The following is a 144,179-nucleotide window of genomic DNA, read 5'->3' on the forward strand; positions in this document are numbered from 1 at the left end:
ATAAGTTGTAACAAGGATGACCACAAAGCTTAAACTAAGTGCATTAGTGGATGCCGAGCAAGCTAGTTGAAGCCAAGAAAATTCTAAGTTAGAGCTAAGAAAAAGGAAAATCTAGTGTGTGCTGAGTGATCTTTAGGTGCTGAGTGAAGTTCAAGTGCTAAGTAGAGTAACAAGTGTTGAGCATCAAAAAATTTGAGTTGGTGCCGAGTAAACTTTAGGTGCCGAGCATCAGTAAAAATGTAGTTGATACTGAGTAACACAATATGTGTCAAGCAACAAGATTTCAATAGTGTTGAGCTGCTGTATTATTTTAAATGATGAAGATTCATCAAATCTGAGCCAACAAATTTGTTGCCTTGAATATTGTGAACTAGTTGGAGGATAAGGATGATGAGCTGGTGGCACAAAATTCTATGTAAATCATTATTTAGCGAATTCAAGTGGATTCTTCATGATGTTTCTAGAAGAATTATAATATGGGTTGGATACAATGAATCCTACCTAATCCATATGAATGGAAACTAAAGGAGGAAAGAATCGAGCAGGAAAAGGAGTTTCAAACTTCCATTTAAGGAGTCACAAACCAATAAGCAAAAGTTGTTGTTGTGCCAAATTGTAAAGTGGTTAGAAGGGTTTCAAGGAGAAGACATCTAGGAGAAGGAAGAGCACAGAGGGTCTACTTTAATAAGTGGTCAGAGAGAGATGATTGCACTAGTACATTGAGCATGAAGACTTAAGGAGACTAAGCTTGAAAGGAGGGCAAGCCATCAAGATTTGCAGAGACTGAAAGCTAGGCAAAGATATGAGCTAAGAAGTGATCTGATATCTACAAGTTGAGTTGTATGGTGTAATAAGGTCAAAACCCCTAATTGTTACTCTCTAGCAATTATATTAGTTAGGATAGAAGAAAAACCTATGGACTTAGGTTGGTTTAATAGCCATTTGTAAATCCTTTAATAGGGTGGCATTCCAAGTGAATGTTCTAAAGTCCTCTAACTAGGCCCACTTCTAATAGGGTGGTTAAATCCTTTAACCAAGTCACATTTAACAATGTGTTGTAAGCCTTTAACAAGGTAAGCCTTTCACAGGGCATCACTTTAGAAGAGTGAGAATTGAGTAGCATGTTACTGGTGGTTTTTCCCAAATTGGGTTTCCATGTAAATCACTGTGTTATTTGTTGATCTTTTCATGTGTTATGCTTGCATGTTGATTTACAGTAACTTGCTGAATGGGAATGTCTAAGCTTGGATAAATGAATGGTTGATTGGGCTCACTACACTTAGTAAAAAAAATGTTTGAATAGGACAAGTTGGGCCTTGAATAACTAATTCACCCCCCCTTTCAGTTATTCTAAAGCATTTATAACAATAGGATCTAAGGTTTGGGGTAATATACTAAGATACAAAGGTCTTTTGAGGGAAGGTATGAGGTGGCTAGTGGGTGATGACAATCAGGTTAATTTTTGGGAGGATACGTGGCTTGCTAACAAACCTCTTATCAGAACTAAGTATGGGTCCCTTCCGGATCACCTACATGAGTAGGTGAAGAATAAGGTTGTCAATTTTATTGGCCCGAGGAGAAAGTGGAAAAAGGTTGAATTACAACATAACACCTTCAATGGTGGGGAGCTGATTGAGGAGCTAAATGGCCTACTTGAAGGATATAGAATCCCAAAAGAAACTCAAAATGATATTTTATATGGTAGGCTACCTCGACAGGGGAGTTCTCTGTCAAGTCTTCTTACAAATTAATGTTTGAAAAAGTTTTAGAGCCTAATCATTAGGGGAATATCTAGTTCAACCATTTGATCCTAAAGATCAATATTTTTTGGTGGACCACCATTCATGGGAAAATCCTCACCATTGATAATCTCATGAAAAGGAGTTTTCAGTTATCCAATAGATGTTATTTGTGCAAGAAAGTGGAGGAGAATATTACCCATATGTTCCTTGGATGTAATTATGCTTCTAATGTTTGGGGGAGGATATTACAGAAACTAGATTTGAATTTTGGGTGTTTAATAGGGGAATAGCGCAATTTTTTGAGAGTTGGAAAGGCCCTTTTACCCACCCCCTCCTTGCCCGAATGTGGAAGGTAACACCCCCCCGCCCATGTCTATTGCAGTCTCTAGAAGGAGAGAAATAATAGGGCATTTAGGAATGAAGAGAGAAGTGAGGAGGTTGTTGTAGACATTATTTGCAAACTTCTGATCGAAAATATGAAGAGCTGCAAGTGGAGGAAACTAATGATCCCCCCTAATTAGTTAGACATTAGGATTGCCAAGAGCTAGAGTTTAGAAGAGGGGCTCATGGAGATTGATAATGCCAATCTGCTGACAAGGAAAAGGACATGATGGAAACCCCTAAGAGAGAATTAGGTTAAGCTCAACTTTGATGGTGATGCTAGAAAGGAGGGATCGACTGGTGGAGGTATAGTCAGAGACATCGAGGGTAGGATGCTTTTGACCTATACTATACATCTGGGGAAAGTTTCCAATAATATTGTGGAAGTTATGGCTTTTTTTTGAGGTCTGTAAATGGTGATCAGTGATGGATGGGAAAACGTGGAGATTGAAGGTGTCTCAAAAATTATTATTGAAACTGTAAAAGGCATCATGAATGAAGGTTGGGCAATTAAAAGAATGGTAGAAGACATCAGACACTTATTGATTATTTTAAAAAGATTTGAATTGCATCAAATTTTTTTCAGGAGGGAAATGGGGTGGCTGATGGAATGGTAGTGTTAGTTCTAAATGTGAAGGACCTAAGGTGCTAGAGGCAATTTAAAGCCTTACCAAACTTGGTAAGAGATTTAGTGATTAAAGAAATCAAGCATGACTAAGTCTAGCTGGAGGATATTTTTAAATTATATGATTCGTTGCTAAGTTAGTGGATGGGGCAGAGTCATTATGGACAAATGGAAAGGAGTGGGGGAAAAGGTACTTGAGATAATAAATTTGTATGGTTTGAAATGGAAAGAAGATTGAAGTTTGAGATGAGTGTATTTTTAATGATTTTTTTTGTGTGTGTCCTCGTACTTTGTGATGAGTAAAAGTTCAAATTTTAAATGGTTTGGGCTTATTGGGAATGATGAAAAATGCTGGAGTGGGGATAAAGGTGGTCGGCACGTGACAAATATGTCTAGATGGGATGAAACTATTATTAACAATAAAGGCCTTTATGAATGCTTAAGGCCCACTATTTGTGTGCCTAAGTGTGACTACATTCTTAGTAATTGCCTCTGGGTTTGGGAGAAGGAGAGACTCTTAGGGAAAATTGCAAAGATGGGGGTGATCTTTTGTGAATTGAGCCTTCTATTATAGAGGATAGTGCTAGGAAATTTTTGGTCTGGTTTATGCTGAAGGAGGGGGGATCTATCCCGTTCATGGAGGCGCTGAACAATTATGATGAAAGATGTTCCCTATAGTTTGTTAATTCTTGGGAGGATAGAAAAGTCATGGTCAATGGTATCTCATTTCATATTCAGAGGAAGTTATCTCTCTAGTGATGGGTCTTGCTATGAAGGGAAGGAAATGGAAAAAAGTGACTAGGGTGACTAATGAAGCGATTTTGAATCATTTCTTCTTGGAGGATGAGGAACCTATTCACCACAAAGGAGGGTTTAGGGGTGAGAAGCTTCCAGAGCCTTGGAACGAAGTTTGCCTAGTGTTTATGAAGTACTTAATGCTGAAAGGGAGGTATGGTGTTTTCTATTATTACCACTTCCCTCTTCCAAATGATTTTTGCCACCATGCTTTCATTTCTTTTCCATTTTTTCTGTTACATGATATGGTTGATACGATTGTCAATGTTAAGGAAAAATGAGGAAGGGGGTTAATTATACCATTCTACATCAAGGGTTGATGTTCCCTCTCTATCAATTCCACCTTGACTTGGTCCCCCCATGATTGTTGAGATCAATATCCCTATTCCCCCCAACCCCAACCCCCAATATATCCCCCTTAGGATCATGGGCCCTAGAGCTCCTACCCCCTAGCCTTTGCCTATTGGGTACTCGGTTGAGACAAAGCTCTCCCCCACAAGTAAACAAGTGAAGTCATAAAAAGGTAAAGAGAAGGAACATGAGGACTCAGAAGATGAGGGGAGAGGTGGTAGGAGGAGGTCAAGGAGGATTTCAAAATCCAATGCAAAAAGGAAGTTGAGATCTGGAACCTTGCAAGAGGAGGATTCAAATTCAGAGGAGTTGGGCCATCCTAAACAAAGGATTAAACATAAGGCTTCAAATTTTGGAGGGGGAATATGGAGGTTTTTGATTCCTCAAGGTCTGGTTTGAGAGGTGTGATTAAAGGGGACAAAGAGATGACACATGTTCTGGCCTCCATTGTGATGGGATGTGCGGACCTAACTCGGAACCAGTTCCCTGAAACTGTGGATAGAGTGTCCTCCCCTATTACGACCTCTCTTGCTAGGGTTTCTACCAAGGATAATATTATACCTAACCTCTTAATTGTGTAGGATATCACTAAGGAGCAAGTGGATGGCTACCAATGCGGAAAGTAGGAGGCTACTAAGGAGGTCCAAAAGATGGTTGGCAATGAGCTGAGGGAGAGGATCTACACCTTGGAGGAAAGAATGTGTCTCTTGACTAAATTCAATGTCAAGGTGACGCATGCTACTGCTACCACATTACATCTATTAAAGGACCAGGAGGGTGATTTGACCAATAAAGACTCCAGAATGTTGTTCGACTTCCTTGCTAAAGATTGGACAAATATCCTCCTAAGGGGGAAGGATGCTAAGAAGCCTTAGGGCCTTTTCCTCTCAATTCTCTATGTTTTCAATTTGTTGGTTGTTGAACTTTGTTGGGTTTAAGGAGGTTGTGCCTTTGTTTTTATGCTTTCTTAGTTTTAGTACAGACAATAGTTGTTTAATGCCTGTTGATACTTTTATCTTTGTGTTTCCAAACAATTTTTTGTGTTAAAAGTGGTAGGGGTAATTTCGGTTGATGGTAATCTACTGGTTAGGGACTAGTTTGTCTGTTTTAAGGGCCAACCCCCTTGTTTTGGTTGATTTTTATTCAAAAACATATAGAATGAATAAAAATTAGTCTCACTCTATGAATCTTAACTTTTATATTATTGATTTTATAATATTAAAGTAATAAAACAAAAAAGATTAATATTCTTGCATTTAAAAAATACTTATTAATAATAAAATCTTAAAATTATTATCTTTTGTCCAATCGCAATTTCTAAGCGAAATTTAATTGCTTTAAAGTGAAAGAAAATCATTTTTAACAGAAAAGTTATTGTATTTTGTTAGTCCCTGCCTATATATAGGCAATGAACTAATGTTTTCAATTGCCTCATTCTAATTAATTCTTTCTTAAAAAGTAATTCAAGTACTAAAGTTTAAAATGGTTTTATTTTAAAAATTGTTTTAGAATGATTATTTCTATTTTTCTATTGGCTACTTGCAATTTAGTCAGAGGTTTCTTTATTTTTTCAATTCAAAAAATACAATTTTTTCCCATTCTCTAGAATTTTCTCATGGTGTGGAAGCTTTTGAGGAAGACTAGAAACTAGACACTAGAATCTTCTTGAGAAGACTAGAAGCTCTTGATTAATTTCGGAGGTTCAGATAACATATAAAGCCTATTACATGATTTGCACAAAGCCTGCCTTTGAGACATACTCATATGCAATAAAACCATCAAAAGTTGATCTCAGGAGAACCGCCACATCATGTACTATAGATAGTGGACAAAACCCTTTCATATGAGGAAAGGACACTTGTGATCTTCGAAGTGCAACAAAGAGGAGCCCTCTAAAAGGTTTTAACAAAGCCCTGTTTTTGTTATGACCTGCACCAATCTAAAGGGTACTTCTACTCATTCTTTTATCATACTCAAGCACTAGACTTTTTGCCAAGAAATTCCTCGTCTGATTTAGATGGCTTGGGTGGAAGTTTAGAGGATTCAACCTGGGACTCACCATTCTTCTTTGAATGACTCTATGGTAGGGCTTTAAAATTCTCCTTCTAATGTTCAAAACTACTTTTGGAGCAACAATAGAAGAGTACATTCTTGGTTGTGAGGAACTTGAAGTGGCATGACAATCAACATCACAATTATTATTGATCTTCTTTGTAGGGGATTTGAGAGCAGTGCTTGACTGTGAACAAGAAGAACCTGTCATTTTCATCCCTTGACCTCTTAATCAGAAAGCTAAGGCTATTTCTAAGATTTGACTTTGTGATTTACTAGCTTCTTGTGAATACAGAGCTTCATCATTTTAATTCTAGATACAAGCAAAAGATATATTTTGAATTTCTTGCCACTTCTATTTCAATTATAATTGTAATCGCAACTCACTGACTATTCAAGATCTTTTTGTGAAGCTCCATTTTGGCCTTACCATTTATAAACTCTAGGATGGGGTAAGGATCCCTTTGTTTAATTCATTTGCAACAAGAATTTGAAGTGTTGGTGGCATCAGTTTCTAGGTGCTTCATAGTCTAAGTGTTATGAAGACTAAGCAGTGCGTGTACCTACAATTCTAATTATATTTGGTTGCTAGCTAACAAAAAACTGAAATGAATAGTGGCTACATGTAGCCTACTGCCTAGTTAGTGTAGCCGAGGCGGCTATATCAAGCCTTAAATAGTATTTTTGTCAATTTCAAAATACATTTTTTACTATACATCTTAGCCCCCAGTTATTTTCTTTGCATCCTTCTAATCATAACTCTACAACAAAAACATTGTAGCTTAGATATCTTTAAGATTTAATTACATCAGGCTTTGGTGCATTCCCTTGAGGTAGAAAATCTCTGTTGAAGTTCGAAAAGGTTCTTTTGGCATGCAAACATTCCACTAATGAATTACTAATAGATAGAGTGGCACCTGCCCAATACTACATTGTTCATGATTGTTCAATTCACAAAGTTAAAATCTTTTTTTTTTAGGCTGAGAGATGAGAAAAAACATTCTTTTTATAAATAATTAATTTGAAAAAAATGTGGATATAAAAATTAAATTTCCACTATTATATTCACTCACACTTATAATTCGATTAATTTCCATCAATCACAAGCTATTACTAGTCCCTGCCTTAAACAAGGTAGGGAACTAATGTTCCCCTTAGCCCCCATTCAATGGACATTAATTTATTTATGCCAAAAAACACATGTTTTATAGCAAAGATTCCAAGGTTCAATTTTTAAAACCAATTATAGGTACAAATTTTGATTGTATGATTGACCCATCCATAATTTCCTAGGGTTTATAGGTATTTTTAAAAGTCAAATATTAGAAAATAAAAAGGCAGTGTTCGCTTTAGAATCTTTGCCTTGCTTCATCATTAAAGCAAGAAACTCTAGAATCTTCCTTATTGGAGACAACAAGTGTTGAAGGCATTGTTTTAGAGAAATTACAGATCCACGTTTAGACTAGGTAGGTTTCAATCAAAGTTCATGCAAATGTTCTCAAATCCTATTACAATGAGCACTTTCACTAAATTTAAAAGAGGGGTAGATTATGGAGAGGTCCGACAGTCTAAATCTGCTCTCTTAACTTGCTCATTATTAATTGTCTTGATGTTGTTATCAGAACCCACTGACTTGCATGTAAATTCCTTTTATACTACAACCATCTACTATTCAATTTATTCATCCTCTATTCCAATGTTTTCTTCTTTTTAGAAGTTTTGTTTAGATTTAGTTTGCATAATTTTAGAAGACATGAGAACGTTTTGGCATGACCAAATTTGGAAATTGGGGTTGGGAGTAATATCTATTTTAAAAATATTTTATTGCTGTTCATTTTCAAATATGCTAATTTGTTTATAATAGAATTGGAAAAAAATGTGAGCATTCATTTTTTTTCAAACATTCTATAAATGTTTGTTTTTAGATATGTGATAGTTTATATTATAATGATGCCTTCTAGAAATTTGGCATAGTAAGTAAATATAGTTACACATTTGTGTAATATTCATATCTTTTATAAATAGTTTTGAACTGTTAATTTGTTAATTTATATTATGCTTAAAAGATGAGGCACTCTATGTAAATATAGCTACATTTATGTAATATTCATATCTTTTATAAAGAGTTTTGAACTGTTAATTTGTTAATTTATATTATGTTTAAAACATGAGGCACTCTTCTTAGTTTCTGCATTCAATTGTCTTTTTCAAATTAACATTAAGTATTTGATATTATATACTATTTTAAATTATTTTAAACTCCTAGTAACAGGAACACTACTAACTAGCCATTTAAATCTAATTCCCAAATTTCTAATTCCCAAATTTCTAATTGGAAGCATAACTAAAGAACTGAGATAATTTGTAATAGCTGACAACTCCAATTTCCACTTTCAAAATTTACTGGTTTTGTTTCATGCTTCAGATTGAAGATATTAGCTATTTTTTTTTAATTCTCCCTTCTCTACAAGGCAGGGACTCCAGCTCTCACAAGAGCTCTTGTTGATAATAATTTTTTATTAGATCTTCGTCCACTATGAGAGAGAAAAAGTTTGTGCAATACAGATATTGCAGGCTAAAAGGTTAAAGATCTAATGTACTAATTATCAGGTAGGCGTGTCGACTGTAGATTAAGTATATCCTGGCAATGTCATAAATACATATTTATCTAGTATCTTTTAATTTATGGCAACTCTTTGTGTTGAAAATAAAAATAGCCCTAGGAAAATTGTCTCCAGCCAATAAGAAATAAGATATTATAGTATAAAAATAGATTTTAAAAATAATTTTTTTTAATCTCTCCTGTAAATTAATTCAATGAACATTAATTCCTTAATATTGTCAGCCAAATACTAAAAGCATGCATTCATTTAATACACCCCAAATTAGTATTCAAATATATTTTGACTGTTCACACATGCTAGGGCGCACATTTTCATACCAAGACACATTCGAATGTCTCTCACATGTGAAATCACTAAAATTAAAAACATTTAATCTTTTTAATAGTTCATCATTATAAATTTAAAAGACAAAGATACCAATATACATAAAGTCCAAAACAACGTTCTGGTTAAACTAAAAGCTCACACCATAGTAGTGTGAAAGGACGAATAATTCATTTGTTTTATGATGCCCCCCCGTCAACGGCGGGGATTTCTCAATATAAACGAGAATCGAATCTCCACCGTTCTAATCCAATCCCGTTGGTCGGGGAATATGCTTAGAGAATAAAGCCTTCTATACTAACTCCATACTTACTTCAGGCGCACGTGGACTTTGACTTAACTGGTTTGGGTAGTTGGGAAGATCAATTTCGGAACTTTTTTTTAATCTTTTAATTTAATTAAGGGTGGAGGAGGCGATGATCCTCTTTTTTTTAGGTTGAAAATATGTAGAAAAGTTGGTGTAAGGTTTTTTTCATGGTCGATGGAATTGATTTGAAGTAGTGTTAGATTCAATTGTAGGCAAGTTTTTCTCAAATTGATGTTTAACAAAGTTAATATGTCATAAGTTCAATTGTGAATAATTTCGATTAAAAAAAATATATATTTAATTGAATGTAAAACTTTCAAAATTAAAATGATTTTTAAAAGAGAAAAATTGTCATAATTTTTAAGATTTAAATACTATTTTTAAAATTTATTTTCAGATTATATATTTTATGTATTAATGATTTGAAATAATAGTTAGAGAGTACAAAAGACGATGGATCATATAGTATGATTAAAAATATTATTGATAAAAAATTAGATAAAGTTTGTATATTTTATATAGTTATATTTAAGATCATACTTTTTTTTATTGTACCAAAGATTAATTTTAGGACAGTGTGTATTTCTTTTAATGTAGTGTTGAGGTTTAAAAATTATTTCTTATCCAAATTTATCCAATTTCTTTTTGTTTAGTGTTTGAGGTTGGAAGTTATTTCTTGGCTGACTTTATTCAAAAGATAAAAACAAAATTAATCCAATAAACTTTTAGATATTGACATTTTGAAAGGCATTTTTGTAACATTCAAACTTGAGATCATATTCAATGATCTATATCATCAAAATGACTCTACCTAAATGTGTCATGAAACATCCATGGTAAAACTATAAATAAATTCTTCAAAAAGTCTATCAAATTTATTGTCAAGCATTGTAGGCATGAAAAAACAAATGTATATGAAGTTTTCAACAAAGTCATTCCAATTTTGAAAACAAAAATAGTATCCAACATGCTAGAAACATCTTCAACAAATTGGACATATAATTCAAAATATCAAAGTAAAAAATGTAATTATGCTTTTTAAAACTTAAAATAAAACTAAAAACTATTAATAAAAGTCTTCATTAACTGATGGATCTTTAGTTTGATCGTAAAGTTTGAATGTTGTTGAATGAGCTCATTAAGGAATATTCCTAGTGAAGTGTTTGCCAACATAATCTTGTTGTCTTATATGTGAAGTGGGTACACAAACTTCCCTCAAAGAGAAGTGGGAAGAAGAAAATATTGTCTTTTGTAGCAAAGACATGGTTGAAAACCAATGTCACCTCATCATACAATGTGCATTTTGATAATATTTTAAAAGTAGACAATAAACTAATTTTTTGAGGAAGCCAAGCTTCATATGTTTACAAACTTCTTTGAGAAGATTCATAAAAGAAGAGTTGAAATGGGAAGAAATATAAATATGTCTGAATATTGTAGATTTTCATTTCTTAAATATTTTGGACTCATAAAGATCATAAAATTTCAATCACAACTACTTTTACTAACTATCACTCCTAAATATTTAATGAAACTAAATTCAACTTAAATAATCATTTTATTTTATTTTAAAAAAAATTTAATGACATAAAATATCTATTAAAAACTAATAAATTGAATGACTTGAAATGAATTCACAAGAATCAAATCTTGTTAAATGCATGACTCTTATATCATAAGAATGAAACGAGATGGAAAACAATACCTAAAATAGATTATGACAAAATATATGCCTTCCCCTAAAAAAAAATTGAACCTTCAACTAACAACAGAACATAAATTTAAACCAACTAACAACAAAACATAAATTTAAACTAAATCAATAATTAATTCTGGTTCTTGCAGTCCCACAGAGTAGTTTTGATATGGTGGAATTAAAATCTCCATCTATCTACCAAACTATTTGACCAATACTGCATGGCAGGCAACAAAGTTTGTACACCTGTCAAATAAAAATCCCCCGATCAGATATACATCAAAGCCAGTCTCGTAAATGTATTTCTACGGTCTATTGACGTGTGTCAAATAACGGCGTCAACTGCCGCGTATATGTCAATTTTTCGACGAACAACACAGAGTCCATACACAGTTATAGGCCACGCGTGGAGCATAGAAGTATACCGAATCCATTTAAATAAACAAATGAGTACCGTAAATGGATTTCTTGACCCAAAACTTCAAAAACAGCGGATATTCCGTACCTCAGTTTACTGCCGTGAAGACGGCTACTTCTTCCGTGAGATTCATTTATGACGTTTCAAAGCCGTCATGGACCTCGTCATCGATCGGCAATGTTTGGAGGCCAAGTTTGGAAGGCAAGAGCTGTTGGAAATAAATCGGCGCTGTTTGTTTGTAGATTCACAATTCAAGTAGAAAACACGGCGGAATCAGGGACTTGGGTGGACGAGAATTTCTGGTCAACAAAGGTAGGCATCGAGTAGGATACCTATAAATTTGTTTATGGACACCTGGGTGGAATTTGTTCGCTAATTCGGCTTCTTGGATTGAGGAGATCGTCGGATCGAGTCTGGACGCAGGGCATTTTGTGGTAAGTTTACTCTGGCAAATCGAATTCTTGGCCTTTTCGTTTCGGAATTTGGATGGATGTTGATTCATTCCACTTTTTGAGGTAATTTATTCTAGTTCAAGGCCATTGGGAAGTTGGATTGTTTTTGAAGCCCGGGCGAACGATTTGCTCTAAATGCATTGTCGCTGTTGAGTAATTTATCAGGCCTTTTCTATCTGATCCGTCTCGGTAGTTACCGCAAAAAAGTTTGTTTTAAATAATTTTCAGTCAGGGTAAATGTATTGGACTTATATATTTATAGCATTGTCGCAATTGAATTATTTACTAGGTTCGTTGCACCTGATTAGTTCCTGTAAAGAGTATTGTTGTTTGATTGTGCTGATTAGATGAGAAAACAAAGATTGGTTTTTTCGAGCAATTGCGTGTGATTTACTGTCCATGCCAGAACATTTGTCGGAAATTCTTCTTGCCAATTGAATCTGGGACCTTCGTGTATCCATAAGCTACAGCTGGATGCGAATATTTTGCATGTTCCTTGCTACAGGGATAGTCGAATTATATAATTACGAGAAAAATTGCAGAGATAGAAATTTTGTAGTCTGTGCATCACAATTATCGCATATTTAGTGCAATGAAGAGTCAATTGTGATTCGTTACAACAATTTCGGTGATGCCACGGTTATCGCTTTGCCGGTTGTTTTATATGGGTCTCGGTTAACAAAATGCCCTGAATTAGCGAGAAGCAAAAACGCTCTTTGCTAAAGCTCATATGTTGAATAAATATGAGAATCCCATAAATTTGACTGCAAAATGCATCTAGAGGTCGTTTCAGAGCAACGTGCTTGGTAGTGTTTTTTTCTTGCGACAATGACTATATACCGTTAACCGTATTAGGGCCATTTTGCGGTGTTAGAGAGATTATGATAATGTAGTTTTTCGTTGGTGTCTTGCACCAAATATTTCATTTATCCAAAAAAAGAAAAAAAAGTTTATTGTCTTTGCCATTCACATTTGTAAGTAAAGCTTCATATCAAGTGAAAATGTAACACATAAAAGTACATACCTGTTGGAAGTAATACTAATTATGACTCCAGTTGTAATCGTCGGGTTTGCTAACAAGTCAACCACACATCCCAATCTTCTACTCTGCAGTTGAAGTATTTAATATGAAGTTTGAAACTTACAAAATTTCTAGATGTTGGCACCCAGTTTTATATTTCAAATTAGTGTTTTTGGTGCTCTAGCTCATTACTCTATTCTATATGTATTGCACGACAATTTTTTTGTTGCTCTCTCCCAGCAGAGTCCAGCTCGGTAGAGCTGTTAGTTATAGGTTTGAATGTCTAGTTTTTATCACAATAGTGTATTGTGTAAGCAGCAGCTCTAACTGATGCAATTTATCATTCTGATTAATATAAACTTATTGTTTAGCTTTTTCTGCTGCTCCACTTTTTCTGAGACATCCAGGGTAGTCAAGACAATGACTCCATGAAGAGCAAAGGGATGGATAATGATAAATTTTCCAATCTATGGTTGAATCACCCATGGCATTGAGTTTGTAAGGGTACAAATGAGACTGGAAAAACTTTCAAGAGAAAAAGAGCCTGATAAACAAATCTGGCTTTGACAATACAGTAAGAAACAATCTGTTCACAACAGATGATATGCTGGAGTGGGACAGTATAAAGAGGTTTTTTAATTTTAGAAAAATAAAAGAGCTTGTATTAATTAATATGTAGAATGAGAAACAATATAAGTTGAAACTAAGTTTTCTGCTAGTGAGGAATTTCGGAGAATGCTGATTACAAAGAACCAACCGTATTGGATCTGTTAATTGTATCAAATCACAGCTGATCTTATCGTTGACTTTTCTAAAATAATATCTGTTATTTTCCAAAGTCATGTCTGATGATATCTTTTCTTTCATGAAATTAAATCTGATCTTTTTCTATTTGTCTTTAAAAAATTAATTCTGATTTTTTCCAAATTAAATTCAATTTCCTAGAGAATCAACTCCAGCCTTGGGCCCCAACTTTCGGACCCATAAAGAACACTATGTTTAATAATTATATTGAAGAGATATAACTTTGTAGGGGTATTCTAGAAATGTGCTTGAAAACATTGGCTCTTCAATACCTCAAGGGATGGCTATTCTTTGCAAATTCATGATTGAAGTATGTTTTGGATTGAGAGATAGACTTGTAAACCAAACCTTATGCAGGCATGATTTGTTGTGAAATTCATAGACTCGCCTTATAAAATAAAACTTGGAAAGAGCATTCTTGGAGGTAGTCAAGATGATGGCATTAAAAGAATTAAGATTAGCTACAAGCAGGGAAAACTAATGTTTGGTTTCAAATTCAAAGGTTTCACTACTGCACACAAAAAATAAAAGGTTTTTAGAAGGTTAGTATTGGACCTCCTCAGTGATCAATTGAAGGGTATACAATTGTTTGACAATCTGGAGGCTACATTGCAAAGCTTTTTGTTTTTCACAAACTTATAATTCATGAAGCAAGAACCATGAGGTTAAGTCAGTTTTCAGCAATTAACTGTGTGCAGAAATGATGCCTCAAAGAAATAGAGCTAAGAGGTCATACATGGTCATGATGTTAGAAGGCAATTAGTACTCATTCCTGAGGTAGGAAATGTGGTTGGTTGAGTTGTTAAAATAAAAAGGCGTTGCACTTTATAGTGGTGTGATGATTATTGGACTGACTTCCTAATGGAGGGAGGAAGGAGACAGGGTTGGGAGATAGTGTGGAGACCAGATTTCAAAACAACATGGTCAATAATTGGCAGCAAATGAAAGACATGAAAACAGAAATTTGGTGTGTTGAAGTCTTTCCATCATGTTTGTGACAAATCACACATGCATGCAACTCTAAAGGAAGCAAATCTATTTGAACCAAGGAAACATGGTGTTCCATTTAGAGTACAAAAAATATGGACCTTCCAAATGGAGGAAGTGCCCACTGTAAGCAATGATGGGTTTTATCTCATCAGCTGAGGCTGTTCGTGAACCAAATCCTTAGTGTTTAATTCATGAAAACAGAGCAAGTTGTTATAAGATGCAGGCATCCAGTGGGTCCTAAATAGACATTTAATGGTCAAAAGAATGACTTCACCCAACAAGGGATGAGAATATACCTTTTGATAAAGATATAGGTCTCTATTCACACGGATCAACAAGAATAACAAGGTAGGGAAATAATGAAATGTAATGAAGATATCCTAAAGAGGTGGCTCTTATTCAACTGAAAGCTACATGTACTATATTACAGATTAGAATCTACCTTTTTTTTGGGGGTTACTCATGATGGGAGAGATTCTTCCTCAGATTCATGAATAACTCGAATCTTCAAATCTCATGCCTAAAAACCAAGACACAGTGGTAACTAGTTACAAGAAAGATAACTCATTTAGGAGCCTTTTTAAGTATTTGTAAGAAAGATAAGACTTCACGGATAGACAACTTTTTGAAATTTCCGAAAGAAGGAACAAGAATGAGAGTAGATAATTGTACTAAATACAAGATTTTGTGGGCAGACAACCTTGTGAAAAAATTCCAAAGAAGATCATCACACATGATTGCAACTGCAGTAAGTGATAGCAAGGCTATCTGAACCTTCAAAGATCCATGAGCATTATCATTGGTATGCCAAGCATGTGACCATGTCAACAAGGAGGCTGGGAATCATGAAGCACTTTCTTTTATCTGCAGATCACAATCATTTTTTATGCAACTACAACTTAAATGTGAGTCTTTTGGATCACCTTTATTTGAATTTGTATACATTCAAGTAAATCCATTCTATGAGATAGACAACTTCTTTTCAGCTATATATACGAGAAAAAAATTATAAGAATCATCATATTTGTTTCTTACTTTTTATTTCACATGTTTTTGAATTTCATATCTATAAATTGGTTATATATTTATTTATATTTGATTTTTATGTACGGAAACATGTATTTACTATTTTCTCATTAAAACAAATAGGTCTCAACCTAATGAGGCTGGCTTGGCATAAATTTACGACCTAAAATTTGGTTTGGGTTATATCTTCTTCAGTTTCAATCATAGTTGATAAATATGCTGAGAACAATTATGAGTTTATAAGTCCAGAACAAGAACATAACTGCATAAATGTCTGCAATAACACATTTAACAACAACATGCAAACATATTTTGGATGTCACAAGACATAATACTATCAATAGAAATTACATAAATCGTATACATTGCTTATGATGGTTGTATATCTCATTAAGATCTGTGGAACCTTTGATTCTATAAGTTTATCCCTTGTCACTTCATTGCAGTTCCCTTTTCTATGAAGGTTATGGGTTGCATAAAACTTGCAATGCAAAATTGTGAAGTTTTGACAATCTATTTGGGTATTCAAGATCTGCCTATTGTGGACAACTCTAGATAACTAACTATAATGTGATGTGTTACATTACCTAACCACATTGATTGGATTTGGAAAAAACTAATTGCATTACAAGGCCTCTTGGTGCATAGAGTCCTATCTTGATCGATGATAGCTACCTTAGCTCTGTTTGTGGCCATGTGAATTACTTTGTCCTCTACACTTAAATAATCACAGTTCAGGACAAATAACATAATTAGCATTCAAATCTTTCATATTGGTTTCATTTTATAGATTGTGCCTTATTTATGGATATATATTTACAATGAGGGAGAACTTAGCCTTGAACAACTTTGTGAGGATGATGAAATTGTGAAGATTACAATTTATTTTGGTATTCATAATCTACTAGTGTAGTTAAATCTTGTTAACCAATATCTGATGTGTTGCATTACCTAAGCATGTTGATTGAGTTTGGACACTTTTAATTGGATCAAAAGGCCTCTTGGTGCGGAGGCCTACCTTGATCAATTATAGTTACCTTGACTCTATTTGTGGCCATATGAATTGTGTCTTCCTTTCTAGTTAATTCAATTTCCGTTTTCATAGTTAATAGCATAACTATCATATAGATTGTCCATATTGGTTTCATTTATGGAATTTTTCTTCTTTTTGAATGGATTTTTTCAATTAGGAAGAAATTAAGCTTGAGCAGTCTTTTGAGAATGATTTCTGTAAGTGATTTAGAAATTGACATCTTTTTCGTGCAAGCTCTCGAATTCAACCCATCAAAGAAACTTTATTGAAATCAGCAACTTCTACATTTTGTGTGTGGCCTATTTTAGGAGATTGATATATGGATTGGGAGGGGGGTTTGTCAATATGTTATATCTCAACTTATAAAAGTGTTAATAGACCTAAAAAACTGCAAAAATCAATATAGTAAAAAATAATATAAAAAAAATAATTTATTTGCAACCTCTAGGAATTTTATAACTCATGCCAAGTTAGCTTATAAAGGTAAAAGGTTAAATTAACATTTAAAGTCATTGCAAAGGAAGGAAAAAGTATGGTTGTATGAGAATTACTTCATGCAAGCATCTTCAAAGGGGATATATTTCCATTTGCCCCAATATTATTCAAGTTAGACACCATTATCTACATCTAGATTTGAACTTGTGATCCTCACCATGTAATACACATCTTTACCATTAGGCCAACCTTGGATGTAATCTAACACATGGTAAGCATAGACGTGGAAGTCACTAGAACACCACCTTAACGCTTAAGTGGTTAGGCACCCACATTAGTAGAGACAGGCAGCATTTATAACTCTTAATTTCATCATTATGAGCTCTATTAGTCATAAACAAGTAAACCAAGGGATAAGTTCTTGGCCCTTTTTGACACATCCCCATTGCCAAGACATCCTAAGGATGGGGGGACAGGTGGTGACATCCTCTAGTTGACCCCGAAATTGGAAAATTGTACAAAATATCCTATATGTGTTAGGATGGAAATGATTCTGAAAGGGGGTAACCCCTCATCCTTGAGATAGGTAGAGATGTCTGTGACATCCCGTAACTGTCCCAAGGACAGCCAACTGTCCTTTCCTAACACAATAAAAGAAGACTCAAATGCTTTTTGGAAAACAAATTTTTATGTCTTTTTGTGGGTTCCCACACCTCAGCAATAGTGCTTAAATGTTTGATAAGCTTCACACTACATTAAACACATATGCTGGTTTTAGCTACAAGTCTGGAAAACATTGGGATAGGTACTGCAACAGATCTGGGCAGCAAGCGCAACACAATTTCACAAACTCCTGGAACTTGGTAATGCATATGAAATCAATTATAGGTCTGCAACACTGCATTTTCACAGATATGAGGGGTAAACGTGTTTGAGTCATCGTCAAAATCACTAGGAAATCTCAAATAATGAACAATAGCCTGGTACTAAATTTCACCAACATTAGGAACTTGATAGTGTGTAAAAAAGCAGTTGCATGTAATGGCCACCTTTTGGGATTTCCCTAACTTCTTCCCAAGTCTCTTCGAATGCGATCACTGCTCTCTTGGATGAGTGTTATTGCGCAATGGTTAGATATTTTTTGAGTAATTCCTTAAGTTAGGGGTGGGTGATGATAGATAAATCCCCTTCAATGCTTGGAAAGAATCGACCTTTCTTGGTGGTTGGGTCACCACCTTTCATAAGGATTGAGTCACCACTTTTGCCTTTGAGAATAATATATTATATTTTCCAATGCAAAGAAGAGTCACACCTCTACATAATGGTCACAACCTTACATAATTACCACCCTTCAAAGGGTCACAACCCTTCATCATTTCTGCCCCTGAATCACTTCCTTAACTTCTTCCCATTTTTTTTTTCTTTAATGCTTCCTTAATTCCTTTTTCTTCCTTCTTTATTTCTCTCTCCATGTATCCCCCCAAAATGAATTTTTCTTCTCACATGAGGGAGTCTAAACTTTTCATTTCATTCCTTTTTGACCATTCATTAAACTTAAATAAATTATAATTATATATAGTTTTATTTTTTACTTGTTTTTATTTTTACTTTATATTTATGCCATTTCAACAAGGGGACATTAAAATCTGCCTTGCCCAAGATTTCTTGTCCTCAAGCAATCACAAGCTAGCAAGGGCAAACTACCCATATATTGAGAATAGGATTAGAAGCATGGCACACATCTATGACCTTAAGAAAAACTTATCATATCTGGAACAAATCAACTATGATCCAAACACAAAGCACACACATAAAATCATGAAGTATACACATGAATATATGCAGATAGAGAGTATACACATGAATAGACATTTGCAAGCTAGAAAGTGGGTGTAACCACAATTTTGTTGCCCAAGCTATTTTTAAGTCAAAAAATGGGCCTTACTCAACCTTGTTGCTCATAATTCATTTTGAGCCAAAAAGTGGGCATAACCCCATCTTTCTTCTCATCCATTTCGACCTAGAAAGTGGGTCTAACTCCAATATTGCTACTCATAATCCAATTCCAGCTAGAAAGTGACCCTAACCTCATCTTTTGGCTCACAATCCATGTTAAGTTACAAAGTGCGCTCAACCCCAATCTTGCCACTCATAACCCATTTCAAACTAGAAGGTGGATCTAACCCCATATTTTTGCTCAATCCATTTTGCGCAAGAAAGTGGGCCTAATCCTAATCATATTTCTCATAATTTAATTGGAGCTAGAAAATGGGCCTAACACCATCTTTTGCTCATGATCCGTTTCAAGTTAGAAAGTGGACCTCAACCCATCTTTATGCCCGTATGCCTGTTAGAGCCGAGCAGTAGGCCTGACCCCATCTTGATGCTCATGAGCCAAAAAGTGGGTTTGACCCCATCTTGTTGCTCATAAGCCATTTAGAACCATAAAGTGAGCCTAACCCCATCTTGATGCTCACCATTTAAAGCTAGAAAGTGGGCCTAACCCCATCTTATTGCTTGTAACCCATTTTGATCCAAAAATTGGGTCTAGTCCATCTCTCTGCATATAATCTATTTTGAGCAAAAAAGTGGGTCTAACCTTGTCTTTTAGCTCATAAACCATTTAGAGCTAGAAAGAGGGCCTAACTCCATCTTGTTACTCTTAAGCCATTTAGTGCCAAAAAATGGACCTAATCCTGTCTTTCTACTCTCATATGCCTATAAATTTGTTTCAATATGCTTCAAAATTTGCTCAATATGCCCCATATGTGTGCTTCAATATGCTTCAAAACAGATTTGAAATTCTCTTCACAGTTCTCTACTCAAGGACTACTCTAGATTTTCTCTAATATGCTTCTAGAGTTTCTCATGAAGGCCCTTTTGATTTCTTCATAATTCTCTATTACATCTTCTCTTAACTCTTGGATTTGTAACTATTACTTCAACATGCATAAAAGGATCCATATGCTTCAACAATGTTATGACAGCTTGCAACAACTTCATTGCTATAGATACAACAACAGCAAGGCCCAGCGTGGCTCACAATGAAGGCAATTAGTTTAGATTTCTACGTTGAATATCTTGATATCCGAAAGATGCAAATGCAACAACAATTTTTCATACTTTGGACTCCACAACATTTGTCACTTCCATACATTTTATGGCCTTACTTTTCATGAATGAGGACATGGCTATATTTTAATTTTTTGGATTAAACAGTATGAAATTTTTCATCATCAATTTTTTTGGATCATCAAGATGAAAGCAAAATTAAGAGAGTAGAACTCTTTTGTCTAAACCTTTCAGAGCCTTTTGTCCTTCTGATTTTTTTAGTTTGCATTTCACATTTGCAAACCTTTTTCCATATGCACTTTGATGTCTTTACATGTCTTCCGAATTTGCTTCAATAAGCCACTTTAAACTTTGGTTTGTAGAGAACTTACAACACATTCATGATTATTTAAAATGTCCTTATGACTATCCTCCAAATCTTGTTATCCATCACCTTATCTTTACCTTGTTGGCTAGCAAAAAGAAATCTTTAATGCCAATTGTAATGTCCCTTTTTGGGATTGCCCTAAATCTTGCCCAAGCACCCTTTAAATATCAAGTTTGTTGACTTTCCCTCTTTGGATGTTGACCGGTACTCTTTTGGGTGAGTGTCATTTCTTAATGCTTCAATCTTCCTTAATTGATGCCTTGAGGTACAAGCTAGTGATGATTGATAAGTCCCCTTTAATGCTTGGAATGAATCCTTCTTTATGCTTTATTGGTGGAAGGGTCACCAGCTTTGAGAATAATATATTATTTCCTAGATTGATCTTTCTTGAATCTCCTCTTCAAATGAAACATTCTCCCCATTATATCCTCCAAGTTAAGGGAGAGTCACACCTCTTCATAATGGTCACGACCTTTTACAATACAACCCTTCGGAGGGGTCATAATCCTTCATCATTTCCACCCCTTTGAAAGGGTCACTTTCTTATCTTCTTCTCATTCATTTCTTCTTCCATTAATTCCTTTTGACTTCTTTCTTCCTTCCTCCATCCCCCCCACTTGACCCCCAAATGAAGTTTTCTTCTCTCCCTTTTATATCTCGTGTTTGAGGGATTCACAACTTCTCATTTCATGCCTTTTGAGCATTCATTAAACTTAACTAAAATTTAATTATATCTGTTGAAGATTGTAGCTGTGATAGAGATCTTTATCTTTGATTTTATGAAATAGAAATATGACCGTTATGGTCATCTTCAGCTGAAGAAGACATTTGTAATAATATTTGAGATAATATTATATAAACATGTGTCATGTGAAGAGGCATGCATATGCAAATATGAAGAGTTTTATATTTGGAAATTAAAGAGATGTTCAGCTGGGTAATGAAGAGTCTCCCTATTCTTTATATGTGTTGTATCAAGCGAAAAGCATTGTATTCAAACATTTTTATGATCAATAAAAGAGATATTTTTCTAGTGTGGCTGGGTTTTTTCCCTTCAAGTGGAAGGGTTTTCCCGGGATAAAGTTGTTGAGTCCTTTATGCAATTTAATTAATTTTCTTATTGCTTTTTATCATCATTTTCTGGGCAAAACATTAGCAATATCAAATTTTATTTTCATTCTTTAATATTTTTTAAAAATTATCCATTAATAAATCCTATTTTAACTAGTGGACATTTCATTGCGGGTCTGCAATATTTTTCACTTATATGAAGGGTAAACATGTCTTAATCATAACTTAGTAATCAATCTCACAAACACCTTGAACTTGGTACTGCCTAAAGAAGTGGTTGTAGGTCATCATAATAATAGAATACTGTCAAAATGTCCTCAAATCAAAAAGAAATGATGAAGTACTCACAAACAAGTGCTAGAATGATCAATCTCAAGTCTAGAAACCACCATGCAAAGCTCAAACTTAATTGCAAGTCCGATATTCAATTTTTTGTTGGTTAAGATAGCTACAAAATTAATCAAACACCTTCGTAAGACATCAAAAAACACTACCCAACATTACCTAGCAGAAACGTACACCACCAACACCACCAAACAACAATGAAGGGGCCAAGAAATGCAGTGAATCATACCTAGCAGATCACATGAGGTCTGCAAGAGGTATGACTTGTAATTGGCCGTACTTTTCAAGCTAGAAATCACTCATGCTCCTTCAAACTTACATTCTTGGACTAGAAATGATCACAATGGGAATGATAAGTTAGACTAATCAATATCATGAATATTGGTGGTCAAACAAGGATGTCAATTGAACACAAATGTTATATGTAAAGGTTCTATAATATATATACATGCTTTATCCATGTTTTCATACCATAGTTCCATGACTTGGACTTGGCTATGACTTGGAAAAATGAAAAAACCCTTGAAATTTAGAGATTTTTAACAATATAAACTTGTTTCATGCACCCATTATAGAATAAAACTTAAAGACGCTACAACATCATCAAATAGAAGCTAATTTGATCACATACATAAACAGACCTCCATGATAAATGCACATTAGCTTATTAATTCTTTCCAATACATTATGCCTTGCACTATATTCATGAAGATTGGTGAATGAAAACTGAAAAATGAATCAGCAAACTTTTTATTATCCATTCCTTGCTATGACTTAAATATCCAAAATAAATTCATAAAAAACTCAAGGTTATACATTACATTCTAGTAGCTGCCACATTTTCTAACGTACAACCTAGCAAGTCATAAGTTGTGAAGGGTGATTCCTTTAGTACTACTACTAGAAGTTATATCTATGGCTAGTCATAGATTTGGGAGTTGCTTGTTAGGTGTCGTCTCTTCTCTGGCGTGAAAGGCTTCCCAGGCTACTCATTATAGTGAAGAGGGTGAAACTAGTTAGTATGAGGTGTAAAGGCTACTAAAGACAATTTAAGTTGCACATATGAAATATATGGAGGTTTCCATATGGGATTAAGATCACATTGCTAAATATTTACAGATGCAAAGTTAGGGAAGAGAAGGCATAATACAAGGACAAATAGATAGAAGGTAGTGGTCTTCAAACTTGTGAATAATAGAATGAAGAAAGAAATGACATCTATAGTATTAACTATTGATAAAATGATGATAAAAATCCATTCAAAACCTTGACAAATTGCAGAGTCATTGGAAATACTTTAATATCCCATAAATACAAAGTTCCATCCCAAGTAGGAAGCAACTTTGTCAAAGAGATTCTAATTAAAGTTATTAATCATGAGGGAACGCAAGGGTTTGTGACAGTGCAGGAAATTAGAAGTCTTGAAAAAATCAAATAGCGTGTGGGTCATGGCCATCAGACTTGACAAGTCATGACATGACCTATTGGCTTGGTGAGTCATGCGGGTCATGACTCAAGACTCGAAAGGTCATGCTAGCGGTCATATAAACTTGCCAGGATTGTACGATCCATGACCTGCCTAAACTTGCATAACTTGTTGCGAGTTATGGAACATTGTTTCATACAAGTATAATGTACTTATGTATGTTTTAACCACGTTTTCATCTACTCCGTTGTGCCTAAAATTGGCCTAAAAAAATTATAACCCAAAAGACGCATCCCCTATTGTCCCCGTCCTAGAAACTTGGGGTATTTAGATCATAATCCATTGTTCCATAGAGTCTTGGAATGGGAGAGGGGTGTGTTGAGGATGTTGAGCTATAACTCATTTGGACCTGATAACATTCAAAGCTAGGACCTTTTGTTTATCGCTAGAGGTCAAGATACTAACTTCTCTTTGGCCAGCCTATCATTGGTCTAGGTGTGGATTATTTCCAACACCTCCCCTTAAACCACATTGCAAGTGCTTGGGGATCCTTGTCTACCTTGATATTACATGTTGAGCTACAATACGAGCCGAGGAGGCTAGGACCTTCCATTTGTTACTGGAGTGCTTTACCAACTGAGCTATTGGCCTCTCTATGGTCAAACCAATTGGTTTGGATGTGGCTTATTTTTAACAAGGTTGAAGGGACCAAGGGCCTAGATTTGAGGATGGAGGAAGATACCATTGCATCAAAGAAATATAGTATTTGGAAAAATTAGTTATAGAAAAATGTATAAGGAATAACAAATGGAGATTTGTACTAAGAGCAATATATTATATCAAGATGATGATCACATCCAAAATTCAAATACAATTAGCTGGTCCCAATGCCTCTAACTATCCACATAGTCTATGTTAAACTCCTTATTTCTCAAACTATTAAAGTTGTTGAGGTCAAGCTCCTCCAAACTAACACCAACAACTTTATTTATGTTGCATCATCATCGTCTTGTGTTGACTTCATTATATATCTACACCCCTTCAGAGTACTAGACTCCCTTGTATGTAAGTGTGTTTTGGTGAATGAGATGCAAGGTGCTATGTGCAACTACATGTTTCTTTGCCCTTCTATAGACTATCATTTTTTCGTCTTACTAGAGTGGATGATCCTATAAGTAGACTAGCTCCTCTCGAAAATGGAAGGAATAGAAAACTAGGACAACCTATGTATGGCTCGTATGGATGCTAAATAACCCATGCATAATCCACCATAGAGGTGGGTCCTCTTGTACTATAGTCTCCCCATTTAACTTGGCCTCATCTAGATATCCTCTAGGAATGATTTTTTTCTCCATTTACTATGAATGATTGAGGTATGCTCAACATTATACATATTTTGAATAGCCTTCTTGAACCTTGCCTTTGTTTTAGAATCTTTCATAGGGGTAAGTTTGTTAGGCCTTTGTACATACCACTTTGGGGTCAATGTAAAGGCAATCATGTGCAAGGTAGTGTAGAGCTTTCCCCACCTCAAATGAATGATTTCTTGATTACGTTTATGACAGAATTGCAATATAGGGTCTCTCTCTTACATTGTCTTCATTTGCCCAAGCATATTGTCAATGTACACATAGACATGTTCAAGGCTAGTTGCATTATCATCTCCATATTTGATGATTGTTAAGATTGATGCAATGATAGAGAGAACATATTTCACATTAGTCCCAAAAATGTCATTTCCAACCACTTCCACTTGACCTAGAAAGAAGTAGAATCTACTCTACTATCATGACCATTAGTTGCAATGCTTGTTGCAACTCAAGCATCCTCTCCAAGAGAATAAAGTATGATGCATATCTAGTCTATAAATGTTTCAAAAATTTCTTATTATAAAAGGTTTTCAGCAGTGCATGTAAAATGTGTTATTTTTAGATAAGCATTTTCTATTTGCATTATCATCCCCCATATTTGATGATTGTTAAGATTGGTGCAATGATAGAGACAACTTATTTCACATTAGTCCCAAAAATGTCATTTCTAACCACTTCCACTTGACCTAGAGTGAAGTATGATCCACTCTACTATCATGACCATTAGTTGCAATGCCTGTTGCAACTCCATATCTAGTGTATAAATGTTTCAAAAATTTCTTCTTATAGAAGGTTTTGAGTAGTGTATGTAAAGTGTGTTAGTTTTAGATAAACATTTGCACATCCCTAGCTTTAACTATTAATGTTTAACCCAAAGATAATGATAAACAACAATAAACAAAAGAAGAGAAAAAAATAGGCACAAAAGACACAAGAATTTATCCTGGGAAAAACCTTCAGCTTGAAGGGAAAAACCCAGCCACACTCGAAAAATATCTCTGCTATTGATATAATAAATGTTCAAGTACAATGCTTTCTCTTCATGCATACATCTTCATTCAAGGCAATTATAATTATATATATATATATATATATATATATATATAGAATTGAAAGACCCTTCATATTACAACCGAAGGTCTCTTCAATTTCCAAGAAACATGTCTCTTCATATTTCCAAATCCATGACACGTCTCTTCATATAATGTTCTCAAATATTATCATAAATATCTTCTCCATTTGTTGACACAGTACAAAGGTATTATCTCTATTTCAACTTACAGAAAAATCAGAGATAAAGATCTCTATCACAACTACAATCTTCAACACTCCCTCTTAGCAAGAGAGAGATTTTTAGTATGGTAGGCGCACATAGCTACAACCAAAGATATCCATTATAAATTCTCATCACATAGGTTCTCATAAAAATGTTTATCTCAGCATAACATAATTCACCTTAGTTACTTCATAAGAACAAAAAATTAAAGTCATGGAATCACACACGTGACTTCCACCATGCCCAATTGTAGAGGGTGGTCCATCATACCTACTCACTGAGGGTGGGATGAGGGCTTTCACCTCAGATTTTTCCTAGAGAAAAATGCATTTTAACGATGCTTGCTCACAGAGTGTGGTCCACAATACCTACTCGTGGAGGGTGGAACGAGGGATTTCACCTCAAACTTCTCTCAAAGAAGAATGCATTTCCACCTTGCCTACTTCAGAGGGTGGATCCATCATACCTACTCATAGAGGGTGGAACAAGGTATTTCACATTGAACTTCTCTCGCATAGAAGAACTCATTGACAAGGGATTTCACCTTAAACTTCTTCACAAAGAAGAACTCATTAACAACATGTATAAAAATGGATGAGATTCTCTCTCTACAAAGACTCCTTTTCAATAGGGATAGCTTTGATTACCACAATAAGATAGTTCATTCCAATTTGACCAATCAAGGAGCTTTAGCAGTTATGCTGCCACGTAAGCATGCAAATAATTAAACACAACCTCCGTCTGAGTCCAAATAGTTTGAATACCATGTCTTGCATATGATCTTTCTCTTTTAATGAAGATATACATTATCAACTCAGTCCAAGATTACATGCAACGTCCCCATACAATTTGCATTGCTTTGCTTATAATCTCCCATCATCCCATTGCTTCCAGATCCAACCTACAACCAAGAGAAATTATAATAACTTATAATATCAACCTATCATAGAGATCAATACAAAAGCATACATTATTTCCAGTTATATAATAAAAATTCATAATCATAGTGTATAGTGATGAAATGCAAGTGATGAATAAGATAAAACTTCCACTTCACACTAACATTCAATACAATCGAAAGAGGGGCTTCCAAAAAAATCTCTCAATATAACCCAAGTTAGATTAGCACAACCCAATTGGATGAAGGGATACCAATTCTAAACCCAAATTATGTAAAGGAAGTACGCAAGAAAGTACTATTTCATGCAATGTAAATGTGAAATTGAACACAGTTTGATTCAATGGTAAGAGTAAGATAGATCTAAGTGCCAAATATATGCAATCATCCCAATTAAAATATGGAAATAGGTCTATGCTAAAAGATGAATTAAATGATGAACTTACTTTGAAATGTGCAAGGGAACATACCTTTTTGCACTAAAAATTGCAGATCTAAAACTGTGAATCTACAATTACGACAAAACTTAGAAAGCCCTATTTTTTTCAGACCTCCAAAAATAGGTCGACTTGGAGGTTAAGTATCCAGATAATTTAGGGGAAGATGTATATGTTCCTAGAATGCTGTAACAAAGTCGACCTCGAATAATCTAGGGGAAGATGTCCATGTTCCTAGAATGTTGCAGCAAAGTTGACCCAACTTCTTTGGAAAGGTCTCGATGAGTAGTTTCTAGATTTGTGGTTGCAATTTTGATATCTTGCTCCCGCACATATGAAAACCTGGTGTTTGTTTTGGTTTGATGAGGGCTTGCCTTGGTCAAGCCCTCGATTGAGGAATCAACCTTGAAATTGAGATGTAAAAGTACTGATAAAGGAAATGGTATCATGTACTAAGACTAAATATATCGATGAGAAATACAATTACCTTTGTAGATGCAATCGAATTTAATATGTGATCAAGTATGCGAGTGTAATAGCCTTGACTCAAAGAAACCAAAAGGAAATCATAGAAGTCAAAACCTCATGAATGGGAATGAATGTATGTGATGTGCCTTAATAAAGAAATTGAAGAACTTGAATGATTTGGAATGATAGATCTCCTCCTTAGAGGCCAAACTCCACTATCATATTGAAGGAAGAAACTTGATGCAAAAAGGAAATGCCTGATCTTGATGAATGTCTTGAAATGTTTGCTTGAAATCTCATAAATGCATGTATGCTTTCTCTTGGTTGCTCGTAGGATGACGATGATAGCTTGATGGATGAAAATAAAATTCCCAAGCCTCCTTATATACTATTTTTCGGGATCGAAAACAAAGTAGGTCAACCTTGGAGAAAGATTAAACAATTTAGAAACTAGATACACTTTGGGCCCCCAAAAAAAAATCCTTGGGGAATGGGTCGATCTATTCGAGACCTAGGTTGACCTATTCCCAGGGCAGTCCAAAAACAAAGGTCCTAGAGGTCTTAGAGAAAGTACATAAAGATCCGGGAAATAATGAACCCGCTAGAAGATATGACCTTAAAGGTGGTAAAATAACACCTCAAAGGCTGTGTTGGAAAATGAGAGATGACCTAGAAAAGCAAGAAAGATTGGGAGAAGAAAGATAAACCAAAACCACGCCAAGGAGGGCTAAATGGTCTCAAAATGAAGTGCTTCCATTTTAAAATAGTACACATAGAATACTTATCTCTTTGTAGTGAGATCTATGAAATAAAATTAGTCCCTTATATTTGAAACATGTTGATTTCCATGTAGGCCCAACATAGATGACACCAAATCATCATTGATGTGAAATCCTGGAAGGTGGAAATAAATTAGAACATAAATACTAAAATCTCTGCAAAAAGATTGTTGCTTATGATGTGATCCTATGCAATGAACAATCAAGAAGCCTGATGATCCTTTTAATCATAGTTACACAAATATTGATATACTATCCAAACAACTTGTAAAATGTATCTCAAAAATAAAAAGAATAGATTGCCAGTATTACATATATATTAAGAAAACATATATCACCACACACTAGCCTTTTCCTTCACAGAAACATAACAATGAGGCAAAAAAGAAAAATAAAGAAAACACCAATAGCCTTCTAATCATACGAAAACAAAGAAAAGCTTCTGCAAAGACAGAACAATGGCAGTTACAATATACACTTGGTGTCATTAATATGTGACTCAACATGTCCAGTAAGAGAACTGTCAACCATAATACTTCAGTTAAACATATTTATATATAGAAAGAATATAATATAGTATTAGTTTACTGCTCATTGAAAGTTTGAAGTTCTGCCAAACAGTGAAAATACTTAAAGCAATACAAAAAATGAATCATCATAGAATCATGAACGATACTTTAAAATAACCAACGATTTCCATAAAATCCATCAAATGGTGGGACACTGTAAGCAGGGATGAGTCACAAACAGTACTATATAAAATTAATAGTGCCAAAAGACAACAAAACGACATATGCGTATGACAATTTCTTTGAAGTCACACCAAAATGATACTTGAAGACAAACAGAGAATTCTTGACACATCTGAACTGTGAAAGGAAAACATTTCTGATATAAAAATCAGGGAAGCTTAGCAATGAACCATCCACTGAGGAGAGGACATGAAGATGGCATGAATCAATAGGAACTCGAACAAATGCATACTAGGCAATATACTAAAATGTTCACATGTGACAACCATCACTATACATTGATGATAAGATAAGATTTATGGGATGCTGATGCAGCTCAACCATTTAAATACCCATATGAAAATAAAAAGAGGCATGACATGACAACAATAGGATAGATAGAATTTAATCACATGAAGAAGTTGCAGCTCAAACACATATAGTAGAAGCATGAACCAATAAAAAACTCATCGGGCATTTCATCTCAGGTTTGAATAAATAATTCTTTTGCAGATATAACACTAATAGATTGTCTACGAAATAGCAGTCTGAGATAGATACACAGATTGATGAACAAAATAGTCTCCTTTATTGTTGTTATTTAACCTAGCTCTGATACCATGTTAATGTTTTGCCTAGAGATAATGATAAACAACAAAAAACAAAAGAAGAGCAAAAAAAAAGGTACAAAAGACACACAAATTTATCTTGGGAATACCCTTTAGCTTAAAGGGAAAAACCCAGCCACACCAGAAAAAAATCTCTTTTACTGATATAATAAATGTTCAAGTACAATGCTTGCTCTCAATCCATACATCTTCACATGAGGAAATCATGTATACATATAGAATTGAAAGAACCTTCATATCACAACCGAAGGTCTCTTCAATTTCCAAAAAACAAATCTCTACATATTTCCAAATGCATGACACATGTCTCTTCATATAATATTATCTCAAATATTATCATAAGTATCTTTTCCAGCTTTCGACACAATACAGAGGTATTATCTCTATTTCAACATATAGAAAAATCAGAGATAAAGATCTCTATCCTAGCTACAATCTTCAAAATTAACAAGACCCATTTGATCCAGCATATATCTTTCTCGTGTTCTTGAGTGCATCATTCATGGAACTACAAAACAAGGATTATTAATTTTCTTGTATACCCTCAATATCATTGCCATTTTGCTCACTTAAGCCACATCTATCACTAGCTGTGTAGCAAACAGTTTTTCATATCGAAAACAAAGACGGTTTAAACAAAGAACTTCCAGCATTCGTAAATATACAACTGAAATCCTTTTCACATGACATTAATTGCTTTGAACAATTAACTGAAATCACTATAACCATATCAATGTTCATCCGATATAACTAAATTAACTATTAACTAAACATAACTGTATTCATGATCAGCTGAAATAACTAATTTAACGATCAACTGAAAATAACTGTATTTATGATCAACTTAAATATCTAGATTAATGATCAACTGAAAATGACTGTGTTTATGATCAATTGAAATATCTAGATTAACGATCAACTAAAAATAGCTGTATTTATGATCAATTGAAATAACTAGATTAACGATCAACTGAAAATAACTGTATTCAAGATCAACTATTCTTTCTTCATAGAAGTAACGTAAATGCTTATCAAGAAAAAGAAGGAAAGAAACATAAAATTATCATTCCGGAGGAACTTTAGCTAGTTGTGCAAGTCTTGGCTTTGGTGAGAGGAGAAGCATTGACATAGGCTTAACCTCCCAATCTCGGACCACACTTATCCCCACACATTCTATTAAATTAGAAAAGCCCTCCCTACCTCAGGATCGGGCTTGGGATGTTCTTAGTTTAGCCACTTGAGCATCCTGGTGTTTAGAATGTCCGCATAGTTATGAAACAGACATACTCGCATAACTGGTGCCACTAACATCAAGTGATCATTAGATGGCAAACATGCCTATAAACTACCTTGGCCAAGGATTTCTAATGGGCTCAACAACCCGATCACCATTGCTCGACTTGACAACAGGTTTCATTATAGGGATGAGCATGAGCTATTAAGTATATTTCATTTAAGTTATTCATGTCTGATTTTTCTTTTGTTTTCTTGCATATTTATTCCACCTCTTCACCTTTCATGGCTACACAGCCGGTGATTCTTAGGTGTTTGAAAGATTATGAGCATTCTTCCCTTTGCACCTCTTCACCATTTCATGGTTACATTGCTCGTGAATCCCAGGTGTTTTGGAAAATTATGAGCATTCTACTCTTGATACTTTTTATCAAGAATTGTGACAAAATAAAATTTGTTCTTGAGATTAGTAACATTCTCCTAGGTTCTTATTACATTTAGAAACTCTTCTTTAGGAGATACTATTCAACTTCTTTTATGATGATTCAAAAAGCTATGAAAATAAGAAGAGAATTCATTATAAATCACAGAGATTATTCAACAAGTTAAAATAATGTGATCATAGACATAAAGAAAAGAGGTTCCTGTGCCTAGCCAACTGCTATAGAAATTAAACATATTGGAATTGTAACTCATGACTTGATAAGAATTTGGTATTGCTTTGATGAACTTCCAATTTGATTGGTTCCCTCCAGTTGCTTGAGATGTCACTTTCAGTGCATATAATCTCTGATTCTTAGCCGGAATACTTGCACGACAAGGAGTAGAAAATCAACTTGCTTGAACAAAGCTTAGTGATCGGTTTTGCAGGTATCAGTGGAAGTAGTTAATTTGTAAAATGAGGAGAAGTCGGGTGTTGTGGAGACAATGAAGTTTGAAAATGTAGTAGCAGAAAGAATCAAGAATATGGAAATATGGTGCCTGACTCCTCTCACAGCTTCCACATAAAGGAACAAGCCGTGACTTCTTGGCTTCCACCTATTTAAAAGATATATGCCAATTCAAATTGCCAAGTGTTAAATCGATTGAAAAGAAAGGGAAAAAATAAAAAGTTGGAAGAGAGAAAAATTATAATTCAATTATTATTATAATATATATTTACATATGTTCATGTAAGTATATCAATGGGGTGACATCATTTTATTATGTTATTATAATATAATGGTGCCATTTCATTTTTATATTTATAAGTACGTATATATTATAATAATATGATGAAAGATCAATTAAAATCCCTTGAGGTATGTTTTTGTATTTTAATTAGATTATTTTATCCTTTCTTATATTATTTTCTTAATAGCTCATGTGGGTCCCACAAATGTGTCCTATGTTCAAGTTGTAGTGTCCTTTCCAAAGAAGTTTAAGGTCATACCTGCCGATCCTGATGACTGAACTAAGTGAGCATCCCATTCTAATGATCCCATTTAGCAATGCTTTCCCCCCCTTCATCTTCTCCTGCAATCACCCAAGAAAACACTTTTGCCATAATAACAATTCTATAATAATTTCATGTAAACATTTTAAAAGACTTTAAATTATTAATCATAATTTCAAATCAAGCAACTGCTAATCATCTAATAACAGTTAATGGTTAATGACCATCTTCATTAACAATTAATACAACGTATATAAATAACTACCTAGTTCACATGATCATGAAAGAATAATCTGTTAAATCCAACGGTTATGAACAACGTCAAAATTTTGGGATGTAACAAGCTCTACCACATTCTTTATCCTAACCTCTTCAGTAGCACCACAAAAGGATTTGGAATCAATATCATTATCAACATCCTTGCAAGTCCTTGAACAGTCAAAAGACCTCGAGGCCTATACTAGTTGTAAAAGTTATGATGATGCGTGCAAGATACCTTTTTGTTCATCCACCTCTTCATGACTATGTCGCATCCATTATGGAGCCAATTGGCCTTCATTTTCTCCATTATAATGTTAATCTTGAAATAGTTCCTACCCAAGATTGTTGCTCTCAATTTTGTTTTCAATGGTAGCACATATGATGGTCATGCTCTTATTATCTTTGTGACAACCTCCTTATAATGAGAGAAAAAGACATGGAGTGGAATGCCGTTAGAAAAGAATGCTTTTCCAATGACATCATTTTCTCCAATCTTCATTTTTACATTGAATGAATATGTCACTAGGTTGAGAGCATCACTCGTGTAGCTTGCTGTTGCAACTTCTAACCTTTCTCAATGTTATTGAAATTGTATAGTGGTTTGGAGTAAGAATGGGATCCTATATTATTACTTTTTGTTAGTGCTTAGGGTGTGGGTGGGGTCCATAAACTTGTAGCCTTAGGTTTAGTGAGCCAAATATATTAAAAAAAATTATTTTATTCAGCTTTGAGGTCTGGGACAATTGGGCATTTTTGGTGCATTAAAATAGATGCTAACAAGTACCTCAAGGGTCCCATGGACATCATGATGTTGCTTTGGAGCCTTCAAATTCCCCCATCAAACATCCTTTGTTCAAGGGAGACTTCCCCTATCTACCAGTAGTGGTCGCAGCAGCATGGGCGAATGTTTTTATTAGCTCTTACATCTTGGGAATGGCTTTATCCTAGAAGTGGCAAGACTTTGAGGGACACATTCTCATGGAATATTATCATAAACTATCCTAGAGCGGAGACGATACATTTAAATTTTTGTAAATAGATAACAGTAATATTGGTAAATGTTATCTAGTCCATGCTATCGTGCAGTTGAAATATGTTAAAGGGGAAGGTTTAAAACCTTGTTTATCATTTTCCAGGGATAGGTCAACTTGCTTTGTTGCATTTTGAGGTTACCATTATCGATAGGGGAATTGTGAATAGAAGGTATATGAGGAATCAAAGTTTATTATTCACAATGAAATTCTAGAGAGACGCAAACAAAACATGTGAAGTTCATTGGGATATAAGCTGATTTGACCCATTGAGCAGTTTATACAATTCTTGGAGTCAATAACAGTTGATATATCGTATTGTTTTTTGCAATCTTCAGTGATTCAATACAAATGCTTGTGGTTGAGATTTTTTTTTAATTCTTATCATTTTATTTCCAGGTAAGTCATCTGCAATTCTCAATTGGTAAATTGGGTATAGGTGGGGCCCTTGCATTAATTAGGAGGGAGGAGGTTGCTTGATGGAAGTTTGTTTCTGCTACTAACAGATGAGAGTTAGGTGCACTACTGATGAAAAAAATTGCCATTGGTTTTTTAGAATCGATCAACTATGAAGTCATTGGCAAGGTTTTTCTTTGGCAATGAAACACAATGGAATGGTTGATGATGGTCCCCTTTCGAATTACAAATGTACTTGTACCCCTCTATGAATGATTTGAACTTTAAGTACATGAACACACACAATGCTGCAATATCATGAGTGGTGACAATGCATTTACATTGATAATAACATTTTTTGGAAACTTAAAAAAATAAATAAGAAGAAATTTAGGAAGATGAGATATCTCTTCTATATTCTATGATGAGAGTTTGTGTCTTTACTCTCTTTGGCCTTTATCTATAGAAATGAAGGTTGCTATCATGCTCTATAAGGTGTAATATTATAGCACGTCTCTACATTTAAATAAGCTTTAGAATAAGCTCATTTGTCCAGATTGACAGAGATGGGGCACTCAGAGTATTGAAGTCTTGATTTACTCCTTAGAAGGCTCACAGCACAAGTACTATTGAGACGAGGCATGTTGGCCTAGGAGAAAATTGGACCCTGCAAAGTCTCCATGTACCCTTGGCATAAAAGAAAACCTTTGAATAGATATTCCTGAAATGCTTTATCTGTATCACAACTAAGGAATCCATAGACTGTCTTGTTACAAATGAAGATCCAATGTGAAGGATCTTCATAGGAAAACCAAAATGTAATCACTCTACATTTTGTATCAAAATCCTAATAGACAGTTAAAAAAATTCCTTTGTTCATGCTGTGTATTCCTATGCAATATATAAAAAATATTTTGATGAAGTAAGAGAAGTTGTTTTGAAATATTATTGACAAAGATAAATAGTCATATGTGATGGATACTGCTGCAATAATGTAAAATAATGGCCTGCACAATGCGCAGATTTTAAATTGTTTATAGAAGTTCAGATCATAAAAGATACTGACAAATGAGAATGCAATTTGGTTGGAGGAAACTAATTGATAATCAGATTACTTTCTGATAGGATACTGTAAAAGATGTATTTCTAGATAATTTTATTTTTTCATCTTTTTCTTGTTATGGCACTTTTAGATGTTTCAATACTCTCGGGCCAGCCGAATGGGATCCTGGGGCTGCTGCTAATTTGTAGCTTATAAAGATTTTAATTCTGTAGTGCATTATTGATGCAGGTGACAATTGAAGAAGAGTTAAACAAGGAATACTAAGTGGAAATTTAGAATATTACCAATTAGGAAAAATGGGTTCTCGTATGGTCAACTTAGAGGAATGTTCTAAATCAGCTAGTCCTCCGGACCAAAGGTTAAAAAGTACATTGGAAAGTAGCTGTCTCTCAATAGTTGTACTAGGAGCATCTGGAGACCTTGCTAAAAAGAAGACGTTTCCAGCTCTCTTCAACCTCTATCACCAGGTATGATAGGGCAGTTACCGTGAAATTTTTATAGCTTCTCATCCATTTTAGTTTGGTACTTGTCATTGAGTTATTCTTTGGAGCTAACAGCTATTTTTAGAATGTTTGTTTCTTCATTGATTCCACCTGTGGTTTTATTCATTTGGAAATGTAGTTAAATATTTGAAGTAAACAAAATTATCCCTCGAGGCCTTGCATTTTTCTTTGTTTTCTTGATCTTTAGACTTTTAGTGCATCTTGAAAAATCAACCATAAAACTGAGTCACATATGTATATTTGCAGTCAGTTGTTGACTTTCTTCTATTATGTCATTTTACTTTTTAAGTTGTTAGAATTTGGGCCTTCTAAGTTTGTGGTATAAGATATGGGATTGACAGACACCTTTATGTTGACTTTTAAAATACTTTTTAAAAAGGTTTCATTTTTTTCCTTCCAAATTGCTAGCTATATTGTAAAGAGAGTTATTATGAACAAGTCCTTGGAAGTTAACCATTCTTGAAGGGGCCTAAACTAATAATTGTTAAGGAGTATTAATCTGGGAATTACAGACTGTTCTTATTTTTTTTATAAAGTGCCTTTAAAAGCAAAGCACAATGTATTGAATTATGGTTGGCAAGTAGTGTGAGCTAGTCCTTGGAAGTTAACCATTCTTAAAGAGGCCAAATCATTGAAACTTATATTTGTTAAGGAGTCTTAATCTGCAAAATGCAGATTGTTCTCTCCAATGGACAATCATGAAAACAATTCATTTCTACATTTTTAGACACTAGTATAGTGATTGACATTACAACATCAACAATGAAAGAAGTGTCACATCCCCTGGTTTAAACCGTATTGGGATACTTCCATGTCACATCAATTTTGTAAAGCTTTGGAGAGACAAAATTGAAAAGGTGCCAAGTAAAGAAGAATCAATTAAGGTTGTAAAATAAGAAAATACAAGCAATATAAATAAATAATAAATTAGTATAATATATTAAATGATAATATATCAAATATTATGATTAAGAAAAGATCTGAATATACTATTACTTTATACATGTAAACTACTAAATTATAAAAAATATAACCTATAATATATTATAGCATACATCCTATGTATATTAATTAAACATTATCATAATATATACATCAGACAATATAAATTTGAATATAATAATTAAATGAATATAGTATAATTATTGATTAAAAGAGACATTTATTCTATTCAAATACTCAACAATTATATAATTTAATATTTTAGATAATAACAATAGTTTTACCAATATACCTTTTTCATAACAGTCTTGCTAAACATAATCAGCAATTACATTTGTGAAGACACTAAGATTAATATTAGACCCACGATAAGTCCTTGCAATTGTATTATTAAAGATAGAAAACCATATTGAAAGATAACCATTCATAGTTATATGATAGGACATAATTAATAGAACAAAACTAAACAAATGAAAAGTCACAAGCTAGTCCAAGGGACTCACCCTAAAGAAATAAAAATAAAAATATATGGTCTACCAACCAAGGAATGGAAAAAAAAGGGACTTAATGGAGAATAAATGATTGGTATGGCTGGTAAGAATAAATGAATATCAAGTTTGGAGGAACTACTACATCATCTAGCATAGATTGTAGACTAGCACTTGCAATGCAAGGGGCAAGGGGTATGCCGATAGTGGCAAAAGGTGCAAGTCTATATAAAATGGTTGCCCATGTATATTTTTTTGTCACATATTAAATACGATATGAAGGGAATTCTAAACAGCGAAAAATAAATTAAACTTCTTTATTTGAAATAGTTAAATTTCACTATACCTAAATTCATATACATTGATTATAAAACAAAACAAAAATCGAAGATAGTTAAATTAGTATGTGCCTTTCTGACAAGGTAAACTATTTTCAAAGAAAAGTAGTAGAAGCATCTAACCAACAATGAAAAATTTACAAGGCTTTAAAGTTATCCATTAATTCCATGGATTACTTTATAATTAATTCTAAGTCTAAAGAGTCTTGTTTAGAGTGGCTTGTCATTGGATAAACTACCAATAGTTTCTCCATAAAACACATATTTAATAATCAATTTCATTGAGAAAAAACATAATAGATTCCTAGAATGTAATACACATCAGATATAGTAGAAACATGGTAAACAAAGACATTCATAGCTAACATTGGGCATATGCAAATATGCATAAATTAGTAAACTGGAGTGCATGGCCACAAGGGGCATCTTCTCACCATATAGGATAACACAACAACTTTAAACATTAGGCAAAGAAGATATTAAAATGCATAAATGTAGCCAATTAAAAAATGGATGAAGTAAACACACATAGAGTCGTATTGTTTTCTAGATTCATTATAGACCAAGGGTGAGCTAGCACATTTAGACCAAGGGAATTCATAATAACACCCTAAAATAGTACCTTGTTTATGTAAGCATGTTACTTCATTGCATTATGTGTGTCATTGGACATGATTGATCAACTCATAGTCAACACACATATATCTATAGAGGATAGCAGCTTTTTTTCTGGCAAGAAAGGATCTTCTTGCAAAGATCAATGTCATGCGTTGTTTCTACAAGGAGTGTGAGGATTCCATGCATTCACATATTTGTCAAATAATAACCTTTCTCTTTCTACTTCCTAATGGTTATGCTACTCGAGTTTCTCCATGTGATGTGCACAAGGAATCCAAATGAATCCATTTATGTGTCTCGATCCCCGATGTTTCCATTCATATCTATATTAGTAATCTGTCACACATAAGAGGTTTTCTATTACTTCTTCATGGATTATTGTGAACCTTTGATGCAAGAGCATGGAAGAAGTATGTGGGTTACCGATAATGTTTTGTGTGTGTTCTTTGTTGGTTCAAAGGATAGATGGAAGGCCATTTGGAAACATTCAATGTAATTCAAACCATTTAGTTGTTAGGGTGGGGGTTGTCATTGCACCAAAAGATTGATATGTCACTACCCGATACAACCATTCAATTTATAGTACACAGGAGGTAGTTAAGCCCTTATCACAAATCCTGAGGGGAGCATTGAACAAATTTCCAACAATCTCCCCCTCGGCATTACCCAAGGGTTTGAGGATTCAAACCCGTGACCAAGCTCTGATACCACTTTTTAGAGTGGGGGTTGTCATTGCACTAGAAGACCAATATGTCAATGCTCGATACAACCATTCAACTTATAGTACACATAAGGCAGTTAAGCCCTTGTCATGAATCCCAAGGGGAGCACTGAACAAATTTCCAACATTAGTATCTGCAACACTAAACGTGAAGAAAATAGTAGGGATTCTTATCTGGTTGATCATATTTAAAAGCTCACCATGATGTTTACTCCAATAAATACAAGTTCCCCTAAAGGAAGATCCAAAATGCATAATATTTTCAGCCAATTGAGTCTTGGGCAATTTTTGTATGTGAAAGTGAAGGATTATAATGGTGGTTGGGATGTAGTTGTCTAGATTTTTCTTGACAAAGACATAAAAAAGTCCCTAACTTTGATGTCTCATCATTAGATTCATTACAAAATATTCAAACCTTGGGTGGCTCCCAAACCTACTATTTTGGTATCTCATTAAGTGCAGTACATACTCATGCATCTTAACTAGTCGAAAGTGAGGACACATTGGTAATGCAATACCACTTGGGAAGAGTGTGGGAAAAGCCATATCCAAAAGTCTTGTAGTATTGCATTCATTTATTGGAGAAGGATCAAGCTTTGGCCAATGAATAAGGGTGTCATTTTCATCTAAAACTTGCATTTTTTTAATGATATCTATTTCACGTCATTTATTTAGTAAGTTGGCCATAAATGATAAGTATGTTATGTCATTTTTATTTTTATCCTTGCCACATGTAGGTTCAAATTTAGTTGACAACTTGTGTTCACTGTCAAAATTAATAGATGAAGCATGGTAGACATGTCTATGCTTGTTTCTAGGAGTAGTTCTAGAGATTTAATATCTATTAGAAAAATCCTTATAATATGAGTCATATTTGATCATATATTGTAATGCAAACCAAACATGACTCCTATTTACATAGAAATCATAGTAATTTCCATGGATATGGAGTTTTCGAACTAGTGAGACATCCAAATCTATAATTCTCTATAGAAGGTATTTCATTATTGTATTAAATGTCTTGTGTAAATCTAATTGTGTGACCACAATATCTGTATTATCCACCATGAATGTGGATTACATTATTGGACTTACTCATGATATGAGCATATCTTCAACCTAGGTTAGATTTTTTAATTAAAATGTTGTTTTCCGGAGTCTGCATTGTTAGATGTAGTGATTCAATGTCTTACTTTTTTCATGTGCACATCTAGTGCAAACTGGAATGCAAGTTGTTGAAGAGGCATGCATTCCAGAGTAACATTCATCGCATACTTTACATGGTTATATGCTTGACAATGCATCTATCCTAGTGTGGAATTGCTTAGAAGCTATTGTAAAGTTTGTATCCCTTTGGGGTATGAGATGGCTTGAATGAAAAGTTGGTTCACTTGGTATTCATTTTTCTATTTATGTCGGTTTTTATTTTTTGTTTGCATCGCATATGATGACGAAGACTGATTTCTTCTTTATAGCGAGCATAATAGGTGTGATCTCTTTTGTGACATTAAAGCAATTACATTGATGGCAATGACATGGTATGCACTGTTATACCAGTGCACACATTTACTCTAGTTCTAGGAGTGACAATGACATGTCATGCACTGTTATGCCAGTGCACACATTTGCTCTAGTTCTAGGAGCATTGTTCGCTCTTTTTCATTCCTATTTTTTTCTTCTATGGTAGCCTCATAGTATGCTGTAGTATTGTTTGTTTGAATATAGTCTCTGGTAAGAGTTGTCTGTCAAACAAACTATGTGTTAGTACATTCGTTTTAAAATCAGACTTATATATGAAATTAAGAATGCAGTTATCTAACACGATGCCTGACAATAAATTAAATTGCTAAGATGGAATTGGAGGTCCATGTTTCATCACATTTTTTTTACATTGTTTACCATTTGCGTGAATGAGGCAAGATGGATGGTAAATTGAGGGAGATGCCAACCGGTGGCAGTTGTTGGAATTTTCATAGGAAAGGGTGGAAGCGCACTCAAGATTTTCAAAGAAATATGAGGCATTGCGTCGGTAAATTGCTCTTCCAATGGAAAAATCCATATCCATGGTGATTTGCAAGATGTTTTTCCTTGACAAAATAACGGCTACTTCCCCAATTTCTTCTCATTTTTCTTTAGTAATTCCATCCACGATTCCCTGCTTTCTCTCAACAGAGCTTTCTTCGAAAAATTCTCCAATAATACTTCCAATCTTTCCACATGTGACACCGCATCCCGAAGGTCATTTAGGATTTGATCTGCATATGTCAAGATGAGGTAGAAAAAATTTGCCGAAGTATTTTGTCGCCAGAGTTTGCTGACGAAACTACTGAAGTATTTTTCTATTCCAACTGGAACTTCTCGGCCTACAAGCAGAAGCTGTAATCTTGTATCACCTCTGATCTTCTACAGGATTGAAATGGATTTGACAAGGTCCATTAAATTGATCATTAGATTCGAAAGGAGCTTTTCTAAGATGCCAACTAGAGTGAGTTGTATTGGGCGATTTGTTGATCATTTGACAGATTTCATGTATCATTAAAAGATCTTTTAAGGTATGTAAAGATCATGGAGATCACAAATATCTAAATAAGAAAATTAATATGGTGGTGCTGCAGATTTAAATGGGATTATAATTGATTGTATGGTGGTGTTGCAAATTTAAATGGGATTATAATTGATTGTTCCATCAGCAGTTTTGAATGGAAAATTCAGCTACTGGTATGTCGTTTTTATGAATGGACAGGTTTATTCTAAAGTACCCATCTATAATAGCCTATCGGCTAATAAATATATTGTTAATGATAATGAAATTAAAATTATATATAGAGAAAAATAAAGAAGATAATAAGAGCAGAATAGTATTGGAAAAACAGTAATAAGGGATGGCAAGACTGCAGAACAATTATAATAAATCAAAGCTGCAGAATACTTACACAGCAGCAACAGGGATCTAGGAAGAAGATCAAACAAAGAAGAGCAATTCTCCAGACAAGAATTTGAAAGAAACACAAAAGCAATAAAAAGAACAAAACAGAAAACATAGAAGACAAAAATTAGAGGAAATATAAAAAAGACTGGCAGATTGCACTTTACAAAAAGAGAAGAATGTATGACTTACGATAAATAGAAGGAAGAAGCAATAAGAACCGACGGCTCAGGGTTCACAGGGAGAACATTCTTACATGACAGTAACACAAATAAAAAGAGCAAGGACAGTATACCAACATCAGTGATTAACAATTGAGAGCTGGTAAGAAAGGTCAAAATATTCATACAAACATCAGAAGAGTAAAACACCGATAATGAAATATATTCAGAGACAATAATAACAATGATGTTAAATACAAATAAATATTAAGAATTAAGGGCAACGATGAATCAAATAAGAAGAGGGAAAATGGAGATAAGAAAAACAGCGAAGGAGGACCTCATGAACTGAACAAGATATATATGTATGTATGTATGTATGTATGTACGTATGTATGTATGTACATATGTATGTATGTATGTATGTATGTATCTCTATCGGACAACAAATTAAAGGAAGGGGATACAACAAGACATGTTTGTAGTAATTGATATATAAGAAATTCAATTATATATATTGGAAGGAAGGAAGTAAGAGACAACAAATAAGTAATATTAAGCCACGGAGACCCAAGAACAATTGGGACTAGAGGTAATAACAAGTTACATGGCAGTATAGGAGGTCTAAGCTTATAATAACAGTGGTCTCTAAAGATTAAAAAGTGACATCCCAGCCAGTAAGCATTAAAACAGTAAAGGGAATATTAAATCAGTGAAAAGTTTATAATTATCACAGAGATATATGGTGGCAAACAGTAAGATAATTAAGAGATAAATTTCGTTGAAAACAAAGGAGCTGTGAGACTAGAATAACCAGTGCTAAGAGGAGACTTAAACATAACCATAAGGCATAGGTCCTGAAAGGAAGGACTCAAAAGTAATGTAAACTAAACAGTAAGAGATCTGAGAAAGGCAGAGGTATGTGTGATAGAGAATTTCACAATTAAGTTAGAATAAGAACTTATAGTTTTCATGGAGATTTGGGATGTTTGAGAGAGAACATTAATGAGAAGGATGAATTTCTCATATTGAAAATTCAGAGATCAGAGGACATTCATTTGGACTGTCAGGTTTCTCCAAAGGGGAAACTCAGAGATTAGAGGGCATTCTCTATGAATAACGGGATTCCAAATTGGAATCCGGAGAGAGATTTACGGAGAATCTCTTAGAGACAATATATATTGTAGTGGTTAAGCATATGCATATGTTAGAGAAAAGAGACTTGGTTAGAGGTGGGATCTCTACCAAGTAGTGTTGTAATGAGCATAATCATTTCCAGAGATCTTAGAGGCCTTAGAGAGACACTCTTCATACCTAATCGAGAACTGAATTCTTGTTAGAGGATTAGGTGATTTGAGAAGAGCTCCTTTCGGAGGATTGGGAGGGGTTAGTAAAGGGGTAGTATTTAGATCATAGAAACGTGAATCGGAATCGGATCGGAATCGGCAAGGCCGAATCGAATCGTGAATCGGCAATGAATCGGCAATGAATCGGCGATGAATCGGCAAATTTGAAAAAACCCTTTAAATTTAAAGATTTTAACAATTTAAAACTTATTTCATGCACCCTTTATTGAATATAACTTAAGCACACTATAACATCATCAAATAGAAGTTAAAACTTAACATACATAAACATGAAACATAAAATCCATCACATACGTAACTATGTTATCTAAGATTCTAAAATGTAAATTGTAGGCTAGCTGAAGTAAATAGAAATCAAATGATCATAATGATTTAAATCATAGAATGTATGTAAGATGATCCATAAGACATCAAATCATAAATTTATGTAAGAATCTAAGATGAAGATCCATGAAAGTTTGAAACTTTGAAACATATGTCTATCAATGATTCAGTATCAATATCTGTAAACAAAATATAAAAACAAGGCTCCAGCTCAAGCCTCAGGCTCATAGTCATCATCATCCTCAACATCATCCTCAAGCTCGGCTACAGCCTCAGCCTCAGCCTCTGAGTATCCAGTTTGCCTAGTAGCAAGGCGTCTAATGTAGGTCCTAGAGGACTGTCGAGCCATATCTCTCGCATATAAGATGGGCTCACGAATGTCGCTAGGGCCTGTGTCTGTGCGTGCACGTGTGCGTCTACCAATGCCTGAAGAACGTGCTCTAGCTGCCTCAGCCTCTATATCCACCTGGTCAATCCACGCACGGTCTTCCTCAGTGAAGAATGGATCTACAACCTCTGTGAGCCACTCTGATTCTGGATCAATCTCCTCCAGAATGATCGGAGAGGAGTCAGTGCCCAAAATCTGTCTGATCCTAAGACGGAGGTTGTAATGAACGAAGACAAGATCATTCAACCTCTGCACTGTCAACCTGTTTCTCCTCTTCGAGTGGATGTGCTCGAACATGGACCAACTGCGCTCACATCCAGAAGCGCTGCTTGGCTGACTCAGAATACGAATGGCAATTTTTTGAAGTTTTGGGGTTGTGGCCCCAAACATTTGCCACCATCTATCTGAAATAAGGGAAAATAAAAATAATTAGTCTCATTTACAAATTACAAATTACAAGTTAACTCTAAAATTACATAATCAACTTTAAGTTTAGAATCTAGATTCATGAACATTGAATATATTATTTAATTTTTACCTGGCTGTATTGTTTCCCGAGCATCTATGGCTACCCTGCTAGAGAAAAGTGGCCCTTCTTTATTATTGAACTTATCAAGCTCAATAATTGCAGCACTGCTATCCTCATCAGTACTCAACCTCTGGATCACTGTATATAATCCGGTGAGAACCTCCTCATCCGCCTTGAAGTCAGGACGGAAACGAAATGCCGAATTCAAAAAGTAAGCTGCTGCATGTATGGGTCTGTGGAGCTGATTCTGCCATCTCCTATCAATGATGTCCCAAATAGGGGCATACTTCTCCTGCACTCCTGCATACTGAGCTCTAATGGCCTCCTTGGCCCTATCCATGCCCTCATATATGTAGCCCATAGAGGGCTTCACCCCATCAGCAGTTCGTAGGAGAGATACAAGAGGGTCAGTGGCCTACATATAAAGTAAAACAAAAATTTGAGTCAAAACTTAAACATAGAATAATTCAATAATATAAGGTAAAACTAAATCATTAAACAATTAGCATAGTAAACTGTAAAATATTAAATGTTAAATTGCAATAAAATTACCTTAAGTATTTCTCTAGCAGGTTTCCAAAAACCATCATCATCAAATATGCAATCCACCACATCTATCCCTGCAGTGGTCGTAGCATAGGAAGATGAAATCCACTCCCGCCCAACAAACATGCTCCTCAAATCATCCCTTGATGTCAACAAGGACTGCAAGGTGATGAAATTCGAGGCAAACCTCGTGATCCCTAGACGAGCTAACTCTTTATCTCCTGTGTACTTCCTCATTGTGCTAAGGACAAATGAATGATTATAAATAAACTTACATATGTTTTTTGCCCTTTCCACACATGACTTGACCCACTCAAGTTTGCCAATTTCCTCCAACATGAGGTCAAGGCAGTGTGCTGCACAAGGGGACCAAAATATGGTGGGGTGCCTCTCCATCAAAAGTTTGCCTACAACAATTTTAAGATAATTAGAAATTCAAATTTCAAACATGTTAGAACTTAGAACTTAGGAAACTTAGAAATTCTAAGTTAGAATTAGAAAAAGTTCAAAATTCAAATAAATTTATTTTCAAAACTTAAAAACTTAAAAGTTTACCTGCAGCAACATAACTTGCTGCATTATCCGTCACCACTTGCACCACATGTTGTTCCCCCACCTCTGCTATAACTTCCTCAATAACCTCACATAAGTATGTGGCGTTTTTTACATGAGCAGAAGCATCAATGGATTTGAGGAACATGGTATATCCTACAAGTAACAAAACAACGAATTATAATTACTATTAGCAATCAACAAATCAAAATTTGAAATAGTCAATCACGATTCAAAATTATGTATGTAGGAAAGTAGAATGATCAATCACCTCCACAGGATACAAGAAAATTGAGGAGTGTTCTTCCCCTCCTATCTGTCCAACCATCAGTCATGATGGTGCAACCCTTTTCGATCCACTCCTTTCGGTTGTCCTCAAGCTCATGCCTCATATCCTCAACCATTTCCTCCAGGAGGTATCCACTCAACTCAGCCTCAGTTGGGGCTTTAAACCCCGGACCACAAATGGCAACTGCATCTATCATGTTCTGCCAATAAGGAGTCCTGTCACAAATAGATAATGATATTGATTAGAAATTTAGATGTCAAAAACTAAAATCATAAAGCAAGTAGATATAATTAAAGTTTTACTTTTACTTTTAACTTTAACTTTGAAGATAACAAAGAAAAAAGAATCAATTACCTGGCTGCAATAAATGGAATGTTGCAAAAGTACCAGAATTTGCAAATCTCTTTTCTGGCAGCATCATGAATCTCCTTGTTCAAACCCATGCCCTCAAGCGTGGGTTGGGAGCCAGGAGTAGTGCGGGGCACAAAGTAACTATCCATTCCGCTTTTCCGCACTCTAGGCCGCAATAGGTTGGTGTTGGACTCTGTCTCAGTATGAGACCGACTACCACTAACACTCACATGAGCACTAGCACTAGGATGAAAAGGAGGCCTAGAAGAACCCTCCCCAACACAACCTACGGATGCGGAAGCTGATGCAGATGCACTTGCAGATGTAGATGCGGTTGCGGATGTGGGAGCACGGGAGCCAATACCTCTTAACCCTTCAAGTTGCATTTTCTTAGTCAACTTGTCTTGTTCAATTTTTTCTAATGCCACTAAACAAGAGCGTTTTGCCTCAGCGGTTTGTTGAGTGCAAACTGTGACATCATGGCCAGGTATGCCAGCAATGTGGTATTTCAATCTATAGATACCTCCCGAATTTATTTTTTCTTTGCAAAATATACATTTTGTTTGATATTTGGTTCTCCCAGGAAACTCTTCATTATATTTCCAGCATTCATCTTTTTTACCCATTGTGGAAATTGGAAAATGAAAGCAAAGGGCTGCTGCAATAAAAAAATTCATGTAAAAAATCAAAGTTTGCAACTAATAAACAAAAACTACAAAACAACAAACCCTAGTTTGCAATTTAGTAAAACTAAAAATAAAAAACATTCAAGATTTGCAAATGAAGTTTGAACACTAAAAAAATTTAGCAAAAAATGCATACTACACTAACATGCAAAAAAAAAACCAACACTTACCTCTTGCAAATGAGTTGAGGAGTGTTGATATTGACTCCTTAATGCTCCCAGTGCAATTTATGGCCTCCCCAAATGGACTTCTGATCTCTTTGGTGCTCTTCCTTCTTGCCGGTTGGAAACCTATGGATTCTCTTTTCTCTTCTTCTCTCTCACTCTTCCTCTCTTCTACTCATACTAAGCAAATAGAAGGCTCTTTAGGGTTATAACAAAGAGGAAAGTCAACTTAGAAAGCAAATAAAACATGTGTTTTTTAAAAAAAATTGAACTTTCTATCCTTGCTGTCGCGGCCGATTTCTGGAGATTCACGATGGCGATTTTGGCGATTTTTGCCATGAATCGCCGATTCAGGCGATTCAGGTGATTCACACGAAAAAATCGCCACCAGCGATTTCCGATTCCAAAAAAATCGGGAGCCATGAATCTTATCGCGATTTCGGCGATTTCATGGCGATTTTTGGAACTATGATTTAGATTGGTTCATTTATCATTTCTAACATATTTTAAGACTTTCTATCATGTACTAATGATCTGTTGCAGGTTCCAACATTTATTCCTTGAGCTAGAAGTGGGGACATTACAAGAGGCTAGATATGCATTATACCTTTTGATAACTTAAATTTGGAAATGATTACAGAAAACTATTGAAATGAAGTTCTCCAACTACTCATTTAATATGACAGTAATAGATAGTTTTTATTTCTATTTAATGGTTTTATATTGTAATCTATTGTAAATATTAGAATCTTTCTAATATTTAGTTAGCTTTTAGTTACCTATTAGCTTAAATAGAATGTTTCTATTCTTAGTTGACTGTATCTAAAAAAAATCGTTTATTCATTTGTATATATTGATATATTGATCTCTGTTAATAAAAAGCAAGTATTTTACCAATTACTTCCCATAATATGGTATCGGAACAAATACTTAATTTTTTTTGAATAAAAATTAATGTTCGAAAATAATTTTCAGCCTAGGTTTGTTGGTCGTTTTTTTGGAAAAATCAATTTTTGCAGAACCCGAATAGGATTTCTTAGTGATGTTTTCTCTCTAGATCTTGACCATTCCTAGTCAGTTTATAATCTGCAACCTGTTCTTGTCACTAGGCGAACTCTTGCAACATACCCACACGTTTTTTTGGCTCTATTTGTGGCTTTTGTAGCTATGTTTTTTTTTGTACTTTGGTTGTGAGTTTTGTAGTTGACATCACTCTGAAACCTGTGCATCCCTTTCTCTCCAAAAATTATTGGTCTTAAGTCGCCTTTTCCTAGATTTGACGCACATGTTTGAATGCCATTCCTTCCTTTGTCTTGGACGCATTTTTTGCAAATGCGATTTTGACTCTTTTGTGGCTTGTTTTCTATCATTTTTCTTGCAAAAAGGTGGTCATTTTTCATTCTTTTGGCGTCATCTAGGGTGTCTAAAACCCTTAGTGTTAGATCTGTGCCCAGATTTCCCAGCATTTCGGCAAAATATGCTGTTTTTGAAGCTTTCTTGGAGTCAAGTATGTTTTTTCAGAACCCTAAATTTCTCTACCATATCCAAAAATAATTATAGATCTTTGGTGGGTTTTACAAGAGCTCAGCTAGGTTGTGGTCTGTTTTTCTAGGTGCCTCGATTTCTCGTGTCTTGATTTTTGAGCTAGCAGATCTAGAATCTGACAACATTTTCCCTCTAGGTTTTTCAAGCTTTTTTCTAGGTACCTTTTCATTTTTTTTGGGTCTTCCATCATTTTTTCTTGGAGTATGCACCTTCACGGATTTTCACATTTTCCATTGAAAAATGCGCCATGGCATCACTAATAAATAGTTTGCTCGAGGGAAATTAGAAATTTAATGGTCAGAATTATGGCACATGGAAGCAGTGGATAAGGGAAAGTCTCATTCATAGCAGTCTTCTCAGTAGAAGTCCTCTACTCTAGGATCAAAAGGCTCCAAGAAAAAGAATGTTCAAAGCAACTATTGCCACAAGTATGGTCACATGAAGGTTGAATGTCAGATGTCCAATCTAAGAAATCTAGTTCACAACTCAAAGCGAACAATGCAAAGTAGATAGAATCTGCCTTTTACACCTTCATGGCTAAAAGACATGCAGATCCTATCAAGTTGTCTGCTTGGTACATTGATTCAAGTCCTTCTCATCATTTCACCCACCATAGAGACTGGTTCACTATCTACTAGCCTTTTTCAAATTCAGCTATTTTTGGTAGAGGGGAAGAGTACATTATTGTTGGCAAAGGCAACATTTAGATTCCGTCAGCTAGGAGGAATCTCATTGTTCTCGATGTGTACTACATTTTGGGGTTGGAACTAAATCTACTCTTAGTCAATCAATTGCTGCGACACTCTCCACCATTGGACATCACCTTCAATTCACATTAGTGCAACATCATTGATAGGTAGAGTCAGATTGTTGTTGCAGTTGGCCTTGAGGATCATAGTCTTTTCAGACTTGTTGATTTGGTGATTCTTAGGACTTAGCTATGGCAGCACGACAGTCCTCTGTTAGTTCATTTTTGCATCAACAATATGGGCACTTAAATGTGCATTATCTCTCTCAACTTGCTCAAAAGAGCTTATCCTCACCAGAGATTCAAACTCTGCAACTTGGAGTTTGTGATGCATGCTAGGTTGGGAAGCAACATCGTACACCTTTCAAAAATAGCATTTCATGGTGAGCTTCTCAGTACTTCAGCTTGTTCATGCTGATATATGCGGCCCTATGGCCACTACTTCTGTTCTCGGTTCCAGGTATTTTGTGTTGTTTGTTGATGATTTTAGTAGTAAAATGTGGGTCTATTTTCTTAAAAAGAAACCATAAGCATTTACTATATTTTAAAAGTTTAATCCTCTAGTTGAAAAAGAGTAGGAAATCTATTATTGCTCTTAGGTCAAATAATGGGGGGGGGGGGGGGGGAAGGAATTTTGTTCTAATGAACTCTCTAGGTTCTGCGATATTCATGGAATCAAGTGCTAGTTAACCATATCCCACATACCACAGTAGAATAGTGTAGTTGAACATTAGAACAGAACAATCACTAAGATGAATCAATCCATGCTCGACCACAAACACGTTTCAAAGAAGTTTTGGGCTGAAGTAGTTACCATTGCAGTTTACCTTTTGAACCGGTCACCCACTGTGGTAGTCAAAGGTAAGACTCCGAAAGAGGCTTGATTAGGTTGCAAGCCCAAAATCAGCCACCTGAAGGTTTTTGGCTTTCTTGCCTATGTTTGGATCCTTGATGTGTCATGTACCAAGTTGGATGCCAAGAGTCAGAAACTCATTCTAGCTGGATATAATCATCTTCACAAAGCCTATCACCTAGTCGACAATGACACATCTTGTCACTTGTGCAGTATTGATGTAGTCTTTGATGATCATGACCATGCGTGACTATTTCTAATCCAATAGATCAGCCTATGAAGGCTCATGATTTGGGAGTTTGGCTTTTATTAGGTCCACCTACTGGGAGGGTTCCAACAACTTTAGTTATACCAATGATTCCTGTGTAGACACCTCTAGCTTCTCCTGGAGAATTACCTAGATATGCAGATGCTTAACGTGATTTAGATTTAGATTTTTTTGATGAGGAACCTGATCAGAGAGCATCTCTTGATGCTAATGTTGATCCTCCTTTTCAGCTTAAGTGGTGGACTAAGACACTTGTTGATCTTTGAGATGATGAGCTCATTGATGGGAGAACTACTCAAAAAAAGAGAAAACCTATAGATATTTAATTATGCTCTCATGGTCAACATTCATAGTGTGTTTGAAACTTAGACATACTTCGAGGCTAAAGGAACTCCAGAGTGGGAACATGCCATGAAATTTGAACACCAAAGCCTGTTGAAGAATCACATCTGGGTCCTTTTTGATCTTCCACTTGGGAAGAAACCTATTGGCTACAAACGGGTCTACAAAATAAAATACAAATTTGATGGTACTTTGGATAAGTACAAAACTTGTTTAGTTGCAAAGGGATTTTCTTAGCGTTAAGGTATTGATTACGATGAGACCCTTTCTTGTAAAATAAAGATGAGCACTATCAGATTAGTCTTAGCGATAGCAAGACATTTGATTGGAAGGTCCATCAGATAGATGTCGAGAGTGTTTTCTTGAATGGTGACCTACAAGAAGAGGTCTACATGGCATAGCTTCCAAGTTTCAAGGTTGCCGCTAAAGAACACCAAGTTTATAGATTGGTGAAATCTCTCTATGGTTTGAAGCAGGTTCCTAGGACATGGTACATGAAATTGATAAGTACCTCCGTGATCAAGGCTTCTAGACGAGTTCTTCAAATTCAAATTTGTACATCAAGACTACTGATAGTGACATCATCCTTCTACTAATTCATGTGGATGATTTTCTCATCACTAATAGTTCAACATCTTTAATTCAAAGAATCAAATAGAGTTTATACTAATCTTTTGATACGACTGACCTTGGGCTCATCCATTATTGCCTAGGTGTTGAGGTTTGGCAGAAATCTTCTGGTATATTCATTTCTTAGTCCAAATATGTTAGGGCTTTGTTAGTTTTATATGCAAGATTGCCAGCTTGCATCTACATCCATGGAGAAAGGTTTGAAGTTATTAGCCAAGTCGGATTCTCCTTTAGTTGATACTACACATTGACAAGTAGTAGGCAGTCTCATCTACCTCTCTACTACTAGACCTGATATTAGCTTTGTAGTCAACTACATCTCACGCTTTATGACAGCTCCCAAGGCTGATAATTGGATGGCGGCAAAGCATGTGCTTTCGTTATGCGAAGGGCACTACAGATTATGAACTTCTTTACTCTTAGAGTTATAATCCTAAGCTAAGGAGGTTCATAGATTCACTTCAGTTTGGGATCTAGTATCATTACATGGACCAATAAAAAGTGGCATGCATTTTCTCTCTCCTCTATAGAGGCTGAATACATAGGGTAGTTAAGGAAGGTTGTGAAGTTGTTTGGTTTTGTTGGATGCTTGGGGATATGCAAATGTCACTAGTTGGACCAACCACTTTGTTGATAATGATAGTGTTATCAAGTTAACATGAAATCCAGTCTTCCATGAACAAACCAAGCATGTGGATGTTCACTGTCATTACATATGGGATGGGACAATAGACTTGCAGTATGTTCCTATAGTGGATTAGACTGCAAACATTCTCACCAAGCCTTTTGGTCTAATAAGTTTGTCAAATTTAGAGGAAGCTTGGCGTCATGGATAGATTAACCATTAAGGGAGGGTATTGTAATAATAGATAGTTTCTATTTCTATTTAATGGTTATCTATTGTAATCTATCTTAAATAGTAGAATCTTTCTAATACTTAGTTAGCTTTTACTTAGTTGTTTGTTATTTGTTAGCTAGAATAGAATGTTTCTATTCTTGACGATCATTTCCTATGAAAACATCGTTTATTCATTTGTATATATTAATCTATTTATCTCTCTTAATAACAAGCAAGTAATTTACCAATTACTTCTCATAATATTTAAGATATTAAGAAAGAATATTAACGCTTTCTCAGTTCCGATTCATAGCACCATTGGGGTTAAACAAGGATGTCCTCTCTCCCCCACTTTGTTCAGTTTGTATATTGATGAGCTTGAAGATTTCCTTTTGAAATCTTTGCTTCGTGGAGATGGTTGCTACTTACGCCAGGTTTTGATTTCCATTCTTCTTTTCGCAGATGATGTGGTTCTTCTTGCTTCTTCCCCAAAGAGTTTACAGAGGCTTTTGGATGGTTTGGCTTCCTTTTGTGTTTAGAGATAGCTTGCGCCCTCGAGTTATGATCTTTAATTGCTTATAGAATTCTCATCTTCACTTCTTTTTCTAGGGACAGGAGATTGAGATCACTTCTTCTCATATGTATCTAGGAGTGAAGTTTTCGGGGCCCCGTTTCAGTATGAGACTAGCGATACAGTCCATAATTAGTAAGGGGATGGATTCTCTTGCTATGCTTGAGAAACAATTTTCCAGACATCATTTCCAAGATACTTCGTCCAAGTTATCCCTCCTGGACTCTCTTGTTCGGCCGACTGTTCTTTATGGCTCAATGATTTGGGGGCCTTCTCTCCTTGGATCTAAGTGGGCCTCGATCGAGCAGGTTTAGACATTGCTTTTACGCCACATCATTAGATGTCATAGGTTCACTCCTCATAGTATCATTTTTGTTGAGTTTGGTGCTCATCCCTTCAGTCTTGCGACCATTTTTTATCTGATTTGGTTCCTTCATCACCTACGTGGTTTTGTGGATTTAGCTTGTGAATGTGATAGATACTCCTACCTGGCATATTGTTCTTTTGTTGCTACTGCGAGTTCTGATACTGGCTCTTGTGCTCGTTGCTGGTATGCTCAGACATCTTCTCTGCTAACCTTGATTGGGATTGATATTGATCGTCTTCCTCCTTATCAATTCTTGTTGAATGCCCTTTGTCATCTCTTCCCATCTCGACAGGAGTTAAATGAGCATGTCAAACTTGATATCTATAGACTATATTACCACTAGATGGACTAACCCTCATGGTGGCTTACGACCAAGGATGGCCTTCTATGCAGAGCACTTTCTTGAGATCAATGATGGGATTATTGTTTGTCCTGGTTATCTTTCTTGACAGTGGTGCCATGCCCTGCATATCTAACTAGGGTCTTTGAGAGATGGTTCTCATCGTCTTCGTGCTTAGATCGATCATCATATTGACAAAGGTGAACGTATCTATAAGTTGTGTAATCGAGCTGAGGTCGAGATGGAGACTCACTTTATTTTCCGTTGCCCTATCTTTTATGAGATCAGAGGGAGATTCTATTGTCTGTTCCGGGACTGCTCTTCTCTTTCAGCCTTCTTTAGTTATTATGACTAGCAGTGTCTAGCACTTTATCTTCGGGAGGCCACTCTGCTTCGTGATAGTACTTTACAGTCACTACTTCCTCACGGGCATACCTTTGATCAACTTATTACTGCATTTTTCACACCCTTATCTCCTTTACGAGGTGTGAAAAGGCTATCTAGTTTTACCAGTTCTACTGGCCATTGGAGATCTATCAGACCCCCTAGTAGTTTTTTACGTCAGCGACACTCTTCCACAAGTACATAGAGACAGTTTAGGGCTCCTCTTTACTCATAGTCTTAGCCTTTTGTGAGTGATTTCCTTTTACCAAGAAAGGACTCCTAGTCTTTCCTTGGCTTCTCTTCCCTTTTCTTGCTTCTTGTTGTTTTCTTTTCTTAGACACTATTTGGTGCTCCTGCTACTGTCAGTTGTTTGTTTGTAAACTCTTAGTTCCATAGACCTTTTGTGGTCTTTTGTTGGACATTAATAATTTTATCTTATCTATCTTATCTCATTTTAAACATAGTTTCTTATTTTTTATAGTGAAGAGCATTCTCAGTTCAAAGTCCCTTTTCAACTAAAACATACAACATGAATAAGATTACAATTTACAATACAGATCCATAGAGAACATGGATCAACATGTTTCAACAAATGGAGCAATCTGATCCAAATTAAACCAAAAGGGATAAAGTCACTTTGGGGCATTAAAGAAGGAATCTAAGATTTGAAGCAGAGAAAATGATTCATTGTGGTCCATGGTCCATACCTTGAAATGTGCTCCTTAACTCCAAATTGAAGAACACTAGATTGTGGATAAATTGTCAACTTCCCTTCTAGGAAATGATTCTGGGTGATCCACTCATGGAGGTAAGCCCATTTGGAACAAAACATGCGAAATTTATATAATAAATAATGGCTTCACAAATATTATCATTGAGATTTTTGGAATACTATTAGGAGATTTTGCATTGATCTCTATGCCCATTATAATGTAGCTTGTATTAAGCTCTCCACACCTATCCTCATATGGCCTATCAAGAATTAGGTGGAGAAAAGATGGAACATCTAAGCTCTATGTCATTTTTGGAGTTGTTGGCATGATGGGATAGCAAGGGCATTTTAATATGAGCTACACGCTATTGTCTTAGAATTTGTAATAGAAGCAACTATGCCATGAGAAGTCATCTTACCAAGAAGCACATAGTCGCGAGCCCTACAAAAATAATGACAACTTAAGATGGAAGCCCAGAAACCTTGTTAGATGTCAAATTTTCCATCCCTCCATCATTGTTTCTTCGATGTCCTAGGCTTGTGCTTAAAGATTAAAAATTGATATAATCTATAGGGGATCATTTTGTTTCCTCTGATGGAAAAGCCAAGCATTCTAAAATTTCTCTACCATCAAAATTTGTTCCATTAATACCTTTGATGGCCAAATCTGCCTCAACAATAGTTTAACGAACAAAGGTAGAACTTTATGAGTTAAAGCACATCAACCTTCATTCCAAATTCTTTTCCTAAGGAATGTAGATCCACTTCTCTCATGAGGCAAGAGAGGTTGTATAAAGACAACTAAACGTATTTATCTCTACTTGCCATTGTTGAGTTTTGCAAAATTTAGGGAGGTGTATCGAAAGCTTCTTCAAGATTCATGATGGCATTGATATTATGTCAAGGAATATTTTGGAAATTTTTGTTGGAGGAGATTAGTGTTTGTGTGTGGGAGGGAGGATATACTATATGCTTGTTATAAATGTTATAATCATTTAATGTAATACAGGTTGGATTTTTCCAACAAGATGTTTTTATAGGCTTTGAAAAAGCTCATTTATATACATAGCTTAAAGCTTATTTCTGCATTAATAATACAAAAATGACCTTTTCAAAGCCCATACAATCAACTTTTTGAAAAAATCCAACCCTAATAATTCTAAGTGATTAAACATCTGTAACAAGAATATAGTTCATTTCCACACATTAAATACACAATAAAAAGCATGAGCATGCACTTAGTTAGTTTCACACAAGAGAGGAGTCGTCTTGAAGTGAACTGTGACTATGTGGTTATGAAGAGCACACAAACATATTGAGAGGGGGGTTGAGTCAATTTAACGCCCTTTTACTTTTCAACCCTTGATTAGTCATAAATGCAATACATCAAAGCTTAATTTTCCATTATAGTAACATAAACGCAAGATCAAAAAATTAAGAACACTCAATTGACATGGAGACTCTTGTAGGAGAAAGCCACATAAAAATATTTCTTATATTGGGAACTTCTTACTATTAAAGATTATAGATATGATAGAGATCTTTTATTACTAGAGGAGAGATTTATGATGATATTTTTGTGAGCATGACGTCGCATTCAAGGTGAGCTAGGTTTCTAATCCTAAATATTTGACATTTTATTCTATGAAGAAACATGCGACATGCATTTGGAAATAGGAAGAGACTTGCATTTGGAAAATAAAGAGACTTTCAATAATGTAATGAAGAGTCTCTCGATTTAATATATATATGATTTCTTTGTGTGATAAGCATGGTATTCTGTCATGTCCCCTCTTTTAGCTCAGTCTAGCAGAGACATGTGAGTTAGCTTATTATGGGGTCTTGTAGGCTGACGGGGTTGGATAGAGACCCAGTATGGTTATTCAGTGTTGCGGACTTGATGTTCTGGCAGTTATTGATCAGTTGGGAGACATTCCTTGTTTTTAGGAGGCAATTCCTATTTTTTATGAGGTATGATCTTGCCTAGGGTTGGGTCTACATGAGATTACTCTTTGGGTTCAGTTTCAGAGGGATAGGGCTTGTTTCCTAAATTTTGGGAGCATCCCTAGATTTTAGGATGAGTTTGCCAGTGGATCCATTTCCGACTTCAATCACAGACAGGTGACAGGATGATTTTATGATTTGTGATGTCAGTTGGGCATTTTGTGGCCATTTGGGTTATATTTTTAATATTTCCTAAGTTAGCATTTAATAATTAAATAAGGCTAAGTTATTAGCCATTTTGGAGTAATAAGGGGTTTTTGGCCTCATCTGGATGCGCATCCTATGGTGTGATAGCTTGTTGGAAAGGTCTCAAAATTCTCTAAATCTTTCTCTTTGGTCTCAGGGCAATTCGGTGAACAAATTTCTGTCTATGAGGAAAAAAGTCAGTTGCTAGTAACATGACCACTTTAAAATAAGAAATTATAACACTTTCACTACCCAACGCCACTTGGAGACACTTAGGGTTTGATTAGCAATTGAGAGGGGTTATAAGGAGATAGAAGCTTCATTCTAAGATCATCTTTTGCATATTTGACAACTTGTTTATGAATTTGCTCTGAATGGGCGATTTTTAGTCTGGGATGCAAACCCCAAGTTAGTGATTGGCTGGGACGTAGCCCTCAACAATCTTTGGCACCGAATCCCTTAGGCATTGTGCGTGGTGATTAAGGACACAAGCATCAATTCTCATTGGGGTTTCAGTGTGGCATATCATCTTTCCAGTTGGGACGTGGTTCATTGCAGCTTGTGGGATGCCATTTGCAGCAGATACACCCCGTGGTGTATAGAGTATTGCTTGTATTCACCTCCAAATGTATGCTAGATTCAAGAACAATCTTCACCTTCCAGTTTGACATCAAATTTGTATGTGAGCTTTGGGAAATGCATTGGGAATTGCATGAGATCACACGGAGAGCTAAGAATACCTTTGGAATGATAACAAATTCTCCTTTTTTGAATACAAGTTTGGAGCCCATAGATTGGAAAATGGGTTGAAATTTGCAAGTTGACATGGACTTGCAAGATTAACATTTGCATCCACAATTTGAGACAATCATGATGCAGGGCCCATTAATATGCATATGTCCCAGGGGTCAATGTATTTCAAATTTAAACTGAGAATAGTAAGTGTTGGTAGATTTTTTTGATGCATTTTAAATTGCTGTCATAAGCCACTAAAAGTGGTAAAAATAAATAAATGATGTGAATCTGAAGCTTGCAAACCATGCATATTGTAATCACATAGAGGTAAATGTCTGATAAGTATGCCAAATGCAATAATATCTAAATAAGAAGGAATAAAATATCATACATGTGCTGCTACCCACTGGGCTTTCTTTAAACTTCATCCATGCAAATTACAAAGGTCATCTAGTTTAATCAAAATCTAAGGGTAGCTAATAGCCTAATTGTACAAATCCAGTGTTGTTTCCAAAATTTCAGAAATGAAAAGGTACCTCCAAGTGGGGCATTACAAAGAATGGCAGTATTGTAAGATTTGCAAGGACAACAGGATGGATAATTGTCTCCATGATTCAATTTTCTGATCTTCAATTCTGGTCACCATCACCTTGATCACCCTATTATGAGAAGGAAACTTAATCATTTTGTTTACTGAGGCTTGTTTAGTTAAGAACATTATTCATGCCTCTTTTTCATTTCAGTGAACTGAGATGCAACTTTTAAAAGGATTATTACCATTGTTAGTTTTGACTGTACACCATTTCTTTGAATATTTTGTGGAAATGTGAGGTATGAGGGTTTTCCAATAAAAAACCTACATATTATATATTATAAATCTTCTGTAATTCTTTTTTATCCTATTCCATTTTTCTGGTACACAAACGCCTTTAGTGGTATATTTTCCTTCTTTCACTAGTGATATGTTATATTATTGTTTATTTTCATTTCAGATATATTTTATTTAAAAAATAAATCTTATGACAGGGTTTTTTGCAACCAGAAGATGTCTATATTTTTGGATATGCCAGAACAGAGCTTTCAAATGAAGGCTTAAGAGATCGCATACGGGGGTATGTATGCTCATTTTCTTAATGGTCTTATATTGAAAGGGAATTGTGAAAATATATTTAACTGTTGAAATATTCTAAGTTATGATACTTAATGTAATTCCAAAAGTATTATTCCCACTCTTATTTGAGCATTTTTTAATTAGTTATTCCAAGGCACAGGGTATATTCCATCATTTGTCTTCTGCCTCCTCTGTTTGTTGCCATTTGGATGGTGTATTTTTTGATCGATATGGTTGTACAGATAAAGGGAGTATTGGATAATAGAGAATATTTTCCTTGATGATGCACAGAATATGCTTTCTTTCAAACGTATATGTGTGTGTTTATATATATATATATCATTTCTTCAACTAGATCTTGTTGTTAATTCAATTTTTTGTACCGTGTTAAAATTCTTGGGTGTTGGATTTTAGGTGTTTGTGGCCACATGGATGCTATGCATGCACATTAACATCAATGTGATTGGAGAGACAAGTTTGAAGGGTAATGCACAATGTTTAAATTGAGGAAGTTGAAGGATGTATCATGCTGTAAAAACATTCCCTATCATTACCTTATCTTTCTTCGCATCTTTTCAGACTTGAACTTGAAATTCCACTCAATTGAGGGTTTATTAGTGCACTGCTGGATAGTTGGATAGTTGCATATGAGCACTCCTAAACACCAATGAGTTGGAGATGAAGCACATTCGGATACCATTTTCTGCATATTGAAGCTACCTTGTACCATATTTGTGCTTGCTGTTACAGTTTTATGATGTTGTTAAGAAAGAGGCATCTAATACAAGGCATGACATAACAGAAATTTGGGATTAAGTGCAGACTTTGATGGTCATTACTTAAAAGTTATGGACTATTGCCTATAGCAGCAAAAATGATTTATTTGGAATAAGTTAGGAAACCAAAAACAAAGACTATTTCAATTTATCAGGATTAAATCAGGAAAGAAAAGGGAAATTAATTTGGTTAGGGTTGGGGAAAATCAGAAAAGCCACAGAATTTAGTGAAAGTTTGAAAAGGCTCAATTTTTTTACCAAAAAATTGGTGGAAAATCTTCTAGATTCATGGTTCTATTTGTTGAAATCACATTTGACTTTTTTTAAAAGAGGAGTAAACACTTTGACTCAGAGCTATGAACTGGTGAGGTTACAAATGAGGGACCTCATTCCCATTGTGTTTGAACCTAGATGGAGAGAAGAACAACACAACTAATCAAAATAGCAAAAAATCAAATTTGACTTTTTAATATAAATCATCACAAAATTTTTTAGGGAAAAATATGGAAAAACCAGGTGGGGGTGAGAAATGATAAATTATGGTTTATCCCTAATTTTGAAAGATTATTGCTTCCATGCTATTATTGACCAAAAAGATTATCTCGATCTCTACATTGTTTCTTTGATTAGTAAATTCTGCTTGCCGGCTTCTTTGGCTTAAATGCCATGATCATGAGTCTCTTTTTCATCAAATTCACTCAAGATTTATGTGTCTTAGGTTACTTCAATTGGATATGGTACCTCTCTCTATTCAACTTTTGGCATTTGTACTTATAAGCATGTAACATTTCTCTTGGAGATTGAAGGTGGGTCACCATTTTAAGATTTGAGCTCATCACTTTTGGCGATTCTTGCTTTGTACTTTAATTTAAAACAATCCAAGATTTGTTTTATGTTGTCAAGAGAACTTTTAAAGGGTAGAAAGACATTTTTGAAATGAGAGACCTATAGGTTTATCAAACTTAATGATCGAATGTTGAAAACATTTTTACACGTCTAAACACGAGGTCCAAAGTTCAAGTTAGAAATAAAAAAGTATCATTCTGTCTCCTTGGACAAGCAATGCGAAAGGTTCAGATTTGAATTTGTTAAAAAACTGGCGCAGTAAGGCCCAAAAAGTGCACCTGATTAGAGGACGTACTGAAATGTCAAGTTTAAAATGTCAAGATGGACACCATACACCCATGTTGATGGATACAAAGGAGAGTGTTCAAGTTGAAAGTTTAAAACATTAAAATTTCTTGCAATGTACAAGTTCATGATATGCAAAGAGGCATACGAAAGTCAAGTTCAATAATGAAAGAGGTGCATTCTATGTAGAGGCACATGCCACTCCATTGGGTGAGTTAGATGCAAATAAACAATAAATCCCATTCAGTGCCTGAGTGCAGGCCTAATGATTGTATAACATCTTTTTGCAACCATTGAAAAAGACTTGACTGAAGGGACTGTAGTTTATAATTATTACGAAGTAATTGGTAAAATACTTGCATGTTATTAATAGAGATCGAAAGGTCATTATATACAAAAGAATAAAATGATGTTTCCTTAGAAAACGATCATAAAGAATAGAAACATTCTATTCTAACTTAGAAAGCTAAAAAAGCTATAGCTAACTAAAGCTAACTAGATATTTACAATAGATTACCATTAATAATAGATGATTATCTATTGTTGTAATACCCTCCCTTAATGGTTATTGTCCTCTGAACTTGACAAACTTATCAGGACCAAAAGGCTTGGTGAGAATGTCTACAGTTTGATTTGTGGTAGGAACATATTGCAAGTCTATTGTCCTGTCTTCAACCAGCTGGCATATGTAGTGACAATGAACATCCACATACTTGGTTCGTTCATGGAAGATTGGATCTCGGGCTAACTTGATAATGCCTTCGTTATCAACAAACAGAGTAGTCGGTCCTAGTGGTGACATCTGCATATCCCCAAGCATCCAACGAAGCCAAACAACTTCACATCCTACCTTGACACTCCCTCTGTATTCGGCCTATGTAGAGGAAAGAGAAACTGCCTGCCGCTTCTTACTGGTCTATGTGACTGTACTAGATCCCAAACTGAACACATATCCAAAAGTTGACTTTCTATCATCAATAGAGCCTGCCCAATTTGAATATGTGAACCCATTGAGTTTAGGATTAGAACTTTGAGAGTACAAAAGTCCATAATTAGAAGTGCCCATCACATAACGAAGCACACGCTTTGCTGTCATCCAATGATTAGCCTTAGGAGTTGTCATAAAGCGTGAGATATAGCTGACTGCAAAGCTGATATCAGGCCTAGTAGTAGAGAGGTAGATGAGGTTGCCTACTAGTTGCCTATATGTAGTATCATCAACGGAAGGAGAATCAGACTTTGCAAATAACTAGAGACCTTTCTCCATAGGTGTAGATGTAGGCTTGCAATCCTGCATACAGAATTTTTCCAAGAGAGCCTTGACATATTTGGACTGAGAGATGAATATACCAGAAGACTGTTGCCAAACCTCAACACCTAGGCAATAATGCATGAGCCCAAGGTTAGTCATATCAAAAGACTGGCATAAATTCTGTTTGATTCCCTGAATCAAAGATGTCGAACTACAAGTGATGATCAAATAATCCACATAAGTCACCAGAAGGATGATGTCACAATCAGTAGTCTTGATGTATAGATTTGAGTATGAAGAACTCCTCTTGAAGCCTTGACCACTGAGCTACTTACCAATTTTTATGTACCATACCTGAGGGGCTTGCTTCAAGCCATAGAGAGCTTTTACCAATCTAAGAACCTGATGGTCTTTACCAACAACCTTGAAACCAGGAGGTTGCGTCATGTAGACCTCTTCATGGAGATCACCATTCAGGAAATCACTCTCGACATCCATCTAATGGACCTTCCGGCGAAACTATGCTGCCATGGTTAGGACTAATTTGATGGTGCTCATCTTTGTAGTAAGAGAAAAGGTCTCCTCATAATCAATGCCCTGATGCTGAGAAAAGCCCTTTGCAACTAAACGAGATTTGTACTTATCCAAAGTACCATCTAATTTGTATTTGACTTTGTAAACCCATTTGCAGCCAATGGGTTTCTTCCCTGGTGGAAGATCAAAAAGGACCCAGGTGTTATTCTTCAACAGACTCTGGTGTTCAGATGTCATGGCCAGTTCCCACTCTAGAATTCCTTTAGACTCAGAATAGTTTGAGGTTCAAACACACTTTGAATGTTGGCCATGAGAGCAAGGTTAACAGACTCTGTAGGTTTTCTCTTTTTCCGAGTAGTTTGAGTAGTTATCCCATCAATGAGGTCATCATCACCAAGATTAGCAAGTGTCTTAGCCCACCACTTAGGGCGAAGAGGAGAATGACCAACATTAGTATCAGGAGATGCTTGGTGATCAAGTTCATCATCAGAAGAATCTGGATCAAACTTAGGCAAAGCATCAACAAATCGAGGTGATCTTGCAGGAGAAGTTGGAGGTGTCTGTACAAGGATCACTAGTATAATTGTAGCTGCAGGAGCTACTGGAACCCTCCCATTAGGTGGACCTAATGGAAACCGAACTCCCAAATCATGAGCCTTCATAGGCTAGTCTGCTAGATCAAGAACAGGAGAAACAGGCATGATGGTCCTCGTTGCTCATCAAAGACTACATTGCGACTATAGATGAGATGAGATGTCTCAACATCGATTAGGCGATAGGCTTTGTGAAGACTGATGTATCCAACAAGCATGAGTTTTTGACTCGTGGCACACTAGGGATCCAAACAAAAGCAAGGGAGCCAAAAACCTTTAGGTGACTGATTTTGGGCTTGCGACATGACTAGGCATCTTCTAGAGTTTTACCTTTGACTGCCACTGTGGGTGACTGGTTCAACAGATAAATTGCAATGTTAACTGCTTTTGCCCAAAAATTCTTGGAACATGTCTATGTTCAATCATGGATCGAGCCATCTCGGTGATTGTCTTGTTCCAACGTTCAACTACACTATTTTGTTGTGGTGTGTACGGTGTGATTAACTGGTGTTTGATGCTATGTGTATCCAAGAAGCTAGAGAAAATATTAGAACAAAATTCCCTCCCCATTGTCTGATCTAAGAGTAATAATAGAGTTCCTAGACTCTTTTTCAACTAAAGGTGTAAACTTCTAAAATACAGGAAATGCATTTGATTTCTTTTTAAGGAAAATACACCCACATTTTTCTACTAAAATCATCAACAAAACAACAGAAAATACCTGGACCCAAGAACAAAAGGAGTGCCCATAGGACCCCAGATATCGGCATGAACAAGCTGAAGTACTTGAGAAGCTTGCCATGAATCACCACTAGTGAACGTTGTGCAATGTTGCTTCCCAGCCTAGCATGCATCACAAACTCCAAGGTGTTGAGTATGTATCTTTGGCAATCCAAGAACAAGCTCATCCCGAGAAAGCTGTGAGAGATAATGCACATTTAAGTGCCCATATCACTGATGCCAAAGTGTGCTAACAGAAGACCATCGAGAAGCCATAGTTAAGTCTCGAGAATCACCAGAATCAGTAAGTCTAAAAAGACCATGATCCTCAAGACTCACTGCAACAGTAGACTAAGTCGCCTGATCAGTGATGGTGCACTAAGGTGAATTGAAGGTGACATCCGAGGGTGGAGAATATTGCAGTAGTTGACTGAGTAAGAGTAGATTTAGTTCCATCCTTGGAACATAGTACACATCAAGGAAAATGAGATTCCTCCCAGTAGACTGAATCTGAATGTTTCCTTTTCCAACAACCGTCTTCTCTTCTTCGCTACCAAAAATAACAGAGTTTGAATAAGGTTGGTAGTGAGTAAACCAGTCTTTGCGGTGAGTGAAATGACGAGAGGCACATGAATCAATGTACCAGGTGGACGACTTCACATGATCTGCAGGTCTTTTAGCCATGAAGGCATAAAAGGCAGACTCTGTCTGCTCAGTGTGCTCTGCATTGTTCGCTTTGGGTTGCGAACATGATTGCTTAAATTGTGTAGCTAAGCATTTTCGACATGCAACCTTCATGTGTCCAAATTTGTGGTAGTAGTTGCATTGAATGTTCTTTCGGGAACCATCTGATGCTGAAGCAGAAGACTTCTGTTGAGATGGCTATTGAAACTTGCCTTTATCCTTCTAAAAGGATTTAGCAGCAAAGGGTTGCTTTGTGGAGCTGCTACCAAACTATTGTTTCCACTGATCTTGCTGAAGTAGAAGTGCGTAGAGATTAGTGAACTTCAAATCAACACCAGAAGACGTGATGTTGAGAGTCTCGATAAAATGCTCATAGGACTTTGGTAAACTCCGAAGAGTGATAACCAAAATATCCTCTTCCTCCATCTTGCAACTGATCACGGATTTCCTAATCCTATTCACGTGTGCGTGGAGTGAGGTTCGCTCATCAATGACAATAGAAAACATAGTGTTATTCAAAAAGAAAGCTCTACTTTTGTTAGAAGTGTCATGAAGACCTTGAGATGTGTCCAGATCTTTGCAGTTGTCTTGCCGGATGGAATCTGAGAAAGATGATCATCAGCCACAGATAATTTGAGAAGCATCATTGCCTTTGCATTATTCAAATCCCATGTATCTTGATTAGGATTAGGAGTAGTCGGATGCTTTGTAACACCCAAAAGAAGTTGATTGGTGTTCTGATATTCAAAAATTGTGATGATCTGCTACTTCCAGGTGCCATAATTTCGACCATTGAATTTGGAGTAGTGCTCGAGTTGAATGTTTGTCAGAGATGCCATAGCATGTTTTTCAACGAAAAAACGTGAAAATCTGTAAAGGCATGTTCTTTGAGCCAAAAAAAGGAAGACCCTGAAAATTTGGAGAATGACCCAGAAGAGAGCTCAAAAAACCAGAAGGAATATGTTGTCATTTTTTGCATTTGCTGGCTCGAAAATTGGGGCACAAAAATCAAGGCATCTAGAAAAATGGACAATCCAGTTAAGTTCTTGAAAAACCCACCAAGAATCTGAAATCAAAATAATTTTTTCGAGCTCATAAGTTAGGGTTTTGAAGAAAACCCTAGCTGGCAGCCGTGAATGGTTGAAATTGCAGAAAAATGGAGATTAGAAGCAGAAAATATGCTTAATTTTTTTCAAAAAAGAGGCGTTTTGGCTAAGACGACAGAGAGGATGAAGATTTGATACCAAGAAACTGGATTTTTCACCCTAAAACCGCGAGATGCGCGTCCTCAGAAAAATGACACTGTATGTTGTGATATTTCACCAAAAAACATGTCCCAACAACTGCAACGTGAGCAGAACATCTAATAGGGTTATATTGGCCTTGTATGTGCACGATATTCCTCAAAGCAATTGCGATTTGCAAACAAAACTCCAACAGAAAATCACGATTTGCAGATGACCACGATTTTCAGGATGGAAACAAAATTCGCGTTTTTCAAACCTGTAAGCCCAAGTCAAGATCAAAGCAAACTGAAATCCTAGACGTGACTAGGTATGAGCAAGTAGGTACGTGCGGAATAATTTCAAAGGTAATGATCCAAAAATTTCAATTAAGAAAATGTTATTTTTGAAAAAAATTCAACCATGCTTTGCTACCATATTATGAAGTAATTGGTAAAATACTTCAATGTTATTAATAGAAACCGAAAGGTCATTATATACAAAAGAATAACATGATATTTCCTTAGGAAACGATTGTAAAGAATAGAAACATTCTATTCTAATTGAGAAAGCTAAAAAAGCTACAACTAACTAAAGCTAACTTGATATTTACGATAGATTACCGTTAACTAATAATAGATGATTATCTATTATCGTAATAATAATTGAGCTTGGGTTTATTTATATTAGCAAAAGAAATTTGCCATCAATTACAAATTCCATTGATTGTTTTATGTAGGTAAAGGATGTCATTGTTTACAGATGGAAGCACATTGAAACAACATTGAGTTTGGTTTCAGCAGTTTGAATGCAAATTTTTAGTCATCAAAGATAGTAAATAATAGTTTGATAATATCTTGCAAAAAGTATATTTGGACTTTTTGACAGTTTAGCATATTTTTCAAAGATTTTCAGAAGCCTTTATATGGCAGTATTCAGTCATATCATGTTAAATCTTGCACATTGCGTAGGGCTTCAAATACTCAAAACTTCAGGTTTGTTCAGATGGCTAGCATTTGGTAGAGATAATCAACAAGACTAAGGTTTTTGCAAAATTCAAGTCAAAAATTTGTGAGTGAGTGTTTTAATGGTGCAGTATCATTTACAGATTTTGGATGCTCCTTCAGTGTCTGAATATACAAAGATCAAGAAGACTGAATTAGGTCATGACAATGTGCAACAATTTCTCTTGAATGAGAAGATGAAAAGGGGAATAAAATTGGAAAAATATTTTGGGATGGCAAGCTTATTACCCTTTTTTCCAAACCCTATTCAAAGACAAAGTATTTGTCCTTGCCTGTAGGAAAAGAGAACTCCAGATGGTAAGTGATCAAATTCTTTGTAAAATTGATGCTAATTCACTGGAGTCTATTTTCAATTCGCCTCTTTATGAAGAGACACCAGAAATTGATGAAAGCATTAAATAAAAATCCTGTTGCATGTCAAAAAGAAGTAAATAAATATCATGCGAATTGCCAATTTAAAATGCTAAGCCATTGATTTGAAATTATAATGGCTATGTTATCTTACATGGAGGCTTCAAATTCACATTCTGAAGCTTTCTTGGCCATGCCAATATCCCATTCATCATTAATTTTGGACCACCTAATTATGATTCTATTTTGTAGAAAGATCTTCCTTACCATTTGACAATACAAAAGTACATGATCTGCATATTCTTATCAATATTTTATCTTTCATAATGATATTGTAAAGGGCCATTTTAAATTTTCTGACTGAAGATCATTAAATGTCAGTTTCTTACCCAAAATCGGCAACCATAAATGGGATTTATCACAGGGAACTCCATGCTTGATCCACACATTCTAGGCTTAAGATTCCTTTCCTTTCGTGACATCTTTAAAAAGAATTCTTCATACACCTTTTAAACTTATATTTCTGTTAATCTGGCCTTGTCTCAAGTAAGATGTCCATTTTCTCTCACATTTGAAATGAGTTATCTTTCCAATCATTTCTAAAAATTTATCTCTATCAAAATTGTGGGGACATCCTGAATTCTTATATATGTTTTCTCGTAAATATATAATATAGCTTTTTAACTTGTCACTGCAAGTCCTTTTACATAGAGCTTTAGATTGGAACTTCTCACTTTGAGCCAGAGGAGCTGACCTTGTCCAGGTGTTTTCCATGAACAAAGCCTTGTCACTTTCTCTTGCATCCATTAAAATTCCTCATTAGTCAATGAGATGCACATTGAAGAGCAAAGAAAAGCTGAATCAGCATGGCGATAAAAACTATCAAAGATTTTTTCTTCTGGTTTTCCCAACATTATAATTTGCAATAGACCACTCTGTGTGACCCTTGGCGATGATTCATGGAATTAAATCTGGGAGCAATCTTGTCAGGGTTAAAAAACCATTGATTTAGGATTAGGAAAAAGTTACTGCAGAATATAAAAAGTTGAGAATCCTTAATGTTTTAGTTTCAAAAGGGCTGGGAGCCTAGCTTGATTGGCGAAAACTTCCTATGGTAAAGCATGAGGTCTACCCTCCCACAGCCCATGTGGTACTGGAGGATGTGTTGTGCTAGTGTCGCTGGTCATGTTAAAAAGTTTAATAACAGGCACACTGCAGTTTATAGAGGGTTCTATACCCAATTCCTGCACCCCAAAAGAATGTTTTATATTCAAAAATCACCAAAAAATGGAAAAGCATGATTTATCGTGGTTTTAAATTATAATAAGAAAAATAAATTGCATTTTCAAAATTGTCACTTCTTTGTCAAAAATCACATTTATAGTGAAACAAGATTGTTGGAAATTGAATCCAAGAACCACAATCTCTTGAAGAAATATGGTGCTGTTTTTTCCAAAGAGAAACACCTTGTGAAGGGGAGAACAATATCGTATGAAATAACTGAGATTCAAGCTGTTGGTTTCAATTATGTATGTCATATTTTTTTTTGTCCTAGATTTCAATGCCCTACTGTTACTAAGTTAATATTTTAAATGTGCATGCATTCTATATTAGTGCTGAAAACAAGTGATAGAAGATGTTCCATATTAACATCAAATTAGTTAAGGGAAATATGTCGGGAAAACTCAACCATGGTATTTTTTTTCCTCTATCAAAATCAATTCATCATTTAAATGCATCTAACATAAAATTTGGAATATTACTACTGTCATTGTGTAACAAATTCAGTCAATGGTGGTGAAAATTATAACCGAGAGTACAATAGTGAGGCATCCTCTATAAACATCGTGCAGGCTAGTAAATTCATATTACAAGTTTTGAAAATTTATTAAATTAGCCTTTAGGTAAGAGAAGATAATGCAAATCTGTACACATTTCCCAGATCCTGTTATTGTATACTCGGATACCATGTAGAGTGTAGATCTCCACATTTCCACCTCTTGGAAGGATATTGCAATTGGATTCTGAGCAGGGGAGGAATCCAGAATAGTGAAGGTGAAGCAACTAGCATCTTGTGGCTTGCTTTTGGTTCTGCTCATTGTAATGTAGGATAAACCTGTCTGTGAGTTAATTTTAAGATTTTTTTATCTTTTTGTCTTCAAATAATTATGATTTTTATCAGTTAAATGCAATTAAGGCCAAAAAGTAATAGTGTTTGATATTTTCCCTTCATTAGGAAATTTAGGTTTTGTAAAATATTTGGGTTCTGAATTGTTTACTTATAAGATATATATAATTTTTCACCAGAGATCTGCAAGATATCTTGTATCTTCCTGCTTAACTATATTTTTATGTTACTATCTTCTTGATAATGTGTTTGAATGCAATTCAGTTTGATATATATAATTGTATTTTGGATTAGGTACTTGAAGCCGGCTAAGACAGATTCAGAAAAGGAACCTTCTGAAGTTGTTTCTGATTTTCTGAGTTTGGTAAGAACTTGCATTCTTACGACTTCTTAAGGTGATTCCAACAATAATGATCAACTAATTGCTTGCTATGTTTCCAGGTTGCATATGTTTCTGGATCATATGATAGTGAGGAAGGCTTTATAAAATTGGACAAGAAAATTGCGGAGCATGAAGAATCGAAGAGTGGAAATGAGGGGCCTTCTAGAAGACTATTTTATCTTGCTCTGCCTCCATCAGTGTATCCAATAGTATGCAAAATGATTAGGCATTATTGCATGAATCAACGTATGTTAAGTTCTCTCTATTCTCTTTTTTGACTCTAAGCTAGTAGTTTTGACCACTTGGACTTGGGCGGGGGGGGGGGGCTCTTACTGTTTCCCAACAATTTTTAGCCATAACACTTTTCTGCAATTTTTTTTCTTCTCTATTCTCATACTATCCAAATTACATCACTGATAGACATAATACAATTCCCATAAAAGTACTTGCTTTCATTCTAAAAGGAAAACTACTCTTCTGCTATGATCTGTTGACTCAATCTTTCAGGACTTGCAGAGACATCAAACCTATGAGTTTGAAGTCAAAGGCTCAATCACCAGTGAAATGTCTGACATTATTCTGATAAATTGTGAGAATAAATGTGCATTTATAATACGAAATTCCTGACTGTGGTCTTTAGTAAACCATACATTTCTTTTCTTTATATGCACACTTACCTTTACCTACTCCTTTAATCAATTGTATATTTATTAATTTTCTGAAATCTCAATAATTGGTATTTTCTTTCTAAGTAGTTTTTATTAGGTGCCACTGCCAATGTGATTATTTGGAGAGTGTGTTATCAATATCTTTCTCAAGAGTTGTAAACAAATTTTTAAGTCAATATTGATTTCTTGTGTTATGTGTCCCATTTTGATGTTAGGAATTGATAAGACCTGGATTGTGTTAAATTTGAATATTAAAAACTACTCATATTGCATAAAAATAGATTGTTATGATTTGTTTCTTTGCCAGGTGGTTGGACACGAGTTATCGTTGAGAAGCCATTTGGAAAGGATTTAGATTCATCAGAGGCATTGAGTAATCAGCTTGGGGAGCTGTTCACTGAAGAGCAGATTTATCGTATTGATCATTATCTTGGGAAGGAATTAGTGCAAAATTTGGTGTGCTGTGCGCTTCCTACTTACATTTATCTTTGGAAAGTTGTTAATAAATCATAATTATCTCCTAATTCTTTGCTGATATTTCAAACTTTTCTTTGATTGGCAGTTAGTAGTTCGATTTGCAAACCGTCTCTTTTTGCCTCTTTGGAATCGTGATAACATTGATAATGTTCAGGTATGGAAAATCTGTTGTTTTCAGTGCTTTCTTTTCTGAAAAAAAATGAAGAATTCATTGTATGACAGCAAAACTAAGTTTGATTTTTGACCCAATATAGAAATCTGTTAACTGGCTTCCATTTATCTGTTAGCCTTTCTGTGATAATAAAGATTTATTATTTCTTTAAAATGGGTTTTGTCATGAATTTACTGGATAATAGTGAAAGGATGACCTCAGTCCTGGACATTTCTTCTTTGTACATATTATTTTATGTACCCAATTAACATTTTTTTTGAAAAACAATTGCGAACCACAGCCTTTTCTCCTTAGGCTCATGCATGAATTAATACATACTGCATGGTAGCTATAGGATTGGAATTCATTCTTATGTCATAAGTTCATTGGATTTTTGGTTTATTTTGATCTGACCTTCTCCATCCATTCACATGGTAGCTATATCATTTTAACTTTCTTATGCAAATTCATTGATTTTGAATCTTAACTTCAATACTCATTCATGTAAGTGACAATATGCTATTTACCACAGATTGTATTCAGGGAAGATTTTGGAGTAGATGGTCGAGGAGGATACTTTGATGAATATGGGTAGTCTCTGACTTCTGTGCTTACATAGGAGTTACTGACAATAATAAATAAATTGAATTCTACACTCATATTTGGATATGATGTGAATAAGAAATCTATGTCATGGATGTTTTATTTTTTCTGTGAAATATCCAATCAGTGTCATATTTATTGTAGTAGTTATTTTTCATTCTTTTATCTAACTATTTTGACTTTGAGAAATTTGATTCTTATTTTGTTTTGTAGAATCATCCGAGATATCATTCAAAATCATCTATTGCAGGTGATTTGTTTTCATTCTCTCTACCTCTGTAATGTCTGACAATCTTGGCCTTTAAGTAAATTTGAATCATTTCATTATAAGAGAAAATAATCTTAAATATATAACACAGGAGAATAAGGTAGCTCTTAGCACCCAATCGTGTTCTTGAATCCCAAGACCATTGACAGGTCAACTAATATTCTTACAAAGAGAAGATAATTTCTGGAGAATTCCACCAATGAGTGTATCTATGTCTTTTAGTATGTGTTTGTGGAATAGTTATATTCTCTCACAGAGAGGTCAAGTCTTAGTGGTACTGAAATAAAGATCTCAACAGCTACTATATTTCCTCCAGAATTTATACAGTAAAATGGGGCATGAACAACATAGTACTTTACTACAATTCCAAGGGCATCTTCTAAGGCTCATTAAATGTATTCTGCAGTTTTAACAAAAATAAGATTGATAAGTCACAATGATCTTTAAATACATATCATCAGCTAGATAGTTATATACTTTATGTATTGTCTTGAAATATGATTTGTCAATATGAATAAGATAATGTTGGTACAATTCTTATTTAGAATGGGATTGATGGATGAATCGTCAGTCCCAAATGTTAGGATTCAAATCACTGAATTCTGTTGTAATAAATTGGCTTGGGATTGTTAAATGAGTCATTAGTCAGGATACATACAGTTTTCCAAGAGGCATTCCTGGTTTATGTTATCCTAGACACCATCTGAACTTGGTGATTTTCTATTGTGTGATCATTTTGTCTGTTGGCCTGGATGTTATACTATGCAACTAGCTTACACTTTTTATAAATAATCTGTATCTAGCACCAGGGCCATGAGTTACAGTCGAGGTGGATACTTATTTATCCCATATCAAATAGTTTTTACTATGCATGTTATTTTTCATCATCTAATCTTTTCTGGAACCAAAATACCCATGCTTTTGTTTGCTAGTAGAAGTCTTTTAAAGATATGATGCTTATTTTATAGATCATTGTGTTTACATTTCAAGATAGTGGATTGTCATTAGTGTATTTGTTTTTTAATTATGATCTGATATTTGGCTTTCTTCCAAGAACATGTGTAAGTAATCCAGAAAAATATACTCATCTTCAAAATAGTACATGCAATATCTCTCATGCAAAATACTATTAGAGCTGTTTTTTCATTTGTAAAATACTTTAACAGTAGTTTATGTTTATTGTCATCTTTAGAGGTTTGTGCAAAATTAGTTCATGATGGTTTATATCAGTCCAAATGAAATATGGCCCTCTTGGCTTGATCAAAATTAATGGTCACTTTCTCATATTATCTTTTTTCATGGGCAGGTTCTTTGTTTGATATCTATGGAAAAACCAGTTTCCCTTTCACCTGAACACATTAGGGATGAAAAAGTCAAGGTTTGATATTTCTTTTCCCATGTGAATTATTTCTGCTATAATTATAAGAAACATGCATTTCAATGCTTTGTTGACGATGTTAAATATCTTCGTTTAATTTATCTATCATTGAAGCTTCCCATGAGTTGAGAAGAATATCTTTCCATAATGAAGATCTCAACTTGGAAATAATTTTAGAATTATCTGTTGCATGTATTTCATTAATAATGTTAAAATTTATTGAGTGTAATCAGGTCCTTCAATCAGTTCTACCTATAAGAACTGAAAATGTAGTTCTTGGTCAGTATGAGGGATATACAGAAGATCCAACTGTTGCAAAGGACTCCAAGACTCCAACATTTGCAACTGTGGTTTTGCAAATACATAATGAACGCTGGGAAGGTAATAATCTATGAGTGTATACAATCATTTACCATGACTTTCTATATCTTCTGATTAGTGCTGAATTAGTTTATTGATTTTTTCACAAAGCTGAATTTTGAGCTGACTGGAGGTTATGGTATGTCCGTTTTTTAATTGGCATGGTGTAAATATAATATTATTAGTTTTCTGTCAAATATTGAAGTAACATGATTCAATTAATGATTGGCAGGAGTTCCTTTTATCCTTAAAGCTGGCAAGGCATTGAATTCACGTAAAGCAGAAATCCGTGTTCAGTTCAAGGATGTTCCTGGTGATATCTTCAGATGTATGTATAATAACCATCAGATAATTGTAAATTAGATTTTTCAATACATACCTAATGTTAATTCATTCTTATGTCTTTCTTATTTATAAATGCTATTGTATGGTATCTCATGGCTGCATTAAAATTCTTATTTCCAATATAGTCTGGTCATAAATAATGTGCAAGAATGTTAAAACTGTTTAATCCAATAAAATATTATAACATTGTACATGAAGAAATACCATCTGCTGGGTGCAGTTTTTTACAATGTTTGAAGTTAACAAATTTTATCTTTATTAATGATAGTTACAGTTTGAATTTTAATATCAAGCAGTGACATCATCATCTAACAATAATTATTGTCAGGCAACAAGCATGGAAGAAATGAGTTTGTCATACGACTGCAGCCATCAGAGGCCATGTACATGAAGCTTACGGTATGGACATTGCTTTCAAATCTTAGGACTGGAATTAAACAAGTGCATGCTATTTTTTACTTGTGTTGTTATTTTATCTTATAGGTGGTCCCAAATGACAGATATATGATTAATGACTAGTTTCTGCATCATACTGTAGCAAACACCTATTAAAAAATATTAATCTTATTTGAGTTTCGTTATGGACACAGCATAGGTAAAGAGCAATAGGAAAACTTGAAAAACATAACTCACAAGGTATATCAATTTTTATAATTTATCTTTGAGACCATTTTGCTTCCTGCAGCAGTCTATTTGTGTTCTTATAAAATAGAAAACCATTTGTTTAATTCAGGCAGAGAGATAAAGTGATTCTTAAATAATTTGTATCATGGATGTGGGATTGAGATTTTTTTGGCATTCTTTCATTAAAATTTACATGTAGTCTAAAACTACTCAAATTTTTTTGATTACAATGGACCACGTATGGAGGAGTAGAGAGGACAGTCAGGGATGATAATTGCTGGACAAGTTCTAGTGTTCACCATACTATTTGTGTCTAGTTAAGATGATCAGCTGCATGCTGTAGAACTTTCTCTTTCTACATATTTTCATTAAGTTATCTTGAGAGGACAAGATTAAGTTCAGAATGTTCTATACCCTTATTGACACAAAATGATAAAGTTGTCAAATAAGTGTCTCTCTTTACCATTATTTCTTTCTGCGACCCGAATGTTCATGGAACTCATGTAATTTAAGTATTCTATTCTATCTATTATTTCTACCAATAGTAGGGTTTCTTTTAGCATTTTCCGGGAAGAATCTGTTACATTGTAATGTTTCCTGTGCAGGTAAAGCAGCCTGGCCTTGAAATGTCTACCACACAGAGTGAGTTAGATCTGTCTTATACACAGCGCTATCAAGGCATTGTTATTCCTGAGGCATATGAGCGGCTAATACTTGACACGTAAGTTAGCCTACTTTAACTTTTGGTCTTCTGAGTCCTTAAAGTTCTAACTACATTGATGGCTCAAATTCTTCTACATATGTAGTAGAGAAGTTTTGTTCAAACCATTAATGACCATATTAATTAAATCAGTTAACACATAGAACCTTAATTTGATATAAAAGTAGATACAATCAATGGGATGGAAATATGTACATGCCTTATGCAACAATACTACTATAAATTATAGTATAACATAATAGAGAATATTCATAGTTAAAGGGCAGTTTGCAGCTCAAGCCTTTTGTAATAGGCTGTCCTGCTCACACACTGTTTTTAACCTTTTCGTACTCCGTAATTTTGTCAAATAGTTGGATGACAATCTAACTTCTGTGTTTTCTAAGTTTGTTGAAATTGCAATTGCTTGGAGGTTTTAATGACTTCGACAGATCACTTGAATAGAGAACACAATGTATGTTTCAAGTAATATTTCAGTGCTTACTAATTAAAAACACAATAATATAACAATGTAGTTTAAAATTTAAATACATATATGGACTGTGTTCTTCCCACTGGTAAATTGAAGGTTAAGCAGTAATAGATAGCTCAGATTTGACAGAAAATAAGTTTGTATTACAATAACAATGTCAATGCCTAGACTTTGTAATATCTCAGTCAGATATTATACCCAATTCTTTCCTCAAACAATTTTCAGAATATAAACATGTATCTTATGCAAATAAATCAGCACAATAAACCAGCAATGAATCAGTAAATAGCCAGCAAATGCTCATTAAACTTCAGAACTCATTATTGTATTATACATCAGCAATACAATAACTAAGTCCATTCTTAAAAAAAGAATACACTTAGATTGGAGATTAACATAAATGCACCGATAATCCCAAATGTGAATTCTGATGTGAATCCACCGCAAAGATGAATCGGGGCTACGTCCAATCCACCTAAGAAGAGCCTGAAGGTTTCCGTCCTTATGATGCTCAACAAGAGAAAGTTAGCCACTTCCTGCAGTTCTCTAAAGAGAAACTAGAAAAATCAATCTCAATTCCTAGCATATCCAAACGAGCTCATCCCTCTTTTTAAGACCCAACATGTGACTCTTGAGCTTCCTTCTCCTTTTGTCATTTCTCTCTTTAATGCCTTTTATCTCCCTCTTTAATATTAAATTGACTCATCTTATTAATTTTCTTTAAACTCTCATAAGTCAAATTTAATATTTTATAAGTTTGACTTAAGAATTCCCAATGTCCCAAAAAGGGGACATTGCAAGTCCTCCCTCGAGATTGCTTGTCCTCGGGCAATCGGTGCTAGGATCCCATATAAATCTGTAAGTAGCCTTGTAGACCAATCTGAAAATCACTACTATGCCCATCTGCTGCACTATTCTGATTAAAACTGCTCCAAGCCCAAACTTGTATAGCAACTTGTCATAATCTGCAAGAGGTAAGGCACTCATCCTATCAACACCCAAATCCTAAACCAGCCTTAGAAAAATTGCTCCAACATCTCGCTATGCTAATCTTGTATAAATAATAGGTCCTAAATTATGAAGCCACTCATCAATACGCTGCTGAAGTACACCGTCAATCACATCAATACCAGGATTCTATGCTATTATACTATCACAACCATTAAATGTGAGAAGATATAAATGTCTCGAGGAGCTATTATTACTATAAAACTCTCCATCTGTGAGTGATCTCCCGTGGAAATGCATACTGATCTCCATCACAACTGTCCATCCTAAGCTCCTGATGAAGGAATCAAAATGCTCAATACCTGAAATCAATAACAAAGGTGTAGAGAGGCTATACATTTCGTCATCAGTTTGAAATACACCTGGATATGATGTTGTCATGAGCAAAGAAAGGACTAAGAATCTATCCCCTATGATCAAATAATCAATCCTCAACCAAGATCTACTTAGCTGGTAAAGCAAGGAGTCCATCCAACTCATGTGTATGTCAGAAACTGAAACCATGTGTAAGCTGATTGGAGAATGAGAATTAGTGTTAAATCTGAAAATCGGATTACCACACTAATCCTGTGAACAAAACTCACTACTAAGAATTGCAACTGGGTCCCACATTCTCTAGTCAAGATCATCCTCATCATGGAAATCAGAAAGATCTTCTATATTTAGCTCAAAAAGTGGATTATCAAAAGTCCAATCAGCATCCACCTCAAACAAGGAAATGTCTATTAGCTGAAAATGATCCAAAGCTACGTTTCTTGATCTCCTGGGGCAGCCATCCAATTTGTACATCTGCTAGATGCTATCGAGTTCTTTAATCACTTGCTGAAAAAACTCATGGCTTCTTTTATCCTCCTACTCCCTAGATTTTTTGGTGTCAACAATCGAACTTTTTGCTTTATGAAGAGCAACTCGTGTATTATTCAGTGCCTCCTGAGCATTCTTAAGCTCCCTATTGAGCTTATTAACCTCATCCTCTTTTTTCCTTAGTTGACTAGCATATAATTCAGCAACCTTTAATCCATGTCTGAAAACAACACAAATAATCTGATTTCAAAGATTCTAAGGCTGCCTTAACCCTTTGCAAATCAGCAATGGTAGAATCACTTTCCATTCCCTTTTTCCTCTCTTCTATATGTGCCTTCCTGTAGATATTTTCAACGATCCTGTGAGTATCATCATAACACAACAAGGCTGCAACAATCATCTTTTCATCAACTTTTAGCTGTTTTTTCAAAGAATCATTGTTACTTTAGCATGTATTATCTAATTGGTCACCTCTAACACCATCATCTTGAAATTCTATTTTTGATTATTCCACTAAATCCATATTATGTATAAATGAGTTGTCATAGAAAATACATGACTCATTAAGGACGTCATCAATGCCATCATATACTCCAAGCTCCATATTTGATTGAGTTGTGTACAATGATAGGGTAGCTGTCATGTTATCAGTTTTGGGCAAATTCTTATCATCTAAAGTCTCTGACAAACTCTCCCCTCCAATTAGACCATCCTTCTCAAGATGTTTGTCTATGACCAACTCCAAGACACCAATGTACAGAGTTCCATAACCCATACTTTTGTTGTTTTCTAGGAGCAAACTTGTGGGATTTTCATCTTCCTCTTTGCCGGTCTGATTTTCTATGTCTGCCTTAGCTTCATTATGATCTTCACACTTGTGATTTGGGTCCAAGTTTGTTGGCTTGCGAAACAAATTTGTTCTCTTCTCCTTTGATTTTTGCTCATTTTTGGGAATCCTACAACTTGTTCACTTGCTGATGTTAACTCATGTTCAATCATAAACTCTTTGAATATGTCCAACTTATATTCAATTAGTTCCTCCACAGGTGAGATTATGTTCTTCCTTCTCCACCATAGCCAACAAATCTGATTTAATTGCTTACATATGTCATCTTTCTCATCAAGTATTAATGACAAAATGGTTTTTATGCAAGCTCACAATGTTAGAATGATGTCTTCTAAATTCTTTTAAGAACGTTTGAAACAATTGTCAAATCATCTTCTCACAACCGAAGTCCATGTAATGGCCCTTGCCAATAGGCCACTAATAACCACTAATACTAAACTGTGAAATTTCGTCAAACACTTGACATGCAAACTAAATACACTGCTGAAAGTAAAATGCTGAATAAAGGAAATTGTTGTGCAACAAATCTTCTCAAATAGCTGATGTAAAATAGTGCCAATATATTTATTCAATGATAATCAAATGCTTTTACATATGATACGCGATTTTCAACTCAAAGCATTACAACATGGCACATTACAAACAAACCCTCACTGGCTAAATGCAATTGAGAATTTTTTGCAACTACAAACTGAAATGAAAGAACCTGGATTGAGCAAATGCTGGAGACTGAATGCCAAAGAAGAAATGATGAAAATGCAACTCCAACCTGCCCTCAAACTTGCTGACCTACGACCTGCAGGTACATCCGTACATGTACGGACTAGTATGACACCTGGCAAAAATAAATGCTGGGCTGAAAGGTGCTGAAAATGCTATGGAAATAATCACCAGGCTCCAAGGAAAATTCTCCTAGAAAATAAAAATCAAACTCCCAGCCAACAGTGAGATATGAGCAAAAATGTATGTCCAGGCTGAAAATTGAACCTTACTAGAAAATGTCCAAATAAGCCCAACTTGAAGTAGTTGAATACCACTTTCAAAGTGCAACCCTTCAAAGGATATTTCACCTCCTCAGTTATGCAAATCCTTAGGAGACTTCGTTCCTAATGATCAAATGACAATCTGCAAACCAAGATGGCGCCAGAAATGCTCAAAGAGAAAAGTAGTGTAAACTCAAGTCATAGGATGTCCAAATGAGAGGCCAAGCACTCTATTTATTCACTTTACTAAGAAGCCACTAATAACTTATAGAAGTATCCATAAAATATTCTTATGAAATTCCTTTATAATGGACTTTTATATAAAAAGTAACCTTATAAAATAAAAAGTGCAACTCAACTCAAAATTATAATATTTTGGCCCCGCGTAACACATAAAATAAAAATATGATAAACACCATCTCTCCAAGAGCAAAATAGACCATCCAATCCCCAAATAATCATCAGAATGACTCTCTCACTAAAATCATCTGACTACGAGAGTCCATGATAGGCAAATTCACTAAAAATGACATGTCACTAAGAAGGGGACATGACAGTTCGCCCTTCTTGAAATTGCTTGCCCTCAAGCAATCTCAAAGCTAGATGTTGCAAAATATCTTCTCCCTCCCATGTGGCATCCTCCTCGGGTAAATCTCTCCACTTCACCAAGTACTCTCTGATAGTCCTCCCATGGAATTGTCTCTCTCTGCTATCAATGATGTACTAAGGAACAAGAACCAATTTCCCTTCATCATCCAATGGAGGAAGAACTGCTGAAAGCACAACATGCTGACCCAATGCTTTCTTGAGCCGTGACACATGAAAAACATTGTGCACCCTGATGTCTATTGGAAGCTCAAGCTCATAAGCCATCTCACCTATCCGCCTGATAATCTTGAAAGGGCCATAGTATCTAGGCTTAAGCTTCTCTAACCCCCACTTCCTTAGAGTAGACTATCGGTAAGGCTACAACATGAGGTAAACCATGTCACCAACCTCAAAACTCCTTTCTGTCCTCTTTTGGTCTACATACTGCTTATGCTGATTCTGTGCTCTGGCAATATTATCTCCGAGAGCATCAACAATGTCCTTGCTCTCTTGAAGCAAATCCCCAGCACGAGGAACTCTAACATCTCTCATAAGCAAATCAACAAAGCTCGGTGCATTATAGCCATATAGTGCTCTGAAAGGAGTTATTTGAATAGACATGTGATAGGTAGTATTATAGCAATACTCACATAAATAAATCCATCTAACCCATGCTTTCTTTTGACCAGCCACGTAGTTCCTCAAATATCCCTCCACCCACTTATTTACTATCTCTGTCTGCCCATCAGTCTGCGGGTGGTAACTAGTGCTAGGTGTGAGCTTAGTGCCACATAAACGGAACACCTCCTGCCAAAAATGACTCAAGAACTTGCTGTCCCTGTCACTCACTATGCTCTGGGGTATCCCATGCAGTCTGAAAATCTCCCTGAAAAAGACTTCAGCCACCTGCACTGTCGTGTAAGTAGTAGTGATGGAAAGGAAGTGTGCATACTTCGTCAACCTATCTACCACCACATAGATGCAATCTCGCCCTTGGGCCTTAGGCAAGCCTGTAATGAAATCCATGGATATGCACTCCCACTTCCTGTCAGGGATGAAAAGTGGTTGTAGGAGCCTTGCTGGAAAGGTGTGCTCTTGTTTGTTCTGCTGGCAAACATGGCATTCTCTAACATACTACAACACATTTGCCTTGAGCCCCTTCCATGTGAATCGCTCGCATACCTGCTTGTACATTTTGAAGTATCCAAGATGTCCAGCTATAGGTGAGTCATGTAGTGCTCTCATAACAATACGCTTCACCTTCGATCCTGGGACTAAGAATATCCTGTTCTTGTAGGTAATCAAATCATCCACAAGTGTATACCTGGTATCAACAATTGTCCCATCAACAATCCCGGATGCCCATGAATCTCTAGCATACTCAGCAATGATCAAGTGCCTCCAATCTTCTGATATCTAAATCATAGCACTGAGATGTGGTCTATGTGACAAAGCATCTACTACCACATTCTGAGTCCCTTTCACATAGGAGATGTCAAAATCATAAGCCTGCAGTTTACTAACCCACTTTTGTTGCCTATCATTGAGATCTCTCTGTCCAAGGAAATGTCTCAAACTATTGTGGTCAGTTTTAATGCAAAACTTACCACCCACTAGATATTGCCTGAATTTAGCCAATGCATGCATAATAGCCAACATCTCCTTGTCATATATACTAAATGATCTCTTTGGCCTATGGAGCTTCCAGCTGTCAAATGCAATGGGGTGCTTTTCCTGCATCAGAACAACACCAATACCCTCTCGAGATGCATCACACTGAAGCTTAAATGGCTTCGAGAAGTCGGGCAATGCTAACACAGGGCACGTAGTCATGATCTCCTTGAATCTCTCAAAGCAAGCTTGTGCTTCAGGTGTCCAAACAAAGGCTCCCTTCTTCAACAAATCTATCATATGAGCTGCATGACGTGAATACCCACTAACAAATCTGCGGTAGAAACCACACAACCCAAGAAACACTCTCAACTGTGTTAGGTTCTCTGGAGTAGGCCAATCCACAATAGCACTGATCTTATTAGGATCCATCCTTACTCCCTTTGCACTAATGATGTGACCCAAATACAATAGCTCTGTCATGCCCAAATCACATTTGGACTCCTTAGCGTACAAGGACTCCAACTACAAGATTCCCAAAACTGTCTCCAAGTGCTCCATGTGCACCTGCCAAGTCCGATTGTAAATCAGAATATCATCAAAGAAGACTAACACATACTTCCTCAACTGGTGACGGAAGACCTTGTTCATGGTGGATTGAAAAGTAGCTGGTGCATTGGTGAGGCCAAATGGCATGATCACAAACTCAAAATGCCCACAATGACATCTGAAGGCAGTCTTCTCAATATCCTGCTCTCTAACTCTGATCTGATGGTAGCCGGATCTCAAATCAATCTTCGTGAAGTAACATGCACCATGAAGCTCATCAATCAACTCATCAATCCGTGGAATGGGGTACCTGTTCTTGATTGTCCTCTTGTTCAACACCCTGTAATCAATGCACATCCTCAATGTACCATCCTTTTTCTTCACCAATACAATCGAAGAAGCAAAAGGAGACTTGCTAGGCCTGATGTGACCCATCACAAGAAGCTCCTTGATGGTTTTCTCGATCTCATCCTTGAACCTCTTAGGATGCATATATGGTGTAATCATCACGGTTTTAGCACCCTCGTCCAACTCAATGATGTGCTCAATACCTCCGTCTGGTGGTCTGCCAGGTGGAATGTCACTGAAGACTTTGTCATACTTCACTCTCAACCTCTGTATGGTTGGGTGATACTTTGTCTTATGCTGTCCCTCCTTTTAGGCATGAGAGTACATACGGCTGCCCACTCGATGTCATCATGTCCGGTTATCCTCTCCAGCTGTCTGAAGGAAATAATCCTGATGTCTCCATGCCTGATGACTCTCAAAATGTGTTGCTTCCCATCCACTTCAAACTTAATCTCCATGTCCTTCAATCTGAAGGTAACCTCTTCCAATGAGCACAACCACTCCATCCCAAGAACAATATCCAGATCACCCATGTTTACAACATGACAGTCCGCCTTGAACTCATAGTTGTTCAGGCGTAAGGGCAAATTTCTAACCATCTTGTTACACTTAAGAGTGTAACGATCAACAACCTGTACTCGTAGCCCCTCAAACTCCTTAGTCATAATTCCACGACATTCAACAAAATGTGCATCAATGAAATTGTGCGTAGCACCTGTATCAACCAAAGTAATAACTCTTTGCCTTGCTAAAACACCACGCAATCTAAAAGATCCTTCCTGCTGAATGCTAGACAAGCGTGCCTCTTGTAAGTGCAACTCGGGCTCCTCTTGAGTCGCTAGAGCTTCTGCTTTTGCCTCGGGCTCTGCATCACTATGATCAACCTCATGTCTAGAATTATCAGGATCTGACCCCTCATAGTAAGCCCACATAACCCTGTTGGCCTTCCCCTTAGGCCTCATAGGACAATCATGATCTCTGTTGTAGGGACCCTTGCAGAAAAAACATAGCTTCTTCCTACGCAGGTCATTCAATGTCTCCATATCCAAAGGTGCAGTAGACTTACCCTTGGGGTCACCTTTTTTCCCCTTGTTTTTATCAAACTTCTTATTGTCCTTGAATGAAGAAGTGCTCCTGGAGGTGAACCCGCTGGAGGGTGCTGTGAGCTCCATGCTTCGTGCCTTCCTCATAGCCTCCTACAATGAAGGGGGATCGAGTGCCTTGATCCACCCCTTTAGAGGTTCAAACAACCCCTCTGTGAATAGTATAACCAACCTCCTCTCGGACACATCTTGCACCATCACTGATAATCTTTGAAACTCACTAATGTAGACCTTGAAACTATCTGTCTGTCTCAACTGGGCAAGATCATGGAAGAAGACCTCTGGGTCTTTCTTATCAAAACGCTCTACCAATCTATCCACAAAATCCTGATAGGATGTCACCTGATTATGCTACAATGTAACCATACCATGTGACCACCAATCATATGTTGTGCCCTCTAAATGCAAAGTGGCATACCTGATAGCATCCGTCTCTGACATAGGCCTCAATGCTAGAAATGTATCTAACTTATGGATCCAGGCTTGTGTTGTCATTTGTCCACTGCCATCAAAAGATGGTAAGGTGAGCTTGCTAGCAGCTCATTGCAACTCATTGTCCTAACCTCCTCCAGGCCTCCAGTTCTGCCTACTACTCTTCATGTGCTCTCTTCTCTGATTCAGGTAGCGATCAAAATTCAGCAACTCACGAACATGTGGAGGTAGTGCCTGCCATTCTGCATCTGCAGCTCGAAGATCATCCTAAAAGTCCTCTGGCATATCGTCCTCTATTGCCTCCTGGGTCGCCTCTCTAAGGAATGTAGGACGTGTAGGCCTGTTTGTAGTCCATGACCTGTGCCTAGGAGCACCCTGTGAACCTGCTACACTCCTGTTATCCTGCTCTGGTGTCCCCCTACCCTGTTCCTGATTCCTCAGCTGAGCAACTTTTTCCATCATAGTAGTCAATGCACATATAGACTGAACCATCTCCTGCTGTCCAATAGCCATAGCCCAAAAGAAGTTTCTAGCCTCATCCTCATCAGTCCTGGGGACTCTAGGTGGACTCTGTGACTGTCTTTCACCCATATTAAGTATATCTCTAAATTCCTACTCACCATCAGGTGCTGCTCTCTTACGTGTATAACACTTGTGATACCCAAAAGCTGAAGGATGCATAAAGATTCTTTACCCAACAGGATGGTAAGAACACCACTCTGATACCACTATAATGGCCCTTGCCAATAGGCCAATAATAACCACTAATACTAAACTATGAAATTCCGTCAAACACTTGACATGCAAACTAAATACACTGCTGAAAGTAAAATGCTGAATAAAGGAAATTGTTGTGCAACAAATCTACTCAAATAGCTGATGTAAAATAGTGCCAATATATTTATTTAATGATAACCAAATGCTTTTACATATGATATGCGATTTTCAACTCAAAGCATTACAACATGGCACATTACAAACCCTCACTGGCTGGATGCAACTGAGAATTTCTTGCAACTACAAACTGAAATGAAAGAACCTAGATTGAGCAAATGTTGGAGATTGAATGCCGAAGATGAAATGATAAAAATGCAACTCCAACCTGCCCTCAAACTTGCTGACCGTACGACCTGTAGGTACATCTGTACATGTACGGACTGGTATGACACCTGGCAAAAATAAATGCTGGGCTGAAAGGTGCTGAAAATGCTATGGAAATAATTGCCAGGCTCCAAGGAAAATTCTCCTAGAAAATAAAAATCAAACTCCCAGCCAACAGTGAGATATGAGCAAAAATGTATGTCCAGGCTGAAAATCGAACCCGGCTGGAAAATGTCCAAATAAGCCCAACTTGAAGTAGCTGAATACCACTTCCAAAGTGCAACCCTTCAAAAGATATTTCACCTCCTCAGTTATGCAAATCCTTAGGAGACTTCGTTCCTAATGATCAAATGACAATCTACAAACCAAGATGGTGCCACAAATGCTCAGAGAGAAAAGTAGTGTAAACTCAAGTCATAGGATGTCCAAATGAGAGGCCAAGCACTCTATTTATTCACTTTCCTAAGAAGCCACTAAGAACTTCTAGAAGTATCCATAAAATATTCTTATGAAATTCCTTTATAATGGACTTTTATATAAAAAGTAACTTTATAAAATAAAAAGTGCAACTCAACTCAAAATTATAATATTTTGGCCCCGCGTAACACATAAAATAAAAATATGATAAACCCTATCTCTCCAAGAGCAAATCAGACCATCCAATCCCCAAATAATCATCAGAATGACTCTCTTACCAAAATCATTAGAATATGAAGCGTTGTCAAGTGAAGCTCAAATTTTCCTTCCACTTCTAGATAGCACAAAAACCTTCGACAAGAACAAATAAATTTAGCCTTAATAATATTTCTGCACCAATATATTTAATTTTGGCCTGTGGATTTTAATGCCAACATCGAATTTCAAACTATAGCAACAACGTTTCAGTATTCACCACCTGTTTTTTTTTCTTGGTCCCGATAAAAGTCACCTTTCTTTTGGTTTTAGTTTTGCTTGTAATGGATCCACTATGGTTCCAATATACAAATATCTAGAATGAAATTGAGAATGGTCATTCTTCAAAATTCAAATTTTGGGATAAACTTTTATTTCTATTTGTCTACCTTCAACAATACAATCAACTGCTTCATGTAAATCAACAACTTTCTAAAATCGATTCAGCATATCTTCTTTTCTCATCAAACGGTCCCATCAATTGCTAAACATGTAATACCAATTGTTTCTGAACTATCGTTGATTTTCAGTGACATTTAAAAATGGCTAATTAATTACACCTAGCTTGCAAGGTTCAATACTTAAAATGATATTAAGCCTCATCAATTGGTCGGCGTACTTGGCTCCTTGAGAAGCATTCCAACTAGACAATGCCAATTATTTTTAATTATTCTTCAATTTGCAAAAGTTTTCCCAGACATGAATAATCCAACTCTTATTTCTTTTCTCCTCACAGTAGATAAGAATGTCGATACTTAAGAGTAAATTTGTTCTCGATCACCAAACAATATTCAACCAAAACTAAATCTATAAATATTTAGCACAACCCCACAGGATGGTGAGATCGATGCTCTAAGAAACCCTTATGTAAATTTGTCTATGCTATAACTTCACAGGCTAGTAGGAAAACCATCTCTGATATTACTGGAATATCCCAATTGGATATTATACCCAATTTTTCCTCAAATAATTTTCAGAATATAAACATGTACCTTATGCAAATAAACTAACACAATATGCCAACAATGAACCAGTAAATAACCAAAAAATGCTCATTAAACTCCAAAACTTTTTATTGTATTATACATCAACAATACAATAACAATCAAGTCAATTCTAAAAAACAGAAATACAATCAAATTGGAGATAAACAATATATGCACTTGTAATCCGAAATGTGAACTCTGATGTGAATCCACAAGAAAGATGAATTGGGTTACGTCTAATCCACCTAAGAAGAGCCTGAAGGTTTCTGTCCTCTGGATTCTTAACAAAAGAAAGCTAGCCACTTCCCGTAGTTCTCCAAGGAGAAACCAAAAAATCAATATTAATTAACAACATATCCAAGTGAGCTCCTCATCCCTCTATTTAAGACCCAACATGTGACTCTTGCGCTTCCTTCTTCTCCTTTCGTCATTTTCTCTCTTTAACACCTTTTAACTCCCTCTATAATATTAAATTGACTCATCTTATTAATTTTCTTTAAACTTTCATAAGCCAAATTTAATATTTTATGAGTTTAACTTCAGAATTCCTAATGTCCCAAAAAGGGGACATTACAGACTTACATACCAAAACATTGTTACCCTGAATGATATTCTGATGGAATACAACAATAGTATTTTGCAGAACTTCAAACGTCACCTATAGGCTATGTACGACAGTTCTCTTGCTGATGACTAGCTACAACAGCTATGCAAACCATTTCAGGCTTAACACCATTAATCCCAAGTATAATCAGATAGTATGTCATGATCACAAGGGTGCATTTTATGTGTCTAGACTCTAACCCTTCTTTGACTAGTACAGTATAGACTGACTTAGAATGTCTTTCTACAATAGTGTGCCATCCTCCATTGATGACTGTATGGCGCAAAAGCTTGAATATCTTTGTGTAGTATAGAGTTCGATACCCTAGCATCTCATAAACAGACCCAACAACTTATACTAACACTCCAACTCCAACTCCCAAATTCAAACACTTTCTTGGTGACATTGGCAAGTGAAAGAAATAGACATCTTTGTCAAATGAATTTTAACTTTAAGCACTTACAAATCCTCTTAACTATATCTTGCAAGAGCGAGAAGAATGCTGGTGTAGAGGAATTTTTTAATAACTCCAACTAGTTATAACTTTATCAAGCACCAAATTCTTTTATAATTCAATTGTTTGACATTTCATCAAACACTTTGCAAGCAAGTTCTGATACCACTGTAATAAACCATGTTGACTCTCAAACAATCTGTGCTGAAGAATTGATTTTTTTTTTGTTCTTGAGATTTTGCAATTTTTGATACAACAATATAGCAGCAAAATAGAAGATATTGCAATAATAATTACAACTCAAATATTTCAATATTAGATAGAGAATATACAGCTGAAAAATTCCAAATTTCAATATCAACTTAGATAGAGTATTTTCACAAAATACCAACAACCCAGTTAATAAACTATCCCTTATTATTTAAATTAACAATACCCAGAAAAATTAGGAGTTACAATCCATGAACTTATAGGTAAGACATGCCTTGAAACCCTCTGAAATGAAGACTAGCAGCAACAAATTAATTCTTCAACCAACAAATGCAACTACAGATATGGAAAACACTGCTCTCAAAGTGCAGGAAGAAAATAATACCTAGTAGCAAATATAAATATGGGTTCCACTAACTCCAAATTAACCAGTGCACAATTTAATATAATAATCCCCATGAATCACTTCACAAATCAGTCAAACCCCAATCTCTCCTTAGCCACAACAAAAACAATAGGAGGAATGGCAAATTATTTCCCTCAACACAATTTGCAAAATTAATCCTTAGAGAATAATTCACAATACTTCAATTGTGAATTACCAAGCATTCCAAACCCTTATACTTCAGCAAGGGTAGAAACTCCAGACTCAGAAATGTTACAAAGACACCAAGAGCAAATAAGATAATCAAATAATCAAATGTTTTTCTCAGCAAATGTCCTCATATTTATAATCTCCAAATGACACTAGTTTCTCAAAAGAACTCCACTTAAGAAGCTTCCTTTACACCACATTAAAATATAATAAAGTGCTATTAATATAATTTATTAATTGTTTTTGGCTCCAAAAATGACATTTTCACCATAACTTAATATTTTGACACGCAAGGCCACTGTTTCTTATTCCCATGATTTAAAACTTTTTGTCCCGGTTCCAACGAGCTATGATACTGAGGTGACCAACCAACAACACCAACAAAAATAACAACCTCAACGTATTTAGATGAATAATAATAATAATTCACCCATCTTGTGAAAACAACTGAAAAAGCATCAGAATCAAAATCTGACAACACCAAAGTGATCCTAATGATGAAAGATGATGAATGAGCCTGATAGAGTTGGAGCCCAAACTGGAAGCCCAAAATAAAAATTGAGAGCATCACCCAACTCCTCTAACTCCACTGAGCTTATCAAAACCAACAGTTTGACTTACTATAAATAGTAAGACCCTCAAATGGAGCCAAAACACACCATAGGCTGCTGAAAAACTTATGACCCCACAACTAAGACCCTCAAATCCCAATGTCAGCTCATGAGTGTCGCTAGGGTGAACTAATCAAGCCAACTGTAGGAACCTGCTAAAAATGGGGACATTATAGTCCTCCCTCCCTAAGATTGTTTGTCCCCAAGCAATCTCAGAGCAAAATGGACATCACAATCCACTTGGATCCCAAAGGTAGAAATGTGTACTATCCTTCTTGTGTACAAGAAACTCCTGTAGCATCAACACCCAAATAACGGACATCAGTATCAAAATCATCTGAAAACTGACCCGAGGCGCTAATGACGACAACAATTCATCGGAACTCAACCCAACTAAAATACCAACTCTGTCCACACCTGAGCCCCCATTAAATTGATTCTCACACCCAACTACACTATGGAGATGGTAACAACCATAGGTACCTGAAACACTACCACCAACTCCAACCTCTGCCAAATCATCCTGGGTGTGTAGATACTGCAAGGGGTCTAATTTGCAGCTATCAATCCCATCTGCAAAAGATGGTGCTAACCCATCCCATAAATGATGGCATGAAGCTGGAGCCAACCCACACTGGCGTGAAACCAAATCATCTACCTGTGGGTCAAAATAAAAGTGATGAGCAATCCTCATATTGTAATGCTGATAAAAACTCCCAATCTCTGTCAAGGGCTCATCATCATCAAACTGAAAATCAGAAATGGCTTCGATCTCTAACTCCAAACTATTGGTCGGGCAGGATCCTGGGCAACCCTCTTAGCAAAGCCAACCTCAAAATCCTTGTGGGGAAGCATAGTAGACAGAGTCTCTATAATCTTTCACACCAACCTCTGAATAGCACGAGAGCCTTGGATGAGAGTACCCTCAAACACTGTATGAATCCTCCCTTACATCTGAACTCTCCAATAGATTCTCCATGAAGGACTCTGTGTAGTAGAAATTATATGTGGAAACATCAACCTTTGCAAATGTGGCACTGCGAATTATCCAATGTTACCAGCTGTATGAAATGAAGAAATAGATTTTCTTTTGGTAGAAGGAAGAAAATCACCATGAGAGCTCACTCCATTGATGCTCTCACCTCCTCTGTACCTATTGCACCCATTTGTTGGACGAATGTGTCGGCCACATTATCGCGTCCATCATCCCCAATCATAGACGCAAATTCACCACCAACCATAATATGCAACTAAATTTGATCTGGGATTGGTGTGGTCTAAACATGCTCCAACTCCATGGTTACCTCATCCAATTGTGACCGTGACTCCTGAAGAGCCAACTAAGTACATTGAAGAGAGTCCACAGTCACCTCAAGCTCTTGGGTGAGCTCAGCTACCTCATCCTCTTTCCCTAACTGTGTCTCATAACAGGTGCTACCCCACTTGAGAAGGTAATCCCTATCAACAACTAACTACGAATAGTTATGCTTCAAGATCTTGACAGCCTCTTGAAGCGCATGAACCTCTGCTAGAGAGAGAGTACTATCACTGTGCTCATCAGATATAGGATCACCCCAACCAAATGTAGCTGGCATCTGACGGATCACATCATAATGCTCGAAAGCTAAAGAGATGCCACTTTTATTCACCTTCAACTGACTGGTCACATGATGCCTCTGTAACCATTGCCTCCTTTCCAAGCACTCTATCTTACTAACTGCATAGTGATAGGAAACCGAATCAGAACTACCCACCACAAGATCACTCACTGCATGTGTGCTATCAACCTCGCGCAATTCTGCATCCGAGATACAATTACTATGTACCTCAATCAACTCATCATTTGAAGAAATGGAAGCCTAGCTTCCACCTTAAAAGATAGATCCTATAAAAACTTATCCTAGGACCCATCCAAAACCTCCTCATAGTCATCAACTAATACCTAGCAAGGGATATCATGCCCAGTGCAACTCATAGCATCATCAAATGTATCATCAAATATGTCCATAGTATTGGCATCCACCTCTCCTAATAAAGCCTCAACTGCTGGCACCTGACTCCACACATATGACTCAACATCAACCTGTGAATCAATAATGCTAGAGCATGAACCCACATCTATTGACTCAATTGTATCAACCAAATTATCAACATCACAGCTGGGTGACTCCATACATACATCGGTCCCACGAGGAAGCAGCTGCCTCCTACACCAAAGCAACATTGACAGCTCACATACAAATCTCCAATAATAATCCCCTCGAGAGTGTGTGAATTATCTGTAGTAGCAACTGCATATTGTCTCTACACTAACTGCAACAACAACTTTGTGAGCTTCAACCTACTAAAGCTCAGTGCCGCTATCCTCTACTGTCATTGACAAAACCATATGTCCCTGCGAAAAAGGTCCATCATCAATACTGTGGATAAGACTAGTAGGTGTTGAACTAATTATAGTTACATCTACATCATGGACACTTTTCAGAAAAAACTCAAGCCTCTTTCTCACCAACCTTCTAAAGATGGAAACCATATACCTTGTTGCCCTCTCAATTGTCTCAGGCTTCAACAAGCTCTCCGCTATCCTCTGTTGATGAAGCTTAAGTTTCTCCATACTCTCCTGCAAAACATTTATTTTCATGCTAAGTTCCTCATTACTCCACCGACTTCTAGAACTGCTAGTTCTCCTATGTTTGTCCATTGCTAGAAAATGCTAGAGTGCTGGTCACTCCAAATATAACAACAGATCTAACATGAAATAAAATAAAATAAAAATTTCCTACCCCATAGGATGGCAAGAAACCGCTCTAATACTATTGTAATAACCCCAATCAGTTATAACTTCATCAAACACCAAATTCTTTTATAATTCAATTGTTTGACATTTCGTCAAACACTTTGCAAGCAAGCTTTGATACCACTATAATAAACCTTGTTGGCTCTTAAACAATTTGTGCTGAAGAATTGATTTATTTTTTTGTTCTTGAGATTTTGCAATTTTTGATACAACAATATAGCAACAAAATAGAAGATATTGCAATAGTAATTACAACTCAAATATTTGGATATTACATAGGAAATATACAGCTAAAAAATTCCAGATTTCAATATCAACTTAGATACTGAGTATTTTCAGAAAATACCAACAATCCAATTGATAAACTATCCCCTATTATCTAAATTAACAATACCCAAAAAAATTAGAAGTTACAATCCACGAACTTATAGGTAAGACATGCTTTGAAACCCTCTGAAATGAAGACTAGCAGCAGAAAATTAATTCTTCAACCAACAAATGCAACTACACATATGGAAAACACTGCTCCCAAAGTGCAGGAAGAAAATAATGCCTGGCAGCAAATATAAATATGGGCTCAACCAATTCTAAATTAACCAACACACAATTTAATATAATAATTCCCATGAATCACTTCACAAATTAGTCAAACCCAATCTCTCCTTAGCCATAGCAAAAACAATAGGAGGAATGGCAAATTGTTTGCCTCAACACAATTTGCAATATTAATCCTTAGAGAATAATTCACAATACATCAGCTGTGAATTACCAGGCATTCCAAACCCTTATACTTCAGCAAGGGTGCAAAATCCAGACATGTCACAAAGACACCAAGAGCAAATAAGATAATCAAATAATCGGATGCTTTTCTCATCAAATGTCCTCATATTTATAATCTCCAAATGGCACCAGTTTCTCTAAAGAACTCCACTTAAGAAGCTTCCTCTACACCACATTAAAATATAACAAAGTACCAATAATATAATTTATTAATTGTTTTGGGCTCCAAAAATGACCTTTTCCACCATAATTTAATATTTTGACATGCAAGGCCACTGTTTATTGTTCCCGAGATTTAAAACATTTTGTCCCAGTTCCAACGAGCTATGATGCTGAGGTGACCAACTAACAACACCAACAAAAATAACAACCTCACCGTATTTAGATGAATAATAATAAATCACCTGTCTTGCAAAAACAACTGAAGAAGCATCAAAATCAAAATTTGACAACACCCAAAGTGATCCTGATGATGAAAGATGATGAATGAACCTGATAGAATGACTTACTATAAATAGACTCTCCCTCCAAAATTTTTGGAGCCCGAACTAGAAGCCCAAAATAAAAACTGAGAGCATCACCCAACTCCTCTAACTCATTTGAGCTCATTAGAACCAATAGTTTGACTTACTAAAAATAGTAAGTCCCTCAAAATGGAGCCAAAACACACCATAGGCTATTGAAAATCTTATAACTCCACAACTAAGACCCTCAAATTCCAATGTCAACTCACGAGGGTCGCGATGGTGAATTGACCAAGCCAACTGTAGAAACCTACTAAAAATGGGGACATTACAGATTTTGTCCTCCAAGCCCACAATAGGAAATCTTCACAATTTCATAAATTCCATATATTATCCCAATACGTAGAATAAGAGCTCTTCAATCTCTTTTATAACACTTTATAAGAGCTCAACCACTCACCTAGACAATGTGAGATAAACAAAATCACTTTTAAGCCCTTTCCTATAATTTCGAGATTTTTACTTTTTTGTCCCTATTTTCTAGCAATTTCTTTATTCACCCCAATTTTATCATGATTGAGTTTTTTTAATATATCCCATGCCATGTAGTAATTTACATGATTTTCCTTCAAGTTAAGTCCCCAATATCTTGTATTTATGCTTTCAATGTATTATAGAATAAAGGGGACCATTTAATTTGACTATTTCCCACAAACTATAGGCTATGCATTAATAAAGTTAAATAATTAAATTTTACTCTATAAAATAACTTTATTAATGCATAATAAATCATATCAATGATAAATAAATATTTTATTGATTTTAAACAATTACCATTCATATGTCACTGGCACTGGATGTCCTATCATACCTAATATGATTTACTATAAATAGTAAGTATGCCCTTGAATTGCCTCAAAACCCCTCACAATGGCTTGCAATTGAACTCTATAGGCCAAATATCCTCAAGATCCTTCTAATGTCGTGTATAGCCTACGAGACCATGATAAAATAGGACAATGAAAAACTCATACAAACATTTTGGCTTCTAATCTTTGCAAACATTTGATATCTACAATCCCATTTCTTGCACTCATCATTTTCTACTAATTTAAAGGTTTTTTGGTATGAAAAATGACCCAAATTTATTTGCAACTTGTATTCTCTGCTAAAAAATTCCGATCTAGGAACCATTATTATTTTTATCTTAAGTTCTTTCTATAGTTATTTTGTTCTTCTAGAACCTTAGTTAATGGTCATTTAGGTTTTTTTTAATGTTTTTAAATTTAGTCTATTTTTAGGCTACACAATAATTAGTGCCAATAAACTCTATTAAAGAGTTCATTGCTTATGGTATATGTGTTGTGATAATCCTGTTTATAAAAATTTCATGGTATAAAAGTAGGTCGATGGGTTTTCAAAAACAATTGGCAAATTTTTTAGTAAAAATTTGTAGCCTCCATTTATATAGATTCTTTTCCAAACATTCATTTTTTGATTATTTAATTTTAAAAAAAAATTGTTAGTTTATTTGAAACTTGTTGGGAGTTTTACTCCAAATTTGTGGGTCTAAATCACGGTTTAAATCTTGACTAAGGAGTCCACGTTTGTTTCCAGCAAGAGTGAGATTTTTTGGGCCACTTGCATGCATATTTTTTGGTAGCTTCCAATCACTCAACCCACTTGCCTTGGTTTTTCAAGTAGTTATTGACCTTACCTCTCTTTAGCAGTAAATTTCTGACATGTCAGGAGTTTCTCTGTCACCTACGAAAACACTATTGTAGGTCCATGCTAGCAGGGTGAAGATTCACAATTTTTGGGAGGAGTTTTTGGTGCCCACTAGTTCAACAAATAGTCTTTTGGACTCACTCTATGGTCAAACCACAAACATTTGGCTTGTGTCAAGTCAAGAATTTCCTACGACTTTCAATAACCAAAACCACTGACCAAAAGTTTTTTGCCATTTTTAGCAACTCATAGTATCAACATAGATTCAATTTGCAATCAAACAAACTCCCAATTTTTGAATTTATGACATCCATTTTTCCTCCTACCAAATTTGTTTCAACTTTTTCGATGGCAAAAATATTTCCCAAATGCCCAATTATATTTTTCTCAACCTTTTTTTGGTTGGAAGCAACATTTTTTTCAAATTGGCAGCCAAACTTTCGAAGAGACCAGAGAAATTATTTTTTGGGTTGCTTCTATATTTAGATTTTTATTTAAAACAAAAGCCCTATATCTCTTTACCAGGTTTTTGTTGCAAGGTTTCTTCTAAAATCTTTTTTTTTAGTTTTTATATATCTTGGTATGGGTTTGCTCCTATTTACCTTGGTCAGAGTTTTTGTATTTTGGGAGGGCTCTCTTGTTTCTGATGGGTTTATCTCTTTTTTTCTTAAACAATTGTGTGGGGTTTTAATAAATTTTCCTCAAATTATCTAGTGAGTTTTCATAAATTTTCCCTTTAAAACATTTTACTTGGGCTTTACCATTTTTTAGGAAAAATGGAGTTTTGTATTATTAATCCATATCTTTGCTTCTATTTGGTTTTGTTGATTTTTCACTTCAAAAATCATGCTGGATTTTGATCAGTTTTTTTACTTTAACATTTGTGTTGGGTTTTGGTTGATTTTTCTCAAAAATTGTTTTTGGTCTCTGTAATATGTGAAATTTGTGTGGGATGTTATTTCAAGGGTTTTACCATTGTTTTGAAAAACCATGCTTTATAAAGGTCAAATCATACTATCATGCAATTTGTTTTTGCACATCCTACTCATCTGCAAAGTTTGGAGGGTTTGCCAATTTTTCCCTAAGTTGTCGATTCGGGTTCGGGGATGGATTCGGGTTTGGGGTTCGGGTTCGTGGGTTTGGGCAAAAGTTTCTTTTCCCAGTGTGTGTGTGTATATATCCATAAAAAAAGGAGAAACTTGCATTGTAAAACTAACTTACTAAGTCATTTCATAGTATGAATATATCAATGTTACTTGATTACTGATCAATGCCAAATGTCAAAGATAAACATTAAATACTCACTCATTAATCTATGTTAATGTTGTAAATAAAATCATACATTGAATTACTAAAATGAAAAATGAAATTCCAAAACATAGACTACTTCATTAGATTGACAGATGATAAAGTTTGAAACATAGTGATAAATGAGTCAATGACAAATGCTTAATAGTTTATCAATGATCATAGACTCATAGTATCAAAGATGCAAATGCCCTTTAAGGGTCAAATGGGCCATCAAAATATGAGGAATCAATGGCTTCATCCTCGTCTATATCATTTTCCTCATCATTGGAACCCAAACCAGTTCCACTAGTCCTAAATGCAACCACATCCTCCTTGTCCTCCTCAACATCTAGCAAGGCAATTCTAGATATATACTGGACGGTCATATCCAAGTCAGAAGTCTTGGGTAATACATCCCACAACTTCTCTAGCCCCTTCTTACATCTTGGATCCTTGCGTGACAATAGGCGCCAATTGTTGTGAATAAATACCAAGTCCTTTGCTTTCTTCAAACTCAACTAGTTATGCTTCATTGAGTGGGTAAATGAGTATGTATTCCAATTTTGCTCATCAGTAGAAGAGCTCGCAACCTAGAAAGGAAACTCATAATTTTAAAAAATTAGAAATTGTAATTTACAATACAATAAGAATTTAAGAGTGCTAATTCTACAAGCTAAGCGGCCATAAGAAAAGGAAAAAAAACTTAAATACTTACTTGTGACGAGATCTTAATGGCAAGAGGTTGGAGGTACATGTAACTTTTCCCATGTAAGTACCACCATCCAATGGCATCTATTCTACTTTTGTCATTGATTGCATCAAGGTCTGCATTTTTGCCTGAGAGAGTCTACAAACTCTCTCCTAACATTTGATGCCACATTAGGATCGCTAAGGAGCCTACTAAATGCTCTCTTATACACATTAGCAACCCAGGATCTCTATATGGTACCACTCTACTAGGAATAGAAACTACCTAACCGCTATAATACCTAGGAGAAAGTGCATATGCCTAGAGGTGTAAAGGTGTAATCATCTTGTTCTAGCAATGTATAATAATTTTCTTCACCTGATTGTACAAAGTTTCCTCAAGATCCCGCTCTCTCCTTTGAATGACTTGGGATGTCACATGATATACATGTAAGTTATCTTGATGTAGTGTTAATAACTTAATTGAAATTAAAAATCAAAATATCTCAATAAAAAAGGATAAAGTATTGTATAAAAATTTGAACTTACCAATTGCATTCTTTCTAGCATGGAGTCCATGGCATCATATATGTTCCCCAAACAAGGCTCATCAATGTCAGCAAACCAAAGCATAGACATGATGGGCTCGGTGAGTTCTAATACATATTCCACCCTATTCTAAAAATCATCACCCAAGATCATATCCTTTACAGTTTTAGCCCTTTCTATATCGGCTTGCTTCCATCCACCCCATTGGTTGCTAATAACCAATTGGGACAATGCTTCTTTCACCCTCACAAGTCATCTAAGGATGATTGTGTGTGAAGCAAACCTTGTTTCAACAACCTATTACCATGTTAATTCAAATTGCAAGTTAATATAATAACACATTTCAAATATCAAAAATATAAACAACACAAAAAAAGTTAAAAACATTTTATTCAATTATATAAAGTATGACAGAAAATGATAAATGAAACTAAATAAAGTTTAAAATTTACCTTCAATAATTCCAAGTGGGAGAAAGTTCTAAAAATTGCTTCTGACATATGGTGGTTTGTCACAAACATTTGGATCTCCTCATCCTCATACACTTTTTTCACCCATTCAATTTGGGTGCCAATTGCTTTCGTTACCCAGTTCAAGGAGTGGATGGTGCATGGTGTCCAAAAGATATGATCATCGGTAACCACGAGGGGCTTCATTTATTGCTTGCACCATCTCTCTCCAATAAGGTGATCGCACTAGATTGAATGGAACACCATTCATAATGAGGCAATGCCCAGCCTTTATGTCAACAATTTCTCTCAATTCATTTTGAAATGCCTTATCTAATGGGCCTCTCTTGCAAGATGGGGTGTTTTTATTTCATCTTCATTCGTAGATTGGGTAGGTAAGAAGGGATGTTGTCTAGTGGTTGTTTGAGAGAGTATGTTGATGGTTTTTGCTTTGATCTATCTTTTTCCCCCTTTGACACTAACCTATCAACCTCTCGTCATTATTTTAACATGCTTGCTATTTGAGAAGCCGGCAACCCCTTTACACCTCCATGTTGGGGCCCCTCACACATGCTAATCCTTTGACCTAGTGGGCCTATGAAATGATGTTTAACTCAGTAATATAAGCTTCTATATTGGGGTTGGCAAAAATTGCATTTCCATATATACCCTCCCCCTCTAACACATTGCTCAATTCTTGATGTTTACTTCCACAAAGGAGAACTTTTATCAATTTTAAATCTTTGGGATCCCTCCCCACCCACTGAACTTTGACTACTCATTCTATGCTTCTTGCAATCTATAACAAAAGTAAAATAAAATAAATTTCAGAACTTATGCAAAACTTGATAAAATTTAGAATAATAAAAAAACTAAAAACAAACTATGAAAGAAGCAAAAGGAAGGATCAAATGCATACTTAGAACACTCAACATTGATTATTGGAAAGATTTGAGACTCCACAAACAATCTCTACAACCTTCTCTTCAAACTTGCAAAATGGCCACACCAAAATGAGAAAGCAAATGAGAGATTAGATGAATGAAAAATATCTTATTTGCCTTCCTTTAGGGTTAAAAACAAAAAAAAAATTAAAAATTTGATATTGTTGTTTGGACCACTTCATGGCCCCACGCACCACAAGTGTAGACCTGGGCGAATCGACAGTACCAATCAGGGACCCTGCCCAGATTCATAGCAGACTCGGGCTTGAATCCGAATCCAGACAATTCCAGATCCAGACCCGAGCTCTAGGTTCTGAACCCGATAATGTAGATTTTTCCTCAAAATTGTGACAATTGTTCTAAATGTTTGTCTCTGTCTACAAGGAAGGACAACTTAGTTATCTAACATTAGGTTGGATGCTCTTGTGATGATTTCTAGTTAGTGGTTTTGTAGATTCTGGGAGGGTCAGTGAAAGAGTCAATGATAGGCTCTACTCTCTTGTTGCAAACCATTCTACAGAAGGGCTTCACATTCTCTTTTTTTTTTCTAGGCGACTCTTGGTCATTGACATTCTACAAATCCTGAGAGGGTCTCAACAACAATAGCATGTTTTGAAGTTTTTGTGGCTACAAGACATATATTGTCTTCTACAAGGTAGTTCATAGAATGACCATTAAGGTAGGGTCAATGAAAGAGTCAATGATATGCTCTACTCTCTTGTTGCAAACCATTCTAAAGAAGGGCTCCACCTCCATTTTTTTCTATGCGACTCTTGGTCATTGGCATTCTACAAATCCTAAGAGGGTCTTAACAACAATAGCATGTTTTGAAGTTTTTGTGGCTACAAGACATGTATTGTCTTCTACAAGGTAGTTCATAGGATGACCATTAAGGGAGGGTATTAGAGTTATCTTTAGTATCTTAGGTCCTTGCTATATTTAGCTTGTTCTTTGATAATCTTAGTTAATGGTCATTTAGGCCTTTTCTTAGTGTTTCTTAATTTAACCTATTTTAAGACTATGCCATAATTAGCATCTGTAAACTCTATTTATGAGTTAATTGTTAATGTGAGGTATTATATGGATCCCATTTGTAACAATTTCATTCTTCAAGTTCTTTTCTAGTTATTACTACTCGAAAATGACTCAGATTGTTTATGCAAGCAAGCTACAAGTTACAACTGCTGATTTTCAGCCATTATTTTACTTTTAGACAACCAACTAGTGTTTTCTTTCGATCCCTCTGTTTCTTAATCCATTTCAAATTCCAACTATAGATTCTTGATGGATTTTCGAGATCTGAACTAGGTTGTCTTTGGATGTTTCAGGATACCTTGTTTTTTGTGCCTCAATTCTTTTGCTAGCAAATTCACATTGCAATTTGTGCTTGTACCTGCCCCTATAAACAACTCATTCAAAGTTGTGCATTCAGCCATCTAGTCTTCTCATTGTTCATGCCTCAAAAAGCATGCAATGGCATCATTGACCATTATTCTAGTGGAAGGCAATAAAAAATTCAATAGCAAGAACTACAATACTTGGAAGTAGTGTATGATATCGATTTTTGAGTATAGATGTCTTGACAAAATTGTGATGGGCATGACTAATTGTCCTAAGGAAGAAAACAAAGAGCAGGATAAATTTGATGAGAAGAATCAAGGATTTGTCATGCTAATCAAACTTTTCGTCACGAATGATCAGCTCTTGCAAGTTTCTTCTAATAAACGATTGCAAAATTTTAGAGCCATCTAAAAGGTTTGGATGAAACCTTGGATAAGAGTCATGCATACATTCTAAAGAACATGCTTTTCTCAATTCTAATGGATGATTAGGTATCTCTCTAGGATCATCTCAATAAAATCAATGATATTCATGATTAGTTGGAAGCCATTGGACACAAAATGGAAGAAGACATGGTGGTGATCACCTTGAAAAAATTCTCAACATTTCTTCCACTCATCCTGATGTTTTGTTTTTTGATCTCTGTATAATGATTGTATAGCAAGACTGTTGGAGACAACAGTTTGACAGTGGTACCAACTCATCTTTAAACATGACTTCTCAACTAAATTCACAAATAGTTATTAGTTCTCTCTCTTTTCTCGGTAGATTCCTTCTACACAGTCATCAAAAGCCCTGAAAAAGAAAAATGTTCAGTACAACTATTGCCATAAGTTTGGTCATATGAAGTTGGATCGTTAGAAACTCTTAGCTACTAAAGCCAATCAATCTAGCTCACAGCCTCAAGCACATGCTGCAGAGCACAATTAGCCAGGTGAATCTTCCTTTTACACCTTATGGCTTTAAAACCTGCATATCATGTAAAATCCTCTGCCTAGTATATTGATTCAAGTGTCTCTGCCACTTCACTCATCATTGGGATTGGTTCACAAATTTTCATCCGTTCTCAAATTCGGCATTTTTAGAGAAGAGAACACCATTGCTAGAAGAGGCAATATCCAGATTTAGTCTAGAGGAAGGAAATTGATTTTCCTTGATGCATACTACGTTCCAAGAATGGAACTCAATCTTCTCTCCATCAATTATATTTTGAGACATTCTCCTCAACTTGATGTGAACTTTAGTTCACATCAGTATAGTATCATTGATCAAGAAACCCCATCCACAATTGTCATCAATGTTGAAGATCATGGTCTTTTCCGACTCATTGACTCTTGGGATTCTCAAGAGATTGTTATGGCATTCCATCACTTCTCTATTACTATGCTTTGGCATCAATAGTATGGGAACTTAAATGTGCACTATCGTTCTCAATTTGTCCAGGAAGGTCTTGTCATTGGACTATCGACGGTTGAGACCCAAAACCTTGGCATTTGCAGAGCATGTCAGGTTGGGAAGAAACACTGCACTCCTTTTTGAGATGGTGACCCTTGGAGAGATTTAAGGTATTACAACTAGTTCATGTTGATGTTTGTGGGCCTACGACTACTCCTTTTGTTACTATCTCAGCTACTTTTTACTTTTAGTTGATGACAAAATGTCTACTTCTAGGTATATTTTCAGTTTGGGAACATGTGCTATCACTTGGACCACTAAGAAACAACAGGTCACATTTCAAATGAAATTTGAATCCTGGGGAATAGTCAAATAATGTTGTGAGGCCGTTTGGCTTCATGTGATCCTTCCCAACATCCATACGTCTCAGGAAGGCCCTTCACCTCTCTTTTGTGAAAATCAAGGGGTCATCAAACTTCCTGAAAATCGAGTCTTCCATGAGCACATTAAGCATATTGACATTCATTTTTATTTTATCTGTGGCTAGTTGAAGATGGATCTATGGATTTACGATTTGTTCCTATAGCTGACCAAACTACTAATATTCTCACCAAGTCCTACTTCTAGAGAAGTTTGTCAAGTTTAGGGGGTAGCTTGGTGTCGTTTATAAGCTGCTCATTAAGGGAGAGTATTAAAATAATATCTCCTAAGTTAGGTTATTTCTATTTTAATGATATCTTCTAGATATTGTAAATATCCTATCTAATAGATTCTTTCTATTAGAGTAATAAAGTATTTACTTATTAAATAAATCATATTGATTTAATTATTAAGTCATTTATTAACTCTATTTCACTTAAGCTAAACTTTGGGCATATAATAATTAATTCTTTTATTAATTATTATCATGCAACCTAGGTATTACCTTTTAGGGTTTTGATCTCTTTTATAAGGATTGATCTCTTTGTAAAAATTCATTCAATATAATTACAATTTCTTGTTTGCACATCAAGAACGTCTCATCTGTGGATTTGAGAATTCTAGCCTCCATAGCTTTTGCTTCTCTTTCTATGAAAGGTGTTTAAATGCAGGTGATTCTTGGGAACTATGGGGTTAATTTTTCATCAACTTGAACATGGTATTAGAGCTCAAAATCTTCATGCTCTTGTTCTATTTATGAGAGTTTTGGCTTGGTTTTCAGTTCTATGCTTTTTCTTTGAGAGGGTTTCATTTCTCAGAGTTTTTTTTTGTATTGGATCTAGGGGGTCACCTTTTCTTGGTGCACTTTGAGCCCAAATAGACCTTACCATTGAGCTCAAAGCGCCCAAAAACCCCTATTTTCATATCAAATTTGTCCAATTTGGACATAGTTGAAACATGAAGCAAAATACAATTGCTCCTAGATTAGGTGTGATTCCCAAGGCGGCGATTTTATGATTTTCAGCACATCAAGATTTTTTGGCTAAAAAATTAGGATTTTTGGCACATAAATCAATGTTTTTTGACATGGAAATCAAGATTTTTTGACACAAAAATTGGATTTTGTATGGAAATTGAGGTTTTCTAGTACAAAAATTGGGATTTTTTAGCACGGAGATCGAGATGGTTTCTGGTTCATGATTGACATGCTTCTCAAAGCAATTTTGGTACAAAACTGACATGCTTCCCAAGATGCTTTTTGGTAAAAAACTTGCACACTTACTAAGGTAGTTTTTGGTGCAAACTGGCACACTTCCCAAGGTAATTTTTGGTGTTAGTGGGCACACTTCCCAAGGCATTTGGCCCGAGGCATTTTGGCATGGGCCCTAAGGCTATAAAAATTTTTTTTTGCCCTTTCGACTCTTTTATGACCTACTTGTTTTTTGGCCATAACATGCTCATTCGAACTTTGTTTTTCGCAAATGAGATATTGTCAGAAAGTTGATTCCCATCTCGTCATGATGGTGTAGTTTGTTTCAACTTTTGATGCTATTTGGTTGCCAATTTATGCAGTCAAAGTCAAAGGTTCTACTTTGCATTCCAAGAGACATATTGAGCAACCGATCTTTGATTTGAGAATTCTTTATATCATTGGAAAGGTCTTTCAAAGTGCTTACCAGTGATGTTGGTTGTTTTTCTAGATTCTTCTCCAGGCACATTCTATTAAATTTTTTAGTTTTTTGCACTCTAGTGGATATCTTGGTTGTTTCAAGTCTGAGGATCGATTTTGTTGCTTAAGATGATTTGAAATAGTTTTTACTAACTATTGTATTAGCCCTATGTCTCTTCTGGGCTATTTAACATCATTTGTATGCATTTTTGCAAACATACTGAAATAAAGTGCCATATTGCATTTGCATTTTCGTTTCAGTAGTTTGGTCTTATTTTGCCTTCTGATTCGAGTTGTGTCATATGAGGACACTCATACAAATTATTGTATTCTTGAGATTCAACATATCTTGTGCCTTATCGTACATGCACTACTATGATTAAAGTGCCATGGGGGGTTGATGCTTTGCCTTTGTTTGCCATCTTCCTTTGTCTAGTGAGCTTCCCTTCTAAGACATTGCTCACATTACGTGTCTGAGATTGATCACCTCCGTTCACACATATGTACTCTTTTGTGCATCTTGATTATGGTTCCTTGACATGCATCTCTTTTGGCCCACTTTTTCAGTTGCCTGTCACCTCACCCTTGTCTGCATTAGGGGGGGTTCTTCTATTGTTTCTTATGCTTCCTTGGTACAATGGAGTGAGCTATGTATTCAGTTTTTGTTTCTATGTACTAGGTGGATGTAATGGTTGGGTACCTATGCATTTCAGTGAGATGGATCATTTACCATATAGACACTTTTCTTTTCATTCCTACTTTGGTTGTAGTCTTTCATGTTCGATTGATCAGCTCTTCAGGCTTTGGTATTTCATGCCATACGTAAATTTGTCTAAAATATTGTGAGGAGACTACTTGTCTTTGCTCTCTTATTTTGCTAACCTTTCCTAATCTAACATGTCCGCTACGTATTACTTGATCAAAATATCCTCAAATTCCTTGTTTGCTCACCAGGGGTGATGATCTTTAATTCGCCTCCTCCTCTAATTTATAAGATTAATTCATAGTCGTGGGGTCACGATAGATTCATTATTATGAGTAAGTTAAATATAATTACTATAATAAATATGATTACCTTTTATCAACTTAAATATTGAATGTGTTTATAATTATTAATATTTCTCTATAATAAAGTATTGATAGTACAATATCATAATTTATAAATAGTTGACACCATAATTATTAATGGGTCACACTAATTTTTATACATTTACATTAGCCATAGGTCATTATGGATTCGTGACATGGCCAACCTAACAAGACCGATCAATTCGATCTTTTGCACTTCTGGCTCTGCAAGGCCAAGGCGGGTGCACCTAATCCTGAATAAATCACTTAAATCCAAGATCCTAATAGTAGATTGGTTAGAATATGAATATAATGAAAGCTTCCAAAATGACAAGAATTATAGAAAAGCTTTTAACTTGCAAATTATGAACTAAGAATAATAAATATATGAATTCTTTTAAAATAAGTATGGATTAATGCAACAAATGAATATATTATTCTTCAAAGGAAAGATATGAAATAATTGTTTGCATATGGATTATGAATTATGAATAATATAAAGATCAGTGCCGAAATCAAAAGGGTGATAGAGTCAGTATTATAAGTTTAAAACGTACAACTTTATAAAATTCTACACATCAATAATAAACAATTTAGTAATCAAGACGGATCAAATATATAGACACAATTTTAGAATAGTCTAGAATGTATTTTAATTTTGTAACTCCTATTGTTGGGAGACAAACCAGACATAGATATAGGAACAATTAAGTATTTCATTATACCTATGATGTTCGATTTTAAAATGCTATAATTGACCCTATCCACTTATCTATCATATAAATTATTTATAGAATTTTTAAAAAATAATATAGGACGAAACTTTATAAAATTCCAACATTAAAGCATTATGCATATAAAAAAAATGAACACTCTTACTGGTTATGCCAGAAAAAAGAATGTAGTGAAGACACTCATTACTGATGATTGATCCATTGCAATTCAATCTCAAGGTCGCATTTAAAAATTTCACTCAATGATTTAGTATCCACGAGCTTAGTTCAACTTTCCATTTCTTTACCAAATGAAAGAATAATATATATCAAGAGTGCATCTTGCAAATATTTTTAGCAAATGTAAAATGAATTGTAAATTGTCCTGTTTGATTTTTTTATCTCATATTTATAAGAGGCGAAGAGATGCAAGTCCTTTCTCAAAACAACATGCCTCTTCGTAAAAGGAAACTAATCACACCTATTAGTTGTATCTTATTCTATATAATAATTTGGCTATTCTTGACAACCATCTATCTGCTATTACCGACTCCTGATTCTCACAATAGTATTGAAACAACATTCTAGGCGCAACACTCCATTATGTCTATAGCCGCTAGAGCAACTCATATTGAGCGAATATTTTTGAATGCAACGTCAAAGATTTGTGGCCCGTGTATTCATTCGATATCCCTATGTTTTAGACTCAAAGATTCATCCCTTGCTAACATTCGTGCTCCTCGAAACCTACAAGAAACAATAAAGTACCATTAGAATTATTAAATAATGCTCTGGGACTTAGCCGTGGGAAGAATTATTCTCCAAGCATGAAGAAATTAAGGCAAAGCATCTATTCATTGGTTCGTATCTTCAAAGGCTATCACGTGTAAGACTTTAGAAAACTACACGATGATTATATTCATTAAGGCTCTATTAGCTTTGCGGTGTAGGAAGACTTCTCAACACTTTTGAGTGTTAGTTTAGGTAGCTTGGATAGCTGTTCGTCAATATGTAGTTAATTAGCAAGTAATTGTTTTACTAACAAATTGGTTAGAGTTAGGAAAAATATTTGTTAATTAATTGACCACTTTTAGAAGCAGCTAGAAACTGACTTGGTTAGAGTTGTTAAGTTTTTTTAATCTCAACTGTCAATTGAGAATCAATCTCGGTCGTTGGTTTTCCAACAGGAGTAGTATAAAAGGGGGTCAGAGGGGGCATTTGGAGAACAAGAAGTTTGTAGAAGCATTTGCAGTGTTAGCAAACATTCTTGCAATGTTAGCAAGGGCGTAGTGATAGCGTTAGGAATAACAATGGAGGAATATCAGTGGGAGAAATTAGGAGGTTGTCTGAGTTCTGCCAATGAGAGGCAAGGAAATTTGTATTTCTTGATTTGTTGAAGTTGATATAATTTCCTCATCTGTGGAACTAGTTTTCCCTTGGGGGTTTTTCCAGGAACGATTTCTCTGAAAATATTGTGCTTTGTGTTGTGAATTTCTTTCTATATTTTATAAGTGAAGTTGCAATTGTGTTATTTTTCGATATTACCTGGGAATTTATTTTTTGTAGTTTAATAATCATTTACGATAGGAGATTAATAATTAGTGACTACAATAGGAATTATCACATGGTATCAGAGCGATGTTGAGGGTAGAAGTGTTTTGCCCCTAGAAAGAAATTAAGGGTTTACAAAACCTAGATTGATTTCTTTAGATTTATTATTGCTTTAATCCCTTGAGATGGCTTCAACAGGTTTGAGAGATCAGAACAGATTGGATGGTGCCTCGAATTTCGATGTCTGGAAGGCCTGACTTTCTTAATTGTTGGAAGAGAATGGTATCAAGGATTGTGTTACCACTGTTGTAGTTGTACCTATAGATGCTACACAGCTTGCAGCATTTAAGAAGGACGATGTCGAGGCAAGGAGGATAATCCTTGATGGTGTCAAGGATCATATTGTTCCACATATTGTGGAGCTAGATACAATGGAGAAGATGTGGGATGCCATTCTGAATCTATACCAGAATGCTACCACAAACATGAAGATGATTCTCAGAGAGAAGTTGAAGAATACCCGGATGAACCATGGAGAAGATGTCACAAGTTACCTCACCAGGCTTAGAATTGTCAAGGATGAGTTAGCAGCTGCTGGAGATAGTCCCAGTGATGACGAGCTAGTGAGAATAGCCCTAAATGGGTTTACTAAACAATGGAGTGTCTTTGTTCAAGTTGTCAGTGGACGAGATACCTTACCAAGTTGGGATCGACTATGGATTGATTTCACTTAGGAGGAGTTTAGACTAAGTCTTGTTAATGGTGCCAATAAGAGTCAGAAAAGTGAGGTGGAATAGGAAAGCATTGCCCTAGCAGGGAAAGGGAAAGCAAAGAAGGTGTCTAGCAAAGGATCGAATTCACAAAGTGAGAAGAAGAAGGACCTTTCTAAGGTCAAGTGCTTTGGTTGTCATGAGTATGGTCACTATGTCAATGATTGCCCAGAAGGGAAGAAGGCAAAGAAGTAGGTGACAGCTTGAGCAAGTGTAGAACTCTCCAGTAGAATGGAAGATGAGTTTGCACTTATAGCTTGTATGGTGAACTCAACCTCACAGACTATCTAGTATATAGATAGTGGGGCATAATTTCATATGACAAGAGTTAGAGAGTACTTCTCTAGTTATGAGGAGAACACCAATATCTAGATTTCTATGGGAAACTTGTCCAAACTCAACTCAGTTGGGAAAGGGACTATTCAATTTCAGAGGGAGAATGGAAAAATAATTCTACTTCATGATGTGTTGCATGTGCCAGAATTAGGTATGAATTTGATTTCTATATCTATTCTTTAGGATAGGGGGTATAATGTACTCTTTAGAGGGACACATGTTGATTAAGCACAAGGATTATAAATCACCCAGACCTATTGGAATTAGGAATGATTGCCTTTATAGGTTGCAGTTTGATACTCCTGAGGCACTCATGGGCAGCAACAATCCTAGAGATCTTGGAGAGCTATGACATAGGAGGATGGGCCATATTCATCATGGAGCACTCAAATTGCTTAGTGAGATGGTGACAGGTGTTCTAGAGGTGAGCACAGAACATGATGATGTATGTAAGGGATGCGTGTTGGGGAAGTTTGCGAATGCATCTTTTCCAAAGAGTGACACTAGATCTGAAGGTGTTCTTGATCTAGTACATTCAAATGTATGTGGACCAATGTTGACAAAGTCTCTTAGAGGATATGAGTACTATGTTACTTTTATCGATGATTTGTCTAGAAAGACCTGGATATACTTCTTGAAGACCAAGGATGAGGTTTTCAGTCAGTTCCAAGAGTTCAAGGCTCTTGTGGAGAACTCGACAGGAAGGAAGATAAAGGTTCTTCGGTCAGACAATGGAGGCAAGAACAAAGGAAATAACTTCTAGGAGTTCTGTACTAGAGAAGGAATCAAGAGAGAGTGGACCGTTCCTTACAATCCACAGCAGAATGGAGTTGCTGAGAGGAAGAACCGTTCTATATCAGAGGTAGCAAGAGCTATGCTACATGACTAGGACATGCCCCACTATTTATGGGCATAGGCCTATAGTACAACAGTCTACATTCTAAATAGGGTTCCACACAAGGCACTAGGGAAGATGACACCAGAGGAAGCTTTCACAGGAAAGAAGCCAGATGTTGGTCACTTCAGAATATTTGGAAGTTTGGCATATTGTCATATTCCAGGAGATACACATACCAAGTTAGATCAAACTGCAGAGAGAGGGTACTTTGTTGGGTACAGTGAAACCTCAAAGGCATATAGGATTTTTATCCCTGGGACTAAAAGAATTATTGTCAGATGTGATGTTAAGTTCATGAAGGACAAGGCATTTAGAAGGTCTAGAGATTTGCCAACAAATGAGTAGAGTGAGCAGCCAATAAAAGCTCCAAGGCCTAGTCAAGGGCAGAATAACACAAGTATAGTTACAATTACAAGTGTAGGCTTAGGTGGTGAAGTTTCATAGAGTAGGGAGCAATAGGTGCAACAAGAAATGCATCTAGAAGACTTAGAGGTTGATATTTCATCCTCTATAGTTGGCAATAGGAACCATGAGGTTCAAGAGACACAAAGGGATACTTAGGAGTTTGTGGGAGCTCCTAGGAGTACTAGAGAGCTGAGAGAACCAGTCAAAATGAATGACTATGTGGCATTAGTTAGTTGGTAGATAGTGAACCTTCCAGCTATCAGGAGGTTGCACGACATCAAGTATGGTAGGATGCTATGGTTGAGGAGTATAACTCAATTATGCAGAATGATGTGTGGGAGGTAGTGCCTAGACCAACAGATAGAGCAATAGTTGGATCACACTGGATCTACAAGATAAAGCATGGTGTAGATTGATCCGGGGGATACTTTCGTCAAAATTGAAGTATCTCCAAAACTCCAACAATCAGTATCAGATTAAACTCCTTGAAATTCTGGACCCAACGCAATTTGAACGGGTGAGAAAGGAGTCCGTACACAAAAGTTACGACCAGTCAAAGGTTGGTCAAATTCAGGTACAAAGGCTATTAAAAAGGCAAAAAAAAATCAAACTCTCCAAATTTGGTCAAATTCGGCATCAAATCGAAGGTCTCGTCAAGAGCTCTCCAACGATGTTCGTTTTGTCAAAAACGGAGATCGTATGTGAAAATGGCGCTCGATTGAAGTCCAAGGTGGTGTGGCATTAAATATAAATATATTTAAAAAAAAATTTAAAAAATGCCATTCAAAAAATATAGGTGATGGTCGGGGGGGTCGAACCCGTGACCTCCTAGTCCTAAGACTCCGTCGATGACTGTTGGAGCATTCGTTGCTTTTGAAATATATAAAGCGCAGTTTGTATATAACCCCTTCCCGCCGAAAATTGGAGAGAAAGGAAGCCGCCGGCGGGGTTGGAACCCCCGACCGGCGCCTTTTTTAAAATACTCAACTGCCAATGCGCTATTTTGGCGCTTTAAGATATATTTAGCGCAATTTTTAATTATCCTTTATCTAACCCGCCAGCCTTATGTTAAATAAGGTATATGGTTAATTTGTTACCCTTAAATTGCCATAAAGCCAAATTTAAAAAATGGCTAAAGGGGGATAATCGAATATGGATCAATTAAGGGTCTTATATTTATATCATTTTGTTATAGCCTTATTTTGGCTAATTTTGTGTATAAAATGGGGGGGTTAGGAGGCTATATGGGCATGGAGAAAGTGGAGAGAACGTCCAAGTGCTGAGAGTAAGGGAGATGTGATCAGTCCTGTACTTTGGAATAGCGTTATGCTGTTGTACTTGAAAGGAGTGATTTTGTAAACAATTGTACCTGATATTGGAGTTAATCGGATCGGTCCCCCTATTGGAGCAGGACCCGGAGACGTAGTCCATATGGATGAACTCCGAGATCAAATTGTTTGCGTCTTCTTTCTCTCAATTTCTCTTTTATCAGCTTAATCTTGTTGTTCTCTTATTTCAATTATGTTAATTTGATTCATTAAAGGTTTAAATTAACTTTATGTAATTAGTTAGCATTCCTCTGTAATAGTCCTAGATCCTAATCAGATCACCTTAGATCACAAAGGGATACTTAGGAGTTTGTGGGAGCTCCTAGGAGTACTAGAGAGCTGAGAGAACCAATCAAAATGAATGACTGTGTGGCATTAGTTAGTTGGTAGATAGTGAACCTTCTAGCTATCAGGAGGTTGCACGACATCAAGTATGGTAGGATGCTATGGTTGAGGAGTATAACTCAATTATGTAGAATGATGTGTGGGAGGTAGTGCCTAGACCAACAGATAGAGCAATAGTTGGATCACACTGGATCTACAAGATAAAGCATGGTGTAGATGGTAGCATTGAGAAATACAAGGCAAGGTTCATGGCCAAGGGGTTCTCTCAAAAGGAGGGAATAGACTATGAGGAGACATTTTCTCCTATGGCCAGGTATACTTCTATATTTGCTGTGATCTCATTTGCAACACAGATGGGATGGAAAATCCGTCAGATGGATGTCAAGACAACGTTTCGTAATGGTGAGTTGGAGGAGGTATACATAGAGCAACTAGAAGGCTTTGTAGCACACTGCAAAGAGACCCATGTGTGTAGATTGAAGAAAGCCTTATACGGACTCAAGCAAGCTCCCAGAGCATGGTATGAGCGCATTGATACATACTTGCAAGAAATGGGCGTTGTGAAGAGTGAAGCGGATGCTAACCTGTACTACTTGGTGGTTGGGGGTGAAGTTCTCATTCTTGTTCTTTATGTGGATGACTTGTTTCTTACAGGTGAACTAGGGCTCATAGAGGATTTCAAGAGGGACCTTGCAAAAGAGTTTGAGATGAAGGATTTGGGACTTATGCACTACTTTCTAGGCATGGAAATGTGGCAGACAGATGGAGAGATTTTCCTTGGTGAAATATTGCATTAAAATCTTGAAGAAATTTGGGATGGAGGATTGCAAAGCCATGTCTACACCCACAATCACGAATTGGAGGAAGGTAGATACATCTAAGGAGAAGGATGTAGATCCCACTTTAAATAGGCAGTTGATTGGTTCGCTTATGTACTTGGTCAACAATAGGCCAGATATTGCATTTGCAGTGAACTCTCTTAGTTAGTTCATGGTTGAACCAAAGACAGTGCATTGGACAACAACCAACCATGTATTATGTTACTTGCATTGTATAGTTGAGTATGGGATCAAATATGTTCGAGGTGAAGGTATTAGATTGATAGGCTATACTAATGCAGATTTGATAGGAAGTACAAAAGGACCACTTTAGTGTGTTGTTTCAATTTGGGATCAGGAGTTGTATCTTGGTTTAGCAGGAAGCAGAAATCTATGGCTCTGAGTTAAGCAAACGCATAATACGTAGCAGCTAGCATGGCGACATGTGAAGCTCTATGGCTTCTAGTTGTTAGTAACCTTGTTTGGTCAAAAGGTTGAGACTACTGTGATACATTGTGATAATCAAAATTGCATCAAGTTATCTGAGAATCCAGTATTTCATGATAGGTCTAAACATATAGACATCAGATATCACTTCATCAAAGATTGTATACAACGGGGGATTGTTCAGCTACAGTACATGCCTACAGAGGAGCAGGTAGCAGACATTCTAATAAAGGCATTGGGGAAGGCAAAATTCTTTTTCAGAGATAAGTTAGGTGTCATGCAGAACAACTTTCTCGCTAAGAGGGAGTGTTAGTTTAGATAGCTTGGACAATTGTTTGTCCATATGTCGTTAATTAGAAAGGAATTGTTTTACTAACAAATTGGTTAGAGTTAGGACAAATATTTGTTAATTAATTGACCACTTTTAGAAGCAACTAGAAACTGACTTGGTTAGGTTTGTTAAGTTATTAGTATGAAAGGGGGTCGGGGGGGACATTTGGAGAACAAGAAGCTTGTAGTAGCATCTGTAGTGTTAGCAAATGAGTTTGCAGTGTTGAGAGATGATTGAGAGGGACCCTTTCTATTTTTGGGAAGTGCATTTGGTCACATGGGGAAATAATAGGAGTGACTCTTGTTTCAAATGACATATTGAAAAAGTATGTTGGAAGTTGTTATATTTTAAGTGGCTAAATTATCATTAAATCATTAAATGACTCATTATAAAGTTATCATTTAAATTTATAATATGACTTTAGTTGGGGGTTGAGTCATCATTGGAAGGGTCATTTATTAATTATTAATTAATTACAAGCCTAAGTCAAGTATTAAATATAAAAGTGCGAGGAGTTGTTATATTTAAAAGTTGAGGCCTCTTAAGTGAAAAGTGTCTTCATGAAGCCATGTGCAATAAAATATTATTTAATAAAAGAATTTAATGGAAGCTTCTAACTATTGGTGTGTTGTTGAAGCCAAGTGCATTATAAAAGGTGGCTTCATGAAGCAATTAGATCATCCAATTGTCTATTTGATATTATTTGTATTTGAAGGGACTTCTGAATTTACAAATTATCAACTCCATTGTTGAAGTATAATGGTTTTGATCTGAGATTGTGACTTCTCTTACTGTGATTTCTGTGGCTGAGAAGTGAAATTATTTGTGTTATCTATTGTTGAGGTATAGTGGATTAAAATATTCTGAGTTTGGTTGAAGGTTTCTTCAAGGGTTTTGTGAGGACTGATTCCTCTTCTGATGTGCACTTTAAGCCATTGAAAGACATGGTGAATTGTGTCTAAAATACTGAAGGATTATCTCTGACTTCTGGGTTGATTAAGCGGTGTTGAAGTAATACCGATTTGGTGTTTAATTGCAGCAATTATTATCAGAGGGTTTTCTGATTAGAATGCCTCACATTCAGCCTTCATGACTGTTGCTACTGTGGCTTGAAGGTGAATTGAATATTTTTGCAAATTGACATTTATTATCTGCACAGCATCATATTGTTGGGAAGTGTTCACAGTTGGTATTTGGGACTATTTAAATTCAGCCTGTGATCTCATATAGGTCAATCTGTATTGCCTGTGATCTCGTATAGGTTAATCTGTATTCCTACCTTGGGCTGCATTTTATGGTTCGTACTCTTGGTGTGGAGCTTTCCTTATCTCAGCTACGACAAATACAACATCAAGGGCAATCCAAGTTCTTTATTTAATAAGTCAGATTGCATGCCAACTGTTTGTAAAAATGTCTATTGGCTATAGATGCACATTAACATGTAAAAATCATATTTATGCATTCAAATGGTTAAAAAGGATTGCATTTGTGTTCCAATTCTTTACCAAGATTTCTTAGTAATCATTTGCAAGCATTTAAACTTCATTTAAAATCATTTCAAGCTAGCAAATACAATATGAAAATAAAAGACAGCGAGATAGAGGGTTCATGCAATGTGTTTGACAAAATGTCAAACATCTAAAAAGTGAGGAGAATTCAATGTTTGTGGAGTTAGAACTGGTTGGGTTTTTACACTCTTGGTTTTCTTCCTCTTAATTCAACACTCCATAGTGAGTCCTTGTAAATGAGCCAATAGGCTCCTTGAAAACCCATGCCCCCTTTTCCTTTCTATTACATGCTTTATAAAATCACTTAGTATATATAAAAGGGGGACAACTTAAGTCCGTTGGCTTAAAGTCTCTTAGTTATGTTCTATGCTTTTGGATTTCGATCGTGTGTGAGATGTTCAATCAACGTTTTGGATCACACTCATATCCTAATCTCTCGTCTTGATGATGGATCACAGAGTGTAATCAGAATGCTGATTGAAAAAATATCACACAATCAAAACCCAGAAGTATAGAACATATCTATATGGATTGTGGAAATCTGCTAATGCTCAACTCTTTAGTTGTATAAAAATATTGTCCATAAATTAAAATAACTTAAGTTCATGTACACACAAATTAAGACAAGAAATGAGAAAAAGCCAAAGGCTCCAATATTTACCCATGATGCTATAAGTCTTCTTCCTCTTGGGTAATCCAAGGAAAGGACGGCCAATGTGCTGCTAATCATCTTGATTAGCAGACAATATTCATGGACTTGGTGGGACGCTTCTTCGGAGGCCAATTTAGTTAGGAATCTTCAAGTTAAAGCTCAGTAATCTATTATCATGGTTGAAGCGATGAGAGTTTTGCAAACGATAAGAACATAATGTGGGAGTAGTTGGTTTTAATTTATTTTTTATGTCTAGGGAGGGAGACAACATTTAGAAATTCAGCACTATGTGTCTTGTAAGGAAGGTGAGTTAGTGCAATGTGGTTCTCCATGGAGTTACTTACCATACAAGGGAATCTTATGAGTTGGTGGTTTGTGCCTCAATATGGTCTCAACTTTCATGTAATCCCTTTCAAATTTTAACAATACATTTCTACTATCTACATTTACTAACTATGAATTTCATCATATTCTCCTTTTTTGCAGTTCACAATAATGTAGTTGTTGTTTGACATGGATTATATGCTATTCCTTAAAAGCAAGGCTTGTTAATCTAAATATGAACTGTAAATTTTAGTATGAGTATTTAAGAGAACGTTACTTAACTCTTTGGACACTTATGTTTAATGGACTAGATAAGAATTCTAATAATATAAGGATTGTTTCAAAACTTTAATTTTACTCTTCATTTAAGAGTTCCTTTGGAGGTCATATCAAAATGAAAAAAATTCTTGCATTTGAAAAGTGGTCAAGAATTTGAAAAGATGTGGCAATCTGAATCCTATTAAGCAATGATATTATTCATGTCTTTGAAGTCTTCATTGATAGCTCACAAATACTGATATAATTTATATTTTGGACAGGATCCGTGGTGATCAACAACACTTTGTACGCAGAGATGAATTGAAGGTAGGTTTAATTTGTACATGACATTTGTAGATTTATTATGATAAATACTTATTTTTCCCAAAACTTTTAGATTATGTGCTTCCTTTTCTCTTCTTCTAATAAGATAAAATATTATCACCATGCTTGTCTGTAGAGTTTTCTTGGTGGTTGAATAGCTTTCTCACCAAACAAAATCAGACCCATTACATCATTATTTTGTTGGCAGGACAAGCACCATCTGTCAATCTAAAAACAATTCAAAGGGTATAGCACACTCTATTCACTCCTGAGAAAGCTGGCCATTTATTCTTCTGTCAATACGAGCATCAAAAACTACTGTCACCTCTAATATCATATATACTATATAGTACATACACAATTTATTTTAAATGGTGCAATGAACTTTGATCTCTATCCAAACTTGGAGAAAAAATAACAAATTATTCTAACCCAGCCCAAACCGGTAACCTAGCAAAATAGTTAAAGAATCAAACTTGAAAGAGCTGATTTCAACTGAGAAAGCAACCCTCCAAAAAGAATCTTACTTTTCGTTTGCAAATCATCTCAACCAAGTTGTTTACCTTAAAATGTTAGGCGTCATAATGTAAGCGTTTGGTATCCATATAGTCACTTGTACCAGGGATGTTCCTCTACAGAGCATTTATTGTGCCATCTCGTATGCTTGGTGGAGATTCCTTGTTTTTTGATACAAGTTTCAAGTGTCAGACTTTCTGAATAGATTATTTGCGGGTACTAGGTCAGCCTGTATCATATGTATTCAATTGTTTTCAACTGAAGCCAGAAATGGTATGCATTATTGGCCATTTCAATCCATTATGGGGCTTCTTCATCTCTTGATGGGATTCTTTGGCAATTAAAATATCCTTTTTCCCTCTATGCAGATTATTTAATTCATTTGGAGAGATCAGCTTTTTTTTTAATGATGAAAAAGCATTGCACTTAGTGGTTTATAGTACAGTTACTCGAAGACGCATACCTTTATCCCCGGTACATCAGAAATACATCTATATTGAAGACACATATGGGGATTTTCCCAGATGGATGGCGAGATACTTCAAAATGAAGTTTCGTTACATATATTTACATCTCTTGAAAGCATACCTAAAAATTAGGAAACTTCCTGAAAATGATTTTTTACATATAGTGGCAGGCTATACCATATAAACTAATGTGGAGTATTCTGATATTTTGTTGACAAGAGCTGAAAGACCTAAAGATATACATTCAAGAATTGTAATTTTCTATTTTTATATGCTAATAAGCTTAAGATGTCTACCTGCATTATATTTTATTGACTGACTGAAAATGCAATCATCCCTAAATAGTAAATACATTCATACCATATCTCTAAAATAACGCTGTTCGTATCCGAATCCATTTTCCATTTTTGAATGACTATAGTATAATAACAATGGAACTCTATATTGATTCCACCACTTGTGAGGTAATCTTTATGTACCCAAATGGATAGTTTTCCTTGGTTAGAAAACTTTAGTGTAGTTATACATGGGAACAATTATCGATATGTTCATTTTTGAAAGCTTAGTATGATAAAAAGCGGAATGGTTTAATATATTATGCATTTTCATGTTGAGCACTATAATTGGGCATATGGTGTTGATTTTCTTGGTAATTTAGATTCTGGTGTATTAAAATTGATAGTTATAAATTGGATAATCTATAGGCAACTCCCCCCACTAAAACCAACTACTACTAGTTAAACCCCACAAATCTACCCATGCTCACATATGTTTTACACAAGAACGAATTTCTTATCTATCCTACAAAAGAATCATATCTCTAAATCAATACCATAATTCTTTATATTTCAATGCATATTGAATAATGTACTCAATAACTAAAATTTAGGCCTACATGTTCTCCATCTTATAAATTTAATCAATCTAAGCCTACATACATATTTTTGGTGTAAACATCTGAAGCAATTGATTGGATACCTAATGGGGTCGCCAATATATTTTTGTGCGAGTCAAGTCATAGATTCAGGATTTACATTTGTCATGTTTTCCACTTGACCTTTTTTTAAATTACTTAGATTCGTTTCTCATGTCTAGATGGCTGTGAGATGTTTTTATTCTTTTAAATTGCTTCTCTTATATTCAAGATTTTCTGGATATGTTTTCAATTTCACTGTCGTGTTTAAAGAAAATTATTTTACATGTCCTACCATTTTTGTAACTTTTCCCTTCTTATCAACATTATAATAATTTTCCAAAAAGCACATCAAAAGGAAACAAATTTCTATAAGCTGCATTGAAGAAATTGATTGCCTCTTCCCAAGATTATACCAGTATCTATATGAATGAACCCACTTTAGAGCATAGAGAATTTTTTTTGGAAAACGTTAGTGTAAGGTTGGGATAATTTGGATCAAGCCCATTAACTAAGCTATGTGTACTTTCTGTAATACCTAATATGAGTTTACCATTGATAAGCCATCTTTACAAATTGATAAATAAGAGTATGATGGAATTGATCATATAAAGAAATATTTATTTTAGCATAACGAGATCTATTGGTTATTTATATCTTAATATTTCAGGTGGCATGGGAAATATTTACCCCACTGTTGCATGACATCGATAATGGAAAATTAAAATCATGCACTTACAAGCGAGGTAGTCGAGGACCTGAAAAGGCTGATGAGCTTGCAGCGCGAGTAGGATATGTACAGACTCATGGCTATGTTTGGATTCCACCTTCACTACAAGTTGACTAATGTATTTATGTGAGCTCATGAGCATATTGAGGCACTTCTCATTCCATACTCCATTAGATCGTCTTTTCATATCTTAGATATGAGTTTATATGCATCCAATGCATTTTTCTTTAGGCCACTATGTCTATAGTACATGCATATGCGTTTCATATCTTCCCTCAAATCTTTCTGTGATGGCCTATATATTCTATAATTATGTTTATGTAATTTGTAATATTCAAATAAAAATTGACAAATAATCTTCTCCAGTAGAAATATGCCCTATGAATCATAAACTTCGATGATATGTTCTTACAAAGTCATATCTATGCTTGAACTTTGTAAAGTATGACATAGAATAAATATACCATGGATATGCTCTTCACCTGGACATAAATTAGTAATGCAACAAATCATTGTTAATAGACTGCCTAGAAAAACATTAAATCAATTTTCATATGTAACAGTATTGATGGTGTGTATAGGAACATTAATTACAAACATTGGGTACACGAGTTATCAAAGTTTTTCTTTTTTTTTTTGCTGGTGGCCAGTCACTTAAATGGTTGCATGAGGGCATCAAATCCAACAATGTGCGATTATCAAGGTAGAGAATGAAACTTTGTGGTTTCGGTCGATTCTGAGGATTTTGTTAAGGTTGTACGCGCCAAAGGGTAAGCAAATCGACTGTTAACAATGCACAAAAATTTACTATTTGAGGCAGATTTTTTTTAATGGTTTATTTGGTCTAAAACATGGTATTGGGGAGGGCAACTTACTATTGGGTACAGAATTTGTAATATGGCCCATTTGATCTAAACATGGCATCGAGGAGATTTAACTTACCTCTTAAAATGTGTATTAAGCTCCATGTGAAATTTAATCCAGCTGATGCAGTGATGGATTTTATATTGCAATATTTCTCCAAGGTTTAGGGAATGAAGAAGCAGGGACACACTTTCAAATATTATAATAATTAAAAAAATCAAATTTTGAGGTCGATGGGAAACTCAAAGTTAGATTTGTATTTGAATTCTGAAAAACTAGAAAATAGTTATTCCAAAATCATAAAAATTATAGGACGCGTGACAGTGTTTGACATGGAACAAGTGTGGACTATCAATAGGTTGAAATGAGATATACTGGCATTTCGTCGGCAAGAGAAGATATGTTGTAACGAACAAACCTTTTAAAAAGGTCCAACAACTTCTACCTAGGCCAGTGAGGACATAAAAAAGTTTGTGGAATCAGCATCAAAAGCTTCATCATGTTTTCGCCTCTTTGGAATTTGCTACCATCTTTTCAATTTTTGCTTTTACAAAATCATCCTTGTAGATGGCAAAAACTTTAATCTTAAAGTAGATTAGTAGTTACCTCGTGTAAAAGTTGATTAGTTGTTACCTCATCACCACTCTGATTTCAATGGAAGGCCGTACGTTTTTTGTTTAATCTTAAATTATTCTTCTATCCAAAAATGAGGTAAAAGATGGTTATGCCATTTAGAATTTATGTTTGTTGGTTTTAAGAGAGAATAAAAAGAGACAAAGCTCATGTATGTCTTAAATCTATTATATAAATAAATAATATTAGATATAATAAAATAATATTTATATTAAGTGGGCAAAGGAATATCAAGTTTCAAGTTTTAAAATATCAAGATTTTGATGTTTTTGTAGTTCCAAAGTCTCCTCCAAAGTCTCCAGCTCTCTCCTGCTGTCCACCATTTCAAATTTACAAAATCTGATGTTTAAGTAAAAAATTATGAAGATCTGAAGCAAGAAGGAATGCCAATCCTCTGCCACATCAACCATTTTAATTTTTTTTGGCCAAATCAAAATATTTTCTTCAGAAGGGTTTTAACCAATGCACCATTTTCTAAGAAGGTATGTCAATGTTTCATGAAATCACATTGACGTTGTTGCCTAAGCAGTGTAGAAAAAGTAGATTCGTATGCAAAACATGCACCCCTAGCTCTATCAAACAGGCATACCCAAACAATTAGGGGAAAAAGCAAACAATTAGGGGAAAAAGCAAAACACTTGGCCAAATAAAAAATAAAAATAAAATTTAATTGATTATTTAAATTAAATTTTCATGTATCATTTATTCATCTCAACCTAAATCAATAATAAGAACCTTTTAACCATATGACAAATTATTAATTCATTGCAATAATCTATTAATAAATTTAAATCTAAATATAACTAACATTTTCATGCATGAATATGCAATGTTTTATCTTCAGCGGGTACATAATACAATTTATCTAAATCCAAATCAGTACACGGAGGTTTGAATACAGATATAAAGGAAATAATTAGGTTCTTCTTTTTCTTTTTCTATTTTCTCTCTAATGGTGTCTTTATTGCACTATGCTGATAGGTATGGATTCAAGTGTTGAGTTATAGAAACTATTAAAGATTATATAAATTATGCAACTGACTTTATCAAAGGATAAAGCATATGCGCAGATAAAGTCAAGGAATATGGTAAATAGCTTTTCACTACTAAAAGTGAAGGCATTTAGGAGTGGATATTGATAATTAATGATCTGATTTAGGATCTACAAGTTTTATGAGTTAATCCCAACAATCAGATATACTTTCCCAATCCAAGCAGTAAATGTGTGGCTATGTATTTACAATTGTTGAAATTACAAAGAAGAAGAATCTAGGACTAATACAGAGGAATTCTAACCAATTACGTGAAATTAATTTAATGCTTTTACTGAAGCAATTTAATGCTTTTACTGAAGCAATTTAATGTAATTGAAATGCAAAAAAGAACAACACATAATCAATTGACAAAAGGAAATATGAGAGATAAGAGGCACAACACAATTTGATATTGGAGTTTGCCGTGTTCAGACTATGTCTTTGATTCCTGTTCCAACTGGTGGACCGATCCAATTAACTCCAAAAATCAAAGTGCTACAATATCAACCCCTTCAAGTACAACAACATTACTTTCCTCTAATGTACGGGATTGAAAAATGTCCTCCAGAAATTTCTCTCTCCTTTTCACTAGTTGGTTGTCCTTTGATTCCTCTCAAATTGAATTTCAAATTTTCAATGCCTTGAAAAAGGCCTCCTACCCACTTTTTATACATAAGATTAGTCTAAAATAGGCTAAAACAAAATAATATAATAATAGGCCTTTTAACAAATTTCCTTTTTGAAATATCCCCTTGGCCATTTTACATTTTTGGCCTTTCACCATGTTTGGGGTTTAAAATATTAACAAAATAACTAAAAACCTTATTTTATAAGGTGGGCGACATTTAGTTTAAAACATAAATAACAAACCAGTCGCTTATATACTAAGCACTAATAATAGCACAATGGTGGTTTAATATTTTAGTGGGTGGTCGGTCAGGGGGTTCCAACCCCACCGGCAGCAACGGTTAAAAAATAAATAAAAAGTGTTGCATATTAGTTATAACAATTGTTGGTAGTGCAATGATTTTCGTGTCTTGGGAACCAGTGGTTGGAGGTTCAAACCCCATTGACCACCATTTGCAATAATATCTTCACATAGTCAATTTTTGCCACGACGCATCATGTGTCACGTGGGCCAATTGGATGTCGAAACATGTCCAAATACTTTGCCTCTGCCAAGTCAATGATGACTACTCATTGCCACGTCACCCTTTGACTGTGCTCTACTATCATGCCATGTGTCATCATTTGATTGGTTGGCTGACATCATACTGACACCATCTGTACGGACATGCCATGTCACTAGGTGATGTCATACCTTTTGGTCAACCAACTTTGACCGAGCATAACTTTTGCATCTGGGCTTTGCTTTTGATGAAATGAACATCATCGAAAAGTTGTCGATGAGACCTTCGATTTGATGCCAACTTTGACCAATTTTGGAGAGTTCAAAATTTTGCCTTTCTGACAGCCTCTGAGCCAAGGTTTGACCAACCTTTGACTAGCCATAACTTGAGCATACGGATTCCGTTTTTGTCCATTCAAGTTGTGTTGGACTTAGAATTTCGAGGACTTCAACATGGTGTTGATTATTGGAGCTTTGGAGATACATCAATTTTTGGTGAAAATATCCCTCGGATCAATTAATGCTATGGATAGAGGCCCCAAACGACAGTCTATTATTGTTGGTTGGTACGAGATACCATACTCTAGGATATTCTCTTTTCTTAGACTAAAGAATTACAAGACTATAATCTTTAGATGTTTTAGTTTTAGTTAATAAATATTATTTCAAAATAATTTATATAAATTTGTAAATGATAGAATACCTACCAATCATTTTTATATTTTGAATGAATTATATGTGTGTGTGTGTGTGTGTGTGTGTGTGTGTGTGTGTGTGTGTGTGTGTTAGTATCCAAGGTGGTCTCAGTTTTTAAACTTTCAGTTTCAGAAGTTGAACCTCTTTGAACCACTTCGAACTGAAGTTCGAAGTAGTTCAAAGTAGTTCGACGGTTCAAAGTAATTCAATGGTTCGAGTTCAGAGTTTCAAAGATTTGAAATTTAGTTCAAAGCAGTTCAAATGGGTTCAAAATACAGAAGGTTAATTCATGGAGATTCAGGTCAAGGCTCGAATTGCTAGATTCAATGGTTCAGTGCAGAAATTTAGAGATCTTAGTTTTGAGATGCTCCTCAACCAAAGAATAAAATGCCATCATAATGGATCTTTAGAATTCTTTTCATTGGTTCAAAATGGTTCGATAGCTCGAAGCAGTTCAAAATGCAGATTGGCAAGCTCAGAAAAGCTTAGAATTCTATCTGAATTCATTATTCACGTTCAGAAATGCAGTTTGCAATCTCCAATTCAGGGCTATTTCGAGTTTTCAAGCTCAGTCCTGATTAAATGGTTCAGATTCAAAGGTTTATTTCTGACTCACTTGAGTTCAACAATCCGCGGTTCAAGTCACATTTCATTGCTTTAGAGGGACATTTCAATTTGGGTTCAGAATGACTTGATGAGTTTCTCCCAAGATCAAACCAGTTCGGGTATCTCATTAAAGTTAATCATGGTCTTCATAGATTAAGATTAGAAAACTGTGATGACGACAGTATTAAATACAATATCAAGCCATGATAGACAAAAGTGCAAGGCATTCATTGAACTCGATGTATAAAATATGCATGAAAATGATTAGTCAAGTTGTTCGGTCGGTAAAGGGTACAAATCTGATGATGCCACAAGTCATAGAAGTCGCAGATTGGTGTTTCACACATGTGTCTGGTTGGAGCACTCAAACACGCAATGTCATTGTAACGGATGTAATGGTGACAGGAAGCCGAGCTCACTTTTAATGAATATCGGGTTACTCTCATAATAGCCCACCAACTTTTTCGCAGGTGATAACATTATGATAAGCTTGAAAGGCTGCAGGTGGAAGTTGAAATAAATATAATGGCCACGCAGTCATGAGGGGTGATCTTATAAATCATGGAAAATTTTAGGGAAATTGATAAGTTATGTTGCTCACCAATGGTTGAAGGAAAGAGACTTAGCTCTTTGAAGATTCCAAAGATATCAAGAGACTCAGTTTATATGGTCTTTTCTGATAATGGAAAAGGTACAAATTTTACCAAATAGATTTGGGAAATACAGCTTGGTCGTATCTGCCTGTTAAGTTCAAGCTTGTTTCAAAGAACATATACGGCAAAGCTCAGTTTCTTGAGTATATTCCTGTTACTCCAAATGTATATCGGGTTGAAGAAAGATATCATACGCTGAGCAATGTGCTTGCATTAAAATTGATAATAAAGATAGAGCATCTTCAGAAGGTAAGAGAGTTTGATCCTGTTACCCGAGCACCAAAGGCTGATAATTATCATGATTGGAACATCGTCAGATCATGAGATGTAAATTTATCGATTACAAAAGTCATGAAATTGGGAAATTGTTAATCAAGATTTGAAGAGCCATTCGACAGATGTCGTGGATAGAAATTTAGAAAGAAGCGAACAATATTATAATGTTTTATAAACATTATATCATCATTAGTGGGGAATGATATTTAAATATCATATGATGATGGGAAAAGCCGATGACAATCAAGTAGTAAAAAGGGAGCAATTTCAAGAATTAGTTTCGAATAACTAAAGATGATTTGACCTTGCGGAGATAAAAGTTGAGAAATCATCGGAGTAGTAGGAAAAACATAAACTTTAAATAAAGTTTATCAAGGAAAACTGATGGAAGGAAAATAAATTCTTTGGGAATATGAAAAGAGGATCTTAAAAAAGAATTAGTTATGCAAAAACGGAAAGGGGAATCGACCACAGGAAAGGATAAAAGGAGCAAAGAAAGACAAGACAGGGGTTTCCGGATTCTTCCAATTTCCAAAACTGCAGACTTTGGGCTTCAGGCAAGGAAGGAGGAAATTTTGACAGAATAGTTCCATCTTCTGGGTTCCACTTTGGTTTCCGACAGCTACAGACTGTGTGTTGTTAACAGGTGGGAAAAATTTTAAATCCCGAGGGAAGGAATACAGACTTTGAAGCTGTAGCAGAACAGAGCTTCACTTGCTAAACTTTGTGTTAGTGATCAAAGAGGAATTTGATTTTGAAATGTAATGTAGGGGAGATGGTTTTCATTTTCTGATGCATGTGTCATAGGATCTTTGTAGTCTTTTACATCTTAAAGAGGGGAGGTTTGAAAGATATCTACAAATCAGAACTTTGAGTCTATGTAGTTTTCTTTCCACTGATGGTTATGTTGCTGTAACTTTCAGTTTTCTTTAAGTGCATCAAATGTGTTGTTTTCTATATGCATTTGATATCAGGATCTTCTGAAAGCTTTGGTTCACCTTTTCTCAGGAAGATGGAAATTGTTCTTTGACTTTATCCTTCGTAATGCAGTGTACAGCAGGTTAACTTTGTGTAATCTATTTTATTCTATTTCCTTTCTTTTTAGTTCTTAGGATTCATGTCTACTTTGTGTTTACATGGTAGATGTTAGATATCCTTTCGTGCTTTCTAGTAAAAGAACCCACACTTAATTCATTGTAAATCTTGCATGGGGAGCTGTACCCAGTAAAATTCAGAGGAAGGTTATTAATCTAATAATAACCTATCCAACTGTTGGTGTTAGTTTGTCCTTTCACTTGGGCATTCAGGGTCGGATTTCCACACATTCTCTCGAAGGACAATCTGTTCACTAACAGATTTTTGGCAACTCCGCTGGGGAAAGAATCGCAGTTGCAGTGTTTTCTTTTCAGAGAAATCTAAAGGTACCTCCCCAAAGATGGAGGTTAGCGGCTCTATTGAGGAAGAATGTCAGAAAGTCTTCCTTACATATCAAGAAATATTGAAGGAATGGGTTCCAGCAAGAGATGAAGATAACTCAAAAATCTTTATCTTCATCCCACCTTTCAAAGATAACCCTATCAGAGAGGTTAATGAAGAGGTTGCAAAGCAAGTAGACTGGCTAAGATCCTTTTACGGTGCTATCCTCATAAAGAAGAAACCCCAAGTGCAAGATCTAGAAAAAGAAGGACATGCATGTCAAAAAGAGGAAATAACTGAAGTGGAACACAAGCAGGGGAAAGATCTTGAAGGAGAACAAACTGGATGTCGACAAGATGATGAATATCTAGATGCTCTTCAGCCGCACGTGATTCTCATCTCCACATCACATCTAGTGAGTCATGAGGTTGAGGTAAATATCTTGGATTGCCCATCTTCATTTTCCTCTAGAGAAAATTTTAAATACATTCAGAAAGAGGAAGACGTCTCTTTTCAGTTTGTTCCTATGAATATAGAGACTTGTGGAAAATCCTTGCCATACCATGAGGATAGCTCATCTTTTGATACCCAAGAAGAGAGTAATAAAATTGATTTCCCTTTTATGTGCCATAGCAAAAATATGGAAGATGTGATAGCAGTAAGGAATCAATCCCAAGATGCTGATGGTGAGATTGTTTGAGGCAGCGTGAATGCATTATACTTACCTTCTAAATATACTGAAAATGTTAAAATTAAAGACAACCCTCTCTTTGTACCCTATGATCTCCTATATAACAAGAAAGAGCAAGGAGAAGGTTGTCTAGTAAATTCTAGCAGTATAGACATATCTCAACAAAGTGAGGAAGCTACAGCCATAGTTCATCCTGAAGACAACCAGAAATGGGTAGATAAAGACATTCAAGCTGAAAGTAAAAAAACATGGCAGCAGTGATAACAAAGATAAAGAAAGGGTGACAGTGAAAGAAGAAGATTCCTTGGTAATACCATCTTACTTCAATCCTCACAATCCTTCCGTTCTCGTTGATCATGCTAATACTCAGGAAAACATGAATAAAGGTACTCTTGAATCTTTCATTTCTCCATGTTTTGAAAGTTTCAGATTTGAAAGTGATGATAGTCATCTCATTTCAGAAGTTCCTGTATGAAAAAAATTTGACAACAACATGCTGCTAGAATATCAATCTTTCACTGTTAATGAAATTAATGAAAGTGATCTTTCTTTGGAGAGTTTCCCTTGTAAGAAGGTTCAGAATAACATGCAGTCTGAGATTGAATATTGTACTTTTATGGAAGATAAAGATGATCTCTCATGTTTAAAAATCTGTAATCAGCACATGGAAGGATCCAGAATGTCAAAAGGCACTTTTTCCAATGAAGAAGAGGAAATTATAGGCAAATTTCTATCATCACTCCAGCCGGATTATCCTTTTGATGACCACTCAAGTATTGATTCAAATCAGATTGAGAATGAAGCATTCATTGATAAATTTTCTTTTCATTCCTCTATGCATGGTTTTTCTGATTTGGATTGTGGAAGTAGTGCTGGAAACTGTGATGGCACTTTGGGAAAGATAAAAGATATTATGCATTACATGCCTGATGATGGTTTGATTCTTGAAAAAGCTGAAGAGAACATATACTTGGGAATTAATTCTATGATGGGTGAGGTGTTCCTTTGCCTACAAGTTGATCGTGATATCAATAACCATATGCAAGAGCTCGAAATGAAATCTGGCCTGTCATATGTTGAAGATCAATCCTTGGATGAAAAAGAATACTATGATGAGTTGTGGATATTTGGGAAGGAATGGTTGGTCAACATCTTGATATGTGCTTTCAGCATGCGGTTTGGCATTGAAGATGTTTCCCGTAGGTACTGGTATAGAGCTGCTCAAATGAGACATGACTTGCTACTCCAGAAAGGATGTTACTTCTCCCAGCCGGTAAATGGTTTCACATGGTTCCTTTTCTTTCTTCTAGTTCTCATGGTAGGTTCTCTTCCTACCTTTGTATATATTTTGTAAATAAGTTTTTGTTGTGTGTAGTGTAGTTGGAATAATGTGCAAGCTTCGTGCTTGCTGGTAGTTTAGGTGTTGGTTGTTGGTTTTGGTTTGCTAGTTTTGCCCTGCTCCCCTCTGCCCTCTCTGCAAGCAGCTCCCAGTCTTCTCTTGCTGACTCTATTTGCCCAATTGATAAGGCACTGTTCTTTCCCAGAGATTACTGGAGTTCTCTGATTTTGCATCAAAATCAGTCCCATAGTTAGAGCCCCTGTTAGTACCCAAGGTGGTCTCAGTTTTTAAACTTTCAGTTTCAGAGGTTGAACCTCTTTGAACCACTTCGAACTGAAGTTCGAAGTAGTTCAAAGTAGTTCGAAGGTTCAAAGTAATTCAATGGTTCGAGTTCAGAGTTTCAAAGATTTGAAATTTAGTTCAAGGCAATTCAAATGGGTTCAAAATATAGAAGGTTAATTCATGGAGATTCAGGTCAAGGCTCGAATTGCTAGATTCAATGGTTCGGTGCAGAAATTTAGAGATCTTAGTTTTGAGATGCTCCTCAACCAAAGAATAAAATGCGATCATAATGGATCTTTAGAATTCTTTTCATTGGTTCAAAATGGTTCGATAGCTCTAAGCAGTTCAAAATGCAGATTGGCAAGCTCAAAAATGCTTAGAATTCTATCTGAATTCATTATTCACGTTCAAAAATGCAGTTTGCAATTTCCAATTCAGGGCTATTTCGAGTTTTCAAGCTCAGTCCTGATTAAATGGTTCAGATTCAAAGGTTTATTTCTGACTCACTTGAGTTCAACAATCCACGGTTCAAGTCACATTTCATTGCTTTAGAGGGACATTTCAATTTGGATTCAGAATGACTTGATGAGTTTCTCCCAAGATCAAACCAGTTTGGGTATCTCATTAAAGTTAATCATGGTCTTCATAGATTAAGATTAGAAAACTGTGATGACGGCAATACTAAATACATTATCAAGCCATGATAAGTGCAAGGCATTCATTGAACCTGATGTATAAAATATGCATGAAAATGATTAGTCAAGTTGTTCGGTCGGTAAAAGGTACAAATCTGATGATGCCACAAGTCATAGAAGTCGCAGATTGGTGTTTCACGCATGTGTCCGGTTGGAGCACTCAAACACGCAATGCCATTGTAACAGATGTAATGGTGACAGGAAGCCGAGCTCACTTTTAATGAATATCGGGTTACTCTCATAATAGCCCACCAGCTTTTTTGCAAGTGATAACATTATGATAAGCTTGAAAGGCTGCAGGTGGAAGTAGAAATAAATATAATGGCCATGCAGTCATGAGGGGTGATCTTATAAATCATGGAAAATTTGAGGGAAATTGATAAGTTATGTTGCTCACCAATGGTTGAAGGAAAGGGACTTAGCTCTTTGAAGATTCCAAAGATATCAAGAGACTCAGTTTATATGGTCTTTTCTGATAATGGAAAAGGTACAAATTTTACCAAATAGATTTGGGAAATACAGCTTGGTCATATCTGCCTGTTAAGTTCAAGCTTGTTTCAAAGAACATATACGGCAAAGCTCAGTTTCTTGAGTATATTCCTGTTACTCCAAATGTATATCGGGTTGATGAAAGATATCATAGGTTGAGCAATGTGCTTGCATTAAAATTGATAATAAAGATAGAGCATCTTTAGAAGGTAAGAGAGTTTGATCCTATTACTCGAGCACCAAAGGCCGATAATTATCATGACTGGAACATCGTCAGATCATGAGATGTAAATTTATCGATTACAAAGATCACGAAATTGGGAAATTGTTAATCAAGATCTGAAGAGCCATTCGACAGGTGTCATGGATAGAAATTTAGAAAGAAGCGAACAATATTATAATGTTTTATAAACATTATATCATCATTAGTGGGGAATGATATTTAAATATCATATGATGATGGGAAAAGCTGATGACAATCAAGTAGTAAAAAGGGAGCAATTTCAAGAATTAGTTTCGAATAACTAAAGATGATTTGACCTTGCGGAGATAAAAGTTGAGAAATCATCGGAGTAGTGGGAAAAACATAAACTTTAAATAAAGTTTATCAAGGAAAACTGATGGAAGGAAAACAAATTCTTTGGGAATATGAAAAGAGGATTTTAAAAAAGAATTAGTTATGCAAAAACGGAAAGGGGAATCGACCATAGGAAAGGATAAAAGGAGCAAAGAAAGACAAGACAGGGGGTTCCGGATTCTTCCAATTTCCAAAACTGCAGACTTTGGGCTTCAAGCAAGGAAGTAGGAAATTTTGACAGAATAGTTCCATCTTCTGGGTTCCACTTTGGTTTCCAGCAGCTACAAACTGTGTGCTGTTAACAGGTGGGAAGATTTTTCAATCCTGAGGGAAGGAATACAGACTTTGAAGCTGTAGCAGAATAGAGCTTCACTTGCTAAACTTTGTGTTAGTGATCAAAGAGGAATTTGATTTTGAAATGTAATGTAGCGGAGATGGTTTTCATTTTCTGATGCATGTGTAATAGGATCTTTGTAGTCTTTTACATCTTAAAGAGGGGAGGTTTGAAAGATATCTACAAATCAGAACTTTGAGTCTATGTAGTTTTCTTTCCACTGATGGTTATGTTGCTGTAACTTTCAGTTTTCTTTAAGTGCACCAAATGTGTTGTTTTCTGTATGCATTTGATATCAGGATCTTCTGAAAGCTTTGGCTCACCTTTTCTCAGGAAGATGGAAATTGTTCTTTGACTTTATCCTTCGTAATGCAGTGTACAGTAGGTTAACTTTGTGTAATCTGTTTTATTCTATTTCCTTTCTTTTTAGTTCTTAGGCTTCACGTCTACTCTGTGTTTACATGGTAGATGTTAGATATCCTTTCGTGCTTTCTGGTAAAAGCACCCACATTTAATTCATTGTAAATCTTGCACGGGGAGCTGTACTCGGTAAAATTCAGAGGAAGGTTATTAATCTAATAATAACTTATCCAACTGTTGGTGTTAGTTTGCCCTTTCACTTGGGCATTCAGGGTCGGATTTCCACACATTCTCTCGAAGGACAAATTGTTCACTAACAATATATTTCTTTGGCTTACATGTCTTTAAAAAATTATTGAAATATATTTAAAAATCAACATACATATGACAATGTTCATGCTTATATAAGCTATTAAACAACCTAAATTAAATATAATATTAAAAAATCACCTAAATTATAATGCTAATATAATAAATTGTAATATAAAATCTTTTTTTTATATGAATAGTCCTTTTCTATTAATAAATAATACACTATGGTTAAATTCACAAAAAAAGGGTTGGGGGATAAAAGATCACCCTACGAGAGTTCACACGACCGAAGTCGGAATCAACAACTATTCATAAGAAAAACAAGAAGCAACCCTTCAGGTGGCTAAAATAGTGCCAATTGAGAGAGTGGTTCATTTCGATCATGAAATCTTTAGTCATCCCTGGGATTGGCAGGCAAGCTAGGAACAGTCTAGCCATCAACAACATCATCAAGGGCCTGGTCAACATCCTTTGTATCAGGTCGCTGAGAAGAGATGGCCAATTCTAGGCGAAAAGACCACTTTCCAAAAACCACTCACCGAGGACTAGGAGGAGGAGCCGGGGACTAGCCAGTGCCACCACGGGGTGGGGAAACTAAGTGATGCCTCCACCCACCATCGCCACCCCTGGGAGAGCTGTGGCAGGAAGCCTGTGAACATGGCATGTGTGAGCGACAACTTGAAGAACTGCGCCTCTGGCGGCAGCCTCTGGGCATTGTGGTATCAATTGAGACATTGGAGGTACCCTGACAATAGTACAAGGGGCATTGCCCTAGTGATTAAGAAGTTCTTGAAGGTGGGCCACCTTCAGGGCCACCTTGTTTGCTTGCACTTGAATCTGCATCATTACATTATTACAAATGCATGCCTTAGTGTACATAGCAATATTTATATCAAGAAAACTATGAGTAAAAAGAACAACATTTCTATCTTTCCACAAAGTGAACAAAATCTCCATCCTCAAGGTATGTCAAATATGGGTAAATTTTCTAGGAATCCGAGGGGAATCCCCCAAAATAACCATGTGCCAAGAAAAGGGTTCAGATCGAAATGGCTTTAAAAAATCATGAATCTAGTACCAATAATTTTGAGATGTCTACAGAGCTAGAAAATATGTAGGAAAGACTCTGGTTGGCCACAAAATGGACACCTAGGATCCGGAACCCCAATATGCTTGAGTCAAGGCCCAAGGGGAAGACCTTGAAAAGCCAGGCACCAAGCAAAATGGGCAATCTTGGGTTCTATAATGGCACTCCAAATAGTGTCAAAGCGCTTTCTCCATTAAGGAAAGGAAGATTGCAAATGCCATCTTTGATTGAGTGTATCCACCATTGGTAGATGGGGAGAAAGCCATCTATAACCCAAACTTGGTTTGTAGATAGTGAAAGGAGTGGCAGGGTACCACTTCCAATCAGTCCACCAAGGTCTAATAGACTGAATACTCACTTTATGAATTAAGGGCCTGTTTGGTTGCTGGAATAGGAATAGAAAAGTTGGAATATGTTTTCCATTTTCTATTTGGTTCGTCACTTAGAATAGGGAATAGGAATATGTATTCTTATTTTGCCTCTAAAATGAGCTTATACCCATTCCAAAAAATACTTGTTATTGGAATAGCCATTCCTATTCCTAATATTACATGCCTATTCTCCATTCCTATGCCCGCAACCAAACAGGCCCTAAGTGACCTGGAATTGTAGAAAACAATAAGTCAAAAGTCTGTCGATCTAAACAAGACAATACTAGACTTGCATATCTTCCCAAGATCTGAGACTCATAGAGACCCTAGAGAAAAGATCTTTAGGAGTCTTGATGCCTCAGTTGAAAAAATGCAGAGCACTAGCACCTTGAGTCTTAGCTAAGGGAATACCCTAGATGGAAAACAGGGGAGATCACCAAATGTTTTGCTAGTTCAAAGAGAACTTTAGAGCAAAACTAGAATTTTCCCGCAAGAGAAAGCAATTTCGTAAGCCAATAATCCAGCTTCTTAGTAATCTTGGCAAGAACAACGTTCCACAGATCCACTGGCAATGCTTGAAAGGCAAAGGAGTGCCTAAAAAGCAGAAAATTTCCCCATGAGTGACCCATTTCCATTCAAACTAGTTAAGCCAAGGCGGAGCTGGCAAAAAAGACTAGGAATAATAGAGCATTTTATGTCATTGAATAGTGGAGCCAGAGGGTTGACAAAAAGTGTCAAGGCAATTCAAGGCATTATTGATGTTTTCTTCATCCTCCAAAAGAATGAGAAAGGAATCATCAACAAAATGACCACTGACCAACTGGGAAGAGGATTCTGGTAAAGAGATGCCATGAACCAAACCTGACGACACGGAGTGGGCTAACAAGTAACCAAACCCTTCAACAACAAGAACATAAAGCGCCAGAGCCATAGGGCAACCTTGCCTGATGGAATGGAAAAGCCCAAAGGTGTCAAATTAGGAGTAACTGATGGTAATGGAATCATTAGCATCTCCAAATAGCATCTCTACAAACTACAGGAAATTGGGACCAAAACCAAGACCCTGGAGTATAGTCAAAATGAAAGGTCATTCAATCCAGTCATAAACTTTAGCAAAATCTATTTTCAAAAAAACAGTTGGCTGCTTGGAGTTGCGAGCTCACTCCATACCTTCCTAGACAACAATGATGTTGTCAAGAATATATCTAGATTTGATAAAGTTAGTTTGCTCGGATTGCACAGTTAAAGGAAGGAGATGGAGAATTTTGAGAGAAATTGCCTTAGCAATAATCTTATATGACACGTTAAGAAGGGTAATGGGCCGCCAATTGCAAATATCCTCAGGATCTCTAGCTTTAGGTATGAATTTTATGTTTCCTTTGTTGATAATAGCTCCTAGGCTTTTAGAATGATAGGCTTCAAGATAAACTTTGTGCAGATCAAGACCAATATACTCCTAGAGGTGTTTGTAAAATTCACAAAGAAACCCATCAGACTTGGGGGATTTATCATCTGCCATGGAGAAAATCGCCTCTTTAAGGTCTCAGAGGGTAAGAAGTTGCTCACAAAAAGCATGTTGCTCAACTGCTAGGCGGTTTGGAGTAACAGAAATACACTTTTCTGAGAGCTTCCTCTCGAGCAACCGAATTTCCCTGCAAAGCAAACACGTTTTCATAGTGATGAACAAATGCTTGTAGGATGTCAAAGAGACTAGAGAAAATAAAAGTGTTGTGTTTGATTTTTTAATCCCAAAATTGGTATGACAGGCTCGAAGAGCCTAAAATAACTCCTTTGAAGCTTTATCGCGAATCTCCAACCAATGGAGACAAGCTTTGATTTGGGCCCCTCGAGCAACATAATTATCCGCAACATGTTTGTTCAGGAAAAGTTTGGCATGTTGAATTTGTAAGTCAACATCAAAAGGGTTAAGGGTGAGAGTCCATAAACTTATATAAAATCTTAGAGTATAAATATTTTTTACTAAACTTTCATCAATATTATTTACAATAATAAACCAAAAAAAATTAAATCAATAAATTAATTTAACAAAGATTAACTAAGATATAAACAATTTAATAAATTTAAAAATTATTTAATTATTTATTATCTTCTTAAAGTATTAAAAATGTCATATACCAAAAAACTCCTTAAACATAATATTTATATATTACCTTTGGAAAATAAAATTAGACTTGCAAAATATATTTTAAAAATTATATAATAAGAACATGAGTACAAGAATTTGAATATTTACAATATAACTATCATACTTAAATCAAATAATCTTTTTATAGTCACAAGTTGTTATCATATACTTTACATCTATAATAAATAAAGTGAACACATCAAGTTGCTTATCATTGAGGTCATTGTTAAGGTTTCTTAAAATAGACTCTACTTTTCACAAAGTATTCTAAAATGCAAAATTATCCAATTATGACAATACAAAAAATGAAGGAATCTCACCTAAGTCAAATTGCACTCAAAACAAAATTGCACTTATTTGGTTTGTAGAAAATAATAAAGAAAAACATTCAATTAAATGTTTTACTAAGATCATTTAATACATATAACCCTATCAGCCTAACATGACAAAATGATGAATAAGAATATGAGAATAGAAATATGTATTCTGGAATTGTTATTCTAGAAAATAAAATAAGGATGGTATTCATATTCTTGTTTGGTTCAGTCAGAATTGGATGGGAATTCAAGGATCCAAAGATTTATGTTCTCTAAAATAAATAAAACTGGAATAGGAATACATATTCCAATTCCACCTATTTAGATGGAATTGCAAATACTCTTTTTTGGGCCAAAATTAGAATATGTATTTCTATTCCAATTTGGTGCACCCAAACAGAAAATTTGAAATTTTGAGAATTTACATATGCCTATTCCACTGATATTCCGACTGCCAATCAGACCTGAGTGAAATATTTGCAAAAATTATAGTTAACATGTGTGCAAAAGGTGGAATCATAGAAAGCGTGCCCAGATACGCGAGAGATAACTATTATGAAAAGTTTCTCATGAAATGTAATGAAGAGAGGAAAGGAAAGCACTCGCACCCATAGCTGATAGATGTGGAATCATGAAGGTCGCTACTGAAATGTTTGACCGAAAATGGAATGTTATGATTTGCATATACAAATTTAGCACAATGTTCATAATGCAGACCATGTGATTGAAAATCGTGATTGTGGAACCCATGGTACTGACATTCTTGGTAAAATGCCTCAGTAGACTGAGCATGGCAAATGTTCGACAGATATCATCGAAGATTTGAAAGAAGTATATAGAGGCCAACTGTGATAGGTTTGACGGTATGAATCAAATAAGTGCCAAATAGTAATTAGGCAGTGATCGCATGATATGCACAAAATGTATATAGTTGGGTGCAAAGATTCGCAAAGCTCCTGATAAATTATCTCAGAGACATGTCTTCTCATGAAAGGCGAATGTGATATGTCAATGTAAATTATTTTGATGAATCTCTTTTTTTTGTTGGGAGGGCTTATTCTTAAGTTTAAAGTATTAAATAGTCAAAATTGACTTATTTTTACTATATCAAAATGTATATAAGCTTTTAAACAAATACAATTAGTTAGTGTAAACCAACATTGAACAACCTCTGCTTATAGGGTCACTGATCAAATACTTCAACTTACACCAAATTTTAAGAAGTCTTGTACTACATTTAGCTGCATCAATTTCTAGATAAATAAATGAGGTTTATACCCAAATGTCAGAGGACTTTTAGGTGGTGTAGATTGGACTTTGCAGTTGAACAGTGGATAAATAGATATTATTGACATAAAAAAGAAGCTCAACAAGAAGCCAAGGACATTCGAGGAACCCACAATCCTGCTACGAACACTGTAAAAGACCTCAAATCATTGGAATGATATTGAAGAAGACAATTCATTCGTATTGTCCAACACCAGGAAACACTAAGCAAACATTCTCAGACTTGAAGATTTGGCAGTATTTTCGTTTTGAGCTATTAAAAGTTCAAGCTTTGAATCCAAACTAGGATCATATCTATCTAAAAATTGATCAAATCCTAGTCCTGGAAACATATTCATGGGATTTTGAGGATGTGCGATTCTCCCATTTACTTTCTCGAAGTTTCAGAAAAGAAAGCTTGTCAAGCGACATGCCACGAAGATCATCACATTAGTAATTTATCACTGTAATACAGGCACTCCGTACTGTCAGCCCATTTGAAGCTATAAATTCTTCCCTTACAAAAGTTTTTTTGATTTTTTGGGTACCCAACTAAATTATTTGAAGCAAGTTTTATTCAAACACTTTTTTGGCAAGCTTGGTCTTGATGATCCTATATCTCATGGATATGGTTATTTTAATAGTTGGCGCTTCATAGATAACAAACTAGTTCATTCCAATCAAGGCTATCAAAAAGAACAATTGTGTGAGATTTGATTATACCATCATCAAAGCCTTCCCATTATTCAAAGGATGATTATAATCCAAGCAGATATGGATGCAGTTGGAGAAAGAGTGGATATGAAGTCAAGCTGTTCGTGGACATACATTTATTTATTTAAATGATCTGAGTTGTATGTTTTGACTTATTCAGAGTGAGGTAATGTACTTGTTGAGAAAATGATGTAATCAGAATGAAAGATTCACACATAAAAGGGAATTTCGCAACTGCTTTGGGATCGATTATTCAACCTTCCTATTCAAAGAGTTCAACTTTCAAGTTATATTTTGGTTAATTTTGCTAAAGTTAACTAACCAACTTCTTTTGGTGAAAAAACAAGAGGTTAATTAATTTCTCTAAAATGCATAAGTTATTAAACAATCTAGGAAGTTTGTTATTGTTTAGAGAGAAAATGACATCAATACAGATGAGATAAATTCATCAACCAACTGCTTTCTCACTAAGTCATTTAATACAAAAGAAAGAAGGGCTTTCAAACATAACTCTTATATTAACTCAAGTTAGATTAGCAAAACTTAAGTAGGATGAAGGGAAGTCAATATTAAATCCAAATTATATTAAAGAAGTGTGCAAACAAGTCCTCTTTCATACAATGTTAATTAACTTTAAGATGTGTAATGTGAATGTAATTGAACCTATTGATTTAATCACAAGAGTAAAATCGATCTAGTTACTAAATGTATGCAATCAACCCAATTAAGATATAGAAATAGATCTATGCTAGGAGATAAAAGAAAGGATGGACCCAAAAAAAAAAAAAAAAAACTTACCTTGAAATATGCTAGAGAAGATACATTTTTGCTCCAACAAATTATAGATTTGAAATTGTGACTGAAATTTAGACCATGGATCTGCAATTAGAACACAAAACCTTGATTTTTCTAGGTCACTAAGAATAGGTCAACCTAAAGAAAAGTGTATGAACGGTTTGTAGGAAGTTAGACATGTTCCTGGGAAACTTTAGGAAAGTTGATCCATATTCTCTAGAAAGCTCTTGGCAAGTAGATTTTAGATCTACAATCACAATCTCGATATCCAACTCCTGCACATAAGAAAAATAGGTTTTGCTTTGTTGGATGAGGGCTTGCATGAGATAAAAATAGTGATAAAGGAAATGCTAGCATGTAGTAGGAAAAAATATATCAATGAGAAATAAAATTACCTTTGTAGATACAATTGATTTTGATATGTTATCAAGTATGCAAATGAATAGCCTTGACTCAAAGAAACCAAAAGGAAATAGTTGAAGTCAAAACCTCATGAATTAGAATGCTTGTGATGTGCCTTGATGAAGAATGAAAGACTAGGAATGATTTGGGTGATAGATCTCCTCCTTAGAAGCCAAACTCCACTACCATCTTGAAGGAAGAAGCTTGGCGCAAGAGGAAAATACATGATCTTGATGAATGCTTTGAAAATGCTTGCTTGAAATCTCATGTATGTGTGTATGCTTTCCTTGGATTTCATGTATGATGATGATGGATATTTTGATGGTGGATGCATGAAAGTGAAATTCCCAAGCCTCTTCATATACTAGTTTTTGGGATTGAAAAATAAAGTAGGCTAGCTGAGGAGCAAAATCAAATAATTAAAACACCCATGACACTTCAGGCCTTTGCACCTAAATCCCTTAGGAATTCCAAAATAAGGAGATCCAAGCATACCTATTCTCGAGAGGGTCCCAAAAAGGAGGTCCAAAGTGCATAAATATTTGGGAAATGATAAAACTTTCAAAAGATATGCCCAAAAAGGTGATAAAATTGCACCTAAAGAGCCATGCTAGAAAAAGAGAGATGGCCTAGAAATTTTATCAAGATTAGAATAAGGGAGAGAGACCAACACCACATTAAGAAGCACTAAAAAATGTCAAAATGAAGTGCTCCCACTTTAAAACGACATATGTATGCAATTTGGGCCAATAATTACAAAGCTTATCTAATGTAAAAAGTAGGAAACTCTTATGAAGTGGAAATGTTGCAGAAATTGTAAGAGAATTTTTGGGTTTACACTATGCACTAATTCTTCTTGAACTTGTATATTTTCAAGAAAATAACAAAGAATGCATGCAATCATACGTCTTGAATGTGTTCACTAGTTATTGTTAGTCACTTCTCGTATGTTAAGTTACATATGTAAGACATTAATATCTATGTAGTTAATGTGTTGATGCACAATCAAACTCTTGTATCTCAATTTGAATGTGATGAATTATTCAATCTCTTCATTGTTGAGACACAAGATTCTTTATTCATTGTCATTGGATGGATGAAATACTTGTTACTAAATCCCTTTTATAATTGTTTATCGATTTAATATTCTTATTCCTATCATAATTTTTTTTCTATTAACCTTTATTTAGTTTTATGTTTCCTCCTTAATGTACTTCTAGGTTAAATATACACAAAATTACTAATACACCCACCATACAAGGGAGATGTCCCTCTCAAACATAGAGGAAGATTATAATCTAATATTGATCAGATTGACATTTATCAAATTGTTAGAACACTTGTCACTTCCTATATGAAAAATAATGTCATTTGTGCAAAAGTAGTTGCAGTGACAAATCTATTTACCACAAATTATAAGTCTAATTTAATTTAATTTAATTTTTAACCTTTTCATGTTTTAGGATGGATGACATGTGGTCAATTGTATCATTTTTGGCATATAATTTTTAACTATTATAATATTTAATCATCATCTTCAAACATCATCTTAATGTTGGCAATGTAAATTCAAGGAAAATTTGTTGTTACGAGGTACTCTTTACCTTCTCTTTAAATAGTTTTGATGTCCTAAGGATCTTTGCCTAATTCCTCCTTAAAGATCACAAAAAAAAAATAACATAATACAAAAGGTTAGGAGGATTAGATCTATTGTCCCATAAGTCATACTTAATCTCATGATCAAAGTAACTTACATGCGATAATGCTTTTGGGCTCTTTTTGCCTCTTTTCGACACAAGAAGCCCTTTTGGTTAATTTGTATTTCTCAATTGGCACGCAATTTAAAAATAGGTAGCTTGGAACAATTACGCGTCTCTAGACACTTGTTTAGCTCGTTTCCCATATTCTTTCACAGAATATGTCAAGATTTAGAGTTTAGTTATTAGGAATCTATTGTTGGACATTTCAAAATTTTATGACTACTTAGGTCTGGTCTTTTCAACGAAGATGGAATTAATCAACCCTTATGTCGTCAATATTCGCATTCAGCTGCTCAATATGCAATTTATAGATTTTCATTATTAATAGTAGTTAGAGAGTTTTTGCAAATTTTACTAGGTTATTGTGTTTCCATGAATTTAATGTGTATGACTACTTATTTACATTAATTGTATCATCCAATATGAATGCTAATGAAAAGTTTTTGTACTTTTCTAGGAAGCTACTACAATAAATTTTGAATGGCTAATTTGAGTTATTTTTAGGCTACTCAACATGCTTGATAAGATTGTATACAATATAATTTAAACAAAGATATGCAAAAGATTAAAGTGCCCTTCAATAATTCAATACAAGATTTATAAGTCTGATGAAAATGTGAAAAATATAATTTAGTTTCAAAGCATTATTGATTAATGAATAAAAACCAAAATGTCAAAAGCTTTCGCCAAATGTGAATGTGCAAATTGCAAAAGATTTAACTGAAATGACAAGATTGTGAAGGACTACAATATTTTCACATGATTCAAAAATTTGGGGTTTTTAAGGTGGGAAGGAAATGTATGCTCATTCTTTTTTTTTTTAAATCACTTTTATTAAGATTTCATCATGATTTTTCTATCTATCTATCATTTAATGGTCCCAGAGAAGAAAACATTGAATAATCCCATTAAATCAGATTTACAAAGTTAATTTCTTCTCATTAAATTATTTTTGATTAAATGACAACAGGCTTTGAAGGGGCCTTGAAACCCAACACAAAGAAGGTTTTAAACAAAAGGACCTAAAATCCACATCAAAAGATATCTAGTGAGATCCACACAGAGAATTGGAATAAAGACAAAATAGTACAAAGACAAAAAAGGGGAAGTCAAGAAACTCGCAACCCCCATAAACATAAACTGGCAATCAAGAAAAGAAAAGTCATCAAACACTAGACTGCCCTAGAGAGAAAGACTAATAACAAAATTTAGATTTTCCCTTAGATCCAAGCATGTGGGATCTAAGAGTCATGTCAAAATAAGAAGAGAGTTGTTAATCTCATTATGGTTTTGACGTTGTAGTGAAAAAACACGTAGTCATCATCTAGCATAGTTAGTCGATCATCACTACAACTGAGCTACTATTCAGGTCAAGTGTATAGTGTGTGTTGAGTGAATAAAGCAAGCCGAGTGATCAGTGTGAGTTGAGTGATCAGAGCATGCCGAGCATAAGTCTCTAGACAATACATGTTGAATGATATGACAATTAGTGTTAAGCACTAATAGGTGTCAAGCAATCAGTATGTGGTGAGTCGCTCAAGTGCCAACCACAGAGTGTATGTTGGACAGTTAGTACATGTCGAGTGATTCAGAAGTCGAGTAAACAACATATGAGCACAATGAATGCTGAGCATCAAGCCTATTGATCTCGAGTGACTAGTCAATGACATAGGTGTTTGTAATGGCACAAACTCCTATGAAAACTATTTTTGGCTGACATGAACATTAATTTTTGATATTAAGAGATAAGGATGGAGTCATATTACACATCCCTATGAAACACATGAAACCAAACAAAAAAAGAGAATCATTAGGCGGCAATAGCAATCAACCACAATTGTTTATTATAACCTAAGATCATCTCCATGATTCCTATTTAAAGAGGTAAAACCTAAGGGGGACTAAGAGTAAAAGAGGTGATACTAAGGAGAGTATCATGTGCAAAAGAGACATAGAGAGGATGCATAATTGAATGATCAACAAAGTAGAACCAATTGAGAAGAACAGATCAGTTGTGAAGTCAAGCAGTGAAAGCTTAGAGAAGATACATTATATTAGAAGGATCAAGATACAAATTATAAAGAGGAGATCTGACATCTAGCAGAGAGGTGCTAACCAAAGGATAAGGTACTAAATCATTTTAATAGGTGATACAAGGTAAATCTCTTAATAGAGTAGTCCTAACAGGCTTTTGTAAATCTCCTAACAGAGTACTTTCTTAATTGTGAGTTTAAATCCTTTAGTCAAGGTGAGACCTAACAATCTTTGTAATCCTTTAATAGGGAAGACCTCTTCTAAGGTAGATCATAGTTTATAATAAAAAAATTGTTTCCATAATTGGCCACACTTTATTGCTACAATAGTGAAGATTTGTGGGTATCATCCCCACCCCATTTTTACTTTCTCCTTGGAGGGTTTCTAGGAAACCAAATTTTTTTTTGTTATGAGTTGATTTACTTTATGCTATGAATGTGATGCATGCTTACATATTTCAATTTACATGTTAAGTTATGAGATGAATAATGGTGAAATATTTTATGGTTAAAAGTTTTAAGTACTGATTCACCCCCCACCCCCCTCAAAACTTACTTTCCCATTGTTATTTCCAACAATTGATGTTAGAGTTGAGTTCTCTTGAAAGGAAAGTTTGATAGCTTAAGACATAAGATCTTGAAAATGGAAATCTACAAATTGGGAAAGACTATTGAGAACTAGAAGATTGAAATACAACTTGTCCTACATCAGTTGAAGGAAGCAAGTGATGAATTACAACAATCATTAAAGAGAAGAAAGGATCTGGTCATTTAATAAAATGACACTCAATATCAAGAAGAAGATACTAAAGGATTATTTGAAGACAAGGACTCCAAAGAATTTGATGCGACAATTGCAGATCTGATGGAAAAGAATGGTGCCCTAAACGAAGAAGTCAGGAATATGAAAAGAGAGCAAGAAACTCATTCAATTATGTTGTGTGAGATATATCTAAATAGAAAAAAAATGTTGAAGAAGAGAAACTCATGATTGAAGAAGACAAAAGAATACCGGCAAACAGACTTGAGGAGAAGTCATCAGATGTGTAGAAACTTGCAAATATTCAACTAGACATAATGAATCAACTGGTGCTTGCAAATCAAAAATTAAATAGGAAAGACATTGAGATTACAACTTTGAAATCACAGAATGACCTACTGCAGAATGAATTGAAAAGAGAGAAGGAATTCATTGAAGGTTTTAACAAGCCTAGTAAAGCCACAAAGCACTTTGAAATATTGATTAACACATCAAGAACAAATGGTGATACCATTGGATTTGGGTATTCTACTACCAAGGAAAGAGAATAATCTAATAGTGGTGAGCAAAGAAGTAATAAAGAAAAGAACAACAAACCCACTTGTCATCATTGTGTCAAATTAGGTCATACAAAAAATATCTATAGGAGCAACACTAGCAATCAAAACTCTAAGTAGAAAAATAGAGGATACTGTTATAACTACAAGAAGCAAGGACATTAGGCACATGAATGCATAACCAAGACCATTAACACTCAAAGATTTGAAGGATATTTCAACAATTGTCATAAGTATGGACACAAGGTGTACGAATGCAAATCTAAATCTAAGTGGACATCAGACAAGAAAACCAAGGCATATCATCATGGCAATGCTTACAATTGGGATTATAATACAAGGTACAATTGTCACTATTGTGAGGAGTATGGATATGTTCCTAAAAATTACATAAGAACACACTTCAGAGGCAATTACAATAGGTTGTTGAATGAAATTGTATTTAGTTGTCTTAAGGTCAATCATGTAAGTAGAAAATGTCCAACTTGGTCACCTACACCGAGAAATGAATTCAACAAAGGTAAAGGAAAGGTAGATGTTGAGAAGGTTAAGATGAAGATGAACAAGATATGGAAAAAGAAGGAAGATTGCAACACTTCAATCTAAGATGAGATCTCTTTATCCAATGGATCAGGTGATCACATCACCCCCAACTAGGCAATCACAGGTATGTGTGGAACTGACATTTGAAATGTTATATTTTGCACTAGTTCCAAATATCTAAGGTATGAAAATATTTTACAGCATGAATTAACATGCAATGTATTGGTTAGAATAAACAGTTACTATATCATTATGATTCTTTTGTGTTGTTGTTGAGTATTGGAGAAATTGCAATAATTGTCGAGTCATGCAGGTATTTTAGTTGTTTCTAAGCTTTTTATGTTGACCGAGCTTACTATAAGCCCTATAACAACTATGCTTACAATTGTATATGCACTAAGCATTAATCACAAGGTTTTAAAGGTTATATGATCAATTTTTTGAGCCATTTTCACTTACCAATGAGTACAAGGGTGAATTGTGAAGAGGATTTTAGTGACTACAAACAAGATTCTACTACAAATCAGCACCATTCCATCAATTCGAAAGGTATTTTACTATGTCGAG

At 35.4% G+C, this 144,179-nt stretch overlaps 3 protein-coding genes across 3 annotated transcripts; 1 reads left to right on the forward strand and 2 right to left on the reverse strand.

Annotated features, from left to right (window-relative positions):
- Positions 1–11,561: 11,561 nt before the first annotated feature.
- Positions 11,562–118,847, forward strand: LOC149547913 (glucose-6-phosphate 1-dehydrogenase, cytoplasmic isoform-like). The gene is made up of 16 exons (XM_089791960.1): positions 11,562–11,749; positions 35,593–35,831; positions 58,807–58,892; positions 69,603–69,672; positions 69,750–69,936; positions 70,666–70,814; positions 70,921–70,989; positions 71,519–71,577; positions 71,803–71,839; positions 73,164–73,235; positions 73,469–73,616; positions 73,828–73,923; positions 74,269–74,339; positions 75,170–75,285; positions 115,807–115,852; positions 118,416–118,847. The coding sequence occupies exons 2-16, from the start codon at positions 35,661–35,663 to the stop codon at positions 118,590–118,592; spliced, it is 1,554 nt and encodes a 517-aa protein (XP_089648086.1). The 5' UTR covers positions 11,562–11,749; positions 35,593–35,660; the 3' UTR covers positions 118,593–118,847.
- LOC149547914 (uncharacterized) lies at positions 43,773–45,054 on the reverse strand. Its single transcript, XM_089791961.1, has 2 exons — positions 44,679–45,054; positions 43,773–44,544 (listed from the first exon to the last, which is right to left on the reverse strand). The coding sequence occupies exons 1-2, from the start codon at positions 45,028–45,030 to the stop codon at positions 43,964–43,966; spliced, it is 933 nt and encodes a 310-aa protein (XP_089648087.1). The 5' UTR covers positions 45,031–45,054; the 3' UTR covers positions 43,773–43,963.
- Positions 45,365–47,620, reverse strand: LOC149547915 (uncharacterized). The gene is made up of 6 exons (XM_089793647.1): positions 47,264–47,620; positions 46,411–47,062; positions 46,039–46,271; positions 45,771–45,923; positions 45,427–45,622; positions 45,365–45,374 (listed from the first exon to the last, which is right to left on the reverse strand). The coding sequence occupies exons 2-6, from the start codon at positions 47,031–47,033 to the stop codon at positions 45,365–45,367; spliced, it is 1,215 nt and encodes a 404-aa protein (XP_089649773.1). The 5' UTR covers positions 47,034–47,062; positions 47,264–47,620.
- Positions 118,848–144,179: the final 25,332 nt, after the last annotated feature.

This window comes from Cupressus sempervirens, chromosome 7 (assembly GCF_028749045.1).
Source record: "Cupressus sempervirens isolate cs-2001-9-10 chromosome 7, ASM2874904v1, whole genome shotgun sequence".
Lineage (NCBI taxonomy): Eukaryota > Viridiplantae > Streptophyta > Pinopsida > Cupressales > Cupressaceae > Cupressus > Cupressus sempervirens.

Excerpts from the sequence above, each read along its gene's own strand:
- LOC149547915 (XM_089793647.1), bottom strand. The coding sequence starts at position 47,033 with ATGGGTAAAAAAGATGAATGCTGGAAATATAATGAAGAGTTTCCTGGG. Across the intron at positions 45,924-46,038 it reads TTTTCTTGTATCCTGTGGAG|GATATACCATGTTCCTCAAA; the intron begins GTGATTGATCAT and ends TGTTACTTGTAG. Across the intron at positions 45,623-45,770 it reads AGCAAGTTATGTTGCTGCAG|GCAAACTTTTGATGGAGAGG; the intron begins GTAAACTTTTAA and ends AAATTGTTGTAG.
- LOC149547914 (XM_089791961.1), bottom strand. The coding sequence starts at position 45,030 with ATGGGCTACATATATGAGGGCATGGATAGGGCCAAGGAGGCCATTAGA. Across the intron at positions 44,545-44,678 it reads TCGGGAAACAATACAGCCAG|ATAGATGGTGGCAAATGTTT; the intron begins GTAAAAATTAAA and ends CCCTTATTTCAG.
- LOC149547913 (XM_089791960.1), top strand. The coding sequence starts at position 35,661 with ATGGGTTCTCGTATGGTCAACTTAGAGGAATGTTCTAAATCAGCTAGT. Across the intron at positions 70,990-71,518 it reads ATAACATTGATAATGTTCAG|ATTGTATTCAGGGAAGATTT; the intron begins GTATGGAAAATC and ends TATTTACCACAG. Across the intron at positions 73,236-73,468 it reads TTAGGGATGAAAAAGTCAAG|GTCCTTCAATCAGTTCTACC; the intron begins GTTTGATATTTC and ends GAGTGTAATCAG.